The following is a 137324-nucleotide window of genomic DNA, read 5'->3' as shown; positions in this document are numbered from 1 at the left end:
CTGACGGGAGGGTCCATGCTGGGCTCTCCCCGGTCAGGGCCCAGGAGGCCGTGCTGCCTCCTCCTGGAGACCTGCTGCCCTCCCCTCAGTAGCACCGACCCTGGAGGCCTGAACGGCTCTGGAACACGTTCAGCCTGGGAGGCCCACGGCCACTGGCCTGCAGTCACCTCCAGAGGTCACCAGGCCTGGGCTCCATGACCTCACGCAGGAGCCTGTCCGTGGGAGAACCCGGGTGGGCTGCCTTCCCCAGCGTCCTCCAGAGGGTGGTGTCCCAGGCAGGAGAGCTGTCGGGGTGAGCAGAGTGCTGGTGGGGAGCAGCAGAGAGACGGGGACAGTCAGAGAAATGAAGAGGGGAGACACAGAGACAGAGAGACAGAGACAGAGACAGAGAGGTGTGCCATGGGTGAGCCACACCGTCAGCATCTGTCTTGCCGCGTGTCTGGCTGTATTGACTGACAGGTTCACCAGCACGGATTCGCCAGCACTCATCAATGCTCATGGTCCACCTGGTAGCCTCAAGCGGCCATCCCAAGTCCTTTTATTCCATTTCAGTCTTAATCACAAGTGTTTGTAATGCTCAAGTCACGCATCGCACTTTGCACGGTGCTTTCTGGGTTACGGAAGGCTCAGAAAGGATTACCAGTGGCCACAGGTTCTAAAGAGGCAGAACTGAGAGCGAGCAAAGGCAGACGTGGCCCGTGGTCAGGTAAGAGGAGGAACAGGCAGAACTTACTCTGTGCCAGGGTTCAGAGCACAGGCGATCTCCCAGTGTGTCATGTCAAGCAGGGAGCTGGAGCTGAGCTGAAGCGGGGGACAGAGTCAGAGTTCCTTGCAAGTTGACCTCCAGATGGGTTCACGGGATGGTCTGACAAGATGACAGTGTGCTGTGTGCCACTTACCACTTTGTTTTTTCAATGCAACTTTTATTTATTTATTTTTATGTGGTACTGAGAATTGAACCCAGTGCCTCACACATGCTAGGCAAATGCTCTACCACTGAGCCACGACCCCAGGACCACATACAACTTCCTGAGTGACCCTCATTTTATGGGTCTTGGTGAGGGGTTATTCCATCCTGTGATCTGCTGTGTCTGAGAAGTTCATGGGCTTGGAGTCTTCTGGTGCAGGCTTGCTTTGCAATCACACACACATCCCTGTGAGAGTGATTTAACACAAGGTCCAAAGGTGGTTATCACAATTTATTTGTCATTGTGTACCTTTGGGTTCTGCATCACAGATGATGGTTGTTGACTTGTACAAGCTCTGGAGTTGTTCTACACCAGAACTCAAATCAAAATGGAGCAGCTCAGGGCAACACTGCTTAATAACATGCAATCAGTCAGGGCAGGCATAGCCTGAGAGCTGCTGTTCTATACACCATGGAGTCATTCAGGGTAGGCACAGCCTAAGAGCTGCTGTTCTACACCATGGAGTCACCAGGGCAGGCACAGCCTGAGAGCTGCTGTTCTGTACACCATGGAGTCACTAGGGCAGGCACAGCCTGAGAGCTGCTGTTCTGCACACCATGGAGTCACTCAGGGCAGGGCACAGCCTGAGAGCTGCTGTTCTGCACACCATGGAGTCACCAGGGCAGGCACAGCCTGAGAGCTGCTGTTCTGCACACCATGGAGTCACTCAGGGCAGGGCACAGCCTGAGAGCTGCTGTTCTACACACCATGAAGTCACTCAGGGTAGGCATAGCCTGAGAGCTGCTGTTCTGTACACCATGGAGTCACTCAGGGCAGGCACAGCCTGAGAGCTGCTGTTCTGCACACCATGGAGTCACTCAGGGCAGGGCACAGCCTGAGAGCTGCTGTTCTGCACACCATGAAGTCACTCAGGGTAGGCATAGCCTGAGAGCTGCTGTTCTGTACACCATGGAGTCACTAGGGCAGGCACAGCCTGAGAGCTGCTGTTCTGCACACCATGGAGTCACTCAGGGCAGGCACAGCCTGAGAGCTGCTGTTCTACACCATGGAGTCACCAGGGCAGGCACAGCCTGAGAGCTGCTGTTCTGCACACCATGGAGTCACTCAGGGCAGGGCACAGCCTGAGAGCTGCTGTTCTGCACACCATGAAGTCACTCAGGGTAGGCATAGCCTGAGAGCTGCTGTTCTGTACACCATGGAGTCACTAGGGCAGGCACAGCCTGAGAGCTGCTGTTCTACACACCATGGAGTCACTCAGGGCAGGTGCGGCCTGAGAGCTGCTGTTCTACACACCATGGAGTCACTCAGAGCAGGTGCAGCCTGAGAGCTGCTGTTCTACACACCACGGAGTCACCAGGGCAGGCACAGCCTGAGAGCTGCTGTTCTGCACACCATGGAGTCACTCAGGGCAGGGCACAGCCTGAGAGCTGCTGTTCTGTACACCATGGAGTCACTAGGGCAGGCACAGCCTGAGAGCTGCTGTTCTACACCGTGGAGTCACCAGGGCAGGCACAGCCTGAGAGCTGCTGTTCTACACACCATGGAGTCACTCAGGGCAGGTGCGGCCTGAGAGCTGCTGTTCTACACCATGGAGTCACTCAGAGCAGGTGCAGCCTGAGAGCTGCTGTTCTACACACCACGGAGTCACCAGGGCAGGCACAGCCTGAGAGCTGCTGTTCTACACACCATGGAGTCACTAGGGCAGGCACAGCCTGAGAGCTGCTGTTCTACACCATGGAGTCACTAGGGCAGGCACAGCCTGAGAGCTGCTGTTCTACACACCATGGAGTCACTCAGGCAGGCACAGCCTGAGAGCTGCTGTTCTACACCATGGAGTCACCAGGGCAGGCACAGCCTGAGAGCTGCTGTTCTACACACCATGGAGTCACCCAGGGCAGGCACAGCCTGAGAGCTGCTGTTCTACACACCATGGAGTCACCAGGTCAGGCACAGCCTGAGAGCTGCTGTTCTGTACACCATGGAGTCACTCAGGGCAGGCACAGCCTGAGAGCTGCTGTTCTACACACCATGGAGTCACTCAGGGCAGGCACAGCCTGAGAGCTGCTGTTCTACACACCATGGAGTCACCCAGGGCAGGCACAGCCTGAGAGCTGCTGTTCTACACACCATGGAGTCACCCAGGGCAGGCACAGCCTGAGAGCTGCTGTTCTGCACACCATGGAGTCACTCAGGGCAGGCACAGCCTGAGAGCTGCTGTTCTACACACCATGGAGTCACTCAGGGCAGGCACAGCCTGAGAGCTGCTGTTCTACACACCATGGAGTCACCCAGGGCAGGCACAGCCTGAGAGCTGCTGTTCTACACACCATGGAGTCACCAGGTCAGGCGCAGCCTGAGAGCTGCTGTTCTGTACACCATGGAGTCACTCAGGGCAGGCACAGCCTGAGAGCTGCTGTTCTACACACCATGGAGTCACTAGGGCAGGCACAGCCTGAGAGCTGCTGTTCTACACACCATGGAGTCACTCAGGGCAGTCACAGCCTGAGAGCTGCTGTTCTACACACCATGGAGTCACCCAGGGCAGGCACAGCCTGAGAGCTGCTGTTCTACACTATGGAGTCACCAGGGCAGGCACAGCCTGCTGTCACTGAGAGTCAGACAGGGAGCAGGAGGTGGCTGGACAGGTAGGTCTGCCTCTCTTTTCTGTTTTTCCCATCCCTGTTGGATGCCTTCCCTGCTGCATGTCACCAGGCCCTCTGAGGCTCTGAACCCTGGGGTCTTGTGGAGCTGACGCTCTGAAACAGAGGACGAGTGGAGTCAGTTGGGGAGCCACAGGGCAGGGGCATTGCCTGGTGCAGCGCTGCTCTCAGGAGCCCAGCAGTGTCTGGTGGCTTGTAGGCTGGGCTCTCACCCCAGTGGGGTGGACACTTCCGAGGTGTGTCTGGTGGAGCATGTGCTTGAGTTGGGGGGTCTCACTGGAGCAGGACCCTCTGAGGTATCTGGCAGACCCTGGGAGAAAGATCTGTCCTGGCAGGCGCCCTGCAGGTGGTGCTGTGTAGCTGCAGGGGTGTGCTGGGGAGGCCTACCCCCAGGTGAGGAGCCAGGTGACAGTCATGGCTCTGGGTTGCATCCGCTCACTGGGCCTGAGCACTGAGGCCCACGCCCTCTTGCTCACTCCTCTCCTTCCACCTGACCAGGCAGAGTGGTCCAGAGATGCTGCTGGGGGTGCACAGGCCCCCCAGCTGGCTCTTTCCATCCAGGATTGCCCACAGGAGACGCTACCTGGGCTTGGGGGGACCAGGTGGAGACTGACCCCAATGTGGCTGAGCTTTGCCACGAGTCTCCACAGTTGCATGTCAGGGGACAGAAGCAGCATGTGTCTAGGTCTTGGGCCAGGCACTGGTCAGAAAGCTGCCAGGGAGAACGGAGGGAGATTCACGAGAGAAGTGACCGTGGGGCTGCCTAGCAGCTCCAGGGCCCATGGAGCTGGGTCTGAGTTGGGCCACTGCAGGAGTTAGGGGCCTCAGCTTTGTTTCTTGTCTCCTCATGCCAGGGTCCTCATGTCTCCTCCTTGAGCCTGTACCAAGTGGACAGCCTAACCTAATGCCTGGTACAGTCCCCAAACCAACACTCTCTCGGCCACCCCCACCTGCAGCAAGTTGAACAAAACCCCCATTGTTAGAGGGTCTCATGTATAAATATCCACAGATTCTTCATCATCTCACAGAAACCAATCCCGCCTGCCCCACAAACAATTCCTAGAGATTATCAAACAGTGGAGGTGGATCTTCCCCAGAAGCAGATCCCAGGGTGACCAGATCCTGCTTGGGTTTTAGGAGGATGCTGACTGCCAACCCAGACTTCCAAGAAGAGCAACATCGACTTGTGAGCTGAGAAGGACAGAGAGGGCCAGAGCCCCTGGGAACATCCTCAGGTCTCATGGACGAATGTGGAGATCCCTCTGGGAGGCAGTGGCACACACCTGCAAGTTCAGAGGACACAGGTGCAGGAGGATTGCAAGCTGGAGGCCGCCTGGGGAATTTGGTGAGATGCTCAGCAATATAGTGGGGCCCTGTCCCAAGGTAAAGAAAATAAAAATAAAAGAATGGGGATATAGCTCAGTGGTAGAACACTCTGGATCCCCAGTATTCTCCCCCCCCCCAAAAAAAAAAAAGTTTGTAATCCCTTTAAAATGAAATGTTCTCTGCTCTGTAAGGGGTCTGTTCTGCTGAATGATTTTCTTTTTAGTTCTGTCTTATGCTCTGGAGAAAGGCACCACACTGCTGAGCCCCGGCCCCCATCAAGGCCGCAGCCTCTAGCTGAGGCCACAGCTGAGCTCACAGCTGCGTGAGCAGGAAGCATCTGGAGAAGATGGTCTTGGACAGCCACTCTCTATGTGAAGGGTGGGGACGCCCCTGCTCAGACCCTAGAGGCCAGGCAGCGGCCCCCTCCCACTTTGTGGGCTTGGGAGCCAAGAGCAGCCTGTTTCCCAGACGGGAAAGTCACACAGTAACAGGTGAGCTCCCGCAAGCTAAGGACCCGGGTGGAGACAAGATGCCATGGGCTCACGCTGAACCAACGTAGCGCACCCCGGAAAGTGGTCGTCACGAGGGTTGGGGCCGCGGGAGCTCTCTGTACGCTCCACTGAACGCTGACCTGGAACTGCTCTCAACTGTCTGTAGGTTTAAAAAGCCAGGCGGAATAAATACACGGACGTGGGCCGTGCGCCTGGTTCTCAGCTCCTCTCCACAGGTGTGACGCTGGTCATTGGGGAAGCCGTGACTGCCACTCAGACGAGGACACGGCGAGGCGAGGTGGTGGAAAGGCCTGCCCCACAGGCCAGGGCAGGTCCCCTCAGGGGCCAAGGCCCTGCCTCGCCTGCCTCCTGTGCTCCCACTTGGGGAGAGGCAGGCAGGGCGGGCGCACAGGACGGGAGTCTCACTCTGCAGCCCTGAGAGGGCTCCGGCTTCCCCAGCCTGATGGGGTGGCACAACCTGGACGCAGACTCCCGCACAGTAACCAGCACCCACCCTTCAAGGGACGTCGGACACCCCTCTTGCTCTGGCGGCATTGGGAGGATGCCCCTTTAGGGTGCAGGAGCTGAGCTCTGCCCTGCCTGGTGGTGCTAGAGGCAGATCCATGGGGTTCAGGACAGTGCAGCCAGCCGTCACTGTCCCCAGGGTTGGAGGGACAGCCCCCCACTCCTCAGGGTGCTCACTGGGGGATTTTGAATTGCTCTCCAGAAATGTCCAGACACCCAGCCCCCAGGGTGCTGCTGAGTGCCCCCCACACAAGCAGCCGGTGTCTAGTCCCTCTGGAGGACCTCCCAGTTATACGCATAGTCTGGGAAGATGATGGCTTCCTCCGTGGCCCTTGGCTGCCAGCCCAGGTGCTCTCTGATGTCACCTGTACTGCCCAGGTGTACTCCCACACTCTCCACACCTTGTTTGCAAAAGACAGCACTTTACCTATCTGAAAAGAAAGCGTCCCTCCCGGCACTTCTCTGGGGCCGGGAGTGTTGTGGTACTGGAATGTCCTTGGGAAGGGGGCCCCGGACACAAGCCCCTGATGGAGGGAGACCCACAAAGAACTGGGCATCTGCTCATCTGCCCAGGCTGCCTCCCTTCCCAGGCCCAGCCAGGAGGGGACCCGTGGCAGACCCACAGGAGGGAGCACTGGGGTCATCCTGGCTGTCACCTGCCACAGCCATCATCCTTCCAGGGAGGTCATTTTCTGGCCAAGTTGGCCAGTCCAACCTTCCACTACTGGCCACCAGAAAACAGATGAGAGTCACTATGAGAGGGTGAGGGGGCAAGGCTGGGACTGTGCAGTGCCCAGCCCATGGAAGGTGCTGGACATAGGCTTGGCTGCTGGACGAGGCCAGGGAGTAACCTACAATGGAGAGTGGGCAGGGGAACACAGAAATGCTTCCCAGCTGGGGTCCTCAGTGGCTGGACCAAGGGGCTGCTGAGCCTTCCTCGGCCCGCAGAGCCAGGCCCCAGGCACAAGGGGCTCCAGGGGGCAGACCCTGTGGCCTGCAGGACGACAGAGGTTGTTTCCTTTCAGTGCCCCCTCCCCTGCTGGGATCACACCTCGAGACCTGATGCAGTGCTGGCCGGGCAGGTCCTGCTACAGCTGGTAATCTCCAGCCCCCTCCCTCCCCGGGGCTGCCAGGGGTCTCTCTCAGGCTCTTTGGTTGGAGAAGTGAGGTCCAGTCAGGCTGAGCTTTTGCAAGGTGATGGTGACATGCTCAGAGTGGCCCTGGGCAGAACTCAGAGCTTGAACAACATTCCGGTTTCCTGCCCTGCCTTACCAGACGACTCCAGAGCCTCAGGCCATGCAGGGATGTGGCTCTGGGGCACAGCGTTCCTGCAGCAGCTGCTGCGGAGGGCAGGGTGACCGAGGTCAGTGATGGAGATGGTCAGAGCCAGCATCCTCACCCCAGAGGGCTGGAAAGGCAGCTTCGCCTGGCAGGTGGGGCCCTTTCTCACTCAGCAGAGCTCCCGGGCTCAGCTGGCTCCTCAGCTCTTCAGTGAGTGCCCAATACCGAGCCGCGCAGGAGTGCCTGCCACTTGCGGTGCCAGGAGGGCCTTCTCACGCCGCCTGGGAGGGAGGGACCATGGCTACCCCACTTTACAGAGGTGAGCTAACTTTCCAGGGAGGGCCAGAGCTGGTCCTTGCACCCAGGGACCCGTGGTGGGGCTGGAGCTGTGGTGCAGGGCTGTGCGGGGCTCCCAGGCGAAGCCCAAGCCCTCAGGACCTCCCAGACAACGGCATCTCGCGAGGGTGAGGCTCCCTGGGGCAGCCCAGCCCGCCTCCACAGCCCGGCCTGGCTGCGTGGTGCTGGCCGTGGGTGCGGCACTGGAGTCGGGGGGGTAGGGGGGTGCTTCTCGGCCGTTTCTGCTCAGGGTGCTGGTTTCCTCCGAGGGCAGAGGCAGGGTGTGGGGACCACTGACCCTGGGCTGTGGGGTCTTCTGCAGGGTCCTCTGTGACCAGACAGAGGGAAGTGGTCCTGACCCTTACCTGGGCTCACTGAGCAACCAGGCTCAGGTCAGAGGGACAACTCCAAGGGGCCCCTAATCGCCCCTGGGAAATGGGTCTTGGGGAATCCTAGGTTTGGGGTGCTCAGAAACCCTCAAAGGAGACCTGGGCTGCCTCTTGGCCATAGCAGCTCCCAGGCCACCTGGGCAGCCTCAGCCCTGGGCCTCTCTGTGGTGAGACCGGCTCCACTTGTATCTGGAGACATGGACACTAAGGCCAGGCAACCATCTGCTACGGGCAGCAGCCAGATCCCGCTGCTCCCTGGACCCTCGTGCCTCTGCCAGGTCAGGATCCTTGCTGCCTCTCCGACAGGTGGGGTGACCCTCTCCCCCAGGCCCCCAGGCCCCTTGTGCCTGGGGGAACACAGTATGTCAACGCTGTGGCCCTTGAGCGGCAAGGGGTCTCAGACACCCTGACTCTGCCCCTCAGGGTGGCCAGGCATTGCTCCACGCAGGGGACAGTGAGACTCACCCAAGGGTCAGTATCCTGTGAGTCTGTGTCCATGTGTTTTCCTGTGTGTGACAGTGCCAGGACCAGGGGGACATCGATAGGCCAGGTCACCAGGGACCAGAACAGCGTCCCTGCCTCATCTCATACAGTGGTGTGCATACACGGGGATGTACAGACACCCCACTGCAGACAGACACAGAAACACACACACACACACACAGGGACATGGACCCACCCTGACATAGATGCACGCACAGGGACATGGACATATCCAGACACATAGACACATGCACACTACAGACAAAAAAAGCACACATACAAATGCTCCTCCTATAAGACTGATTGTCTCATGGGGCCCACCGTGATTGACAGAGAAGCTCTGGCTCCTAACATGCTGGGAGATGTCCAGAGCCAGGAGAGACAGAATTTGTCCGGCACACTCTGGGTGGGTGTAGTGGCCACAGTGCTGGCGGCAGAGCCGGAGTGTGGATGACACTCTGTCTCTTGCCAGCAGCAGGCCTTGCCAGATGTCCTTCTTTCTGCCAGAGGACTTTTGTGTCTTGTGGGGAGGTGGGCGATGAGGGACATTTCCAGACCGGACAACTTGATTTGGAGATCTCAGGGCCCCGCAGGTCGGGTGGTAGCACAGGTCTCTCAGAGGAGACATCTGGTGAATACCACACTTCTGCCTCCTGCCCTCTTAAGTGAGGAGGGAGCTGAGGCCCCGGGGACCTGGGAAACGCCACCGGCCAGGGCTAGCATAAGACAGGCCCACAGTCACCAAGGCACTGCTCAGAGGTAAAGGCCTGAGAGTGGAGTGGGGAGAATGGACCAAGACCCACACAGACGGACTCTACAGATGGCCCCTTGGTAATCTCCTGGGCCCCAGCCTCCTCAAAGTTTGGCCTGTGCCTTCCTTTTGATGCTGAAGACCAAGGCTCAGCTCCCTGCTGTTCTGCAAGGGATAGTTGATAGGGGCCCTGGCCCAGCAGAGGAAGGTACAGAGAGATTTTTCAGCCCCCAAGAGCATAAAAAACGGAGTGGGAGGACCAACCCTTCTAGCGAGGCTCCCAGGGACAGATGGCAAAAGACCCCTTGGGGCTGGAAAAGTGCAGGCCCCAGGTCACACCCTAAATGGGGCTCTGCCTACTGGGGTTCAGGAGTCTAAATTTGTAACAAGCTCCCAGCCAATCCCAGTGAGGGACAATCCAAAAGGTCACACTATCTCTGTAGAGTTAGGGTCCTTCGCCCATGTGAGCAGGGAACAGGGAGAGGCTGGTTCCTAAGACACATGCCCCTGGGAGAAAGCAGGCCCTGCAGTACATTCACTAATTCAATCACTCATTCATTCACTGATGCATCACCCACCAACCATCCCCTCTGCACTGATCCATCCATTGCCGAGCTCTTCATCCACCACAATCTATTCATCCACCCTTGCACATTAGTATGAACACCCATCAGTCCACTCAAAGCTCTATGCATCACTGTACACATCCACACATCTATTCCAGATCCAAACCTCCACCCATCCACCCGTCGTTCTAGCCACTATCCATCTCTTTACCCAAATTCATCTACACATCCATCCACACATCCCTCTCTCCTTCTGTCTTCTATTCACCACCCCATACCCATCTATTCACTCATCAACTCATCAATCTGTCTACCCATTCATCCATCCGTCACTCCATCACTCCACAGGTTGATTATCCTTCCAACCAACCATCCAACAATCCCTCTACCTATAATTGATCTGCCAGTCACCCACCCCATTCACCCATCCCCCATCCATCCATCTATTCATCCATTCACATATTTTCTCACTAAACCATTCATTCACCCAAACATCTATGCCTCCATCTATGTATCTATCCATTTCTCCATTATCCATCCATCTTCATATCTATCCTTCCATCCACTTATCATTCTTCTATCCCTCTATCCACCCTGCACCTATTCATCCACACATCCATTCATCCACCCAACCATCCACCCATCCATCCATCCACCCATCCATTCACCCAACTATGCATCCACCCATGCATCCACTCAACTATCCATCACCCATCCATTCACCCATCCATCCATCAACCCACCCATCCATCCATCCACCCATCCATTCACCCAACTATGCATCCACCCATCCATCCACTCAACTATCCATCACCCATCCATCCACCCATCCATCCATCCATCTACCCATCCATCCTTTCACATATCCATCCACCCACCCATGCATTCATCCATCCATCTGTCTATCCATCCATCCACTCATCCACCCAACCATCCATCTGCCCAACCATCCCTCCATCTACCCATCCATCCATCCATTCACCCATCCATTCATCCACTCAACCATCCATCCATCCATCCATCCATTCATCCATCCATCCATCCATCCATCCATCCATCCATCCATCCATCCATCCATCCTTTCACAGATCCATCCATCTATCCATCCATCCACCCAACCATCCATCCATGCATCCACCCATCCATCTTTTCACATATCTATCCACCCATTCACCCATCCATCCATCCACCCAAGCATCCATCCACCCTTCCTTTCACATATTCACCCAACCATCTATGCCTCCATATATGTATCCCTCCATCCGTTCACTAGCCATCCATCTGCCTATCCATCCTTCCATCCCTCTATCCCTCTATCCAACGATCCATTCGTCCATCCATGTTCCAGGCACGTGCAGGGAATGAGACCCCTTATACAAGGGTCAAAAAGGTGGATCCCTTCAAGTGGCTGTCCTGTGACTCCTGCCACCAGAGAGACAGGAGAGGAATAGAAGGGGTGTGTGAGGGGCCGTGGGACAGTCAGTCATGGGGTTGGTGGTGCAGGGAGGGACAGGGGAGCAAGTCCTGCCCTAGCCTTCCAGTCGAGGCAGGACATCGGTGGGCGTCAGGAGGAGGCAGAGGTGTTCAGGTAGAGCGAACCCCGGCTGCAGGCAGCACAGGATAAATGGCACAGGTTTGCGGAGAGAGGACACTTGGCCTTGCTGGCACTTCCTGGCAGTGCCCCATCGGCAAGGCTCCTGGGCCAGGGCAGCTGTCTTCTGTGGTTCTCTTCCACTCGTGAGTCTGCCAGTTGATGGAAATAACTGAAACGACCCTGACACAGGTGCTTCTTTCTTCCTCTGTTGAGGCTGCCCTTGCCCTAGGGCCTTCAGTGGCTCCCTGTTACCAGATCTGAACCCTGTGTGCTCTCAGGCTCCTCATGGCTCTGGCCCGTCCAGGCACACCCTTAGACTTCGCCTGCCCTCTGAATACCCACCACGGGCCAGCCTCCCTTTGCCCGAGCCCATCCCCCTGCCTTCTCTGCTGAGGCAGCCTTATGCACAAAGGAGCTGGCCAGTCCTGAGCGGGCACAGACCCCAGCCCCTCCCCCGTCCTCCTCTAGGGGTCTTTTCCTCCTGTTGCTCTGCAGTTGGGTCCCCTGTGGAGCGCCTGCTGACTCCCACCCTCTGGCCTGGGTGTGCCCAGACTCCCTGCGGCCCACAGGCCTCACTCAGAGCCCAGCCAACTTGGCCTGGCAAATGCTCCCACCCGAGGACTGAGACTCCAGGCACTCAGGGCTCTTAGAGTGCAGGCATGGCCAGGGCACCATCCTTGGCAAAGCCAGAACCTTCTGTGGGAGCGTCTCAGCCACAGGCAAGCAGCTGAGTGCCCCCCACAACAGATGCTAGCACCAGGGGCACAGGTCAGGTCGGACACTGTGTGCATCTGTGCTGCACCCATAGCAGGGACATGCACCACCGAGGCTCCTGCTGTCCTTCTGTGGCCTCTCCCTGCAGGGAACATCTGACCCCTTCTGCCCAGGCAAGTGGGTGCTCTGCCGGGCTTCCTCTTCTCCCGTCAGAGTGTCCCAGATCTGCCTCCAAGGCTGAGCACCTTCCCCAGGGTGGGCACGCTGCAGCTGGCTTGCCTCATCTGTGGATGGACGCTGGGCTGTTTCCCATCTGGGGCAGTCGAGGATAAAGCTGCTGGGACCTCCGTGGCCAGTGTCCGTGGCTGCCTCTCCTGGAGGTGATGCCCTTGGGAGCAGAGTCCACGTCAGGAAGGAAACGTGCTCAATTTCCTGAAAACTGTCAGCATTTCCATGTGCTTGGGCTGCACGCCCCTGGTGCTCCCCAAGTTTGATAAGGCAGGGCACCCGCCGGGCCTGCAACTGGCCTCTCTCCTGATCTTGGTGCTGGGTGGCCACCAGGATGGGCCGCTCTGCTGGGCATCGTGTATGCTGGCGCTGGACAACCTTTTCCACACTCCTGTGGAACTGAGAGACACAGACGTTGCTACAATTTACAGACGGGCAAACTGAGGGGCAGGTCAGTGGGTGACAGCTGGTTTCCCAGCAGGTTGGTGGTAAGTCTGACCTCACTCCCCACCCACCAGAGAACTCTGCTTGCAACACAGGACCAGTGGCACAGGCTCCCCTTGGGCCTGAGAGGGTAGCCGGGAAAGGCAAAGGCCTCAGGCCCTGGAGGGAAGGAGGCCCTGTCCCCAGCCACAGGTGCTCTGAGGCAAGGAGGCCCTGACCCGTGGGGCTCTGGTGCGCCAGCTGCTCAGAGCCGGGCCTCCTGAGCTTCCTGTCCACTCCCACTTCCTGCTTCTCTGCTGCTATGTGTGGTTTGGCCAGAGGTGTCATGTGTCAGAAGCCTGGTTTTAAGACCAATATTTTGGTTTTAAGAGGTGGTGGTGTAACCGGGTCCACCTGATGCTTCGGATGCAGCCCTGGCTGCTCTGCCCCTGCAACTGATTCGTAAAATGGACGCGTTGCCTTCTCTGCCTCTCTCCCAGCTCCTCCTAACCTCTCCCTGCTCCTCCTAACCTCTCCCTGCTCCTCCTAACCTCTCCCTGCTCCTCCTAACCTCTCCCTGCTCCTCCTAACCTCTCCCTGCTCCTCCTAACCTCTCCCTGCTCCTCCTAACCTCTCCCTGCTCCTCCTAATCTCAGGGGAAGCAGGAGTCCTTTCTTCCCATCCTAGGCAGTTATCTGTCCCTGAGCACACACCCACCACAGGAGCCAAGCCATCCAGACTTGGAGATGACACCAGATCTCAGCAATGACGTCTCCCTGATCAAGACGTGAATCACGGCTCCAAAGAGAACACGTGGAGTGTAGCCTTGGAGCCTCCTCTTCAACAGCCCCCGTTCCTGCTGGGGGAACACAGCCTCGCAGCCTCTGGGACAGGGGTCCCCTGTGCTTCTCCTTGGCTGGCAAAGCAATAAACCTTCTTTTTCCTTTCTCTCAAAAGTGTGTCCTTGGTATTATTGGATTGGCTTCGGGGACAAGGACCGAGCATTGGCAACAGTGGGACATTTACATGGTGGGCCCTGTGGGAGGAGATGAGGGCTGATCAGGCAGTGGTGTGGCAGAGGCTGGGTCTGGTCCTCAGAGCCTCTGGCTGCCTGTCTTTCCTGTGGTTGCTTCTCCGGGCCCCGACCTACCATCCCAAGGCCCTCACCAGATCCCAAATTGATGGGGCTCCTGACCTTGGACTTCCAGCCTCCAAGCCAGTGGTCTAACTAAGCAAGTTTTCTTTACAAGTGGCCTGGCTTTAGGTGTTTCGCTGTACTGCCTGCTCTCATACCCTGGGATTGCCCCTGGCCCCCTGGGGTGTTGCTGTGTGGCCTCTGGCCTTGGGCTCCACTCAGGGGGCCAGAGCCCTGTGCTGACCTCCAAGGGCAACTGTTGAGTATTTGGGGGCTTCTGAGTGGTTGCAGCTTGAGGTCAGATTTGTGGGAACACGGGCCACAGACAGTGCTGAGTGCTGCCCCAGGGTGTGCGAGGGTGCCCGTGTGTGTGCGGTGGGCATGTCGGCACGCTGTGCGGGCTGGCCACCAGCTCCATGGGCCCTATTTCTAGGGGCCTTGAGGCCTTAGGACACCGTCAGACCCAAGCCCAGTGGGTGGTGCGTTCAGGGCAGTGGGTACGTAGCGCCGTGCGGTGGTTGTGGGGGTGGGTGAGACGCTCCCCGAGATCCCGCGGGCACGCCATCCGGCCCGCATGCCATCCCGCCCACGGCCTCTCTGCACACGGCTTCCTCCTCTCTGGGGCAGGCAGCGTGGCCGTGGGGCCCAGCCCTTCCCAGGCCCCTTTCTCTTGCGGTTGGATTTCCGGGACTAGAGGGCTTTTCTTTCTTAGGACTTGGTATTTTCCATCTTCCGGTCACGCTCAGGAAACACCCGAGCCATCAGCTCACAGAAGGAAGGGCTGGAGGCATGGTCAGTGATTGAGAGCCCCTGAGTTCAATCCCTTGCACGAAGAAAAAAAGTTCCTCATATGTTTTGGGTAAGATGCCTTTGTCAGATGCTTTCCATGAATATTTTGTAAAGGTGAGGCCAGCTGGGCAGGACGCCTCTCAGCACTGCCACTCCAGTGGTGAGTGTCCCCAGGGCAGAGGAGAGTGGGCTGTAGGCTGATGGCTGTAGAGGGAGGGAGGAGTCACCCAGGAGGCAGGGCCAGGCCAAGGAGCAAGGCCGTCCTCCCTTGAGCCCTTCTCATGTCCCGCTGGCCCCTGGACAGCCTCAGGGGCCACTGGGCTGACGGGGCGCTGCCTGGGCTGGGCACTTGCTCTTTGGCTGACCCCCAACTTCTGCTCTGGCCTCTCCTCCTCCTGCCCCACAGCCCTGACCCCATCCGGCTCCCACAGTTTCCTGGTGTCCACAGCCATCGAGGCCCAGGGCTGGTGCTGATCGCACACTTGAGCCTGGTCACATTTGGCACCAGTGCCGCAGCCATCCTGGCCCGGCCTCCACCAAGTCCCACTGTACCTGTTTCTCAGTGCCTGCCGCCTGCCGGGCCAGAGCTCCGAGGCCCCCGGGAACTGGCCTGCCTTGGCAGTAGGCTCTTGGCTCTGAGTGGATCTGCTGTGCTTGGGATTTCAGGAGCTGGCAAGGAGGCTGAACCTGCAGCCAAAGCCCTGGGTGAGGCAAGAGAGCAGTGCGGGGCCACTAGGACCCACCCCCACGTGGCCACCAGAGGGCCTGGGAGGCTGGGGGACCCTGGCGCCCCTCTCCTTGAGGGGACTTTCTGGTTACTCTAGGTGAGCCCACTGCGGTCCTTTTAGCCACACAGGAGCAAGAGCAGCACAAACGTGGTGAGAGGCCATGGTGTCAGGAACGTCCCTGTCACCCGGATGGAAGGTGGCACACCCCAACAAGGGGCATCCTGCTGGTGAGTTAACGGCCCAGCCAGGGCCACCAAGTAGGGCCCCTGTCGGGGGAGGTGATGTGGCCTAAGCAGGAACAGGGACAGTAAGAAGAGGGAGTCGTCCAGGAGGATGGCACGGACCCTCTGCACCTGACTCCTCCAGGGCAGCGCCGTGCGTATCGTCCACATGCTCCATGATGGTGCTCAGCCAGAGCCAGGCCCCAAGCTCTGCCACAGCAGCCACGGTCTGGTTGGGAGGGTCTCGGTTTTCGGAGATGTGAGTCAGAACAAGAATAAGTTCTGTGTTCTTGGTGGCAAACCAGGCAGCCTGAGTCCAGGCCCTCCCTGTCCAGACATCCCTGGCTTGGCCTGCAGCGCTCCTTGTCCCTCCATGCCCCCCTGCCCCAGCTGCTCCTGTCCTGGGTTCTGGTGGAGGCCACACTGCCTGTGCTAACTATTCAAAGGCACAGATCTCTCTTGGACAGATGTCAGATAAGATCAGCTCTGTCCTCTGCCCCAATTGCTCCACCCTCCCAGGCCAGGTCCAGGATGGAATCTCTATCCCACTGTGTCCAGGACAGAGCGCAGGCCTGAGCCTTGGGTGGGAGGGAGGAAAGGAACCAGCTGGAGGGCCGGCCCACCCAGGCCCCAGCTCTTCAGGACACACCTCTGCATTCCCTAGGGCACCTCCAGCTTGCGGCCAGGCCCCCGGGAATAAGCTGGGGGTGGCATCCCTGGGATGGCCCAGGACTGGCGGCTACCCAAGGACCCCTCAGCTGGCCGCCCACCCTCCACTCAGAGCCCAGAGGACTCCTTGGTCAGATACGAATGCTTTCCGGGGTCACCCGTAGATCCCAGCAGAGGTGAGAGTCTAGGGCTGATGGGGACCCCTGCCCAAGGACCCCTCAGTTGGGCCAAAGGGCCATTGTCTTGGGACCCCTAGCTGGCCCAAAGGGTCATTGTCTTGGGACCCCTGCCCATGGAACCCTCAGCTGGCCCAAAGGGCCATTGTCCTGGGACCCCTGCCCAAGGACCCCTCAGCTGGCCCAAAGGGTCATTGTCTTGGGACCCCTGCCCATGGAACCCTCAGCTGGCCCAAAGGGCCATTGTCTTGGGACCCCTGCCCAAGGACCCCTCAGCTGGCCCAAAGGGCCATTGTCTTGGGACCCCTGCCCAAGTACCCCTAGCTGGCCCAAAGGGCCATTGTCCTGGGACCCCTGCCCAAGTACCCCTAGCTGGACCAAAGGGCCATGGTCTTGGGACCCCTGCCCAGGGACCCCTAGCTGGGCCAAAGGGCCATGGTCTTGGGACCCCTGCCCAGGGATCCCTAGCTGGGCCAAAGGGCCATGGTCTTGGAGACTGGAGACATGATTTAAGGAGAAAATGAGTAGAGCTGGGAATGGCTGGGAAGGAGACAAGAGGAAGCCCAGGACTGAGCAGGCAGACAAACCCCTGCTTGTGGTGAGCCAGCTGTGCCATTCACACAGCCAAGCCTGTCTCTCCACAGTGCCAGGGTCACTGAGTCGTGAATTCCCAGGGACACCACGTTTGGCAGTAGCAGTTTGCTAAGACTCGTGGGTCAGCTGGTACTCACAAGCTGGACAATCCGGGTCTTCTTATTCCAATCTTGATTTAGAATATCAGTAACGCTCAAGCGACAGTTGACCCTTCCCACAGTTGTACATACAGCTTGCAGAAAGGATAGGAAGGGATGAAGGCGGCCACAGGCCTCAGAAGCTGAGCCGAGAGCAAAGGCAGAGAGCAGGTTCCTTATCTGTGAGACGAGGCACCGGCAGAGAACTTGGTCAGGGCCCAGAGCTCTCGAAGCACAGGAGCTTATTCTAGGCCAAGGTCTGGAGGGGAGGATTCAGTGTAGTGTGGAGTGTCACCTTGAGACACCAGCTGGGAGTGGGACTCACGTGATCGTCCTGGGCAGGAGAAACCACACTCTGCTAAGGCACGAAGACAGATTTGGAGGTTCACTATTGCGGCGATTTTCCAGGGCAAGGATCTTGACACGTGATGGGCTGCCAGGGTCAGTGTGTTGCCATATCAAACTCAGGGTACACCTCCTTTTGTGGGTCTAAGGGGAGAGGCTGCATCATTTGTTGGTCTGGTGTGTTCCATGAGATCACAGGCCTGGATTTTCCGATATGAGTTTGGCATATCCTGCATCCCTGTGCTTCCGATTTATCACTGGGTCAGCAGGTGGTCAAACATATTAGCACCATTAATTTACTTACCAGCTTGGGCCTTATAATGGTGCCAGGCAGATGGTGCCTGCTGACATGTACACACAACCTGTGGAGTCCTTCCACCTCAGAACACAAACTGAAAATGGAGTAGCTTAAGGAACACCAATGCTTACAAGATAGAGTTACTCAGGGCAGGCTGGAGAGCTGCTGAGAGCTGCTGACCTACACACCATGGAGTCACCAGGTCAGGCGCAGCCTGAGAACTGCTGTTCTGCACACCATGGAGTCACTCAGGGCAGGCATAGCCTGAGAGCTGCTGTTCTGTACACCATGGAGTCACTAGGGCAGGCACAGCCTGAGAGCTGCTGTTCTGCACACCATTGAGTCACTCAGGGCAGGCACAGCCTGAGAGCTGCTGTTCTACACCATGGAGTCACCAGGGCAGGCACAGCCTGAGAGCTGCTGTTCTGCACACCATGGAGTCACCAGGGCAGGCACAGCCTGAGAGCTGCTGTTCTACACACCATGGAGTCACTCAGAGCAGGTGCAGCCTGAGAGCTGCTGTTCTACACACCACGGAGTCACCAGGGCAGGCACAGCCTGAGAGCTGCTGTTCTACACCATGGAGTCACCAGGGCAGGCACAGCCTGAGAGCTGCTGTTCTACACCATGGAGTCACCAGGGCAGGCACAGCCTGAGAGCTGCTGTTCTACACACCATGGAGTCACCCAGGGCAGGCACAGCCTGAGAGCTGCTGTTCTACACACCATGGAGTCACTAGGGCAGGCACAGCCTGAGAGCTGCTGTTCTGTACACCATGGAGTCACTCAGGGCAGGCACAGCCTGAGAGCTGCTGTTCTACACGCCATGGAGTCACTAGGGCAGGCACAGCCTGAGAGCTGCTGTTCTACACCATGGAGTCACCAGAGCAGGCACAGCCTGAGAGCTGCTGTTCTACACCATGGAGTCACCAGGGCAGGCACAGCCTGAGAGCTGCTGTTCTACACACCATGGAGTCACTCAGGGCAGGCACAGCCTGAGAGCTGCTGTTCTACATCATAGAGTCACTCAGGCAGGCACAGCCTAAGAGCTGCTGTCTACACCATGGAGTCACCAGAGCAGGCACAGCCTGAGAGCTGCTGTTCTACACACCATGGAGTCACTAGGGCAGGCACAGCCTGAGAGCTGCTGTTCTACACACCATGGAGTCACTAGGGCAGGCACAGCCTGAGAGCTGCTGTTCTACACACCATGGAGTCACTAGGGCAGGCACAGCCTGAGGGCTGCTGTTCTGCACACCATGGAGTCACTAGGGCAGGCACAGCCTGAGGGCTGCTGTTCTGCACACCATGGAGTCACTCAGGGCAGGCACAGCCTAAGAGCTGCTGTTCTGCACACCGTGGAGTCACTCAGAGAAGAGTGCAGAATGTTCTACACACTGCTTCTGGCTTCATGACTGCCCCTGCCCTTCCTTAGTGGCAAGGTCCAGCACCCTCTTGGAACCCCCACCCTTGCCATGGCATAGAGGGATCCCTGGGCCCCTTGTACTGGCCTCTTCCAACATACTTGATCTCTCCTGGCCCCTAGTGCCTCACAGTGCTGCCCCTCCCAACATGCCTACCATCGGCCCTGTAGCCTTTGGACCACACTGCTGCCCCAGTTCCCCTCTGCCTAACCACCCCTCCTGCCTTGGATCAGGGGTGGTCTGACCAGGCCTCTGCCCAACACACTGCACCACCATGTCCTCCCAGAGGCCCTCCCTGACCCACTGCACCTCCCATGGTGCTCCTCTGGTCTGTCCTGGGTCTGAGGGTGGCCTTGCTGCTGTGCTTCCATCCTGGGCCTGAGGTATGGGAAGCAGGATGGTGGGTGGACATCCATTCAGAAAGCCATGCTGGCCCCATAGCAGGTGCCTGGGGCTGTGATCCCAAGCTGATCCCATGACTGGCAGGACCCCCTTGCTAATGTGCTGGGGTCCCTATGGCATTTGGGATCACTGTCCCAGGTGTTAGCAAGAGCCAAGAGGCGCCCTGCAGTCACCCAGAGCAGCTCTTAGTGTGTGAGGCCAGGTCCTGGCCTCCTTGCTCCCTGGGGGGGTGGCAAAGGCCCCTGGGAGGCATGAGTGTGGGGGTGTGGGATCAGGAGGCTGGGGTACTGTGCCTCTCAGGCAGCAGCAGAGGAGGTGTGTGCCGGGCAACACGCAGCCTCTTGGCTCACCCTGGGGACGTGGTCCCTGGGTTGCAAGCTGAGGCCCAACAGCAGGGGGCATGCTGCCTAGAGGGCACCCAGAGTGGCCAGAGCACTCTGGGAGCTGGACCGCCCGGTGGTCTGGCCAGGGGTGTTGTGCCCTCCTGGGCACGCCCACAGTCAGGGCATGTCTGTCCTTGTCCGTGAATCCATCCTCAACCGTGGGCTTCTTGTCTTTGAAGTCGTGCGTTTAGGGGCAGCTGGAGTTGGTGAATGAGGAGTGCCTCCACTCCCTCACCGTCTTACCACTTCCGCCCCAGGGCCCTGTGATGTGTTGCAGGACTTCCCTGTGGTGGTGGGTCTGCCCGCCCGCGATGGCCTGGGCCACCCGGGTGTGTGCTTTCCTTTGTGCTCGCACCCTCTGCTGGCGGGCGTAGGCGCTGCAGTACCAGGAACACAGGCCCCATCAGCAGCCCCGTGGGCTTTGTCCTCACGGCTCCAGGTGGCTGTGCAGGCTCCAGTCATCACATATGACTTCCAGCCAGCAGGACAGTGGTTAATAATACTCCTGGAGTCGAGGGACACTTTTGCTCACTTGTTGGCCTGACCTTCCCACTGGCTTCACTTTGCTCCAGGGAGGTTGAGCCACGGGAGGCTGGAGGTTCTGCTGAATGAGCAGCTCAGACTCCAGAACAGCCCCTGGGGACCTGCACGCCCTGCCCCCAGCTCTGCCTGTGGCCCTCCAGGCCTCTCGGGCAGACCTCGAGTTCTCACCCAGACCTTCTGAAGAACAGTGTTTTAAAGGCCTGCTGGTGGAGTACCACTTAGACCATCACCAGGAGGGGACGGGGCTGCTGAGGGCGAGGTCAGCCTGGTCTTCCAGCCAGTGGACGGGAGTCGCAGAGCAGCCGTCTCCGTGCCTGTGGCTGTCCTGGCTCCTGTCTGCGTGGTCGCCCTTCACTGGCAGGCCCTGCCCCTTCATGTCCGACACACTGGAACTGAGCCCACCAGGGGCCTGGGGAGCGCAGTGTCCACCCCTGGACTGTGGCTGCCCGAGGGGACGTTGGGGCTTCCGTAGGGGAGGCTGGATGCGCCCCGTCTGCTGGCAGGACGAGGCGGCCCTGGGGCGTGCAGAGGCGCCGGGGCAGCTGAACAGCCGCCTCAGTGCCGGCTGGCTCCCACGGGCTCTCGGCCTCCTCCACCATGGCTCAGGCCACCAGCGCCGTGGCCTGTCGTGAGCGGACGGGCTGCACCTGCAGCCTCAAGAAGCAAGCTGCTCCAGGGCCACAAGGACCCAGGTTCCCTGCCCACCCCCTGCAGGTGCCCGGAAGCCCTGGAGGTCAGAGGCTGCCGCCCCGGCTCTGTGCTCCTCGCTCCCCAAGCCAGCCGATGCCACAGCCACCTGCTCCACTTCAGCGGCCAAGGCCGGGTCACCCTCCCACCAGCCCTGGGGTTAGAGGAGGCTGCCACTCCTCTGGAGCTCGGGCTACAGCGTCCACTCGCCCCTGGTGTCTGTGAGGGTCACTGTGGCTGGGAGGTCCAGGAAGGCCCCAGCACGTGCCTGGTTCTGTGGCTTGCCCTCTCCACGCGGTCCATTCTACTGAGGGCTGCAGGTCTGTGTGCTCTGGATCCACGTGTCCAGTCCTTACCCCACAGCGAAGGTGTTCGGAGGTGAACCCAGCAGGTGAGGAGGTCTCAAGGGCGGGCTTAGGGGACGTGGGGTCCTTCTGAAAGTGGCAGGAGGCGCTGAGAGATCTCTCTCCAACACCTGATGACTCACCAGACGCCCCCGTCTTCCACCTCCAGCCTCCAGGACAAGGACAATGGACTCCTGCCCTGGTGCCTTGTTACTGTGACCAGAAAGGGCGGAGACACTGTGCTCGTGTCCCCTTTCCACGCAGCGCTCCCACGAGGCCCTCGCCCCCGGTGCCCATGTGGTTGAAACTGGCTCAGGTTTCAGCAGTTGGCAGCACCGGGATCCAGTCAGGGACTAACCCTGGGAATGTGGGGACAGCAGGTGGCTGTGGCCCTGGGCCACGGTCCTGAGGGATGTGATTCTGTGGGAGGTGCGGGGAGCCACCCCAGGCACCCTGCCCCTGTCTGTCTCTGCTTGGTGTCTTGGGCAGTGGGTCAGCCCTCCCACTGGAGTGCCTGAGTGCAGCCTCTGGGTCCAGCAGAAAACCTACCCGTCAGTGTGTCTCAGCCCAACAGAGGGGTGGGCAGAACCAGGAAGAGCCCCGTCCCCCCCTCCTGCACACTGGGCATTCTGGACAGGCAATAAACAGACCTCTGGACACTGAATCCTGCCCCTGCAGAAACGGCCTTCCAGAGACGGCCAAAGGTCTATGTCCCTCACCACTGCCCGCCCATGCCCATGCCCCACTCCTGCCGCCGGGGTCTGGACTCAGGGAACCACAGGGCTGGCAGGGGTGCAGAGGCCACTCTGTGCCCAGTACTGGCCCTCCTGGGGCAGACTTTGTGGGAACCAGGGGCCCGAGGCCATTATGCTTGGGTCCCCAGCCATGTCTCCTCCCCCAGAAGCCCACCCTTGAGTCTGAGAGCAGAGAAAGGCCTGGAAGATGCTTCCCAGAGCCACCCCCGGAGCCCCCAACCCCAACCACACAAACTCAAGGTGCAAGTCCCGAAGTCTGCATGCTCAGTGTGGGGACTGCTTCCTCCGGCCTCTGATAGCTGAGCACTCTATACCCTCTTCCCCTTTCCAAAATTTCTACATTGAACTGTGTTGCTTTGTGTTGAGAGAAAAAAAAGTATTTTTAAAGATGGCAAATTTTCCCTGTGTAGATTCAGTAGGAGAATGCTGACCCGAGCAGCCTGAGTGAATGGGAGGCCAAGCCCTGCCTGAGCCCCTGCCAACCTCAGATGAGTGCAGCATGTCAGCTCTGCTCCCTCCTTCCTCACACACTCCCCAGCCAGCCAGTCACCCACCCACCCATTCATCCCATTTATCCGTCCATCCATCCATCCATGCACCTATTCATCCCATCTATCCATATATACATACACGTACTCATTCATTCACTTAAACATCCATCCACCCATCCATCCAATCATCCACCCAGCCTTCAATCCACTCACCCATCCATCCACTCACCCATCCACCCATCCATCCATCCACCCACCCATCCATCCACCCACCCATCCATCCACTCACCCATCCATCCACTCACCCATCCACCCACCCACCCATCCATCCACTCACCCATCCATCCACTCACCCATCCATCCACCCACCCATCCATCCACCCACCCATCCATCCACCCACCCATCCATCCACTCACCCATCCATCCACTCACCCATCCATCCACCCACCCATCCACTCATCCATCCATCCACCCATCCATCCATCCACCCACCCATCCATCCACTCACCCATCCATCCACTCACCCATCCACCCATCCATCCATCCACCCACCCATCCATCCACCCACCCATCCATCCACTCACCCATCCATCCACCCACCCATCCATCCACCCACCCATCCATCCACTCACCCATCCATCCACTCACCCATCCATCCACCCACCCATCCATCCACCCACCCATCCATCCACTCACCCATCCATCCACTCACCCATCCATCCACTTACCCATCCATCCACTCACCCATCCATCCACTCACCCATCCACTCATCCATCCATCCATCCACCCACCCATCCATCCACTCACCCATTCATCATCCATCCATTCACCCATCCATCATCCATCCACCCACCCATCCATCCATCCATCCGTCCATCCACCCATCCATCTACCCACCCATCCATCCATCCACTCATCCATCCATCCTCTCCTTCATCCATCCAATCAACCATCCATCCTCCCAACCACCCATGCACTGATTGATACAGCTATTTACACATCCAGTCATTCATCTGGTGGGATTTCTCCTGGGCTTGGAGTTCAGGAGCAGGTCCTGCAGGACACACAGGAGTAGGTGACCCTGGTACTGGGAGCACCACAGCCTGGCCCCTGGGGAACAGCAAAACTACCCTAAAAGCGCTTTCTCCCACTTTCATTGTCAGGAAGCACACACAGCCAGAGCAGGTGCAGCCCCGGAGCACATTCTTCCCACGGTGACCTGGGCCTCAGTGAGCTCCCTGGCTTCGAAACCCAGATGCCCTGCCTCTAGATTTTCCCATCCGCTGTCCCTGTTGTCTGAGGCCTGGGACCCTTTTTGCAGAAGAGAATTTTTGCCTTTTCAGCACTTCAGATGAGGCAGCTCTGCACCTTGGCCCCTGGGGAGTCGGGTGGAATCTTCCAGGAGTAGAGCCCCGCCCTCCCTGCCCAGGTCTTACTGCTGATGCTGGGGTTGGCAGTGGTCCAGGCACTTGCCTCAAGGTTTTCCCGATCTGAGCACAGAGGCAGGACCAGACTCTGGGCTATAGTGACTAAGGGTCCAGGTGGGGTCAGGCCTCGCCCCAGGGCCAAGTTAAGTTAGAAGGGACAGTTTAGAGAGCTATCTTTAGGCAGCGTCCCAGAGATAGCAGGCCACACCTACCCCTGGACAGGGAGGGGAGGGGAGGCAGGGAGATAAGAGAGGGGGAGATGGGGAGCAGGAGGGGAGAGGGGACAAGGGAGGGAGTCTGGCTCCCCTTGACGTGGACCCCGGGAGGAGCACCCACGCAGGGAAAGGGACAGGGGCTCCTGACCCCTAGAGGCACCGCCCTAAGGGTGAGATTCGCTGAGAAGCAGAGGCAGGATCTTCCTGCCAGCCCCGTGCACTTGGGGGGGCCACCCTGCTCCCCCGCTTCCTCCCTCGGACCTCACCTGCCACCTCGGCCTCCAGCCCCTCCTCCATCCTCCCATGACCTTAGCACCTGCCAGTCACTCCATTGTGCCCTTGGCTCCTGGCTCCTGACTCACCACACAGCCTCCCCTTGGGCTGCCCCGACTGTGACTTTGTCCTCGGACCCTGACCAAGAGCCCCAGACCACACCCGACCTCCACGGTCCGACCTCATACCGAAGCCAGGCCTGCTCGGAGGGCAGTGTCCTCAGATCTGGCTCCAGCACCCGCGGGCTGAGCGTCCAACCAGGCTTCCAGTCTCCCTCAGGTCTTGGCCATCAGGCTCAGTCACTCTCCATGGAGCCCCAGAGTCCCTCCCTGGGCCAGGGCCTCCCCTCAGGCCCTCCCATGGGGCCAGCACCCTTGCCCAGAAGGGCAGAGCAGGGCCACTGCTGCCCAGAGTGGAGGAGCCTCCGCCCTCCTGGCTGGACACAGGTGGCCTCTCCAGCCTCTGCAACCTGTCCCTGACTCCCTATCCCTCGAGCGTGGGAGTGCTGGCACTGTTCTGGGAGGCTCCTCCTCTCTCCTGCACCAGTTCCCACCCCAGCTGCCCCTCGGGCTGCGTCGCCTGTGAACACTAGAGCGCCCCTCGGTGGCTCTCCTGGTGGATGGCAAACTCCCGGGGCAGGACGGGCCTGTGGGCACCCACACCTGCTCACGTGAGGCATCTGGCTGGTGGTCGCGGATGAGGTGCTCGGCCTCCTGTGAGTCATCAGTGGCCTCAGTGGGTGGGGGCTGTCTGCCTTCTCCCCCAGGAGCTTCCTGGGGGTCACAGCCTGGTCAGGTGAAGACACTGTGACCGGCGGCCTGCACACCCCTCTCTGAGCGTCCTGCAGAGAGCCCTGGCCAACCCAGACTTCTGTTCAGGGTCTCACAGGAGCAAACCTCCTTCCTAGGCTGTGGCCTCACACAGAGGAGACCCTTGCCCAGGGTGCCGGGGGGGAGCCCTTGGGCAGCCCTGCACCTTGTGAGGAAGGACACAGGCACCCAGGGCAGCCCTGCACCTTGTGAGGAAGGACACAGGCACCCAGGGCAGTCCTGCACCTTGTGAGGAAGGACACAGGCACCCAGGGCAGCCCTGCACCTTGTGAGGAAGGACACAGGCACCCAGGGCAGCCCTGCACCTTGTGAGGAAGGACACAGGCACCAGACCAGCGCACTGCCCACAGCCAGGGCTGAGCCTGAAGAGCTGAGCAGGGAGCTCAGGGCAGCTCAGCTGTGCTCAGCTCTGCCTGGAGGAACACAGGGGCAGGTCCCAGCAGAGGCCGTGATGGGGAGCTCCCGCCTCCAGGGGAGGCCGGGGCGTGCTCTTCCCAGAGCTCCTCAGGACCGCACTGTGACTTCTGCTTCTGCGACCAGATGTCCCTGTGTGCTTCCAGGAGCTTCCATTCAACGTGGAGTGTAGGGCTGCAGGCCCGTCAAGGAGGACACGCCAAGCCAGGCGCAGAGGTACACGCCTGTGATCCCAGCGGCTGGGGAGGCTGAGGCAGGAGGATCTCAAGTTCAAAGCCAGCCTCAGCTAAAGCAAGGCGGTGAGTAACTCAGTGAAACCCTGTCTCTAAAAACAACACAAAATAGGGCTGAGGATGTGGCTCAGTGGCCGAGTGCCCCTGGGTTCAATCCCTGGCACCCCACCCCCACCCCAAATGAAAAGAGGACAAGAAGCCAAGTGCCTTTTCTCTTTTCCTCATGCTGGGTTCAAACCCAGAGGCCTCGAGAAGGCTGGCTGTTCCCCCACTTAGCTACACCCCAGCCCACGCCAACTGCCTCTAACGAGCAGCTGCAGGGCTCAGTCAGCAATTGAGGCCCTGTTCCTGAGAGTTCACTGCAACCTTGTAATTACCTGGGAACTGCTCTGTAATTACCCCGGGCCAACTCCGAGGTCAGGGCAAGATCACCGATGCACAGATGGCAGGGATCTGGACGTCCATGCAGAGGCGGGAAGGCAAAATCTTCAGTGGCCTGGGTGGGGCAGGCATCGGGGACAAACTACACACCCTGCACCCAACCCACTGGGCCATGGAGGGTGCCCAGGGAGGCGAGCCCAGAGGACACCAGGGCCAGTCACAGAAAGAACAGAAAGAGATGGGCCAGCTGGTCCCCAGGCTGGATGGAGGCAGGGCCAGTGGACTTGGATGCATGTTCCTGGGAGCCCCTGAGGGGCTGCTGTGGTGGGTTTCAGGAGGGCGACTGCTAGATGGGGAGCAGCCCCGGCACAGTCGCAGAGCTTCCGACAAAGGCAGGCCCGGCTGGGGGCCACGCAGGGGCTGTGTGTTTTTTGGTTGGAGGAAGCACTTCATGCACCCAGGAACTGGACTAGTGTTTTAAGGGTGGGGAGGTAAAGGGTAAAGTGCCAGGTGGGCTGGGGGAGCCACTGAGGCAGGGGAGAAGAGACCTGAGCGGTGGGTGTCCTAGGAGGCTTTGCAGAAGGGCCCAAATCGGCAGGAACAGGAGAGTCCAGTCAAGGGAACCCGGGAGTGGCCCACCCCAGGACAGGCCCACGGGATGAAGGGTGTCTCCAGACACCACCCCAGCCCAGCCGTCTCTCTGGGCACACTTGGCAGGGCACGGTCACCTCCTGGAGAGCACTGGCCAGAGGAGTCCTCCAAGAAGACCTTTCTGAAGGTCAGTCATGCAGGCCACTTGCTTGAGGACCACTTCACAGGTCTGCACAGAGGCCGAGGCTGGAACCGGCCGTCTCCAGGGAAGGGGCGGTGCTGTGAGCTGGGCTCTCCAGGTTGACGTTCTGGCCCTGCCCCTCCAGCTCTGCAAAGGCTCTGGGACTGACAGACAGGAGGACCCTCCTCCAGGCCGGGGCAGCCAGGCACTGTCCTCGACCTCTCCCAACAGCCTTCAGCCCTGCCCATGGCCTCAACTCTGATGCTTCCAGAAAGCCTCAGCCCCTGCCCTCCACTGCTCAGGGCCCCTGAGCCCAGCCCAGCCTCACCCTCTGCATCAGACCTGCACACTGCCCGGAGCTCCTCCCTGGACAGGCAGGGTCCCTCCCTGTCCACTGCCTGGCCCTGGGTTGGGCCAGTCCTCTGCAGGACCTAAGTCCAGCATTCAGCCACCAGGGGCCCCGGAGGCCATTTGGACTGCATGGTGAGGGACACTCTGGAGGTCAGCAGAGGGCTCAACCGACCTGACTGCACAGTGCCCGTCCTTGCCCTCTGGCCTGGCCCCAAATGGCCCTATGGAGGCTCCGTGTTTGGCCCTGTGAACAGCCCCCCATGTGCCATCCACGTTCTCAAAGGGCAACAGCTTAGATGCCCGTCCCTGGAAAGTGCCCAGGACAGGGCCACCTGCAGTAGAAGACCTACCAACATCAGCCCAGCTGGAAACCAGAGAAAGACCACCCAGCGGCCACTTTCACCACCAAACCAGCAAGAGCTGCAGGCGCCTCCTGCCCCCAGCTGCTCCCCGCTGTGGCCAGGGGGCACTCCTGGAGAAATCTGTACCCGTGAGCAAAGGCAGGGACAGGTCAAGGCCTGCATGGCCACTGAGACTCAGCGCCCACGGCCTGCCCAGGGCGAATGGCATCCACCTGGCACTCTGCACTTGTGGACAGCGCTCGGGGACACGAGCGCTCCTCACAACTCCTCAGGACTCAGGAGGAGGGGCGCAGGGGCAGGATGTGAACACACGCGTCCCGCACGTCACGGGGGTGTGAGTGAGTCGGAAGGACGTGCCGAGTTAGCCGTTATCGCCCTCCGGACAGCGAGGCTGCCAGGCCCTTTCTCGTCTTTACATTTGTTCTGCGTTTCCAAATGAGTGATGAACGCCACTCATGCTTCCATATTCACAGAAGCTATGAATAGAAATCTGCACTAGTGATTTTTAATTTGCTTGATTAATTAGCTCCTGAACCCAGGCAGCTCTACCAGCTGTATCCCAAACCCTTTTACTTCATTTTGAGATGGGCTCTCGCCAAGTTGCTGAGGCTGGCCTTGAACTTGCCATCCTCCCATGCCAGCCTCCGATTTGCTAGGATCACAGACCTGCCATTGCACCAGAGTTGTTTTATTTGGGGGACAGTCTGGCTATGTTGTTCCGGCTGGCCTCAAGCTGGGCTCAGTCGATCCTCCCGTGTCAGAGGCCAACTGGCCAGGCTTACGGGTGTGTACTGCAGTGTCTGAAAATAAGACTACCGGTGACCCTTTACTTCAGGAAGGACATCGTCCACCTCCTCTGCCCAACTATAAGCTAAAGTGGATGACGTTGGTGCAATGGAGCCCTGGGCTCCCAGGTCACCCCTGGCCCCGGGTGCAGAACACCTGTGGTTGGGGAGCGAGGCCCACCCTGGCTTCCCTACTGGGGTGTGGGCACCGGTGGCTCTGCTTGCCCTGGCCGCCTGCGTGGCTCCAAGGCTCAGCCACCACTGTAACTCGGGGCAAACCGCGCCCGTCCTGCCGCCACTTGGTCTCCGGGCTGTCTCCCCAGAGCCCCACAGCTGGTGACAAGGGTCCTTTGTGGCAGCAGCAGTGACACACAGACAGGAATGCCACTCCACCAGGCCAGAGTGGGAGTGCGGGCCCCAGAGTGCCACTCCCAGGCCAGCAAGAGCCGCCCCCGGGCAGGGCCCAGCAGCTCCCTCTCCCTGTCCACGGGGGCTCGCTGCCCTCCGCTCTCCCCAGCAGAGACGGGGCTCTGGGCGTTGCCCAAGAGGGACACGCACGGATGAGGGAGGCGGGGGCTGATGCTGTGGGCTCGGCTCCAGCACAGTCCACAGGCTGGGGCACAGGGCACCCGGCGACTCGTGACTGCTGAGGCTGCTCAGCAACAGACTTCCGCACGCTCTGCCGCCAGGAAAACACATCTCCGCTGGAGACAAAGGTTACTGGAAGCTTGTCACGGGACCGGGGATTCTCCGCGGGCTTCCCCTGGCCAGCATGCCCTGAGGTCCAGTGTGAGAGGGCTCTCCAGGACTGCCAGTGAGCCCTCCTCCCGAGCCTTCCTGGGCTGGGCACCAGGGCCTGCAGGATGTCACTGCCCTGTCCCTGTGGGGTGCCCAGCATCAGTGTCCAGCCTGGCTGCTGGCTCTGCGCTCCTGAGCCCAGGACAGTGAGAACGCAGCTGGGCTTCACACTCACCTGCTGCTTCCATGTGTCCCAGTGCTGTCCAAGGGACAAAGGGACGGGAGGGGCTCCCTGTGCCCTCAAGCCATTGCCTCTGAGAGGTGCTCAGGCCCAGTGCCTTCCTGGTCATCGTTCTGACCTTCCATCTGGCCAGGGCGAGGCAGGGTGCATGGCACAGTGGCCGTCCCCACAGTGGGAGCCATGGCCTGGGCAGCAGGACCCCGGTGTTCTGATGCTGTCTCAGTGGCAGGGCCTGGGGACAGACCTGCAATCCATGGTTTGGGGAGGGGTGGATGGAAGGGCTGCCAAGTGCTGGGGACATCAGTCCCTCTGGGGAAGCCTAGCCCCATGCTGGTGACCACTGGGCCTGCGCTGGTGGACTGCAGGTACACAGAGGCCGAGCAGCTGAGCCTGGTGTCCTGCAGCCTTCAACTCCCCACAGAGACCAGTTCTGAAAGGCAGCACCTCTATAGCTGGTCCCCACCCGCCACCAGCCAGGACAGAGGCCCAGAGCAGGGGCAAGTGCCCCGGGCCCTCCATCTGGCTCCCACACCCTGTGGGCTGCTGGAGCCATCCAGAGTGGAATCTGCCATGCAGCTGCCTCTGAGGGCCTGGAAGGTCCAGGCGCCTGACCACACTGGTACCTGCCACAGAGCCCAGCAATGTCCACAGACCACCCTTCTGGAGGACTCAACCAGTGGGCCTGGTCACTACTCAGCCTGCAGAGACGAACAAACAGAGACCTTGACCACGAACAGGGCAGGATGACAGTCTGAGAGTCACTGTCCTTGGATGCAGCAAGCTCCTGGTTGAATGGCCACTTCCCTACCAGGAGGCTGGGAGGGGCGTGACCATCCCACAGATCAGAGCAAAGCCAGAGGCCCATATCATGTCTGGCACCATGAGCCCTGGGCACCAGGGTGCCCGTCACAGTGCTCCCTGCCCCAGGCGCCTCAGCAGGCTACCCTCCTCACCCCTGAGGGTCAGGAGGAGGTGGGACTCGCTTGGCTGGGCGGGATGTGGGCAGAGGCTGCACATCACAGTCCCCCGACCTGCAGGCAGACACTGGACACAGACGCGGCCGCCCTGGAGGTCACCCAGGCTGTGGGACACTTCACGTGAGCCTGACGCCACCTGTTGTCTGGAGATGCCGTGAGGGTGGCCAAAGGAGCCCCAGGGTGTCCTGGGCTCAGCAGCCTCGGGCAGAGCCCAGGCCCGATGGGGAGACCCGCTGCCTGCTCGGCCCTCGCCGGGCCTCCCCACCAGAGCCACGGGCACTTCCTCAGGAAACAGTCCACAGGGCTTTGCAGCTCACGCCCAGGATGCGGGGCTGGTGCCCTGGGAGCGGCAGGCAGAATCCCTGCCGCTCCCGCGTCTTTGACAGAAGGTTCTAGAGGGTGTGGGGAGAGGAGAAAGCCCCAGGGACCTCAGGCCTGGGCAGAGCCCCGGGGCCTCTTGGGGCAGGGACAGTCCCTGCCCACCTTTACCTGGGCCCTGCTTCACACTCCAGGGAGACCCGGCCGGGGCCCTCCTCACGGGTCCTCAGGGCCAGGCCTCACCTGCCTGCCCCATGTCCCCTCCGCCCGGCCCACCAGGGGTCCTATGCTCCGGTCTCTGTCTGACCACCTGTCTCTCCATGGCTCTCTCTTCCTGTGGCCATTGCTTGCTCTATCGATCTCTCTCAGTCTTTCTCTGTGTCTTCATCTGTTTTTGTCTTTCTATGTGTTTCTGCCTCTGTCTGTCCGTACCTCTGTCTCTCGCTCTCTCTGCATCGACCCCTGCATCTGCTTCTCTGCCTCTCTCTGCAGCCTCCTCCAGAGCCCGCCTGCCTCTGCGGATGCCCTGGAAGCAGGTGCTCTCAAGGGAACGCCTCGGCTCTGGCTCCCACCCTTCGGAGCACCCCAGTGTGGGGGCAGAGGCCAGCCTGAGCTTGCCACCTGGAGGGTGGGACAGAGCCTGGCCTTGGGGTCACCCCTCCAGTGGGCTGGCCCCTGCAGAAATGAGCAAGCCGTGAGGCAAAACAGAGTCCTTACATCACCTGTTCCGGGCGGGCCACAGGCAGCAGGGACATGGCACTGGGGAGAACACAGGGGTCACCCCAGGGAGGCCCAGGAGGGGTCTTGGAGGTAGGGTGGCTCCTGAGAGGAGATGGGGCCACGGGGCCAGGTGGGCAGGGCCGGGCTCAGAGCATCCCCCCGGCTCCTGCCTCGACACCCGCTCTACTCCAGTCTCAGCATGGACACCCCCTGGCAGAATCCTCTCCTTGGTGCCCCAGCCTCGAAGGCTGGCCAGTCCTCAGCCTCCCCTGGGCTCCTGCATGGCTGACTGGCTTCTGGCTCTTCTGCTGGGGAGCAGGGTGCTGTGACCTCACGTCCTGACAGCTCGGCCCTGCCAGTGCTTCCAGAAGGAAGCAGGGCCACGGTGGCCAGTGCTGGCAGGGCTGCCCTCGGAGTACTTAGGGCCCAAGGCTCGGCCAGAGGGACCAGGCCACACCCCTCCAAGGAACAGGCACAGGGCTTCAGCAGCCTCCCCTGGAACGGGGCTAGGGTCAGCAATGCCCAGAGTACAGTCTGTCCTGGGAGGGGGCTGAGAGGAGGCCCTTGCCTAGCTTCCTGCCGAGGGGAGAGGCCCCTGGGGCTCCAAGAATCCAGAGAGAACCAGTGTCCTGCTGGGCCAGGTGGGGCTGCAGATACTATCTATTTGCCTTGGGTCCCGCTTCCTGGGGAGTGGGCCTGGCCCTGGCCCGGGGCCGCACTCGATGCTGGGTCTCTGTTTGCACAGGGGAGGGGCGGCCAGCGCCGCAGAGGGGCCTCCTGTCTGCAGCAGGGGGTGGCTCGGGCCCTGGGATGGGCAGATAAGGCATTAACTGTGTGGCTGAGACGCACCCTGCTGATCTGCTGACGCCTCCGTCCGGCCCAGGTGCTCGGGTGAGGTGCCAAAGGTTCCCTATAAAGCACCGGGCTCCCAGCCACTGCCACTTGCCCTCCGGCTCCCGTCCTGCCTGTGCGTGCCAGGCCCAGCTGTGACCACCATGGTGAGGCTCCTGCTGCCTAACCCGGGCCTGGAGGACCGGATCCCTTCCCTGCATGAGCTGGAAAGCATCGAGAAGAAGGAGGCCAGCTCGCGCCCGCAGTGGGACAACAAGACGCAGTACATGCTCACCTGCGTGGGCTTCTGCGTGGGCCTCGGCAACGTGTGGCGCTTCCCCTACCTGTGCCAGAGCCATGGAGGAGGTAGGTGTGCTGGGGCCTCAGGTGGGCAGAGGCCGAGGCCAGGCGCAGACAATCCGGATGCCGGAGGCCACAGGTGGGCATCTCTGCTGGACCCTCAGCACCCCTTCAGAGAGATGAGAGGCCTGGAAGGAGATGCCCAGCTCCCCGACTCCTGGGTCAGGTTGCTGGCTGGGGAGACGCACCCTGCCAGGGCACTGTGGCCACAGCTTCAAGGACAGTCTCGCAGGGGGTAGGGACAGAGAGGGACAGGCAGCTCCTCCGGGTGGAGCCCCTCCTCTGAGGGTGGAAAGCTTGGGCAGTGGGCACCACAGGACCCCATGGGCAGAGAAGGGAGCTGGACTGGGAGAGGGTGATGCTCAGAGGAGCAAGGTGGGTGGGCAGAGCCAGTGCTGCTGGGCTCGGAGCCTGGCCTGCCCCTCAAGCACACAGGCCCTCGGGAGGAGCCCTGCCTTCACCAGCACAGGCGCCCCGCCTGGGCTGCCGCCTCGCCCCAGCTGCAGAGCTGCCTACCTCCTGGTGGGCCTGGCCCCTGGTGCAGCCCCTGGTGGTTCATGCTGCTGTGCAGGAGGCTCGGGTACAGGGGCCGCAGGGAGGCCACAGCTCCCGTGGTTCCATACACCTGAGAAGCAGCTGCCCAGCATCCACAGCCGTTCCCCTGGCCCCCAGCCCTGTGGGGCGGCCTTGGGCCTCCATGACCATTTCTGAACCTGAAGGTCAGGGAGGTCTGGACCAGCCCAACCTGACTGCAGGAGCAGGCTCTGCGGGTGCCCTGGCATGCCATGAAGGCGTGGCACCAAAGACTCTAAACAACTGGACGTGCAGTCTCACACGGCTCCAAGGGACATGCCGAGGGAACACTGGGTGTCCACTTCTGGGTCAGCTTCGCTCTCCACATTGCGCAGGCTGTGCTACACAAGTGAACCGTCTGGTGTCTCTGGTTCAGCCGGCACTTCCCACTTGGGGCAGGTGGGAGCCCTGGGGCCCAGGGTGGGGCCTCGCAGCAGCCAGGTGCCTGACAGTCCCAGGCCCCTCCTCCCTCTGGCTTCCCAGAACTGAGCCCAGCCCTGGCCTCCCGCCCAAGTCCCCTCCCCGCCTCTAGGACCCTGCAGCACAGGTGCTAATGGGAGCCAGAGTCTGCCCTGCAGGTACACAGGCCTGGGGCTGTCCCCTCCACTCAGGGCAGAGGGGAGGATAGGCTGGGGGCCATGCAGGGTGCCACGGAGGGAGTGGACCGTGATGCCCATAGAGGCCAGGATGGACCTGTGTCCACCTGGGAAAGCAGAGGTGGGTCCAAGCCTGCCTGCAGCACAGTTGGCTCAGTCTCCACAGAAGGGCCGGCTCCAGCCCCGGCTTTGGTGGAAATCTGAAGGGGCTCGGCTCCTCGGTGCGTGAGGCCTGGGGATTGCAGCTTTAGATCCTAGCACTTCCCTCCGAGGATCATGGTGGACTGTCTATCGGCAGCATCACAGATGACTGGACCTCGAGGACAGAGGGGAAGGGCCTGCAGGCTCTGACACAGGCTCAGACCCCTGGGCAGTGTTGTGGGCACTGGCTTCCAGGCCAGAGAAGGTCCTGGGAAGCCCAGGGTCTCCGGTGGCCCCACATCTGATGTGTTCACCAGCAGGTTGCTCTCCCATAGCCCCTGGACAAGCTGTCCCTGCCCCCTTGTGTGGGGACACCTGGTCACCTCCTGGGCTTTGAAGGCCACCTCCCAGCTAGGCTCTCCATCAGCTGCAATCACAGCAATTACAGGCCACCACCAGACCTATGCCCTTACTGGTGGATACGTGGGTCTCTTGGTCACTCTGCTCTGTGCTGACCATGTCCCCACAAACAGGATAACTGGCCTGAAGGAGCTGAGGCCAGGATTCTGGCAGGAGAGCGGGACTGAGCCCCTTCTGCCTGCTCTTCCTGTGATTCTGCACATGAGCTTCTGATGAGCTCACCTGGGCTGAGGCTCTGGGTGCAGGGGTTGGCAGAGAAGCCCTGTAGCGGAGGCTGCTGTCCACACTCAGCCTTGAAAGGACCCTGCAGGCTCTGAGGACGTGCAGCAGTGGGCGTGGAGTGGAGTACCGCGGGGGCAGCCTGCTCTCTGGCATCTCCCGGGCAACGCTGCAGGCAAGGGAGGCAGGGGCACCAGGCCTGCCGGCCGCTGGCCCAGGCTCTCCTTGTGGAGGGATGGTGCCCAGCTCCTGCCAGCTCCACTCCTGGGCGCTCAGGCAGGCAGCCCGATTGCGAGATGTGCACGCTGAGTCCCCAGAGTCCAGTACCTGCCCTGTGGGTGGGCCTGTGCCCCGCTCGGCACCTGGTCCTGAGGGGGTCTTTCTGAAGGCAGCCTGGCAAGCAGGGGCCTGGAGTCTGCCACCCAGGCCACTCCAGGAGCCGCCGCCTCTGGCCCATGTGACATGGGACAAATGTGATGGACACCTCATGGAGCCTCTCAGCCATGCTGCTGGGCTCTGCACGCTGGAGGGGACGCGGCGTCAGGGGCACGGGGAAGAAGGAGCAGGCCTTGGTCAGCCGAGATGCAGCCCTCTCAGGCATCGCATCCACACCTGGGGTCACCAGGCCCCAAGAAGAGCCAGCCAAGAGCCACATTCACACCTGTGGCCCAGAGACACGTCTCCAGGTGTGCCCAGCACTGGCCACCAGCCTCAGACCACCAGAGGGGCCTGCTGGCCACCCTGCTCCTTCCATGCCTGGGAGGGCAGCACTGACCAGTCCCACCGAGAGCTGTTCCCAGCTCTCTCCATGTGCCCTGGCCCCTGGCCCACCACAAGCCCTGCCTGCTCCTCGTGGGCCTGTCCCTCTGCTCAGCAGCAGCCCTGGAGCCTTGCTGCTGGCGGAGGGGCTCCTCTGCCTCCAGGCGGGTCCTCCCTCCAGCACTGCATTTCCTTCCGCCTGCCGCCTTGCTTCTGCCATGGCTCCAGCTGCTCCAAGAGGCCGGTCTCCCAGGACCTTTGGACCTGCACAGCCCGTCTCGCAGGGGACTCGCTGCACCCCTGCCCCCCGGGCACCCACTCCTGCGAGAAGCACAGCCGGGAAAGAAGGCCGGGCTCCTGGCTTGGCTTCCAAGGACATTTCAAGGAGTTGCTGGAGACTCCCAGGGGCTGAGGACCCCCTGGGCCCTCCCAGCGGTGCCAAGGGCTTGCGCTAATGGGGCTGTACTAAGCCAGGCCCTCCAGGAGTCCCCGGGGCCCAGGCCAGGCAGCTGCTGACCCACAGCTGGGGCCCTACGTGGGCGGGGGTCCATGAGTGCACGCTCACCACCCCTGCTTGCTCGCTGGGCCTGACCCTCAGCAGGGACCCCCTCAGAGACCTCTCTGGAAGGGAGGGAAGCCCACTCAGCCTCTCCTGTCTCTGTCCATCTGTCAGCCTGAAGGATGGCGTTCCTGCCTGCTGGGGGCCTGGCTCTGTCCGAAGGGCCCAGGCTGCTCCCAGGGAGGTGTTTTGTCCAGATGTTGGGATCTTGGGTGTCCTTCTGGGTGGGCCATGTTGCCTGTGCCCAGGACACCAGGTCAAGGAGGGCAGGTGACGAGGACGGGTGGGTCACAGCCATTATACTTCAGCCCGTATGTGAGGGGCTGCCAGGGGACCCAGCAGGACAGTCGCTGTGTCCAGGGAAGAACCCTCGGGGCTGGCCCGCACCCAGGGCTCAGGAAGCACTTGTGTTTGACTCTGATCCTGCTCGTTGGCTGGGAGCCGCGTCTGAGACTCACCGCCGGGCACCCCGCCTGACCGTCTGGAGGGACCGCGGTCCCTGCTCCCGGGCACTTACACACCATTGTCCACACTAGAGAGGGCCCTACGGGGTGGCCTGGGGAGGCTCCCACACCCAGCCCGAGGCCACCGGGGGCCTGCCATGTTCCCTCTCAGGTGGGGACAGTTGGGCAACAGGGTGGCACCCGGGTTCAGGTGCAGACTGGCTCTGCCCAGCCCCAGGTGGCGCTGCGTCCTGTCCATCATTTCTCACTGGCTGAGGCTCACAGGTGCTGCCACACAGTCCCAGGGGGGGCCCTGGGACTGGCAGGTACCAACTGACAGCGTCCACGCCCGCGGCAGGGCCTGAGCCTGCACTGACCCGCTGGGCACCCAGCGCCTTGTGGCCCAGGCTCATGCCTGACACTCATCCTGCGCTGCCCTCACCTGCCCAGGGCCTCAGCAACACGTTCTGCCAGCAGCCTGGACGCCTCCTCTGGCTCTCAGCTGGGAGCCCGCTTGCAGTGCAGGGGCAGGGGCAGGCTGGACATTGGCAGGGACTGGGAGGGGCAAGCTCAAGGCAGATGGCCTGTCCACAGGGCTCTGGGGGCCAACTGGCCCTGGTTAGGAGGCCCCACAGCACGGCGTGCACAGTGGCAGCGGTGCGCCTGGTCCGGTGACCGTGCCTCCGCGTCACAGGTGGTCACCCATGGGACCGCGGGGCACGCCCCTGCCGAGCGGCTCTTCTGGGGCGGGCAGCCCACTCCCGCCCTGGTCCTGTGGCTTGCAGCCCCACCTGGCTCAGCTCCGGCTCCCCTCCACCGCGGGGCTCTTGCCTCAGTCGGGACGGTGCTTCAGGCGCTGCCCAGGGCTGGTCTGCACGGGCCTGGCAGTCCGTGCTGATGCAGCCCGCCTCTCCCTGTAGGGGCCTTCATGATCCCGTTCCTCATCCTGCTGGTGCTCGAGGGCATCCCCCTGCTGTACCTGGAGTTCGCCATCGGACAGCGGCTGCGGAAGGGCAGTGTGGGTGTGTGGAGCGCCATCCACCCGGCCCTGAAGGGCGTAGGTGCGTGTCCTGTGCGGCCCCTCCTGGGCAGGGACAGCAACGCGTGCTCCTCTGCCTTCCCAAGAGTCCCAGGCAGAGGATGACCCCAGGCTCACCCCCCAGAGCCTCAGCCTAAGCTGGAGCCCTTGGAGTGTCGACTGCAGCATCTGGGCTGGGACGCTCCTGGTCCCCAGGGGTCCCAGGAGTCCCCAGGAGTCCCCAGGAGTCCCCAGGAGGCTGCAGACGCAGAGCACTCCCTGCCTTCCCAGAGTGGGCGCCACAGGGCCCCGGGGGCCAGCAGAGGGCACTAGCTGCCTGCTCTCGGCCTCCTTTGCCTGCTTCCGAGTACTCAGCAAGGAGGCCTCCAGCACTGACCCCAGGCCCAGGTGTGGTCACTCATTTACAAACTCTTACTGGGGGTGTGGCCCAGTGTTCTCACCAAGAGGTTCACGGTTCACTGGGACCTCGGGATGTGGGTAGGCACCAAAGACTTCTCGAGCCTGGCGAGAAAGGGTAGGGTCCACCACGCAGAGGGACGCTAAGTCCAGGTGGGGCCCACCCTGAGGCCTGCGGCCCAGACCAGCCCTGCCATCCGTGCCCTCCCCCATCTCCAGGGCCCCGGTCCCCCCTCCTCCCCACACGCTCCTGCCTTCGCTCTCTGCCTCCCCCTGGCCTCCCCTGCCGGCCTTCACCGCCTCCCGGCCTCTGGTCCTCACCTCTGTCCCCTACACTCGCGCGCACCTGGCGTTCCGTTCACACTTCAGCCAAGCGCACACGTGCAACGCCCTTGGCCCAGCCTCGTCCCCCAGGCGCTGGGCCACTGCGGAGCCCTCACCCTCTCCCTGCAGGCGTTGCCTCCATGTTCGTGTCCTTCATGGTGGGCCTCTACTACAACACCATCATTGCCCTGGTCCTGTGGTACTTCTTCAACTCCTTCCAGGAGCCCCTGCCCTGGAGCGAGTGTCCACTCAACGGGAACCAGACAGGTGAGGCTGGGCCGGAGCCAGTGGGAGGGGTCACCCCTCCCTCCGCCCCTCCCAACCTGGCCGTCCGGAGTGACGGGCACCTTCCCAGGAGGAGGCCATGCTGCGGTCTCGGCCGCCCTCTGCTTTTATGGGGTCTGGATGCTACAGACCGGGTTGTTGAACGTACCTCCTGTCCACTGGCCCACCTTCCCCAGGGCAGCCTCCTGGGCCACGTGGCCTGGCAGTGGTCAGGGCCATGGGAACTGCTGGGGCTCTGGACGTTCTGAGGACACAGCTCCTTCACCTGTGGCAGCCCGCCCTGCTCCCCACATCTCCGCCACATGTGCCTGTGTCCCCCACCCTGGCCCTTCCAGGACCCTCGCCCGGGGCCCGTGGAGTCAGGTGCTCCCCACGGCACCTCCACTGATCTCGGGTTGAAGTCTTCCCTCTTTGGTGTGGCTCTACCCTGAGAGCCGGGCAGTCACGGTGTAGAGCTGGCCAGGGCGATCCAAGACCCACACCTTCTGCACCTCTGAGCGTCTTGCCCGGGGCCTGCGCCCCAGGAGCCAGGGCAGCAAGAGGCGGCAGGCTGCTGGAGGCCAGTGACACCCGCTGCAGCGGGCTGTGCGCCTCCTGGTGGGCTCACTCGTCCAGCACGTGCGTGTGCGTGTGGAGCTGGACCAGCGGTGGGCAGCTGGGGCTGTGGCAGCCCTTCCGCAGGGCCTTCCCCGCCTGGCGGCTACGCCCTGACTTGCTCCCGGCCTCCCCCACAGGCTACGTGGAGGAGTGTGCCAAGAGCTCCTCCGTGGACTACTTCTGGTACCGAGAGACTCTCAACATCTCCACCTCCATCGACAACTCGGGGTCCATCCAGTGGTGGGTCCTGCTTTCCTTGACCTGTGCCTGGAGCGTCCTCTACCTGTGCACCATCCGTGGCATTGAGACCACTGGGAAGGTATGGGCCCGGCCAGGCTGCTGCCCGGCACGAGCTGGGCCCACACCTGAGCCGGCTGCACCGCCCCGCCGGGGCCCACATCCTCTGGGGAGACCTCCGCCCCGGGAGGCCTGGGAACTCTGCCTCGGCCAAGCGCTCTCAAGACTGGCTCTTGGACAGCCCTGCGCAGGCTGAGGCCCAGCCCAGCAGTGGGGCTTGCCCAGCTGCTGGGGCCCGGGGTCAAGTCCCCACGGGGAAGTGGGAAGAGCTGAATGAGGACCAGGCCTCCTGGCAGAGGGAGGCCAGGCCACATGGCCCTCTGGGGAGGGCTTCCTGGATGCCAGCCTGCCCGCGTCCCGGCCTGACCCGGTGCCCTCTGCCCCTCAGGCCGTCTACGTCACCTCCACGTTGCCCTACGTCGTGCTGACCATTTTCCTCATCCGCGGGCTGACGCTGAAGGGCGCTGCCAACGGCATTGCCTTCCTTTTCACCCCCAACGTGAGTCCCAGCCGTCCGCCTCGGGCTCCAGCCTTGTGGGGAGGTCCATGCGGGGACGCACCCTCTGGCTCTGTGCTCTCCTGACCTCATGACCAGATGCAGCCTGGCCAGTCCCAGGGCTGGGAGGGTCCATGCGGGCCCAGTGGGGAGGCCGGGCGCCAGGCCTCCAGCAGCTGTGCAGGTGGGGCTACTGGGTGGCCGGAGGTGGTGTGGACTGGTGGCCCAGTCGGGGAACCAGCCAGCTGCTCCCTCTGGCGGGCAGCATCCACCCTGACCACCGCTCACCACCGGGCCAGGGGGCCCTCCCCCCACCACCGCTGAGGCCCTCTCCTCCTTGGGCCTCCCTCCTTGCTTCGGGCCCGTGGGTGAGTGAGGCCCCTGTCTGGAGCAGGTCACAGAGCTGGCCAACCCCACCACCTGGCTGGACGCGGGAGCTCAGGTCTTCTACTCCTTCTCGCTGGCCTTCGGAGGCCTCATCTCCTTCTCCAGCTACAACCCTGTGCAGTGAGTGTGGGCAGTGGGTTCCGCAGGGCCGGGCGCTGTGGGCCGTGCCTGTCTCCACCAGACTAGGGGGAGTTCCGCTCGAGGACGAGATGAAAAGACCAAGGTGCTCGGCAGCGCCGGGCTCTCTCCACAAACCCACTGGTTGGGCACCTGGAAGGAAATGCCCGTGAGGCCCCTCTAGCTGGGCCCTGCCTCCTGGCCAAGCGAGCTTTGCTGCTTGGTCCCTGTCTGTCTCTGCTCAGTCCCCGCCTCCACACCCACACTGTCCCCCCTCACTCCTTGGCACCTCAGACCTGAGGGATCCTGCGGGCATAGCCTTCCTGAAAGCACCCGGGACACAGAGGTTGGGCCGTCCCCTGGAGGGACACAGCAGTGCTGTGGAGCACTATGATTCAGGGTTGTCCCCAGTGACACTGGGTTGGGGGGACAAGCCTTGGTGACCTGCAGGGGGGGTAAACACCTACTGTGTGTCAGAGCTCTCTTTGGTGAACTGTGGTGGGGGATAAGCACCTACTGTGCATCAGGACCATCTCAGTGAACCTGGTGGGTCATGGGGATAAGCCAGGCAATCGGCACCTGCGCCTGCAGTGGTAAGTGGAGGGCAGGGCAGGATGGCCTTCTGTGGCCAGGTGGACCTGCAAGCGTGGCCAGGTGGCCGAGGTTGAGCAGAGGTGACTCAGAGGCCAGGCAGGCAGGGGTGAAGCTGGACAAGGGGGCTGGGTGTGGTCTGGGGAGGAGGGCAGGGCTGGTGGGTGGTCAGGTCAGCATGGCCAGAGGGCCACCAGGCAGTGCAGGAGGGGCACCAGGACCCAGCCATGGAGCAGAGAGGGCGGGACAGTGTTGCTCTCAGCACAACCCAAGGCTGTGGTCAGTGTGAGTGTGTGGGCCAGGTCCCAGGCTTCAGAAGGCCTCCCCTGGCACAGTGGGGAGGCGCTGGAAGGGTATCAGGCCTGGCTGCAGGAAGCCCAGCTGAGCTACGAGAGCTTTATTCAGACACTTCGCCCATGCGGTCCACCCACGCCAGTGCCCAGCCCAGGGACCTTAGCTCACCAGAGTTGTGCTGTTGGCCCCATCTAGGTTCAGAACATTCTCCTCTCACCAGACACCAGACCCCCTGAGCAGTCACTCCTAAAACCCAGGGTGGCCCGCCAGCTGCCCAGGTGCTTTCTGCCTCTGGCTGCACTGCTGTGGACTGCGGGTGGCCATGCGGCAGGGTCTGTGGCCTCTGGTTCCCAGTGGGCACCTGGCACCCGTGACTGGGGTGGTGAACAGCATACAGCATGCCTGTCCACTTGTCGGTCAGGGACATTGGGCTGTTTCCAATTTTTGACTGCTGTGAACAGGTGTGGACCAGGTTTCCTTCCTGCTGGGGGCGGGCACTTCTGGACGGCTCTCCTGGCCGGTATTCGGCTCCACCAGCTGGACAGAAGTACCCAGGCCCCCTGGCTTCTCAGAGCAGAGCCACCGAGTGGGTGTTGGCCCCCTGTGGAGGTTTGCATCCCTGATGGCTCACACGCTGCTTGTTGGGGTGCTGGGACTGGGGCTGAAGCCAGGGCCCATGCGGGCTCATCAAGTGCTCCACCTGTGATCTATCAACCCTTCTACTCTGTTATTACTATCGGTATTGATTATCACCATTGGCCCAGGGGTTGAATGCAGGGGTAAACCCCCCTGGGCTATAACCCTTAGCACTTATTTTACTTTGAAAGGGCCTCTCCATAGCCCAGGCTGGCCTTGAACTTACCATCCTCCAGCCTCAGCCTCTGGAGCACCTGAGATTACAGGTGTGGGCACCATACCCAGTCACACTCTAATGTTGACGGAGGCTTCTGGAAGGGAGGAGAGCTGGCCGGGTCAGGTTGGGAGGCCAGGGTGTTTAGGACATGCTCAGTGGCAGTGACCCTGGGTGTCAGGTAGCTATTGGAAGTCCTTAGGTACAAGCAGATTGGGACCCCAGAGGGCTTGGGCAGACAGTGTGGGGCTTCAGCCAGAGCCTGAGTGAGGCCACTGTGGTCCTGAGGATGGGGAGGAAAGGTTACAGCCTGGGTGGGCCCTAAGCTGAGGCCCAAGATGGCCACTCCTCCCACCCCCTGGGGCCAGAACTGCATAGCTCTATGGGTGTCTTTAGCCCTAAAACCACCTGGGGTAGTAGAGACCCTGCAGACCCTCAGCAGACTGGAACTCCACCTGGAGACCTCAGCTGGGACAGCCGCTCTGCACCATGGGTGATGCCCTTCATGCCAAGGAGGCCCAGGGCTCTCAGACACAGGCCCCAGGACAGCCCTCCCAGGCCCACCTGATCAGAGGACGAATCCCAGTCAGAACCTTCCAGCACCCGTTTTCCTCCTTTCCACCCCTGGGAGGTGGGCCACCAGCTCTGGGTCCACCCAGGCCTGGAGTCCACCAGCCCTGGCGTCTACGAACTGAATCTCTCTCAAAATTCCTTCCCTGTAAGAACCGACTACCACAACAAAACCATGTCTCACATCAGAGTCTGGGGCAAGCGGGGTATGGGCAGCGCAGGTCCTGGCCCTGCCTCTTCAGGGGCCTTGGACCTGGCCTGCTGGGGTGGGAGGCCCAGGGTCTGAGGCTGATTGTCCAGCTGCCTCACCTGGACTGGGGTGGGAGCACAAGGATGTCTGGGTCCAGCGGTGAGAGCTGACTAGGTGTGGGCGGGGTCCAGAGCCACCGATGGGAGGGTGTGGCCCCCGGAGGTGGTAGGAAGGGTAGGAGTGAGGGCTCGGCCATCTGGCCACGGTGGGCCCGAAGTGCCCACACACACACACAGAGAAGGACGGTGGGCTCAGTGATGCCCACACCAGGGCAGGGCGCAGCCTCAGGACTGGACCAGGTGGGGCCTCTGCGCTGCCCAGCTCTGGGCAGGGTGCCTCCTCACGCACACACCGGCCACTCGGGCCTGTGGTGACACTGCTGCCATCCCCAGCAACAACTGTGAGATGGACTCTGTGGTCGTGTCCATCATCAACGGCTTCACGTCCGTGTACGCGGCCACCGTGGTCTACTCCATCATCGGCTTCCGGGCCACAGAACGCTATGACGACTGCCTCAGCACGTGAGTGCACCAGCATGGCGCCCACTCACTGCGGGGCCATGGGGCCTGGGCCCAGCCCTCCACCCAGGTAGCCCGCCCTCCACCCAGGCACCCTCAGGGGCCATCCAGGGCCATCCAGGGCCTGGGCCCACCCCTCCACTCAGGCACCCTCAGGGGCCATCCAGGGCTATCCAGGGCCTGGGACAACCCTCCACCCAGGCACCCTCAGGGGTCATCCAGGGCCATCCAGGGCCTGGACCCTCCCTTCCACTCAGGCACCCTCAGGGGCCACTGGACCTGGGTCAGTCCCTCTCTCTTGCAGGAACATCCTGACCCTCATCAACGGGTTCGACTTGCCTGAGGGCAATGTGACCCAGGAGAACTTCGAGGACATGCAGCGCTGGTGCAATGCCAGCGACCCTCTTGCCTACGCACAGCTGAGCTTTCAGAGCTGCGACATGAACACCTTCCTCTCCCAGGTGGGTCCCGCAGGCCCTGGTCCAGAGTCCCCTTGGGGCATGTGGAGGACACCATGCGCCAGCCCTGCCCCTGGACACACAGAAGCCCTGAGGTGTGCTTAGGGCGACTCCTCTGCAAGGACGGAGAGTCCCGGGCAGCCAGCACTGCCTTTCTTTTTGGTTGACCCTCTGCTGTCAGGAAGCCCAGGGAACCTGTGAACCGCCCTTAGTGATGGAGGTTCCAGCAGCAGTTGAACGTGCAGGGAAACGTGATGCTCTGTCATCTTGGCCCAACCCGACTCCGTCTGACCTGGCGGTTTTCCACTGGAAGCTGTCCTGTGTTTTGGAGGAGCTGGCCGTTCTCAGGGCCTGGCACTGGGGCTCTTGCTGCGGCGACTGCTTGGAAGGTCACACTGGGAGCAGGAGTCACAGAGCCAGTGGCAGTGGCAGGGCAGAGGGGTCCCGAGGCTCTCTCTGATGTCCCGCTGACATCCAGAGGAGGCTGCTGACCGAGCCGAGGCTTGTCTCCTGATTCCACGGCCAGGACGCTGGCCTCTGGGGTGACGGCACCACCTCAGTGCTGTGCCAGGCCTGCTGAGCTCAGAGTGCATCTGGTGACTCGCTCGAGGACCAGTTTGCATCCCTGGGCTGCTCTGAGCCCAGTACAGGGAGAGCGCCCTGTGGACGCCCCCAGTGCCTGGCCATCGTCTTGGCCACACAGGGTTTCTTTCTTTCTTTCTTCTTCTTCTTTTCAATAACTTTTATGTACGCTCGTGGTGCTGAGGACGGAGCCCAGGGCCTGGCACGCCCCAGGCCAGCGCTCTGCTGCTGAGCCGCAGCCCCGCCCGCCGCACAGGGTCCGGGCTCCTGCTGGGAGTGCGGCCCCTGCAGTCCTGACGCGCACTCCCGCTTTTGAAAATGCAGGCTGGGCCCAGGAGGCAGGCCTAGCTCTTCCTCCAGGCAAAGCGCTCTGCCTGGCCCCGGCCTGCTGTGGGCTTGGGGAGCGGAGGGTCGCGGGAGCTGGGTGGCCAGTGACGGTGTGCCGCTGCGCAGGGCGTGGAGGGCACGGGCCTGGCCTTCATCATCTTCACCGAGGCCATCACCAGGATGCCAGTGTCCCCGCTGTGGTCGGTGCTATTCTTCAGCATGCTCTTCTGCCTGGGCCTCTCCTCCATGTTCGGGAACATGGAGGGCGTGGTCGTGCCCCTCCAGGACCTCAAGCTCGTCCCTGAAAAGTGGCCCAAGGAGCTGCTCACAGGTGCGTGAGCGGCCAGGTGGGCAGGCGCCCTCCGGGGAGAGCCGCTCATGGGCCCTGCCCCCTTACTGTGGCTCTGCCGTCGCCCACAGGCCTCATCTGCTTGGGGACGTACCTCATCGCCTTCGTCTTCACGCTGAATTCCGGCCAGTACTGGCTGTCCCTGATGGACAGCTACGCTGGCTCCATCCCCTTGCTGGTCATCGCCTTCTGTGAGATGTTTGCTGTCGTCTATGTGTATGGTGTGGACAGGTAGGCCTGGAGGGGGTGCAGAGGGAACGGCCACGTCTAGCAGAACTCCTGCTGGGCCGGGAGGGAGGCCTGCCGTGGCTCAGGCTCGGCTGCCCTGTGGCCCGAGCGCAGGCCGACCTTCACGGGCGCAGGATTCACGTGGTGCTGGCATTCACTCGGTGAGGATGAGAGGGCACAGGGCTTAGCCTGAGGGGTGCGCTGAGCCCCTTCCAGAAGCAGTGCAAACAGGACCCCTCCAGCTTCCCAGTGCTCCAGAGTTCACCATGTCAAAGGGTCAGCAGCAGTCTTAGGAGCCCACGCATGGTGACCAGGTGCTGGGGGAGAAAGCACAGCAGCCCCGAGGGAAACAGGGCACATCTGCCTACAAGCCAAGTGTGTGCCCAATGCAGGAGCAACACCCTTCATTGGGCCCGAAACACCCTGGGACTCGAGGGCACGCACAGAATCAAGGGGCAGGGCAGCGTCTGAGGGCCGTGGGGGCTTCCTGCTCAGGCCTGGACCTCAGCAGTGTCCAAAGGCAATGAGCTGGAGCTGCATACCCACAGCCAGGGACTCTCCTGGAGCGTTGGGGCAGCTCTCCAGCCTTTCTCAGGGCAGGGGGCTTCAGCAGCCAGCCAGAGCCCAGGCAGGGCACAGCAGGGCAGGGCAGGGCCGACCTGGACCCAAGCAGGCCGCTCAGCTGTGCGCCTGCCCGCCCCTCAGCATCACCACCATGCTGTGCAGGATGCAGGAAGCAGGCCCTGTGGGACTGGGTGCAGCCACAGGGACAAGGTCCAGCAGGCACCGCCCTCTGTGGGGCTCCTGCTGTGGGAGAACTCTTCTGAATCATTACAAACAGGAGGCCACAGGAGACATGGACAGGGCTTCATTAGTGGGAGTGGGGACCAGACTGCAGCAGCCCAGGGCAGCAGCAGGGCCAGGTGGAGAGGACAAGGTCGCCACAAGGGTTTCAGAGTCGCAGGCACCAACAAGGGTGTTCTAAGTGGACCTGGAGTTGGCCACATTCACCAGCTTGGTGGTGTGAAGGACATGCACACTAGTCTGTTGCTGCTCCTGGGTCTGAGGATGGCAGGAGAGGTGGGCACCAGGCTGGACAGGCTGCATGGCTATGCTTCCCAAGGGCCCTCAGAGCTGGGACCAAGTCCTTGTGTCTGCTGGGCCCAGGAGACCAGACAGGCTCACGCTTACGCGCTGCCTGTCCGTCTTTATTTCTAACGACAGTAAAACTTTTGTGCATAAGTGGGGCACAGGGCAGGCTCCAAGCCCTAGGGCAGGTTGCGATGGGCTCTGTCCAGCCTCGGGGCTGTTCCTGCCAGGCGGCAGCCATAGCACACGGCAGCAGGAGCTGGAGGGGCGAGTCTGACAGCTGCCCCTGCTCTGATCCTCCGAGGCTCTGACCCTCCTGTGGTCACCAGCACGTGGGGAGGATGAGACCTCTGGTAGCCAGCCTCTGCATTAGAGCACGGCAGTGGCGTCACAGGGCAGTGAGGGTGCTGAGCACACGGGCTGGTGGCTGGCTGAGTTCACCAGGGTCTCCTCCGAGAAGAGGTAGCTTTGCCTACACCATGGGGTGGAGCTTCGCGGAGGGAGGCCAGAGCATGGGCTCCAGGACACACCATCCAGGCAGCAGGACTGGACAGCACTAGGCCCCTCTGTGCTGCATCCTGGTGGGTTCACAGAGGTCATCCCTCCTGCTGTGCTGCAGGTTCAGCCGGGACATCGAGTTCATGATCGGCCACAAGCCCAACATCTTCTGGCAGCTCATGTGGAGGGTGGTCAGCCCTGTCCTCATGTTGGTCATCTTCTTCTTCTACTTCGTGATCCAGGTCAACAAAGGACTCACTTACAAAGTCTGGGACCCGAGCTATGTGAGTGCCCAGCTGGCCATGGGGGCAGCTGCCAAGGTGGCCATCGTGGGGGTGGAGGCGTGCTGAGATGGAGGGTGGGCGTCGGGGGGCGAGAGGAGCCACGGTCCCTTCCACCCCTGAGCAGCAGGTGAGCACTGTGGGGTCAGGGCCTTTCCTGGGCTGCTCACTCCGCGTGGCTCTCTCCCCAGGACAAGTTCCCCAGCACCCGGGAGACGGCCTACCCAGGCTGGGTGTATGCCGTGGTGACTGTGGTGGCCGGGGTGCCCTGCCTCGTCATTCCCTGCTTCGCCTTCTACAAGCTCCTCACGAACTGTCGTCAGAGGCCAGCTGACCAGCACGAGCTGGACAGCACACTGTCCACAGCCTCTGTGAATGGAGACCTGAAGTCCTGAGTGGGCTCAGCCCACAGTGTGCAGCCGATGGTGTTGGGAGGAGAGGAGCCACAGGACCCTGGGGGTGGCCAGGCTGCCATGTACGTGAATGGATGCATGCATGCGTGTACGTGTATTGTCCACATGTGTGCCTGTGTGTACCCATACAGGTAGAGGTGCACATACGTACAGGGCACATTGTGTGGGATGTGTGTGAGAGCACGTACATGTGAGCTTATGTATGAGTGTGTCTATGTATGTGAATGTGTGAGCACGGGTGTTGTACGTGTGTATACACCCATGCCGGTGTTTGTGTGTTCACACAGCGTGTGTATACACCCATGCCGGTGTTTGTGTGTTCACACAGGGTAGTATATGCATACCTGTGTGTGTGCATAGGCACACATTTTATGCATGTGTAAATGTGAGCATATGTACTGTGTGCATACTTGCATGAAAGTATGCACATGTCTGTGGATATAAGTTGCACACACAGAGGTGAACATGTGTGTGCATATGCATATGTGTATGCACATGAATATGTATGGTGGGGTTATGAATTTATGAGTGTATGTGGGCCTGTGTGTTGGCATATAGACACATGTACATACATACCTACATGCATGTGAATTGTGTACACTTGTATGCAACTTGCAAGTATGTGTGCCTGTGCATGTACCTGTGTGATATATGTGCATTTTGGACCCATGTGTGAAAATGTATGTTTACACATTCCCAACATGCACACCCTCCTAAGGCCTGGCCACCTTCTGCACTCTCCTTCATGCGGACACGGTGGGGCGTGGACTGTGGCCCAGGCAGACCTGGCTCAGGACCTGCCCTGCCCCTCACGTGCCCTGCACAGCCAGAGGCCGAGGTGCAGGGGCTGAGGTGCAGGGGCTGAGGTCATGACACTCCCTCTGCTATGAGGCAGGAGACGGAACGTGAGCTGTTTGCCAGCCTCCTGGGATGGCTCTCGCTGCTCACCCCACCCTGCCTGCTGCTCTGGATCAGGGCCCCTGAGTGAAAGATCTGGGCCCCCTTGCTCTTCAAGGAGAAGCGGGAGCGGGCATGGGTGGGTGAGGCTGAGCAGCCTGGCCCCATCGGCCCTGCAGTGCTGGGCTGTAGGAGAGCCACCCGTTTAATCATTACTGCTGGCTGCACAGGTCGATGGTCTGCCTAACGGAGCTCAGCCTGGCCTAAGTAAAGGCAGGAGCCACCAGGATGTCAACCCAGTGAATTTTTAGCAGGTGTCAGAGGAGAAAGGTTAAAGGGTAACTCGACCTTGGTCACTGTTGTTCAAGGCACTCTGAGAGTCCTGGGCACCTTGCGGCCCCCTGTGGCTTGTGAGCTCGGTGGGGGCGTCTGCACCTCCCCGGCGTGGGCGCTTCCTCCCTGGAGCTGCCGCCCAGTCTCAGCCAGACGCGCTTCACACTTGGGGTGTTTGCCCCAGCAAGCTGGCTGCTTTCCATGGATAAAATCGAGTTGAAATCCAACTGAACTTCCCGAGGATTCCACGGGCCAGAGTGGGAGGTCCTGGTGGGGCCCAGCACCACGTTCCTCCCATGCAGACACCCTGCCCCACTGCCCACCAAACTCCAGCTCCAGCCACGAGACCCTGCACACAGTCCTCTCCCCAGGTCCCTCCATGTGTGCCAGCTGACCACCTGGGCACCATGATCTGCAGAATCCTACCAAGATAAAGGTGGCCCGTGGGCACAGGCTCCGCCCCAGGTCTGGTGACATGCCCCAAAGGCACAGCCCACGATGGGGGGTCCCATCTGATGGCCAGTGGTCCCACCTCCCCTCTCCCCATAACCTTCCCACGAGCAACTGGGAAGCCTCTGATGGGCCGACACACATCAGTACACCATCCGCCATGTTCTCAGGCCCCGCCTGATGCGCCGTCCAGGAGACCCAGTGGGCTTCTCTCCACATCCTCTCGAGTCTCCTGAGCAGTTGTGTTTCACAGCTTCTGTGTCAGGGTTGTGGAATAAAGGGCACCTGTTCAACAAGTCACTCCTGCTCATGATTCTTGGCTCAAGAGCTGGTGTCCAGATGTGGAGGCCTGAGCAGCACTGTGGCCAAGGCCCAAGTCTCCGGCAGAGACTTGGATGCGCGGTCGGCAAGAGTGGCCCGCCTCTGGGCCCAGGGGTTTGTTCCAGGTCTCGTTCTGCTGAAGACCCCATGATGGGAGACCTGGTAGCTCAGCAAGCCAAACTGACACTGGTCTGAGGGCCCTGCGTTGCCACAGCAGGTGCTGGTGGGCTTTGGCCTCAGCGCACACAGGGCGGAGGAGAGGGGAGGCAGGAAGACGGGGCAATCTTCTGAGGAGCACCCTTGGAGCAGAGGACCCCAGGAGACACCTCCCCGGCTGGGACTCTGCCAGCCCCTCCTCATCTCGTCTCCCCTTGGGGGGTTCTCACCTTTCCCTCCCCCTCAGAAAAGGGACTTCTAAAATGTGTCCACTGGGATGTGTGAGCCTGGGACTCATATCTGGAATTGTGTCTGCCTGGTTGACAGATCAGTGTCCAGAGGAGTATGGGAATTACAGATGCAGGGGCCTCAGCTTGTCCTGGGAGAAGGGACTGGAGGGAGGAACCCCAGAGCCCAAGCAGAGCCCCAGGGGCTCCTTCAAGTGGGACCCCATGGGCAGGAAGTGGCCACAATGGAGAAGAGGGCTCCCCGCCCCCCTGTGCACATTCACATCGCCCCAGCCCCTATCTGAGGGCAGAAGTGGGGACTGCTAGCACAAGAGGGAGGAGCAGGGATGCCCCTGGCCTCCAGAGAGCAGCTGGCCAAGAGAGGAAGCCCCTCCCCACCCACCGGATCCCCAGGTGCTGTCCTTGGCCGGCCGCGGGGTGCACTCAGGGCTCTCGGCCCTGTGCTGGGTCTGGAGCAGATGCAGCTGGGGTTGGAGCAGCAAGGACACTCCAGGACAGCCGCCCAGAGCCAGCCAGCCAGTGCTCACTCTCGGGCAGCTTAGATCATCTGAAAAGTACAAGTGGCTTGAAGAGAGCGTGCCAGGGGTCGCCCGACGCTGAGCTTGAAGAGAGGGTGCCAGGGGTCGCCCGACGCTGAGCTTGAAGAGAGCGTGCCAGGGGTCGCCCGACGCTGAGCTTGAAGAGAGCGTGCCAGGGGTTGCCCAACACTGAGCACTTGCCGCACATGCCCAGGCACTGGGTTTCAGCCCCGGCCCTGCAACAGAAAAAGGAAAGAGACTGAATGTGACCAGCTGCCAGCAGCAGCCCCTCCTGGGCACCAGTCCTGAGGTCTGGTGTATGAAGGCCAGAGCTGGGCATCACCAGCTGCCCTCAGGACAGCCCAGCTGGAAATGGACAGGTGCCCTGTCCTGCCCCGGAGCCATCATCCGCACGCCCCACCAGACAGGCTGACTGGCAAGAACAAGGGCAGACCCAAGCCAGCCCAGAGTCCCGGTTGTGTTGGGCAGAACAGCTGGCCCCAGGCCACGCAGATTCCACTCACAGAGCTCCCTGAGGTGAGAGAGCAATTCGAGGTCAGGGGCCATCAGGGCCGAGCATGAGCACGTGCCCAGAACGGGTGGCATGTGGCCTTCCCAGACCCTGGAGCCCAGGCCCCACCTCCTCAGCCACGGTAAGCTCTGGAGAAGTGACTGCTGCAGGAAGCGGAAAGGTGCAGGGACCCAGTGTGCGCTCTCCTGCGCGGATTGAGTCTGCGTCTATCTCAAAGCACAGTCACAGGCACACAAGAGTCCTTCCCAAGGACCAAGTGCACCCTGCCTCAGGAGTCCTGCCGTCCTGGGAGCAGAGGCCACTATGCTGGCAGCAGGCCAGGCCACTCATGAGGCTAGGGGATGCGGGCAGTAGGGAGAGGCCACCAGTCACACAGGAACCAGCCTGAGTTACTAATTAGCTGGGCTCCTTTAAGTAAATGGAAAGACTCCCTCGAGGAGGGACTGCACTCACCTCCAAGTGAGCTCCAGCCAGCTGTGCCGGGCTGGTGTCCAGTGAGGTGCCCAACCTGCACCTGCATCCTGGGTGACTGGTGGCATGGCCCAGGTCCCAGGCCAAGGTCTGCTGGTGGACAGCTGCGAGGTCGAGCGGCCCAGGTGGAACAGCAAGTTACAGTACCTTCTGAGCTGCATCGGGTTCGCCGTGGGGCTGGGGAACATATGGAGGTTCCCATACCTGTGCCAGACTCACGGGGGAGGTAAGCCCGAGGCGCCCGGCAGGAGGACCTCCCTGTCCAGATGGTTGGGGTCTCTGTCACTTGGCCCAGTCTGTGGGTAGGAGCTGGCCTTCCTGGGAATTGCCAACCTGCACGAGCCAAGGAAGAGCCCGGGCCCCCGCGGCCCAGCACGGGGTGCAGGACCCCAGGACTCCAGCCCTTGCCATCAGGAGTCGGGGCGCTCATCGCTCCTCAGACTCGACACAGTGGGTCCTTTGCAGAACAAGGATCCCTGGTCTTCTCGACCCGCGTCCAGGTGGACCTGGGCTGATTTCTTCCTGGGTCCTTCAAATGACGTTAGGGCATACCCTTGACCTTGCCAGGCAGCTGCCCCAGACAACAGTGGCCCTGAGAACCTGGGGACCATGCAGCCCAGCAGGCCTGAGTGTCACCTCATTGGCCATTACACCCCCGTCACGAAAGCCCATCGGTCACGCAGCCGAGCTCCCTCACCACCCACAGTCACTGGCTCTCTTCACGGGCCACACGCACGGCAGCCCTGTGCAATGCGGCATGGGAGGGAGGAGGTGGCCAGGCGCCGCTGTCCTCCGCAGCTGACGTGGAGGGTTGCTGAGGTCCCCAAGTGTGATGGGATGGTCATGCCCCGGCGGTGCTGGGACGCCAGGTCCCCTCGCCCTCAGGACTCCTGCAGGGGGCTACTGCAGGACCTGAGGTCTCCTTGGGCCCGAGGATGGTCTTCCCACTCCCGGGTGCTCCTGGCTTTCAGCAGAGGAAACTTGGAGTTGCAGGGAGCACCTCCCTCAGGGTGACAACTCATGGCCAGTGCCCAGGAACAGCAGGGATGAGAGTAAGTGGGCCTGGCGTCTCTGGCTGGAGGCAAACCAATTCACTCCTGGCTGCAAGATGGACAGAGCCACGTGAAAGGGAGAGGGTCTGTGGGGCTGGGCTGGCCCTTGTCACAGAAGCCATTTCTTTAAAGCTACAGTTCTGGTTTTTAATTGATCCACATTGTGCAGAGCATTTTGGAAAGGCAGACAAGCAGAGGAAGGAGAAGGATCACAATTTCCCAGGGTACTGGGTTGCCTTGGGGTCCAGGTGCAACAGCACACTTGCCCCGTACCTCCTCCCACGGAAGAGGCCCTGTGGAGGTGTCCCTCATGCCTGGCGGGGCCTCTCTGCTCCCTCCTGTGCAGCATGCCCTGGACACCAGCACATCACTACAGCAGTGGCCACAGGTCTGTTAGAGTCTCACCCACCACACCCACGGCTCCAGCTGGTCAGGGAGCATCGGGAACCTACCTTCCTGAGCCGCAGAGTCCAGGGTAGCCCCTCCTGGGCACCTGGCTGAGCTCAAGGGCATTGAGGGGAATTCTCCATTGTTGAAAAGTTTCCCAAGCGTCAGTGTCTAGATGTGTTATCGCTGGGCCAGGCGTCACGAGAGACTCGCGTCCCTGTGACTCGGGTCCCCATGGGTGCTCTCACCATGTGGAACAATGCCCCTTTCTTGGTCTCCTTTGAAAATAGGATACAAGTGACAAGCAGACAGGAACTGGTTTTCTGATTCACATTAACTCACTGCTACCAGGGGTACCATGTTCTCTCCCTTTCCTAACCACTCAGCTTAGAGACATCCTCTTCAAAGACAGACTGTAAAAGCAACGCTGCAACAGAGTGGAGTACAAGCTCCCAGACCAGACTTGCAGTGACCTCATCACACGGTGTCCGTCAGGGCCAGCTGCTTCATCATGCCCCTAGCACAGTCAGTCTCAGGGGCATCCAATGCTGGGGAGCCATCTGGCACCTGCCAGGACTGAGATTCCAACCAGGGAGCTGGAAGGACTGTGTGGGCTGGGCTACAGTGGGATCTGGGGACGCTGTCCGTCACCACCCTACATTGCATGTCCTCCATCATGGGCCTGACTCTGGACCTGCTGGACTCCCTTGAGAATCATGGTTCTTGCACTAAAAATCATGCTGGCTCAATCACTGTGCATACACCTTGGCACCTGGCAGAGCAAGCCCTGTACCTTCTTTCACCTTGACTGGCTACGAGTCTTGCTTATGAGCTTTGCGGCTGGGTTGTCAGTTTCCACAGAAGACAGTCTGTTGGCCTTGAGGGACTGTGGAGAGGTGGGGGCGCTTCCCCTGGTCTGGGAACCTGCCTGCGAGGCTAGCTCAGTGGAGGCCGTGGTGAGCTGCTGGGATGCTGAACGCCCCCACTCCCCGTCCAGTCCTCACACTGGCCTCAGACCCACTCTGGGCGATCTGGGTCTGTCTTGTCTGGTCGTCCTGCAGTCCCAGGCCTTGGCAGGTGCTCCCTGCACTGTGTTTTCTCAGTGGTCGGTGCTCAGAACCTTTCCCTGGCAGCCTCCGCCTGTGTGGCCAGGGCCCCTCGTGCAGGCAGGGCTGTAGGCAGCGGTCAGCAAGGTACGCACCTCCCCGTCCACAGGAGGCGCTGCTCCTGGCTCTCTGTGTGTCCACGCGTGTCCACGGTTCCTCCGCAGAGGCTCGGCCCTCGGTCTCGCCTGCTGCCTCCTCTGGTTCTGGGAGCTGGTTCCCTCCTGGAGCCTGAGGTGGGCGTCCACCTCACAGCTCTTGGGCGGGAAATGGGGGCAACAGCGTGAGCTGCAGAGATGAGTCCCAGCCCAGCTAGGGCCGCGGCCGGTCCAGGTCCTCTGTGGGAGAAGCTCAGGAGATGGTCAGAGTGGCCACCCTGCTCTGACTTTTCCACAAGCAGAGACCATCCAGACCCCATGCAGGAGTGTGACTGAACAGCCCAGTGGGCCCTGAGGCCTCCATGGGCCTCACTGCACCAGGCAGTGCTCGGGTGCCCTGGCCCTCGGTCCTCCCTCTCCCCGACCCCCACAGACTCCGGCACCGGCGTGCGGTGACGCCCTGGCCTTGTCTCCACAGGGGCCTTCCTCCTCCCCTACCTGATCGCCCTGGTGTTCGAGGGAATCCCCCTCTTCCACATCGAGCTTGCTATCGGCCAGCGCCTGCGGAGGGGCAGCATCAGGGTGTGGACGACCATCTCCCCCTACCTCGGCGGCGTAGGTGCGCACTCCCAGACCCTGCCCCGCTGCTCGGGGCCAGGCCTTCCTGGGGGCAGAGCAAGCCGATGTCAGGGAGCGCGTGCTCCGGAAGGGCACAGAGGCGGCGAGGCGGTCCCGTGCGAGGGGAGGGTGTCACCTGTGCTTCTTCCCACCGGCTTGGGCATGCTGCCCACACCCGCAGGGCTGGGCTGCTTCACCGTGAACATCCTGGTCAGCCTCTACTACAACACCGTGCTCGTGTGGGTTCTCTGGTACTTTCTCAACTCCTTCCAGCACCCACTGCCCTGGAGCAGCTGCCCGCCAGACCTCAACAGAACAGGTAGGGTCACGGTGCAGCTGGGCAGCCCAGTGTGCCAGTGCTTGGCAGCAGACAGGAAGCAGGCTCTGCCCACCAGGCGTGCTCCTGGCCTCCCTGAAGAGCTCCCTGACTCCAGCTCTTCACCCGGCAGCCCGGAGGAGGGGCAGCAGCCTGGACGGGCCTGACGGCAACCTCTCCTGGTTCCAGGGTACGCGGAGGAGTGCCAGGGCAGCAGCCCCGTGAGCTACTTCTGGTACCGGCAGACGCTGAACATCACGGCTGACATCCAGGACAGCGGCACCATCCAGTGGCGGCTGCTCATCTGCTCTGCCACCTGCTGGGCGGTCTTGTATCTGTGTGTCATCAGAGGCATCGAGACCACAGGGAAGGTGAGGGCCTGGGGGGGCCCCGGGGCCACACCTGCCGCTGACTTGGGGCCAGTGCTGCTAGAATGGCTGTGTCGGCTTGCAGAGCCCAGCCTGGGCCACTGTGAGACGCCCTTCACACCCAGGAGCCCTCTGCTCTGAAACAGCAGCCATCCCACCCCGCTGTCTTTTGGCCACGCCTGCGTAGAGTATCTTCTCCACCCGAGTCCTCATGTTGAGAGTGCTTTTCTTGTAGACAGCATTTAGTGGGGTCTCGCCCTTCATCAAATCTGACCACCCCTGCTTTTCACGTGAGGTGGGTAGACGTTTACACTTAATGTGATTATTGACAAGTTGGTTTTGCTCCATCATTAGTTGGGTTTTGTGTTTTGGCACTGAGGATTGAACCCAGGGGCACTTACCACTAAGCCATATCCCCAGTCCTTTATGTTTTTTATTTTGAAACAGGGACTTTTTAAATTGCTGAGTCTCACTACATTGCTGAGGCTGGTCTTGAACTTGGGATCCTCCTGGTTGCTGGGGTCACAGGTGTGCCCACGGTGCCCAGCCATCAGTTCATCTTCTACGTGTCCATCTGTCCTGGTTCCCACTTCTCTTTCTCCCCGTCCTTTTGTGCTCCGCCTGCCTCCTCTGGGGCTCGTCAGCTGCTGCAGGGGTTGCCACAGCAGGTGGCATCTGCCCCTGGCTGGCCGTGGCCGTCCCCGCGTGGAAGCCGCACCGTGTGCCGCACCTCATGGACCCTCCCCTCCCAGGCTCCTGCTCCTGGGCTGCAGGGGGAGACCTGCACCCTGCCTTAAACGGCAGTTCCCTGAGAGCTGGAGCGACAGGACACCGCGCTGGCTCCGACCCACCAGGTGTCCCAGGCCTTCGGCTCACCAGCGAGGGCTCCCCACACTCCTCCTCTTGGGCGCCACTCCCTCCCATCCTGTGCACACACAGGTCCTTTTCAGCAGGTGGCAGAGTGGCCCGGGCCGTGCCTGCCAACCCGCGGGCCACAGGATCTCCGTGCCCCAGCCCCATGCATGTCTCCAGCCCCTGCTGAAGCCCCGTGTCCTCTGCCATGGGGGCAGTGCACTCGAGAGGACTGGGATGGTTCAGCTAGACCAGAGCTGAGGCTCCGAGTACCCCGGGGAAGCCCCTGGGGAGACCTCCCGGGAGGTGCTCCAGGTGCCTGGGTGCTGGGGCCGGGCAGTGCGGGAACAGCGCCTGCGTGTCGATCTGCCGCCACGGACACCAGCTGAGAAAGGGGTCTGCCCTGTCTGGGGAGCAGAGGGGCGTGGGGGTGACACCAGGGGCCCTGCCCTGCGGTCACTGGGGTCATCAAGATGAAGAGGACGGGAGGAAGAGGGAGCTGGCAGCAGAGCAAGGGCTGAGAGCCTGAACGTGCGAGGGAGGAAGCCGGAGGGGGCCCGTGGGGGGCAAGGACACAGGCCATAAAGGAGGGCATCCCGGAGAGGTGGGGAGGCCCGTCCTGGGCCCTCTTCCGGTCCCTGCCTGGTGGTCCTAGGAGGTCAGTGTCCCTTGGCTGACCCCAGAGGGGATGAAAGTGTGCCTGACTGTTCAAAGCCCCCCAGCCTGGCCGCCATCCCTGGACTGCCTGCTGCTGGCCAGACACAGATGAGCAGCCGAACCTGGCCCCAGTGCTTGTGCCCAGTGGCTGCTCCAGAGCTCTCCGGTGACACACCGAGTCTGATGTCTGCTTTCCCTCCAGGCAATCTACTTCACAGCCCTATTCCCTTACCTGGTCCTGACCATCTTCCTCGTCCGGGGCCTGACCCTGCCGGGGGCAGTAGAAGGCTTGATCTACCTGTTCACACCCAACGTAAGTGGGTCCTGGCGTCCAAGAAGCAGGTCAGGGTCACAGTCCTTGCCCACAGGTGTGAGCACCCAGGAGGTGCACAGTGGGCAGAGGGAAGTCCGGTGGTCGGAGGCCAGGCCAGCCCAGGCCAGTGAGTTGCTAAGCTGGGAGGGGCTGCAAGGCCTTAGGAAGGGTGTTTTCAAGTAAGAGACAGTAGGAGGAAGACATTGGTTGAGGCAGGAAGACATTGGTGGGGACAGGTAGACTCTGGCACCTGTAGGACATCTGAGCACAAAGCCACATGAAGGGATGAGGACTCCAGGGTTCAGGGAGGGGCTGGCTGGGGACCCAGGGTCCACCCATGTGAGCAGGCACAGGAAGTCACAAAAGAAAGAGGGCTGTCTCCTGAGTCTAAGGCCCCTTTTGACCATTCCATCTTCTGAGGTGCTTTCAGCGGCTGCACCGCACACCCCTCCCAGGTGCTAGGGTTTAGCCTGGGCACGCCTGGGGCTCGCCAGAGAAGGTGTATGGGTTTGTCCAGGTCTCCTGGCAGCAGAGAAACTTGGCACTGTGTGCAGTGGGTTCCCACCCCAGGGGTCCTAAATTGTCCCTAAAGGCCTGGTCTGCTGGTCCATGGAGGCCAGCAGAGCTGCAGGCTTGGCAGCCACATCACGGAATGGGCCGGTGCTTGCAAGGTCCATCTTCCCCTTGAAGCCCACTCACTCCTGCATGGTCCAACCTGCTCTTGGTGTTTGTGCTGGCCGCACACGCTTGCAATAGTGCCCACCAGAGCCCAGTGGGGCTCTGCAGCAGTCAGATGGGCTGCCGGTGTGGTCGGCCTGCTGCCCGATGAGAACACCCTGACTCATTCCAGATGCAGATTCTCCGGAACCCTCGGGTGTGGCTGGATGCAGCCACCCAGATTTTCTTCTCTTTGTCCCTGGCCTTTGGAGGACACATTGCCTTAGCAAGTTACAACCCGCCCAGGTCAGTGGCTGGCTCGGGCATGGACACCTTCACAGCCTGGGTGCTGAGACAGCGCACTGTGGAGACAGACAAGTACCTCACCTATGGGAGGAGGGAGGCCTCCCAAGCACCTGACATGGGAACCTGCTGCTGGGTTGCTGCTCTCTAGGCTTCTGAGCCATCCCTGGAGACAATGTAGGGCATCCCCTGAGGGCTGCCCAGTCAGGCCTGCAGGCACTGCCCAGAGCTGGCAGCAAGAGAACTCAGGTCATCAGGCCAGGAATAGGGTCCTAAGTGGTGTCAATCAAGAAAGCACTAGAGGGTGCACCGCAAAAAGTGATCCTTGCTTGGAAAGGCAGCATGCAGAGGGAACTGTGCCACAGAAAACCTGGCACACGCAGAGGCTGTTGCAGGGGAAGCCTTCGAAGCAAAACCAGGGAGGACTACATAAGGCATTCTGACACAACAACTCAGGCCACGAGGATCGGTAACCAGGGTGGCGGCTGTCGGAGGTTGTGGAGCAGCTGGGTAGCCATCCTTACAGAAGGACCTCTGGCCTAAGGCCTCATGGCCTCTGCCAGTGTCGGGGTCAGCAGAGTCCCCCATTGTAGTTATGAGCAGATCGCTGGCAAGAGCCCCCGCCTCCAGCTGTTCCTCATTATGGCTGACATAGGCACCTCCATTCTGCTTCTGACCACTTTCACATTTCTTTCATGCCGGGCATCATACTGACCTAGATCCATGACTTGGGGGCCACAGAGGCACAAATAACAGTGTGTGTCAACCTCAGTAGTCCCCGGAAACAGGCTGCAGCTGGCGCCTCACGGCAGACGTGCAGAACTGCTGCGAGGCCAGATGCGCACAGGGCACTACCACTGCAGCTCCTGGTCACGAGTGCGTAGCCAGGACACTGCATGGCTGAGGAGGAGGGCCGGGTAGGAGGCGGGGCTGGGCAGGAGGGGGCGGGGTGGGGCAGAGATGGGGCGGGGCGGGCAGGATGAGGCGGGGAGGAGGGCTCTGTGGAGGTGTCTGGAGGTCCTGGGAGCACAGGACCACCTGGACCCCAGATGAACTGGGCTGAGAAAGGAAGCCCGTCATGGCCCATGGCGTCCCCTGACAAGCGTGTGCACATCGTGCCCAGGAACAACTGCAAGAATGACGCTGTGACCATCGCCCTGGTCAACAGTCTGACCTCCTTGTACGCGTCCATCACCATCTTCTCAGTCATGGGGTTCAAAGCGACCAACGACTACAGTCAGTGCTTGGACAGGTGCGCACAGGTGCCACTCTGGGCTCTGTGGGGCATGGCCACAGGCGGGTGTCCGCAGCCCTGGAATCTACTCTGTGAAGAGTGGGTGGGCGCTGTGCTGTCTCGTGGGGTACTGGGTGGAACAGTCCGGGGTCATGCCCAGTCAGAACCATGGGGCCTGATTTGGAAGAGTCTTTGCAGGTAAAATTAAGGCAAGGATTGGGGTGTGATCATCCTGGAGTAGGGTGGGCTCCAGTGACATTGTCCTTAAAAGAGGCAGGAAAGGGCACAACACAGAGGAGGGCATGGAGGAGGGCAGACAGGGATGGGGCCACTGGAGCCTGGGAGAGAGCTCAGCCCCTACTGTCCCCTGGCACCCAACTGTGCCACTCGTGGCAGGACACTGATGCAGCTGGGATGGCATGGCCTTTGGCAGGACTGTGTCGTGTGGGTGGCCTGCTGCAGTTCCAACTGCAGGTGCTCCACAGCTTCCAGGCGTCACCACTAGAACCCGAGCAGTGGGCCAGCTTGGCTCCCTCAGGGCAGTTCTGCCCACACGGGGACATTGCAGGGTCTGGAGACACTGGCTAGGCCAGGGAGGGGAGTTCCTGGCATGTGCAGGCCAGGGACACTGCCAGGATGCCCCAGAGAAGCGCCCACAGGGACATCCTTGGTGCCAAGGCAGGACACCTGGCTCTAATTGCCAGCATGGGCATTGAGGGGCATACAGGATGGCACAGCCTGAGCCCCAGGCTCAGGGGTGGTTGAGCAGCATGTGTAGCTGGACACAGCTGAGCCCCTCGAGGGCAGAAGGCACAGCTCTTTCAGCTCCTTGGTGTGAAAAATCAAGACGGAACTCAGTGAGACCACCGTTTCATTTTTCTTGACATAAAAAACATCGGCAAATGGTCTTGTCCTGGGGGAGCCTCAGTGCTGCACAGATCAAAGGTAGTGACCAGCACACTGGGCCAAGTCTCAGTAGCCATGGCTCTGTGTCCTGCAAAGTCCCACAACCTTGATTGTGGAATGCAGGGCCGGTGCCCCTGGAAAGTGGTGGGCTGCCGGGAGCCTGCGGTTTCATCTCCAGCCCCAGCTGCACACATGCCTCCATTCAGACACCTCGTCAGTCCCCAGCACCAGCTCCAGTCCCCAGTCGGCAGCTCTCCCACTCAGAGCCTGCCCTGTTCAGGGCAGACGACACAGGAGCACCTCAGCTCCGTGCGTGCCCCACTTTACACAGTGAGGTCAGCTGCCCGAGGGAGTGGCATGCGGCTTGGGAGACGCCAGAGAGGACCTGTGCGCAGAAACCCACCCCCTCCCCCTCACTGGAACCTGCAGTGCGTGGCGCTCACTCTTCACGAGTCTGCGAATGACCACCAAGCAGCACAGCGTGGGTCCGGGCCAAGCCTACACTTTGGCAGTGGTGGACCATGAGGCCCTCCACACAGTTAGCCCTCCGTGGAGCCACAGAACTGCCCTACAGGACCAGGAGCCCGTGTGGGCAGAGGGGTGAAGTCCTTTCCTTGGAGATTTGCTTGGCCCCTAAGCACTGCTCCTCGGGGGTCTGTGTTGGGGAGAGGGGCTGGACAGCCACCTTGAAGGGCCAGAGTGCCACCTAGGTGCCAGTCCACCTCCTCGGAAGCCCGCCTCACTTGCACTCACAGAGGAGCAGCCCCTCCAGGCCTGGAGGCTGGCAATAGCCTCTCCCCCATGTTTGTGGAGTGACCACGTGCTGGCCCTCACACAGCATCCGCAAGACCCCACAGGCAGCCAGGAGGGACAGAGCCCCTGCTGGGAAGCTGCTGCTGGCTGTCTCCCTGGACTTGCTTGCTGGTCAGGGCTGATGGCCCAGCCCCACGCTCACCGACCCTTTCTGTCCTTGTAGTAACATCCTCACCCTCATCAACGAGTTCGATTTCCCAGAGCGGAGCATCCCCAGGGACGACTATCCAGCTGTCCTCATGCACCTGAACACCACCCAGCCAGAGAGGGTGGCCCAGCTCCCCCTGAAATCCTGCTGCCTGAAGGACTTCCTGGATAAGGTACCCATGGGGTAGGCCCTCCAAGCAAGCCAGGGGCCTTGCCGCAAATGAACGTTCCCAGCATGCAGCCCGAGCGGCCTCCGCAGTGTCTGTGCGGACGCCCGCGGTGCCCTGTGTTGCAGAGTGCCTCGGGCCCAGGCCTGGCCTTCATCCTCTTCACGGAGGCCGTCCTACACATGCCGGGGGCCCCGGGCTGGGCCGTGCTCTTCTTTGGCATGCTGTTCTCCCTGGGTCTGTCCTCCATGTTCGGGAACATGGAGGGGATCATCACACCACTCCTGGACGTGGGGGTCTTGCCCAAAGGGGTCCCCAAGGAGGTCCTGACTGGTGAGTGGATGGCTCGGACACCTGGAGGGCCTGTCCCCACTGTCCACTCCACTTGATGTGCATGCAGAGCTTGGGGGGCTGCGTCCCAGCCGTGAGGCGGGCCGAGCTGCTTCATGCGAGGTGGGGCCTCAGTGGAGGAGGGTGCTTCCCTGCCCATTGGCCCTGAGGTCCTTGTAGCACAGGGAGACCCAGAGCAGGGGCAAGGGAGACCTGGAGTCCCCTGCCGGACGCTGGGAGCACCCCGCTCCCGTCTGTCCTCAGGGCTGGCCTGCCTGACCTGCTTCCTGCTGGCCACCTGCTTCACGCTGCAGTCGGGCAGCTACTGGCTGGAGATCTTTGACAACTTTGCTGCCTCCCTGAACCTGGTCGTCTTCGCCTTCCTGGAGGTCATTGGGGTCGTTTACGTCTATGGAATGAGGCGGTGAGCTGCTCCGCAGGGAGTCCCCCAGGCCCCCGGGGGGTGGGGGTGGGCTGGCAGCAGAGCCCACCCCACCTCTCACCAGGTCCAAGGGCTTGGCCATGGGCAGCCTGCAGAAGTGACAGGTGCCAGCTGGGTGGGGGTCTCGAGCTCCTGCCTCCGCGGGTGGGCCACCCAGGGGGCCTCCTGGGAGCCTGAGTGTCTGGTGCAGGCTCTGTGAGGACATCGAGTGGATGACTGGGCAGCAGCCTGGCCTCTACTGGCGGGTGTCATGGTGGGTGGTGAGCCCCGTGCTGCTGCTGAGCATCCTACTGGCCTACATCATCCTCCTGGCCCAGAGACCACCCAGCTACAAGGCCTGGAGCCCCCAAAATGTAGGTCCTTTTCCTGGACCCCACAGTGCCATTAGGGCCTAGGTAACCCACATGGGGACATTCCTGCCCTTGCAGCCTTGTGGCCTGGCCACTGCTGGCATCTGGGAGGCTGGAGATGTGGGCAGATGGCCTCGCTGTGAGCCCAAAGCCACTGGTACACGGGGTCCTGGGTGGAGCAGAGCCAACTCCAGAGGCCGGGCAGCCTGGGGCAAGGGCTTTGGTCAGTGTAGTGTGGACCCCAGCAGTGACCCAGGGCATCACAGGTCCCCCCAGGCCCCTCAGGCCACACTTGCCATGGGTGGGGGACAAGCAGAGGAAACTGCCCACTGGTGGTCTGCAGTGAGGCTGGTGGTGCCAAGGGCACCCGGCTGGCCTTGGTGTTCACGCAGCCCCGGCTTTGCAAGCCCCCAGGACCAGCGCCTCCTGGCAGGTCCTGCACTCCCTAGGAGGGTGTGCGGCCAGGGCTACAGGTCCTCTCCCCAGTCTCAGTGGGCCCCAGGGCGGCAAGGGCCAGTGGGGTGCCCTCGAGTGAGGAACCCGTGCCTGGCCCCCTGGACACACCCTACCTCCTGAAGCCCAGAAGCCGGTGGGTGGGTCACGGGCCCAGCTGCTCTGTGGCTTCAGGCCAGGAAGGGCTCCGCCTGGGCAGCAGGGCCTCCATTCAACCTAGAATGTGTGCGCCCTCGCGCCTGCATCTCAGGAGTAGAGGAGGTGACGCTGCCACAGTCGTTTCGGTGGGCTAAGCATCAGCCTGCTCTGCTCCAGGCAGGGACGCAGCCTCTGCCCGGGATGCCCAGCTGAGCATGCTGTCCTGTCCTGGCAGGGGCAGTTCCCCTCACGGGAGGAGAAGTTCTACCCAGGCTGGGTACAAGCCGTCTGCATGCTCCTGTCTTTCCTGCCCCTGCTGTGGGTCCCAGCTGTGGCGCTGACCCAGCTGCTGGCCCAGCACAGACGGAGATTGAAGGACACACAGCCAGACTCCAGCATGAAGCCAGAGGAGGGCAGGGGCTGCTGAGGGGGCTGGACCAGGGCAGATGGGTACAGGGACTGCCAGCCTGTAGCCTCAGAATCCACCTCATTACACGCCTGCTGTCATGAGACCACGTGGTTATTGCTTCCCCAGCTTCCACCAGTGTCCACGCTGCCCTGCCAAGGGGGCACAGCCGCCCTGGGAATGCATGGACCCCGGGCAGTGTCTGACCCCTGGGTCCTGGGCATCCATGGGGTGCTGCTCCTGGAACCCAGGTCCTGTGGGGTTGCAGTCTCTGTGGCTGTTCAGTCCCCAGGGGTCCGGATAATGGGGGCAGTCTTGGGCATTCTCAGTTGGCCGAGTGACAGGGCATCCCAATGGCCAATAAGGGCCACTCGTCCCCTTTCAGGTGCTGGTTACTGGAATCCAGCCCCATGGCAGCTCCCCTGGAAGAGCAGTGCTCTGGAAGGGAAGAAGGCACCCTTTCTTCACCCGGGGTGGTCTGGTCAGCACATCCATGAGGGGCCTGAGGGGCAGACACTGTTAGCACAGGCAGCCCAGAAGGTCCAGGTACCATTTCTGAGGAAGCCCATATGCACTTCTTCAGTTCCCCCGGTGCCTGGTTTTTGTTTAAGGCACCAAAAAGGTGATGGTCTGTCAGTATCCCATCTGAGGGGTCAGAGGGGCCAGCCCCTTGACCCAGGCAGCTGCCTAGCACAGCCTACACCAAGCCTCCCATCAGCCCTTGGACATAGTCGGCCTCACGCTGAGCCATGGAAGGCACTTCCCACCCAGCTCCTCCTTTGTTTCTCCCTGTTCTCTCCTCTTTTCCCTTCTCTCTCCTCTGACAGACTGCGGAACCAGGGTCAGGTCTGAAGCACGGGCCCCTGGACACAGGGCCCATGCACACCTGTGGCTTCATGCTGCAGAGAGCAGCACCCCTTGACTTGGTGCTTTTTAAAACAGCATAGGGCCAGGCGGCACTGTCCATGGTGCTGAAACCCAGTCAACAAGACATCAGGTGGTCTGTGCATTCCTTGCCCATGTCCAGCTCAGGCCCCAAAGAAAAGGCAGGCATACTCACTGCTGCCCCTGGCAGGGCAGCTGTGCATCCAGCACGGCATTGGCTACAGGAAGCTGGAAGCACTGAGCCCACAGATGGGGTGAGTCCTGCTCAGCCCCATCCAGGATCACACCTCCCCACACCCTCCATCAAGTGGGAGGATGTGAAGACAAGCGTGTCACCAAGAGAGTCCACCATATAGTGAGGCCACTACACAGCACAGCCTGACCTCCCTGGGCTCAGTTGCACAATCCTACCCATCTGTGAGCTCCACTGAAACTCAGCATGTTGTTCTCCTCTTCCCATCAAAAGGGACACAAAACGAATTCAGACCAAATGGCCTTCACCGGTCCTCAGACGTGGCTAACCCAAGGGTGGGCTTCAGGCTCCACTGGATCCTGCACTGTTGAGTTCTACTCGTGTCTTTCTTAGGTAGGGCCTCTCCGTGGCTACTGCAAATCGTCTGGGGTTCATGTTCTGGGTGAGCTGCCTGCTCCCCTGAAGTCTAGATGGGGAGGCTGCCTAGCTGAGCCTGGAGGGTGGTGGGGGAGGAGCAGGGCCGCAGTGGCCAGGATGGTGAGGAGGGTGCTGGCAAGGCACAGCAACAGCTGGCCTCCATGTGTTGCCTCTGCCCATCCTACATACTGAAGGTCACAGCAAAGATGTGTGTGACCTGAAGTTGGCTCTCCCCATCCACGCTGATCCCACCATTGATCCTAGGCAACAAAAATGGATGGCTGTTGGCAAGCCACCCTCTGAGGGTGCATTTTGTCCGTGCCACATTTTGGAACACTAGGGTGCTGAGTGGGGGCCCTGCTTCCAGCCCAGGTGAGACTCTGGGTGTAGAACATCACAGGAACAGCAGGGCTCCGCCCAGCAAGGGGACACCTCGCAGGGGTGCTGGAAATGGCAGCACTTATGCCCCTGTCCAGCCACTGAGAGGGCAGGGGTTAGGACAGCACAGGGGACGTCCACCTCCCCAGGAAGTTCTACCCTGCTCACAACCTCAAAGGAGCTGTGGACATTACTGGGGAGAAAAGAAGATGGATAGGAGGTAATCCAACAGGTGGACCACTGTGGACAGATAGGTGGTCCAAAACATGGCAGAGGCATGTCCACCCCCACCAAACAGACCAGTTGTTCAAGGCTACTGCCTGAAGCCCTGAGAGCTGGAGGAGGCTGAGAACACCACCCATGGAGGAGTGGACAGGGCTCAGGCTATAGACAGCAGGACTGAATGGCCTCACCCTGCATGGCCACACCCATGTCCAAGACACCCTCAACTGAAAGCACCCAGGCTGGTCCCGGAGATGGGCCAGGTGGGGACCGGTGAGATCTGCCCAGCCTTAAGTGTCTGGAAAGGAGGCCCTGCAGTACCAGGGCTTTCTCCCTTGGAGCAGCAGTGATGGATTGGAAATCAAGCGGCTACACACTGGTCAGTTCAGAGATGGACACCGCCGTGACTGCTGGCTGGTCGGCTCTGAGGAACATGGCCGCCAGGACCCCGACCAGCCACAGGTGCCCCCTCCTAGTGCTCTCCTTCAGCACAGCTCCACCTTGGACTGTGGCGAGGATCACATCTGGAACAAGCCCCGCCAGCCACCACGCCCTTGGGCTGTCACCACTTAGGCACTCTGGGCTGTGAGCCAGTTCCACAAACCTGGGTGAGCTGAAAATCGGCATGTGGGAAGGGCAGGAAGCCCTGCCCAGGGCTGTGTGCTGGGCTGAGGCCTTCAAGGACAGGCCTGTGCTGCTTCTACTTGCTAACCTGACAAGTCCCTGAAACACGGCAGTTTATCACAATGGTATTGCCACAGCTCCAGAGGCAGGTCTCACTGACACGGCCATGCAAATGCACCAGGTCACCCTCCCCCTTCACCTTACAGGGATCCTGACCACAGGGCTACCCAGGAACTCAGGACAACCTCCCTAGCTCAAGGTCAGCTGCTCTCATCTGCAGCTTGGAGCCCTACCCACCACATACTCAGTGCCAGAGAATGGACACAGGCACCAAGGGTCCTTGTCCTGCCCATCACACGCTCTGGGGGCACAAAGACAGCACCTAGGGTGACAATGGGCAAGGGCAGAGCAGACCATTGGCTGTAAGAAGGCAGTGACACCCCGGCGCTGGGGGGGTGCTGGTAGGCTGCCAACAAGCTCACTTCCTCCTGCCCCTTACTCCTCCATTCTGAGTTTTGCTGGCTCCACAAACATGTCTGTGGGATGCACATGAGACAGCTCCCACCAAGGCTGGACCTGGGGAGCCCCATACCGCTCCATTTCCTCTTAAAGCTGCTATTTTCACTTGGCCCTTTGATTGGCATGTTCTGTGCATGTGAAGCAAGCGCATGACCACTGAGCTGCACCCCTCGCCCACACCGAGGTTCTAAGAGAATTACAGACTCGGCTGGATCAAGGATATGCTCCAAGAGTTTAGTGTTTCGGTAGAAATGCAAGTGATGCTGAGCAACACTGAACCCAAAGACCCCTGGAAACAATGCTGTCGACTAGGCAAGAGCTGACCCGCTGGTGCTACCGAACGCCAGAAGAGGCCTGAGCACGCCCAAGACCCCGCGGCAGACACCACCACGGGCCAAGCCTTCCTCCACTCCCAGGACCCTACCCACTCTGCCCCCGACTGCACATGTCCTCTGCCCGGGCTGGGTCAGCTCCCCCAGTGCTGACTGCAGGCCCCTCTTGGACTTGGGTCTGCCACAGACACCCTGGGCTTGATTGTTCAGAGGTGCTTGTGGGGGCAGTGGTAACAGGCCAACTCCCAGCTGCCACAAACCCCCAGGGCTCGAAGGCACCAACACAGGAAGCCCATTCAAGGTACATGTCCTGTGGTCCCGGGGGGATGTCCCGGGAGCCCCAGGTGCTCCCGGCTTCCTGACACCACCTGACCCTCCTTGACCAGCTTGGCTCCCACAGTGGGGGCTGCTCCTTGTTCCCTGACCCTCCGGCTGTTTGGAAGGGCTGGCACCTGCCCCAGGAGCTGCATGTTGGCCTGGGGGGGAGCCTGCAGCAGGGAAGCACACCCTGAACCACAGGATCCCCATCTGTGCACACTATAATATGCAGTGGTGCTTATGCAGTACACATCTTGATACAAACATGAGGTTATGTTTTTAAATGGAAAGATCCAGAGGCTGTTCTCGCCGTAGAAAGCGTGGGCATGCTTGTGGGACCCCACCCAGGCACAGTCCTGGCAGGGCAGGGCACCCTGGTCCCGAGTCTACTCCACAGTGGGCGTGCAGGTTGTGCAGGGGACAGGATCGCGTGGGCAACGTGTGGTGAGGGACTCCTGGGCCTCAGCTCTTGGGGACACTCATGGGGAGTGAGTGGACCTCAGCTGTGGCCAGTGACGGAGGTGGTCCAGGGTGGGCATGGCCCACAGGAGGAAGGAGCCCACACCGACAAGGGCACTGGGGGCCTCCCTGCTGTTCCAAACCAGGCAGCGAGGGCCCCGAGAGAGACCCCTTCTGAGGGGCATGGGCGACAGGGTTCCCAGCACAGCAGGCCAGGGTGGCTCTACCACCTGGACTGTCCCACTGCCCACGCTGGGCCCGCACCTGCCTCCTCTGGGCCATCAGAGGTCAAAGGAGCCTCCAGTCACCAAAGGGTCTTAGCATGTGAGCTCTGTTTCCTAGAGGACAGCACGGAGGGGCTGACTGCCCACAGGAAGCAGGCCACTGGATGAGCCCACTGCCGCACAGACGTGGGCTCCCAGCAGAACCAGGCTTCGGGTGGTCTGGGCCCTCCAGCGATGCAGCTCCAGGGTGGGGCTGCCATGCCCGAGCTGCCCAGGCAGCGAGTGAGCAGGGTCAGTCAAGGATGGCCTTAAACTCTGTGGTCAGGGCTGGGTCAGCTGCAGCCTCAAGGGTGGCTAAGGTTGCCTCGGGGAGCTTCTGACGCAGCCGTGTTTGGGCTGCAGCAAAAGGAACAGAACTCAGACTCCATCCAGAAGAGGTCGGAGAGTCCTCCAGCCCACCCAGGATGCCGGGCACCTCTAGGCCAAGCACTGCCCGGTGCCCGGGCAGGAGCCTCAACCAAGGGACAGATGGCCCCACACCTTGGGGCAGACGAGGAACCCAGAGTGACAGAGAGGGAACAAAGCCAGGGCTGGAGGGGGTTGTCCGAGACCACCTGAGCTAGGGACCCACGGAGGCCCGGGGAGCAGGCAGGGCACAGGCTGTGGAGGTGCAGGTCTGGGGTTCCCCTTGGCCTCTCAGGAGAGGGACAGCCCTGCTGTGGGCTCAGCAGGCAGCAGTGCTGAGGACAGGCCACACTTTTCTCAGGCTTACCTGTTCTGAGCAGCCCCAGGAGACACCTGTAGGTGGCACGGTGACAAGCCAGCTTGAGCAGGAAGGCTTGGTGGCAGAGCCACTGTGCAGCTTCAGAGGGAAACGGGCCAGCAGCACCCCTGGCCCCCAGTGACGCCCCTGGGGGAGCAAGGGCAGGCTGAGGATGCCGTGGGGCCCTGGCCCACACTGCCCTGCAGGCAGCCCTCCCCACAAGGGCAGCCCGGGTTCCTGCACCTGGGTTCCTGGCCCTCAGGATGGAGTAGCAGCAGGAAGCCGTGTCAGAGATGAGGCGCAGGAAGAACAGGGGGTTCTTCCGCACCTGCTGGCTGAATGGCAGCTGGAGCACACAGGCGTGGAACCTGGGGGCAGACGGACAGGAAGCTGACCAGCACGCCCACGCATGCTCACTGCACATTGTGCAGGCATGCAGCTAGTGGGAGCGTCCGTCCACGCACGATGTGTGGACTGCGTCTGTGCGGCCACATGTGCCGAGTCTCCGTACTGAGAGTCAGCGCGCCTGTGAGGTGCCTGGAGTGCTTGGCTGAGTGGTAACAAGGACTTGGTGTCGGGGCCAAGGGGCCGAGGCCCCAGCCACGGGGGACACACTTCCCACTTCAGGGACCAGTCAAGCACTGAGAGCAGGGTGCCGCGTGAGGCGTCCGTCCCACGCTCCGAGCACAGACGGCGCCACCCTACCACGGGGTTCCCTCTCGCCCCCCCAGATCTCGTAGCCAAGATGGCCCTTCTCCCCCACCGGCTGAGGTATGTGTGGACTGTGTGTCCTTGAACACGCCACTGCAGGAACAGAGCAGCTGGACCTGGGGACGGCCTGGCCTATCTAAGAAAGCCCTGAATCAGCAATGGCTCAGCCCCACCAGGTTCGCGCACACCTGGAACACAGCCTCCGAATCCCCTCTTTAAAAACCGTTTCCTGATGGGCGTAATCAGCCTCTGGGACAGGAGTCCTGTCCCGCCTCGGCTAGCAAAGCAATAAAACTTCTTCCTTTTCCTTGAAACTGTGGATTGGCATCAGGGACAAGGACTGAGCTTCCAGCACCACCACCACCCACCACCCTCAGTCCTCAGGACCAGCCAAGGGCAGGAAGGACCCAGAAACTCGGGAGATCTGAGCACAAGCTCACGTGTGAGCACAGGGCAGCTGGGCTGCCCAGGAGCCATGTCCTCCTGCCACTCTCCTGGGGTGCAGGCTGGAAATGCTCATTGGTTGCAAGCTCAGTGCTCTCTCCCTGGGTCCCCAAGTTCAGTGCCTGTGGCCCCTGCCCGCTGGGTACCTTCCACTGAGACTTCCTGCCGGCCCCAAACACCTGGCCACAGGCAGAAGCACGTCCACCAGTGCAGAACACAGAACTGTGCAGAGGTGGCTTCTGCTGCAGAAGCCCCAGGGAGCAGCAGGCTCTGCTGGACTCTGCAGGACAAGAACCAGGCTCCGCAGTCCAGCCTGGCCTCCCTCTGGTGGCGTGCACCCACACCCACCTGTAGGCCTGCAGCAGGAAGATCTTGTAAACGTTTCTGCAAACCGTCTGGAGGCTGTTCACCTGGAGTGTCCGAGATACAGGACCGTCAGCAAGACCCCAGACAGCCCCGTCTACTCTGCCATCATTACGCAGACAGAGGTGGGGACCAGGGCGAGAAGCCTCTGCCTCCCCAGTGAAGTCCAGGCAGGCCCTCGTAGGGTCACTGTGAAGGGGCAGAGCAGGGCAGGAAGTGCCCAGCAGGACACAGCACCTTCAGGTGCTGGCTCAGAGCCCTTGATATGCACATGTTGTTCACGTGGAGGTGTGCACACTCACTCTCACATATGTACGTACACACACACAGGCACAGAGAGGAAGACATATTCACGCGCACATACTTCCACGTGCATGCGTGTACAGACACAGGCACAGAGATGAACACATCCACATGCATACACTTGCATGTGCACATGTACACACACAGGTACACAGATGCACACACATCCACACGCACACTGGCACATGTACACACTACAGACACAGAAATGCATGCACATTAACATGCACACGTGTACACAGGCACAGAGATGCACAAACATCTACACGCACACACTTGCACATGTACACACGTACACACACAGGCACAGAGGCAGACACATTCACAAGCACACACTTGCACAAGGGTACAGACGTACACACTCACACACATGTGCACTTGTGTACATACACATTCGCACACACAGGCCTACAGGACGTGAAAGGCCTTGCAATGGGGCTCTGAGCACTGGTCTCCCCGCTCACCTGCAGGTCCAGAAAGAGGCCATGGCACTTCAGCCGCAGAACAGCCAGGAGCTTGCGACGCAGGTTCCTCCCCACCCTGAAGCCGCGATGGAAGGTGAGACTGGCTCTGACCGAGGTCTGAGCATAACTGTGACATGAAGCGGGCATCATGTATGTCCCCGGCAGCTGCGATGGGTGGTTCCAGAGTCCTGTACCCCCTCCTTCCCACCACACACCCCCTGAGGTGTGGCTGCCGGGTGAGGACCCAGATGGGCCGGGCCTTTGCACAGAGCACACAGCATGCTCCGCACGGTCGCTGGCTCATGGGACAAGCTCACGCATGACCCAGGTCGCTGGACAGCCTGCTCCTACCAGGACCTGGCCGGCAGTGCAAACTACCCCCACCTCGGACCCGCTGGTCATTGACAGACCAGCAGGTCCAGCTGAAGCGATCGACCAACCTCACTAGCAGCCGCCCCCGTGTAGCCTAGGGGAGTGTGAGGCAGGGGCTCCAGTGTGTGCCCAGCCCTCGCCTGAAGCCAGGGTAGAGACCGGGCAGATCCAGCAACAGCACCTGCCAGGTCTGACTGACACAGGATGGGACGTACGCAGGACACAGAGAAGAGTGGCCTCTTGGCCCTGGCTGTCCCTGCATGGCACACCCAAAGATCACGTGCTTCACACGGCCTGTACCCCAGGACATGTTTGCTGACACCAACTTTTGAACACTGATGCGGAAAGAGGTCTTCCACACCACTGGGTGTCATCCGCAGCTCCAAGGTCAGTGGGTGACCTGTCCTGGCAGAGCAAGCCACCCTAGCATTCAGACACAGCCAAGAGAAATCCACCCTGAGGTCTCTGGCCACTTCCTGAGTACAGACTGCAGGTGGGGGACATCGTCCGAGCACTGTGAGGACCGTAGAAGGACATGCCGCTTTCCCAAAGCCCCTTCCAGCCAGCCCACCCCGGCCCAGCCCTCAGGGAAGGAGCGTGGGAGGGGAGGTGGGGTCCTGTGGTCGCTGGCTGCTCCCAACGCCTCCTCTGTGGCTGCAGTCTGGCCGGTGAGGACTGGGCAGAGCGAGGGCTCGGCCAGGCGGTGACTGAGCGTGCACGTCACCCTGAGCCTGCTACCTTGGGGGCCCAGGGAGCAGGACAGCAGCGGGACCAAGGCCAGACAGCCGTGCCACCGAGGGCGTGGGCGCTCAATCAGGGCACTGGCCACCTCCCGGATCCTGGGAGGCCCTGCTGTGCTTTCGTAGGGTCGTCTCGTCCTACTTCTGTGGTCAGTGCTGCTCACACTGGACTCCTTTCCACCGAGAACCTGGCGTGCGGGGCATAGGAAAGGTCAGTTCTCTCAAGAACATGGGAACCATCAGTCTCGTCACCAAAGAGCAACACTGGAGACAGGAAGGCCGGGTCTGGACGAGGAGGCCCAGTAGCTGGGGTCGCCAACGCAGGGCAGACGGGCCTGTCGTTCACTGTGGTTCTGGAACGTTTGCGTCCTCCACTCACAAAGAGACGGCTGGATGTCTATGTCCACGCCTGTGGAGGCCATGGTGTCTGTGTGCAGCCTGAGGCTGCGCTCTGAGCTCGGGGAAGGTAGACCAGCGCCTCCAGAGACGCCCACAGGCGAGAGCCCTGGGTGACCCAAGCCCCGCCATGACCTGGACTCCTGGCCACCAGGAGGCCATGGGCAAGGCTGAGGTGTGTGTCCCTTCAGGCTGGTTCAGGCTGTGTCTGCGTTGCCCTGTCCAACTAGCCCAGGAAACAGCTCCATGGCGAACGCTCACACTCCCACGGGAAGGTGCGTCTCTGTCCACCTGGGTTGCAGGGGCACCAGCTTCCGACATCTTGGTCCCCAGAAGCCTGTCCTGCGAACAGGACTGGACCAGACTGGTCCACAGTGCCATCTGCTCTGACAGAGACAGCCGTCCACCTGCCAGGGCCACTCACCTGGAATAGTCACAGAGCACCTCCAGGGTCTGGGTGTCCAGCAGCAGGCCACACCAGGGGAACAGGCAGTGGGCAGGCAGCTGGAGCGGGGCGGTACCACCAAGGGTGTCGCTCTGCGTGGGGAAGTTCACCACCGTCTTCTGCAGGTTTATCTCACAGCCATACTCGGGGATGCCCTGGACCAGGGCCCTGAGCCAGAGGGCAGGGTTAGCCACAGGATGGGGCTGCTGCCCAAGAAGGGCTCTCAGGATCTGGTACGTGAACCCCAAGTGTCCTGGGGCCAGCAAGAACCAGGCCCCACAGGAACCCACTCTTCAGCACTGGTCCTGGGCAGGACAGGCCGGCACCTGTGGCTAGAACCAGCTCAGAACAAGATGGCAGGGTTCAGCAGGAGACAGGGCCATGTGACCCTCTGCAGGGCTCACACCATGGGGTAAGGCCTCCGTCCACTGCGGAGCCTTCCCCAACCTGAGTGGTCTGCCCAGCAATCTCATCTCCCAGGGGGACCCACTGTCCCCCAGGTTCCCCTCCCTGGCCAAGACCCTGGGGCAGAGCCATCCTCCCTGTTCTGCATAAGGAAGGCCTCTGCCCTTGGTGGCCACTGGCTGCGTGGCTCCCGAGCATGTGGACCTGCAGGGTTCTCTCATTCAACCTAATGAACTGGACTCCTGGGTCCTCGGCTCAAGGACACTGCTAGACAGCACAAGCTGCTGCAGTGCCCTGTGGGCCAACTCAGGACTGGACGGTGTGCAGAGTGCTCCCACCAGACAGCCCAGTGACCACCCCACCACCTGGAAGCCTCCCCAAGGCCGTTAGCTCCTGGCTCCCAAGCTCCCCCTTGTGAGCTGAGGCACCCGTGGGGACCTTGCTCTGCGCCCTCCAAGGCAGCGCAATTCCGATGTGAGCCACGACAGCCAAGTTCAAGCCGACCCCTGGGCATAACCTGACCCTATAAACCCGTGCTGAAAGGCCACACTGCACCCATCCACATGTAGTCAGCAGCGTGTCAAGATCATCTCCAACGGACCAGTGCCGGCCTCAGTTTGCCGGTGCTCCACGTCCACACTCCGGCCTCTTCCCAGCCGTCCATCAGGAAGAAGGACTCGAGGACGCAAGCCCAGGGCTTCCCACTAGAGGCCGGAAGGCAGCCTGGCCTGGCAGCACACTTTCTGGGCTCGCCTGGTGCCAGCCCCTGCTGCACCTAATGCCGTCCACCCACCACCCACAACCATCTGACCACAGGGCCGCCCTGCCCAGCTCCGGCCGGGAGCTGAGCTCCTGGTGCCCGGCTGCACCCAAGCCTGTCTCCCTGTGAGGACCCACCTGAGGAAGGCCCTAGCCTGGGCCAGGTGAGGAGTGACCAGCAGGAAGTCATCCACCAGTCGCAGGAGCACCCTAGGACGAAGGGACATGCAGCTGACCTTGCGTGCCTGCGGGGGGCTGTCCGTACAGGACATTCACCCGGGCAAGCGCCTGTCCAGAGGCAGGTAACAATTCCAGCTTCCTCCTGACAGAAGTGGCCTCTGCATCACCCTCCTGAGGCGAGAGCCACTTGGAAGCAGGTGTACCCCGCGGCCCAGGCCTGGGGGACCCGAGTTGGACGGGAGGAGCCCCGGCCTTCCAACCAGGCACAGCTGATTCTCATCCCCTGGGAGCCTGGGACAGCGGTTCTCAGTTCACCCAGGGACAGCTGTGATCCCCACGCCCAGGGCCCCACCAAGGCCACGGTGCAAGGGCCCAGCAGCAGGCCGTTAGCTCGAGCGACGCTCAGAGCCGTGTTCTGGACACGGAGGCGGGGCCATGGCTGCGGCTCAGCACGGCCCGCAAGGGTCTGCCCTCCCCCGCTCTCCTAGCAGGTGCTGCTGCGTCCCTGGAGGGACCTGCCGTCAACCAGGGCTGCTGGGGCGTTGTGCCGGCACAGCCTGGCACTCAGGAGTGCTGCCAGCATCTCTGAACCAGACCCCCAGTGCCCATGGGATCAGCAGCAAGGCGAGACACAGCCGCCATCCGTGGCTCTGCCGCCCGGCGGGAAGCGCTCCAGAAACAAGCTTCCCGGCTGCCCCAGCACAGTGCCCGGGGACCACCCGTGGATGGGAGGGCCCTGGGGCACGACTCCCCCGCTGAGCTCTGTGAGGCACGGTGAGCACCTGGCCACCCACCACAGGCCGGACGTGCCAGCTCTCTCGAGGCTGGGTAGCGCCTCCTTGCCTCCTGGGTGACTTCATGTGGAGAGCAGGGCAGGACTTGTCTGGTTCTCTGAGACTAGGAGATCATGACACCCAGTGAATGCTGAGTGAGAAGACAAGCCGGTGCTCAGAGAGGAGCCATACCCATCCTGCTGCACCTCAGCAAACAGCTTGTTCTCCATGTCCCCGTAGCACAGGCTGCAGAGCAGCGTGGACAGCATGGAGCCCTGGGGGATCCCCTGGCACTGGACATAGCACCTGGGGGACAGAGGGTAGAGGCAGGTGGCTACAGCAGGCTTCATGTTTGTACCCAGCACACCCACATGCACACACCCACATGTGAACATGCACACACATGGATACTCCACTGCAGACAGGCCCACGCGTGCACATGCGCACTCACGGACTCACCACTGCAGACATGCCTACATACATGCACACAGGGACATAGCCACACACGCACAGGCTGCACACATGGACACACACAAGTACACTACAGACTCCATGTGTGCCACACCCACACGTCACACACGCACACTCACGGACTCACCACTGCAGACATGCCTACATACATGCACACAGGGACATAGCCACACACGCACAGGCTGCACACATGGACACACACAAGTACACTACAGACTCCATGTGTGCCACACCCACACGTCTCACACGCACTGCAGTACTGGCCAATCAGCCTGCGAGTCCCTGTGTGAGGACCACGTCCACACGGTCCTGTGCAGCCCCCTGCAAGCCCCACCTTTCCTGTGGACTGAGGAGGACCACGTCCACACGGTCCTGTGCAGCCCCTGCAAGCCCCACCTTTCCTGTGGACTGATGAGGACCACATCCACACAGTCCTGTGCAGCTCCCTGCAAGCCCCGCCTTTCCTATGGACTGATGAGGACCACGTCTACACAGTCCTGTGCAGCTCCCTGCAAGCCTCACCTTTCCTGTGGACTGATGAGGACCACATCTACACAGTCCTGTGCAGCTCCCTGCAAGCCCCGCCTTTCCTATGGACTGATGAGGACCACGTCTACACGGTCCTGTGCAGCTCCCTGCAAGCCCCACCTTTCCTGTGGACTGAGATGCTGTGATCCTCTTCTCTGACTCACTGTGACTTTGTGAACTTTAAGAAACATGTCCAGCAGCCTCGGCCGAGAGCTTTCTCGGGGCATTTCTTTGATGCTGGGGATAGAACCCAGGGCCCTGCCCATGCTAAGCAAGTGCTCCACCCCTGAGCTTCACCCTGGCACTTGAACCAAGAGCAGCACGCCCACCCTGGACATAGCGCCCACCCTGTGGTGGCAACCGCCAGATTCCTCTCACCAACGCAGGAGAACAAGGGCACGGGACACAAGGGACCCCTGGACATGGCCAGTGAGCAGGTGGGGTGGCTGTGCAGGACTCTGGACCACTAAAGATGGGCAGGCACACTCTGCAAGACAGGCCGCCTGCGCGCAGGCCAGGCCTATTCTTGGGGGCCATGCTGCTGAGGCCCAGCGGCAAGTGCTGGGCTGGCAAGCCTCCCGCGGGTGCCGCCCACTCGGGACACGAGGAGGCTCTCCTCGGCCTGTCAGTCAGCCTGCTGCACACTGCCACCCGTGCTTCCCTGTAAGCACGCCCTGCGTTTCCAATCACATCGTGGTGAGCGTTACAAGCACTCACAGTGAGACAATTCACGCAACCGGTCATGTACCAACTACTGTGCTCCTCGATAAAAACGTCTGGAGCTGTGTCTGCTGGGAATGACGAAGCCCGTATGGAACCACCCAGGTGAGCCCCAGACTCCTTCCTGACGGCCACTCCGGTGCCTGGGGCCAGTCCCGCTCCTGCCACCAGCTCAGGCCCTCAAGAGGAGCCAAGTGCCTCAACCCCTACTCCCAAGAGAGGAGCTCCAAGCTGCAGAGGCCTGGTCTGCTCCTCCACCAGAGGCCAGGCGAGACAGGAAGCTCAGCAGGAAGGGCCCCCAGAGTAACAAAGGTTCTGGTGCTCTGCCCTCGCTGGGGCACAGGGCCTGCAAACCCAAGGTCCAGGTGCACAAAGGCCCAAGTGCAGAGTGGACCCCGTGTGAACGGCGTCTGGGGCGCAGCTGCAGGACACATGGAGATGGCAGGCTGGGCGGCTGGCTGCACTCACCTGCCCCTGATCCTCACCACGCTGCTGTGCACAAACCGCAGGAAGAAGTCAAACAGGTCAGCGCTCGTCTCGTTCAGAGAGCAGCTCTAGAAAACAGGCAGGAGCAGGCGATGGCCGTGAGGACGCAGGCATGGCCATGGGCGACCCCGTGGGGTCAGGTTTCCATGGTGAAGTCGGGCGGGGGGGCCAGGGCCAGGGTCAGGGACCCTTCTGCTGTCGGGGTGGACTGATGGTGTCTGCAGTCTGCTGGACAGTGAACATCGGCTCTGCTTCCGCCCCTGAGACACTGGGACTGGCCACGAGACCCCCTGGGGAGCCGAGGAAACCCATGGAGGGGCCGTGGGCACCATGGAGTGGACACCACTGTCCCCTAAGACTAAGGACGCCCTGAGAAGACTCTGCAAAGAGCCAAAGAACTGCATGACCCAATCCTGCACTGTCGGAGGCTTGGGGGTGTCAGCCCAAGATGAATGGGTCAGGTGACGAGGGGTGGGTCACAGGTCAAATCCCAGCTGTCCTCCAAGGAAGGGCCTCCCTGTGGCCCTGAGTCAAAGCCAAGGGGCAGACGCTATAAGGAACCGAGAGCCGCGGAGCCCTGCCAGGTGGGACGGGAGGGCACGTGCGTGGCCCAGGACAGAGGCCCAGGCCTGGCGTGGCCAGCGAAGTGGGCTCAGGGATCCTGCTGCCGAGCACAGTGGCCGTGGCCACGTGCCCACAGTGGGACAAGCCGAGGGGCCCCCGGGGCGCGGACCTGTTCGATGACGACGGCGTCCCGCAGCGCGCTCCTGTCCTGCAGGTGCTGCACAAACTGGCGCATGTAGGGCTGCAGGTCCGAGAGCGTGGACACCTGGGCACAGGGGCGTGAGGGCCAGTGTGCCTGTCACCGGACACTGCGGTCCAGCCCCAGGGCAGGCCTGAGGCCGAGAGAGTGGGACACCCACCCCAAGACACAGGGCAGGAGCTACAGAAAGAGGGGGCCTCACCATGGTCAGCCTCAGGACGCCACCCCACACTGACCACCACCACCACGACCCAAGAAGCACCCTTGACTTCACGCAGGGATGTGGAGAGACCCAAGCACGCAGACAGAAGGGTCTGGAAGGGTAGGAGGGCATGGTCCTCCATCTCCTGTCTGCACTCTCCTGCTTCTCACCAGTGACCACCAAGACCCACGTCCTCAGACAGGACGCCCTCAGGACGGAGCTCCTGGTGCCAATCCAGGACGCCAGGCGGGGCGTCCCAGCCGCAAGCTGTAGCCCTGGACCACAGCACCCAGGAGCTCGCAGCAGCGGCCGCACTGTCAGGACAGACCCGGAGGTGCACGCAGGTTCCACCTGCCCCACAGAGCACAAGACGCCTCTGCGCCACCCTGTCAGCAGCGGTCAGCGAGGGCAGAGATGGCCAAGGCCCACGCAGTGCTGCTGAGCTCCTGGAGGGCAGCTGCAGCCTCAGGTCCACGGCCAAGTCCGCACATGCCCAGGCCGGCCAACGGGAGCCCGGAGACAACGCCCTCGGCAGAAACCCAGGAGGAATGAAGCCACAGCTGGCGCTCCACCAGGGGACAGGGCAGGACGTGGCGAGACCAGGGGACAAGGCAGAGCCGCCGAGGCACGTCCTTGAGCTGCCCCACACCGAGGGGCAGGCGAGACCAGCGGACAAGGCAGGGCCGCCGAGGCACACGTCCCTGACCTGCCCCACACCGAGGGGCAGGCGAGGCCGAGGCATGCCCAAGAACATGGACGCCCTCGGGCAGACTGCCCGGTAGAGCAGGCTCAGCTCTGAGGGAGAAGCCGCCAGCCACGGCCCTCCTGCAGCTGACCATGCAGGGTCACACACCTGTGGGCAGTGCCAACACAGCGGGCCAAGGGAGGCCCCAGGGATGGCAGAGCAGGGCAGGCGGGCATCCCACGCAGAAGATGCCCCAGCTGGCCAGATGAGGACACACTGGACACAACCCCCAAGGGGGCCCTGCACACCTGTGGCAGGCAGCACATGGCCATCTAGAAATTCGCAGCAACGTCAGCGAGACTGAACAGTGGCCAGCAATCCCTCACCAGGAACTCCCCAGAGAAAGCTCCGTCCAGCCGGACACTCCAGGAGCGTCCACAGCAGTGCTGCTCACATCAGTCCCAGCGAAGAGCCACCCACGGCAGAGAGGATGGCCCCTGGCGGCAGTCCAAGTGTCCTGGACTGATGCTCACAGGGGACACACAGCTTCCTGGCCAGCCACGGGCACACCGGGAGCAGGAGACCCGGCAGGAGACCCTGACATTCTCTGTTAGAACGTGTCAGCCACGTTCTGACAGAGCCCACGGTGACAGAGGTCAGCACTAGGGTGCCTCAGGCCCCCAGGCACTGAGGTAGGAAATCCTTTGATGTGGGGTCCAGTCAGTGTGCCGAGATTCACTGACACCTGCCCGTCTCCCCCCAATGAAAAAGCAAGGGAAGCAGCACGCACCTCCCCAAGCCCAGCCCCTGGCGGAGGGCCCTGATGCAGATGGCCAGTTCTACCCGTGAGCACACAAGGACGGTGGTAGAGATGGTCCCGGCACGGGAAGCCCCGCTGGGCACCCTGAGGCGGGAGGGAGGCAGGTGCCCCACACGCCCTGGTCACAGAGGCCAGAAAGGCGGGCATGCCTCAGCTGTCCCCATCACTGACGTGCACATCACAGACACCTGGCGTGAACAAAACGCTGTGCCGAGCATGCCGGGCAAGGAACCCCCGCATGGCCTTACGTGTCTCTTGAAAGACTTCCGGACACGCCCGTGGGTGGCTCTCTGGACCACGGCGTACCGGCGGACGCAGTACGTGTTCTCCGGAGGCCTTATGATGCGGGCTATCACCTCGACAAGCCGGTCCTGGGGGATGGTGTCGTAGGCCCCAGTCACGTCTGCCTGCAGGACACACAGGGCTTCAGGGCGCCGCCTCAGCCCAAGCTCAGGGGCCCCCGCGGGTGCACACCCCGCAGGGAGCAGTCACAGGACATCAGGAGACCTGAGGCCCACCTACAGCCCCACCCAGACACACAGGACCACACACCTCTGGTCAAAGAACCTTCCCAACTAGAGGCACGAGGGAGGCCAGCCTGCGCCCTCTAAGACCCCACCACCCCAGACTAGGCCCCATGGATGCCAGCCTGCGCCCTCTAAGACCCCACCACCCCAGACTGAGGCCCCTCGGAGGCCAGCCTGCGCCCTCTAAGATCCCCCCCACCCCAGACTGAGGCCCCTCGGAGGCCAGCCTGCGCCCATCGCTTTGAGACTTAGGACTTGTGAACATGGTGCAGGGCACCCAAACCCTGGAGTCTAAGCTAGGTTCATCCGCTTCTCTGAAGAGGAACCAACATCTGGTGGGTGCTCCCAAGAGGGACCCAGGACTTGGGGTGTGGAGGCTGGGGAACCCCCACAAGGCTTAAAGCTCCTGTCCCATGAGCTGGGTGTCCCCCGAGATGGGCATCCAGGTTCCTCTCCCCCAGCAGAATCCGAGGACATGCCTCTAGGCTGATGTGGGGGTGAGGCAGGCCGCCACTCCCAACAAGCAGTCGGGCTGACGAAGGGGCCACCTGGTGCCCACGCTCTGCAGAGGCCCCAGCACCCAGGCGGATCATGAATGACAGCAGATGTGGTGGGTGGGGCCAGGTACCCACCTTGACGAAGTACAGCCTGGGCACCGGACGCTGAGCCCGCACACGCAGCACGAAGGCCCGCCAGACCCTGTAGATGTCATCCATGCCCAGCACGGAGGCCCCCAGGAGGCCAGGACGTTGTGCACACTCATAATTAAGCACACTGAACAGGGTCTTCATGTGCAAGGTGAAATGCTGGGCCTGAGGACACAGAGGGCCTGCAATCAGTAGGGGTTCAAGATGCAGCCGGTCTGCTTAGTTCCCCCACACCCGAGGAGCCCAGAGCACAGCCCACGGAAGCTCCGCCCCAGAGCAGGGATCTGAAGACCCGTGTGGCATTGGGGCAGCTGCACCTGGCTTCACCCGCAACCCTCCCCGGATCCTGCCACTCAGCCAACCCTACCCTACCACACGAAGAGGGGCTCTCTCCAGTACACAGCCCACCCTGCACCAGAAAGGCCACCTCCCTGCAGACATGGCCAACAGGTATAGGGTCAGGCTCGGGACCATTTTCACTCTCACAGACCAAGTCAGGTCTGACCATGGAGTGAGGAAAGGCCAGGAGCCACAGGGTCAGGAGCTGTCAGGAGGTCCTGGCAGCCTGAAACCCGCTGGCTGGGAGCGGAGGCAGCTGCGCCCTGTTCTTCCTGCGCCCCACGGAGAGCACAGCAAGGCTGCGGCGTGGCAAGATTCCATGGGCACCCAAGAGCCCAAGGGTCTGAATCCCCAGCCACTGACCAGAGGCCCTTGGGTCTGTGTCCCACCCGCCCAGAACTTCCACACACAAACATCCTGGACACAGAACAGCTGCCTGTCCGTCTCACTCCATCCACCATGGCTCACCACACACCAGGGCCCTGGTCTGAGTGTATGCTGACCATGGGCTAGGACAAAGCAACATGGGGGAGGGTCACCTTCTTCTCCCTGCGGAGCGCTCTGGCACCCACGACGCCATCCACACTCACGATGGGCCGCAGCCCGCTGGGCTTGGGGAGGAAGCGGAGCCTGGATGTGGGCAGGGCCAGCCGGGTGCCCTGGTGCTGCCTGACCTCAGCTTCTGACAGCTCCCGCAGCCGTGCACGCTCCAGGTGTTGCCTGCAACAGAGCCATTTGGAGCCGCATGACCACACACAGCAGGTGAGCTGCCAGGAATCTACCAGTGCCCATCAGGGCAGTGGAGAGCTCAGGACACTTGGTGCCCAGTCCACGCTGCAGGGCTGTGCTTGGGCTATGGCAGCCACACCAACCACAGGCCCCTCAGAGGAGGTGCTGGACTCCACGGTCAGCCCAAGATGTCAGCACTGTCTCACTCCATCTCTGTAGCCACCTGCTGCTGCTCCCTGGCTGACACCCTGCACTGGCCTGGGTGCGAAAGGTCCTGTGGGAGCTGAGCACACAGATGCGCTCGGCAGCCCTGCAGGGCTGCTGGTGGTGCTCACCAGCGCGATGGGGATGGCTGGAGGTGACCTCAGAGGAGCCAAGGCCGCAGTCAGGGCTCTGCAGGCCCCACAGCCTCTCTCCCTGTCCCTCACGATGCTTCATCTGCCACAGCCCTTTGCACCTGGACAGCAAACCCCAGCTGAGCAACTAGCACAGAATCCAGCTGCTCAGAGGCCCAGTCAGCACGGTGCCCAGCGGGAGTGCCCTCTCCCCATCACTTCCCAAGGGCAGGCAGGGAGGAACGATGTGGCTTAAACAGAGCCTGACCCGCAGGCGGGGGCTGTCGACGCTGCGCCCGCCTGTCACAGTGCCCCACTTCAGGGAGCTTACGGTGGTCAACCCCAGGCCCCTGATTCTACAAGCAGAGGGTGGGGCGACAGGCAACTAGTACATGGCCTGGGGCCCCAGGGGCCAGGACAGTGGGCGGGCCCCGTCCGGACCCTCAGGACTGGTGGGGGAACAGGTTTGCGGGAACCTCATGAGGCTGGGTGAGCCCCTCCATTCATGCCAACATCAACAGACCAAGCATGGATGATACCTGACGCCCAGACTCTGCAGCTTGTGCCAGGCGCTCTGGCGGTAGAAGAAGAGCCTGTTCTTCTGGAACGTGGTCTCTGTGACATAGAAGAACGACCTGAGCAGCTCCACCACGTAGGCATCCACCAGCCAGAACAGGAACTTGGCCAGGATCCCTGCCCTCAGACGGTGCTCCGCCGCAGGGACACATCGGGCTCCTGCAGCAAGAGGCGCCCTGAGTTCCGCCACCCTCCTCACGCCCCACGACCACACCTGAGAGCCGGAGGTCCCACGTGGCAGACACAGTCCTCCAGGAAGGGGCGCTGACCCCAGCGATGCCCCTAGGACACGCTGGGCGGGGTGGAACGTGCTATCACCCACTGGACTGGTCCTCCATTTGTCCACGCTCCCTTAGACGGCTGCTGGAGAACCTGAGGCCACCCACGTGGCTCAGGCAGGTGTGGGCTCCCCAGGCCGCGCAGCTGGAGCTGGTGCCACACACTGGTTTGCATGATTACAAACCATCGTCACTGAGCTCCAGGATCTAGAAACCCGGGCTTTCCAGGCTGTACAGCCAGGTCGAAACCAGCTGAGGAATCCGACAGCAGGCTCCTGACACGCAGTGGGCCTGTGGGCTCCACCTGGTCCCTCTGCAGCCTATTCTGTGCACCATGAGAAGCAGCCACAGCCATCTCCAGAAGCCAGATAAAGCCAGGCTGACACCAACAGGAGGCAGGAAAGGCACTGTAGAAGGGAGCCCCAGAAGGTGGGCCGCAACAAGACAGCACGGAAGAAAGGGAGGGAGCAGGCGGAAGGACAGAACGCCCCACTGGGCAAAGCCTTCCAGGCAGCAGCACCCGGGTGGGGACCGCGCTGCCGGCGCCAAGGTCCTTCCAGAGGCCCTTGCTGTCCCAGTCGGGATCAGCTCTACACGCCTGATGACCAGGAGGCAGAAGCAGCAGAGCACACAGCTGGGAAAAGTACAACCAGCCCCAAGGCTGGCAGGAAACGAAGGCAACAGCACAAGAAGAAAACGGAAGTAAGAGAAATACATTCAACGTGTCTCCAGCGAACAACAAACCGAGACCAGGTCGTCCTGTCAAGAGGGACAGGAAAGAAAAAATTTATCTCCATGCTGTTGAAAAGACGGACCCAGACTCCTAGAGCAAAGGCAAAATAAAAACTAGGGCAGGGAAACACTGCCCATCGGCCAGCTGGGCATGGCCATGCGGAGAAGGGGCTGGAGTTCCTCAAGACCCTGCTGTGCAGTGAGAGCCCCGGCCACGGAGACCACACCCCTGAACACGCCCCCGCGCACTCCAGAGGCAAGGAAGAGCCCGCACACCCACCCCTAGGCCCTCGTGTCCCCGCAGGCCCCACACACAGCTGCCAGATTCACACAGTGTGACGAGCGGACCACACGCTGCCCACACGTGCACCGCCAAGCACACCAGGTGACTGTCATTGTCAGATCGCCGGAAATGAGTGACTTATGGCCATTCCAGATCCCTGTGTGGTTCAGATCTGAGGTGACCCCCAAAAGCTCATGCGCAGGACAGTCAGAAAGTTCAGAGGAGCAACAACTGCGCTGGGAGGTGTGGCCTCATCGGTGCGCTAATCCTGACAGGGACTCACTGGGTGGTGACCACAGCAGGTGGGTGAACCTGGGGGGGTCCCTGGGCACTTGCCTTTGGGGTACACATTTTATCCCTGGAGAGCCGAGCTTCATCTCTGCTTCCTGGTGCCATGTCCTGAGCTGCTTTCCCTCCACACCCTTCCACCATGGTGCTCTGCCTCACCTCGGGCCCAAAGCAGGAACCATGAGCCCCAAATAAACTTTTCCTCCTCAAAGTGTTCTTGTCAGGTCTTCTGGTCACAGCAGTGAAAGGCTGACTAAAACATACCCCATTCATTTGGGGGAAAAAAAAATGTGCCCAGATAGCTCACTGGTCAAAAACATCACAGACGTTAGAAAACACCCCCAAAAGGGTTGCATCCAAATGACTGCACATCAAAACCAGGTGCAGCTAAGGCAGTACTTAGAGGGAAACGCACAGCCACGCATCCACCTCGAGAAGTCAAAAAGCTAACAAGAACAGCCCTTTAAAGCAGGAGGAAAGCCCAAACAACAGCGAGAAATCAAACTCAAACCAAAACCCAGTAGAGAGGACCAGCAAGGTTCTGTGAAAACCTGCAACTCCCCTCCAAGGCCCGGGGTCTTCGATTAGGAGATACGTCCAACCTGGGGCTTCAGAAAATGGCCTGCACAGCTGTACACAAGACTAGACAGCTCAGCCCGAGTGAGAAGTAGCATAGCACATGCCCAGAGCAAGAAGCAAGGCTGCCCCCACCAGCAGCCAGAGGTAGGGGCGGCTTGGGAGGGATCTGGATGGGGGGCAAGGTGCCTCACTCCCTGCAGACCAGGGAGTCCCTCTGAGCATGTCTCCAGCCATAATGGGCACTCAGGTCTTCAGGCTGGGAAAACAGAGCCTATGAGGGGAGAGGGGTCCACAGGGCCACAGTGCCTGGCAGCCAGGGCAGAGAGCAGGCCTGGCCAACAGAGGTGATGGCGGCCTGAGCACCAAGCAGAGATGAGGGATCAGTGAGCGATTGGCAAGTTATTAAAGTCTTCTTCCTTCTCCCTGACCCTGCCCGCCCCAGAAGGTACACCATTAAAACTACACACCTGCACACTGGCAACTGGACACTCTCCACCCACCCAAGGCAGGCCCTTCTGCCCACTCCTGAGTGTCAGACACCACTTCCAGGGATGAGCTCTGAGGTCAAGAGGGGATTAAGAATAACCTGCCAGCCCCTCAAGAGAGCTGCTGACTCTGGGACCCTCCCTCTGTTCCAGTAACCTCGCTCTAACACACGTCCCACCCCATCTGTGCACTGGGGGGTCCACCATGCCTAGAACCTGCCTGCCCCAGGGACAGTGTGGACAGGATCTCTCCAGGGACAAGCTGCAGAGCGGGAGCTCCCAACAGCCAGAGATCAAGGAAGCTGGCACCCTCATAGGGCCCCAGGGCCACTCCTGAGCCCTGCCACACGCACCTCAGGCACCTCAGGGGAGGCACTGCTCACCTGGGCTCCTGCGCAGCCATGCACAGTCCTGTACCTTCATCTTCCAGGTCAGCTCCCGCAGCGAGAGCTTGGCGTGCTTTCCCAGAGAGACAAACTTCTTCACGTTCCTCAGGAAGCGGCGCTGATTGTGCCTGGAGCCCCAGAGACTGGCGGGGACCAGCCTGCAGAGACAGGCTCGCAGGAAGGCGCACACCTGCCAGGGACTGCTGTGCTGGCCAAGCAGCACCAGGAGGGGCCCTGGGCCTGCACACCCCTCAGGAGCCTCAGCAGCCCCAAGGGGACAGTGCATCCTGAGAAGTACAAGGTAAGGGCACCGGGCGTGGTTGGCAAGCAGTTCCCGGAACAGAGGCCGCATCCGCCAGTAGCGCGGGGACAGGCGGCGGGGTGTCCTGCCAGGCACACCCAGCTGCGGGGATACTGAGCCTAGAAAGATGGTCTCCACGAGGCTCTGGGCGCCACTGAGGCTGGGCTGCAGGGAGCCAAGTGGGAAGGAGGGGCGCAGCTGCTCCCTACCACCCGAGCAGGAGTAGAGGAAGCGTCTGATCTCCACGTATGGTTGGGATGGTTGGGGGTGTGGTGGTGGCCACAGTGTGGACGGGAGACTGGTGTTCCGCTTATAACCTAGCAGGGAGGAGCGCTCAGCCTTCAGTGATGCGGCTTCCACTGTCGATCGGGTGGATGTCACCCCATGGGATTGGCCAGGAGTTGGCCCAGGGGCATGCTCCAGGCCCAGGCTGCACCTGGGCTTCTTGGCCAAAGGCAGACTTCCGCCTGCATTGTCTAGAGGCCTCTTTGTACCAGGGGCTGGCCAGCCCAGGGATCCCCAGGCCTCCCCGTTGCCACTGTTCCAGAACTGGAGTGTGGATCTGCTGCCTGTCCGGCTCCTGCCTGCGCAGCCTGTGGGCCAGTGGCGCAGGGGCACAGGGGGCTGGGTCTCAGTTGGGGAGCCGAGTTCATAGAGAGGCGGCCCGCACACCTGGTAGGCACAGCTGGGAGCCACCAGCAGGTAGAGTGCGCAGCGGGCCAGCAGATGGACCAGCACGTCGTCGCCCAGGCGATGTAGCAGCATCCCCCACGCGCCGCTGCCACGCAGAGTCTCTGTCACGGTATTAGGCAAATAGCTTCGAACGCTGGTCGTGAAGGCGATAGGTGGCCCGCCACGGGCCCCGTCCAGCAGCGCGAAGCCAAAGGCCAGCACGTTCTTCAGGCCGCGCTCGCAGAGCCTCTGTACGACCCTGGCCACCAGCTCCTTCAGGCAAGACACCTGGAGGGGAGAAGGTCCTGAGTCGCCAAAGACGGAGGTGCCTGGCAGCCCGGGCGCGCTGCCTTGTCCGGCTTCTTACCCAGTGGCCCGTCCCCACCCACGCGGATGCCCAGGGCGTCCCACCTGGCGGAAGGAGGCGGCGGCGGGAGGCGGCTGCGCGTCCCAGGGCAAACACACCAAGCACTGAGCCACGAGCGCGCAGAAGGCAGCCGGGTCCCCAGGTCGCACGAGCCGCCAGCCCTCGGGCCCCAGGCGGCGCGCGAAGGTCGCCAGTGGCAGCACCTCGCGGTAGTGGCTGCGCAGCAGGGCGCGCACCGCGGGACACCGAGGCGCGAGCGGCATCGCCCAGGAGGTTCTGGCCCGGCCTCCCACGTGCGGGATGCCGCGCGCGCGCCGCCGGGAAAGGACCGCGGGGGCGGGCCCGCTAGGAGGAGGCGGGCTGGGAGGGGAAGGGGCGGGGCCCGCGGAGGAGGCGGGCTGGGAGAGGAAGGGGCGGGGCCTGCTAGGAGGAGGCGGGCTGGGAGGGGAAGGGGCGGGCCCGCTAGGAGGAGGCGGGCTGGGATGGGAAGGGGCGGGCCCGCTAGGAGGAGGCGGGCTGGGAGGGGAAGGGGCGGGGCCCGTGGAGGAGGCGGGCTGGGAGAGGAAGGGGCGGGGTCCCGCTAGGAGGAGGCGGGCTGGGAGGGGAAGGGGCGGGGCCCGCGGAGGAGGCGGGCTGGGAGAGGAAGGGGCGGGCCCGCTAGGAGGAGGCGGGCTGGGAGGGGAAGGGGCGGGCCCGCTAGGAGGAGGCGGGCTGGGAGGGGAAGGGGCGGGGCCCGTGGAGGAGGAGGGCTGGGAGAGGAAGGGGCGGGGTCCCGCTAGGAGGAGGCGGCTGGGAGGGGAAGGGGCGGGGCCCGCGGAGGAGGCGGGCTGGGAGAGGAAGGGGCGGGGCCCGTGGAGGAGGCGGGCTGGGAGGGGAAGGGGCGGGGCCCGCGGAGGAGGCGGACTGGGAGGGGAAGGGGCGGGGCCCGTGGAGGAGGCGGGCTGGGAGAGGAAGGGGCGGGGCCTGCTAGGAGGAGGCGGGCTGGGAGGGGAAGGGGCGGGGCCCGCGGAGGAGGCGGGCTGGGAGGGGAAGGGGCGGGGTCCCGCTAGGAGGAGGCGGGCTGGGAGGGGAAGGGGCGGGGCCCGCGGAGGAGGCGGGCTGGGAGGGGAAGGGGCGGGGCCCGCGGAGGAGGTGGGCTGGGAGAGGAAGGGGCGGGGCCTGCTAGGAGGAGGCGGGCTGGGAGGGGAAGGGGCGGGCCCGCTAGGAGGAGGCGGGCTGGGAGGGGAAGGGGCGGGACCGGGGCCCGCGGAGGAGGCGGCTGGGAGGGGAAGGGGAGGGGCCCGCGGAGGAGGCGGCTGGGAGGGGAAGGGGCGGGGCCCGCGGAGGAGGCGGGCTGGGAGAGGAAGGGGCGGGGCCCGCGGAGGAGGCGGCTGGGAGGGGAAGGGGCGGGGCCCGCGGAGGAGGCGGCTGGGAGAGGAAGGGGCGGGGCCCGCGGAGGAGGCGGGCTGGGAGAGGAAGGGGCGGGGCCCGCGGAGGAGGCGGCTGGGAGAGGAAGGGGCGGGGCCCGCCGCGCCCAGCCGTGCTCCGCCGCGCCCCGCGGTGGTCTGCTGGCTGTGCGGCGAGTTTCAGGTGTGCAGCCTCCCCTGGCGCAGGTGCGGCGCCCAGTGCCGCAGGAGACTAGCAGTGGGGGAAGCGAAACGTGTGATGCCAGGGTAGCAGGTGCTTCTGCGCCCCCGTTTGTCTCAGATGGGCCGTGACCCCATCTGAGACAAACGGGGCCAGGGGCTGCCCTGGGGTCTGGACAGGAGGGCTGCGGAAGGAGCCGGGCCGCGTGTCCCCAGCGAAGGGGACTGGCCACTCTAGCTCGCTGAGGGGTGTAGACGCGGCCCTTCAGCCTCGTCGGGGGCGCTCAGAGGGACCCAGGTCCTGGTCCCCGGCGCTGCTTGCCGGAGCCCCTGGCGGACGCAGTTCCCTCTCAGACTCCTGAACTCCAGCCGGAGTCCCTCTCTGCAGGTTTTCAGGCTTCCGTGGTGATCCTAAGCACAACACCCCAAATCAGTGTCCCTGTTAACACCCACCACCAAAGGAAGAGGCGGATGGAGCCCGGGTTCCTGCCGAGCTGCCTCACCTGGGTCCCTGCGGCCGGACCCATTCCACGCGCGCCGGGAGGATGCGAGAGCGGCGGGTCGAGGGACTTCTGCCTGGGACAGCCCAGAAAGAGCCAGAAGACCCGACGGCGGCCCACGTCGGAGTCCGCTGCTCTCGCTGGCCCTGGCCGGCGCTTCGCTCAGGAGAGTCGCATGGGGAGACCGCACCCGCCCTGCCAGCGCTGGGGGCTGTCGAGTTTGAATCGCTGGGGAGTGGGGAAACCTGTGGTCTTGGAGGCTTTGTGGGGTCGCGCGGTACCCGACTTTGGAAATGCCTACGCGCCAACAAATGTAACCTTTCTCGCCTCGAGACACCTGGCGGGGAGATGGCTTCTATTCGTGTACATGACATTTGAACAGGCTTGTTCCGTCCCGGAGGGAGCGGCTCTTCATATTTATCCTCTGCACTCCGGATTACAGGTTGCTGTTCTGCAAGTCCCGGAGCGGGGGCTGTACGTCCTTTTAAGGGCTGTGTGAAAATTGCTCAGTTTTCCTACCAGGGAATTTGGGACTGGGCTTGAGAAATTCTTCCCCACAACGAAATTACTCTTGTTCCCCAGAGAAACCAGCCTAAAAACATTATTAATTTCAAAATATGAATATAACAGGCCTGGGGATGTAGCTCAGTGTAGTACACTTGCCCAATATGGGAAGGGTCCTGGGTTTGATCCCTAGCATTACAATTAAAAAAAAAAAAAAAAAAACCACCCTGCACCCTGAGGCAGAAAATGGCACTGGCCTGACTGCTACTGTCCTGGAGAGGAAACTTAATGACAGCTTGCAATGAAAGGCCAGCCCCCAGGGTTCATCTGTCCCCCAGAGGCAATGGTAGCCCGAAATTGTCACATGGTAGCACATGAGAAATAGAGAATTGTTGGCCAAAATGAAATACAACTGCAGCTGGGTTCCCCATGTGCTGCAGGGGCCAGTTCCAGACCTACACCTGACGTCCCTCACCAGAAACAGCAGATGAATGATAAAGTGACTCCCTGGCGGAGTGTGAGCAGAGCTCAGTGACAAATGAGAGGGACCGGCAGTGCATCCCACACTGTCCAGGATCACCCCACATACTGCTGCCTTGAGAGGATGTCAGCACATGCACAACAGTTTGTGACAGGCTGCTCTTGGGGAGAGGGTTGGCCAGCCTCTCAGGACCTCAGCCTGGGGCCACCAGATGTGGGGAGGACCCACTGGTTCCAGATTGCTCAAAGAAACGCAGAAGTGTCAAGACTTACCCCAGTTCGTGGGATCACAGAAAACCTCGAGGAGGGACAATTCTGAGAAAAGGGGTCACAGACTGCAGAATGTCAGGAGTGCCTTGTGCCCAGGGAGGGGTTCCGTGGAGGGTATGTTGAGGGGCAAGTGGGAGTCCCCGTGCTTCTGCCGCTGGGCTGCAGAGCTGGTCACCTGTTCCCATGCTCCTGGCCGCCCGGGAAGGGAGGGGAGCCCCGCTCTGCTGGTGCAGGGCATGGCTCTGGAGCGCACTGGACCAGTGCGCAGCATCGCAGCAGGGGAGCAGGTGCAGAGCCTGTGCAGCTCCAAGGACTTGGGGCAGCGGAACGCGTGCAGCCTAGCTGGACGCACACACATTCCTGCCTTTGTGCATCGATCGCAGCGTGGTGTAGAGGAAGACAGGCCTCACGGCACAGGGTGCGAGGAGCCCTGGCCCAGGGTGGAGGGAGAGCCTCCCTCACCCCTGCCCTGCTCCTGGCGCGCACTTCACGACTTTCATCCTGAGACGATGAGACTCACAGTATGGGGTGTCCTGTGGCTGGGGTAGCTTTTCACCACACAACGCTTTAAGTGTCACCTCTGGAAACCAGAAGTCTGAAGTCAGCTCTGCTGGGTTCACATCAAGAGGTTGTGGGTCTAGTCCCTCTGGACCTCCAGGGAGAATCCTTTCTGGCCTTTTCCAGCTGCTGGGGCCACCACCTTCCTGAACCGCCCTCTGCCTTCAGGTCAGCGACATCTTCCAGACTGCGATCTCTGTGCCCACTGCTACTTGGCCTTCCCACCCTCTGACCTCTGCCCGCTATGCAGGTCTCACCCAGATAATCCAGGATGATTCCCCCGCCCAAGACCCTCAGCATAGTCCCTTCTGCAAGGTCCCTGGTAGCGCGCCTGGAGAATCACAGGGTTGGGGATCTGGACCCGGGAATCTGGGGGCAGGGCAGAGACAGATCATCTCAGAAGGAGCAAGCTCTTCCTCCAGCTGCCATGTACCTGCCTGGAAGGCAGACCTCATGGTGAAACCTGCACCGGTGAAGACCAGGAACTGGCCTGCAAAAACGTGTGCTCGCACACACGCAGGCCCTGTGGCAGAGTGTGCGTAGCCACCCCTGCTCGCCTGCCTCCCGGGCCCTCAGAGCCACTCCCCAGCCCCGGGCTAAAGCTTTATCTTGATAAGGTGATGTAGGGGAGTCATTCCACTGCGGCCTTTTGAGCCTGGCATTGTCCACTCTAGATGCCTTGAGCCCCGTCGACGTGGGGGTGCACATAAGCAGCTCATTGCTGTGTCCTGCTGATGGCGCCTGGTAGGGACCACCAGTTTGTCAAGGTCAGGGTTTGGGGGTTTTCCATTTCAGAACCTAACATAAATAAAACTGCTCTAGACACTCATGGGCAGAATTTCACACGTAATTGTGCACAATCACATGGATTTCCATCATTCCGGGACGAATCAAACCCAGGGTGGCTTCTGGATTGAATGAGTGTACCTCCTGAGAAGCGCCCACTGCTTGGCAGGGGGCTGCAGCCTTGCTCTTGCTACTAGCCATGAATGAGGGCTCCCAGTTTCCACCTGCCCTTGGTGGGGCCACCATTGTCCCCTGGCCACTCTGATGGTGAGCAGCCCCAGCCATCGTGACCTGAGAATGGCAGGTTTCCCAGGAGCTGCACAGGGTGGACGGCTGGGCTCAGGCTCAGGTGCAGCAGAGGCAGAGGCTGTCCTGGGTCTGTGTGGGCACCACAACAAAGGAAGGGTGCCAGCCACACAGAAAACTTCCCAAGAGCCTGTGTGAGCAGAGGGGACGCATGCCACACCCTCCTGCCAGGGCTTAGGAAGGAGGTCTTGGGACGTCAAGGTGGGGGAGGCCCCACCTCGGTGGGTACCCCAGGGACAGCGAGGGGCAGAAGCCAGCAAGCAGCTCCTTGGGAAAGGAGGTGGAGACACCAAACTGTCCCACAGTGTGGCCACCAAGTGGGAAGCAGCATCTGTCCCTAGGCCCTGAGAACCTCGAGGGCCACCTGCCAGGATAGCCTGGGGTCCTCTGTCCCCTGCTCTCCAGCTCGACCTGGCACTGGGCAGGGGCTCAGGACCTGCCTGACACAGCTTGGTGGCTTCCCCAGGAAGTCATGTCGTCCTGTTTTCTTAACACAGGGCTGCGAATCTGCCCTGCTTTGTGGCTCTGCCACATTAATCCGTCCTGACGCCACTTCTGTCTCCATGTTTGCTTTTCTCTTGCACCTTAAACCACCTTATGAGAACCAATAAGAAGCCCTGAGGCAGAATCCCTCTGAATGCAGTTATTTAATCCCTGTGCCTTGGCAAACAGCTTGGCTCCTATTTTACACCTTTGGATTCATTGCGCCCTTGAATGTTGTTTGATGAAATTTAAGGAAAACAGTAAGATAAAAGCATCCACTCGGATGTGGAAAGGTTGTGTTTGCTCATGAAATTAAGCCTCTTAATCGCCCCTCTATGAACGTGATCCTGCCTGCCACCCAGGAGCTCCTGAACAGGCAGACTCCTCTCTAAGCACCAGGTATTTGTCTTTGTGAGGAAAAGGGTCCTCCTGGTGGCAACCAGTGGACCACAGGGGCACTGGTTCTGATGGGAAACTGCAGGAAGTCAGGGGGGAGAAGAGGTGGTTGACTACAAAGCCACCAGCTTCTGGTCTTGCCTGAGAAGAGTCCCCAGCAAGTGCTTTGCCTTTGTCTTTTTAAAGAAGGCATTTAACTTCCCTAAATATGCGACTTAGCCACTGCTCAGGTTAAGAGACTTAGGCCATGTGCCAAGAGGTCCTTGGCTGCTCTTGCTGGCACAGCAGCCACTGTCATCTCTCGCTGCGTTTGTTGTAGTCGGCTTTTAACTCCAATTCTTATGAGCCATAGTTTCCAGGGAGTATCTAGAAAGATCTTCGAAAAGACAGAAGGAGCACTTCATATCCTACTTAAGACCACATGGCCTTTCCACTGCCCTAAAATAGAATCCGGACATTTTGTCTGGCTTTCTAGACCTCCTCTTGTCTGGCCTCTGCCTGCAACCCCAGCCTTGCACTGGTGCTCGGTCCCTGAGCCACTCATCAGACCTGGGAACAGAGGGAGCATGATCCACGCCACACCAGCCAGGGCTCAGGAAGCAGTTCCTGGAGACACCAAGGCAGGGCAAGGGCCATGCCCCAGTGGACATCCGGACTTCGAAAGTAGTTCAGGTCCCTCAAGCCAACCAGGTTCCAGCCAGGTACATGTGTGCCTCCCATAAGAAACCACCAACGTCATAGGTCTTAGGATTCAGACAGACTCCGCACAACCAGATATGAACAAAAAATCAAAAATCCCCAAACAGGCAAGGGAAGGGAGGAGAGGGGGCATAGGAAGGACAGCAGAACGAGTCATGAGTCAAACATCACTTTCCTGCGGTCATTTATGAATGCATGACCAGTGTGACTCCACACATGTACAACCACAGGAATGGGAAGCCATACTCCATGTATGTGTGATAAGTCAGAATACATTCCACTGTCAGGCATCTCTAAAAAGAACAAGTGAAAATAAAACTGCAACCGTGCAGGAATAAGTGTACCATTAATTAGTACAGGAACAAATCGGCAAGGAGGAAAAAATAGCATACACAGATACACAGACTTGGAAATAAGTAGACTTATAATACAAGTTAATTTGATGTTTAGAATGCAAGAGAAGGAAGGTGAAGTACAACTAAAGAGCAAGACCAGCAGGATTTAAAGAGAAGCAAATAAAACTTCTAGAAATAAAAAAAAAAAAAGATACGTCAACTGAACAAAAAATTCAATAAGTGTATTAAGAGAAATGAGATAAAATTACCAATATGGAAAACAAATTTATCTGAAAAGATGAGACTTCAGCACCTGGATGGGACCATGAGGAGGCAGAGAGGAGACAGGTCAGAATCACAGGAGATGGATGTGCACAGAAAAGGCGCTGTCTGTGGGGGGACGCTGGGCTTCCCACTGTGGGGACAGACACGGGCACACCACTGAGACACTCACATTGTTACCCCTGAAAGAGCATGTCAGAGAGTGTAGGTGGCCAGGGGAACCCTCCACGAGGAGAAGATGGCCCGCAGAGGGGACACCAGACTGGCTACCGATGCCTCCCCAGTGATGCAGAAGCCACAGAGGTTAGATCAGATCCAAGGACCCAAAGGAAGATAGACCACTGCCTGCCTGCCCACCCATGCACCAGAAGGTGGATCACCTCAGGACGGCAGGAAGGGAAGAGTATTGTTGAAAGCTCGGTCCTTGTCCCCGATGCCAATCCAATAATACCAAGGACACACTTTTGAGAAAAAGGAAACAGAAGGTTTAATGCTTTGCCTGAAGGAGAAGCACAGGGGACCCCTGTCCCAGAGGCTGCGAGGCTGTGTTCCCCCAGCAGGAACGGGGGCTGTTGAAGAGGAGGCTCCAAGGCTGCACTCCACGTGTTCTCTTTGGAGCCGTGATTCACGTGTTGATCTGGGAGACGTCATTGCTGAGATCTGGTGTCATCTCCAAGTCTGGATGGCTTGGCTCCTGTGGTGGGTGTGTGCTCAGGGACAGAAACTGCCTAGGATGGGGAAGAAAGGACTCCTGCTTCCCCTGAGATTAGGGAGGAGCAGGGAGAGGTTAGGAGGAGCAGGGAGAGGTTAGGAGGAGCAGGGAGAGGTTAGGAGGAGCAGGGAGAGGTTAGGAGGAGCAGGGAGAGGTTAGGAGGAGCAGGGAGAGGTTAGGAGGAGCTGGGAGAGGTTAGGAGGAGCAGGGAGAGGTTAGGAGGAGCAGGGAGAGGTTAGGAGGAGCAGGGAGAGGTTAGGAGGAGCAGGGAGAGGTTAGGAGGAGCTGGGAGAGGTTAGGAGGAGCAGGGAGAGGTTAGGAGGAGCAGGGAGAGGTTAGGAGGAGCAGGGAGAGGTTAGGAGGAGCAGGGAGAGGTTAGGAGGAGCAGGGAGAGGTTAGGAGGAGCAGGGAGAGGTTAGGAGGAGCAGGGAGAGAGGAAGAGAAGGAGACATGTCTGCTTTAAGTCGCAAAGCGTGACGTGGACCCCTGTCTCTGAGGTCTGGGAGAGCTGGGAAGGTGTGAGATGTCTGCACACCTTCCTCTGCTATTGCCGGCCAGCCCTGGGGTTTCCCCATGGGAAGGTTTTTACCACAGATCCAGTGTTTTCAATGGAAAGAAGACACTCGACTTCTTCACAAACCCAAATGAAGTGAGTCTGATGATTTGTCTCTTTCCAGGAATGTGTCCATTTTGCCTGCATTGTTGAATATATTGGCATAAAGTTATGCATGATATTTCCTCCTTACTTTTCAAGCATGTAGACTCCATGATGATGTTGATTCTCTCACTTCAGACTTTGGTAATTTGTGTTTTTTTTTCTGTGTCTCCTAATGGACCTAACTGGAGGTTTATCTGTTTTATTGGTTTCTCCAAGAACTAGCTTTTGGGTTCATTGATTTTCTGTGTTGTTTTCCTGTTTCATTGATTTCTGCTCTGATATTTAATATATTCTTCTCACTTTAGGTTTGATTTTCTTTTTAGTTCAAGATGGAAGCTGAGGATTTCTTTCTTTTCTCTCTCTCTTTTTTTTTTTCTTTTTCTTTTTTTGATCCTGGGAATTAAGCCCAGGTCCTCATGCAAACTAGGCAAATGCTCTACCACTGAGCTACACCCCAGCCCTCAGTCACCCAGCTGGCCTTGCCCTGGAGATCCTCCTGCCTCAGCTTCCCAGTCAGGACTGCAGGCCTTGCTGTGCCCGCTAAGACTTAGTTCTCTGGAGGAATTCAGGACGGTGGTTTTCCCTGGTGCTGCATTAGCTGGACTTCAACTTACACACAAATATCGCACGTTTGGATATTTTGGGCTTTCACCTCAGCTGAAAACATTTTCTAACATCCTTCTGAGTTCTTCATCAACCCATAATTTCAACGTATGATATTTAAAATTAAATTGCTTCATTGCCCAGAATACGGTCTTGAGGTGGAAGTTCCATGTGCCCCCAAGGGTCGGGGGTGGGTCTGTCCCGTTCAGCAGGCCAGGGGGCAGAGCATCATTCAGGCCTCTCTGTCCAAGCAGAGGCTGAGTGTCCTTCCTTCCACTTCCGAGAGCAGTGCCACTCCGAGCTTGTGGATCTGACTGCGCCCCGTGGTTCTGCCGGATCTGGCTTCTGTGGACTGCAGCTCTGCTCCTGGGTACAGAAACACAAGGCCCTTCCCATGTCCTTTATGAACTGATTATTTTATGTCTATGAAAAGATTTAATTTGCTTTCTGGAAATGTTCTCTCTCGCAATCTATTTTCCTGATGCTAATATAACCACTCCAGCTTTCTTATGTTGAATATTAACATTGTGCATCAGTTTTCGACTTTCTATTTTTCACTTATTTAAAATTACTTTCTTAGCTGGGCACGTTGGTACACCCAACGACCTAGGGGCTGAGGCAGGAAGATTACAAGTTTGAGGCCAGTCTTAGTAACTTAGTGAGTCTCAAAGTAAAAAGAGCTGGGGTTGTGTATAGCTCAGTGGTAGAGTGCCCCTGGGTCCAATCCCCCTGTAAAAAAGTAAACAAAACAAAATAAAATGGATTTCTGGTGGGCAGCATATAATTGGGTCTTGCTTTTTTATTAAGTCTGGCAATCTCTGCCTATTAATTGGGGGTGTTCGAGACATTTACATTTAGTGTAATTATCAATGTGGTTGACCTTAAATCCACAATGTTGCCATTTGTTTTCTGTTTGTCCCATCAGTCTCGTGTTCCTCTTTTCATCCCTCTCTGCCTCCTCTGGGGTTGGGTATGTTTTACTTTATTGGTGCATATCATACATAAAAGTAACATCTTTGGGACATATTTATACGTGCACATAATGTGATCAGTTTGATTCCCCAGCATTTTCCCTTTCCCTCCTCCTCTCTCCCCCATCCCTTTCCTCTGCTCTACTGTTCTCCCTCCTGTTTTCAAGAGTGTTCTTTTTTCCTTTCCCACAGTAACTTCTACATATGAGAGAGAACACACCACTTGACTTTCTGAGTCATCCTTATTTTGCTTAACATGGTGTTCTCCAGTTCCATTAATTTTCCTGCAAATGATGTAAATTTGTTCCTATGTCTCAATAAAACTCCATTGTGTATATATACCTTTTTGGGGGAGTGGTACCAGGAATTGAGCTCAGGGCCTGGACTACTGAGCTACATCCCCAGCCCTATTTTGTATTTTTTTATTTAGAGTCAGGGTCTCACTGAGTTGCTTAGCACCTTGCTTTTGCTGAGGCTAACTTTGAACTCATGGTCCTCCTGCCTCAGCCTCCTGAGCTACTGGGTTTACAGGCATGTGCCACCACACCCTGCACCATATATTATTTATCCATTCATTTATCCACTGACAAATGCCTAGACTGGTACCATAGTTTGGCTATTGTGAATTGTGCTGCTATACACATGGGTATGCATGTATTGCTAGTACGATGACTTTAATTCTTTAGGCTAAATACCAAAGAGTGGTAGAGCTGGGTCATATGGTGGCCCCATTCCTAGTCTTTCAAGGAACCTCCATATTGATTTCCACAGTAGTTGTACTAGTTTACAATCCTGCCCATAGTTTAAAGTGTTCCTTTCCCCCCACATCCTCTTTAGCATGTATTGTTGCTTGTATTCTTGATGGCTGTATTCCGAATGGAATGAGATGGAGTCTCAGTGTAGTTTTGATTTGCATTTCCCTGATTGCTTAAGATGTTCAACATTTTATATATATTTGTTGTCCAACTGTACTTCTTTTGAGAAATGTCTGTTTAGTTCTTTTGCCCATTTATTGGTTGGATTATTTGGTGTTAAGTGTTTAAAGTACTTATATACTCTAGACATTATCTTCTCTCCGAGGATCACTGGGGAGACTTTTTCTCCATTATTCAGGCTCTCTCTTTGTACTGTTGTCTCCTTTGCTGTGCAAAGCTTTTTAATTTGATGCCATCCTACTCCTAATTCTTAGCGTTATTTCCTGAGTTTTAAGGGTCCTGTTGAGGAAGTCTAACCTATATCTGTATGTTGGAGTACTGACCACAGGGTTTCTTCTAGGAGTTGCATAGTTATTGGCCTAATTCCTGGGCCTTTAATCTATTTTTAGTTGGCTATCATGCAATGAGAGATAAAGATCTAGTTTCAATCTTCTACATATGGACAACCAGCTTTCCCAACACCATGTGTTTAATGGTCATTTTTCCTCCAATGTTTGCTTTTGGCATCTTTGGCAAGGATCAAATGACTGTATCTGTGCCTATTTGTCTCTGTGTCTTCTATCCTATGCCATTGGTCTTCTTGTCTGTTTTAATTTCTGTTGCTGTAGCTCTGTAGTGTAATTTGAAATCAGGTATTGTGATGCTACCAACCCAGCTCTTTTTGCTCAGATTTACTTTGATTATTCTGTGTCTCTTATGCTCCCATGTGAATTTAAGAACTGTAGGTATTTTGATAGGGATCACATTAATTCCATAGATCACTTTTGATAATACAGTTATTTTAACAATGTTATATTTGTCTATCCAAGAACATGGGAGATCTTTCCATCTTCTAAATATTTTTCTTTATTTATTTTTTGTGTTTTATAATTTTCCTTGTAGAAGCCTTTCATCTCCTTAATTAGATTTATTCCTAGGTGGGTTTTTTGGAGGTTACTATAACAGAATTGTTTTTCTTATTTCTTTCAGTGAATTCATTATTGGCATATAAAAATGCTATTGATTTTGTATGTATGTTGATTTCCTTTATCCTACTTTTCTGGATTTGTTTATTAGCTCTAAAAGTGGTGGAATATTTTGGATCTTCTAAGTTTAGGATCATACCATTAGCAAACAATGCTAGTTTGACTTCTTATTTACCTATCTATATCCTTTTATATCTTTCTCTTGTCTGATTGCTGTGGCTATAGTTTCAAGTACTATAAATAGGAGTGGTGAGAGTGGACACTCTTGTCTTGTTCCTGATTTTAGAGGAAATGCTTTAAGTTTTTCCTCATTCAGTATGATGTTGGCTTTGAGTTCGTTATTTAAAACTTCTGTGATGTTAAAGTGAGTTCCATCTATCCCCAGTTTTCTTTGGCTTTTTTTTTTTTTTTTTTTACATAAATGGGTGCTGGAGTTTGTCGAAGGCTTTTTCTGCACCTATTGAGATGTTCATATGATTTTTATTCTGTTTCTTCTTATGTGGTGTCTTGGTTTGTGAATGTTGAACATCTGTGCATCCTGGAATGAAACCAACTTGATCATGATGAATAATATTGTAATGTGTTGTTGGATATGATTTGATCTGTAGTTTTCTTTCCTTGATGTATTCTTATCTGGTTTTGGTATCAGGGTGAAACTGGCTTCATAGAATGAATTTTTAGGTGTTAACCATTTCATGGAATGATTTGAGAGCATTGGAATTAGTTCTTCTTTAAAGTACTGGTAGAACTCAGCTGAGAATCCATCTGGTCCTGGGCTTTTCTTTGTTGGAGGCTTTTTATTCCTGCTTCAATATCATTGTTGCTGGTCTGTTTAGGTTTTCTATTATCGTCCTGTTTAAATATGGGTGTGTCATATGTACCTAGAACTTTATATATTTCTTATAGATTTTTCAATTTATTGGAATATATGTTGTCAAAAAGTCTCTAATGATCCTCTGGATTTCTGTGATTTCTGTAATGTCTGTTGTAATATCTCCTTTTTCATCTCAAATTTTATTAATTTGGGTCTTTTTCTTTCTTTTGCTTTCTTTATCGGGTTTATCAGTTTTTTTTATCTTTTCAAAGAACCAACACTTTGTTATGCTGATCCTTTGTACTTTTAAAAATCCTCTATTTCATTAATTTTGTCTCAAATTTTAATTATTTCCTTCATTTTACTATTCTGCTTTTTATAAGATGTTAGGATGCACCTTTAGATTATTTGGGATTTTCTGAATTTTTAAATGTAGACACAGCTAAACTTTCCTTTTGGAACCACTTTCATGGTCTTCCAGAAATTCTCGTATGTAATACCTCTATTCTAGTTTGATTATAAACATTTTAAAAATTCTCCCTGATTCCTTTGATGGCCTATTCATAATTCAGAAGTGTAATGTTCAATATCCTGTTTCTATAATTTTCATAGTTTTTCTTGCTGTTGATTTCTAATTTCATTTTATTATTATCTGATAAGATGCAAGGAATTACATCAACTATTTTTTTGTATTTGCTAAGACTTGCTTTGTGTCCTACAATGTGGTTCATTTTGGAGAAATTCCATAAGCAGCTAAGAAAAAAGTATATTTAACTGTTGTTGGATGAAATATTCTGTAGATATCTTTTAAGTTCATTTGATTTGTAGTATGTTTTAGGTCTGAAGTGTCTGCTGACTTTATGTCTGGATGAGCTATCTGCTGTTGAAAGAGGTGTGTCAAAATCTCTCAGCATTATTAGTGTATTTGGATGTAACTGAGCCTTTGTGTTGAATAGAGTGTTGCATGCAATCAGGTGTACTGACACTTGGGGTGTAAATATTTACTATCGTATCTCCTTGTTGGTGTGTTCCCTTTACCAATAAGTAGTTACCTTCTTTGTCTCTTTTGATTATTTTTGACTTGAAGTCTGTCGTTTGGATATGAGACCAGCTACCCTGCTTTCTTTAAGATTCCATTAGAATGGAATATCATTTCCACCCTTTCACTTTCACTCTGTGGATGTCTTTGCTGGTGGGGTGTTTCCTTCAGGAAACATAGTTTGATCTTTTTAACCCAACCTACTAGCCTATGGCTTTAACTGGTGATTTGAGAGTATTTACGTTCAGTGTTACACAGAGTCATTTATTATTTCCTGCCATTGTGATTTATTTCTGACTTTTAATTTGCTCTTAACTCTTACTTGCTTAACTACTCTCCTAATGGGACTTGTTCTTTCTTGAGCTCTGTTCTTATCTGCTCTAGGGATCTTCCACAGTGCTTAGCAAACATGAATCCTTTAATGTGTTGCTAGGTTTTGAAGGTTTTTATTTCTTATTTGATTCTGAAGAACAACTTTGGTGGATATCGCAATCTTTGTTGACAATTATTTTCTTTCAGGGCTTGAATTTGCATCATTCCAGGGCTTACTGAATGTTAGGATTTCTGATGAGAAATCAGATGTTATTCTGATTAATGTAGTTTTAAATATGACCTGAAATTTCTCCGGAGGGCTTTAAAATTCTATCTGTATTCTACATATTTGGTATTGTGATTACAGTATTAAGACAGATGGACTCGAGGGAGAGAGAACAAGAGACCCTTCCTAGATGACCTGGATCCATGAGCAAGACCTGCCATGCCTATCTCCTTATTTAGAGAAACAAAACCTCCAGCATATTCTTATAACAGATTAGAACAAAATAATAATTTAAATGTCAGCAGATTCAAAGACTCATAAAACATGCCCACAACTGATCTATGTCTATGCTGCTGAAAAAGAACGATCACTCTGAACCCCATTACCAAATGATGGACATGGGTTTGACTTTCACAGGCTTGCCTGTGACATGCACTTCTCTCCAGGAAGACCCATGTGCAGTCGGCGAGCTCGACAGCTGGACCTGGCTGCCTGATTCCCCTTTCCCAGAGGCAGCCCCGCACCAATGGGTTGTGTGTGCTTTGCTTTGCTGCCCGTTAATAAGTCCTCACTGTGCTTTGTTTTCAACATGTCCTGAAGTTGTTCTTGGTGCAAGAGCAACTCAACCTGCACGGCCAGGCTGAGGTCCCTGCCCCTGGAAGGCACCTGTTTGGACCCCTGTCAAGTGACAGAATGTTGTGGAAAGGTTCTTTTTGGTGTCGTCCATCTGGGTTCTGAATGACTTGGGACCTGGATGCTCATCCTATTTCCAGGGTTTGGGACCCTCTGCTGTCGTTTCCCTGAAGAGGCCGTCGGTGCCATTGGCCTCTATCGCCATCCTTTGCTCAGTGCCCATGAGTCTTGGCTTTGGTCTCGATGTCGTCTGAATTCTCGTATATTCTGATCACGGCTTCTTACTTTTTCTTTAATACTGTCTGAATATTTAGGCCAGTCACCTTGTCTTCAAGTTCTGTGATTCTGTCTCTACTGGACCTAATCCATTGGAGAGATTTTCAGCTGAACATCTTTGATCTACTGAGTCTTTCATTTCTAAGGTTTCTGTGTGGTTCCTTTTCAGAACACCTCCTTATGAAGACGCTCTTTCGCAGCCTGCATTTCGTACCTCAGTCCCTTTCTTAGATCTTCTGTTCATTCATTGAGCATTCGAACACTCAACTTTTTGAGTTCTTTGGGGTTTCATCCACTTTGATATTTGTGGGTTTGGTTCTTGAGGGTCATGAGATTCGGGAGGTGTCTTGTTGGCCTGTTCCTTAGGTCCTACATTGGCACATCTTTTTTATGTGAGGGTCTTTTAGTGAACACTCATCTTTAAGCCTGGGGCTGGAGGTGTATCTTAGCTTCAACACATCTGATTCGCACAACTGAAGTGCTAAGTCAGACCACCAGTCCCACTTTGAGAGGAGGAGAGAGTAACAGCCGGTAGCAGTAGTCATTTAGGAGCAACGCATATCTCAACATGTAGGGTAGAAGTCATGACTAATGAAGGCCACAACTCCACCCGCCAGCGAGAAAAGCAGGTGAAATGCAGAATAGGCTGAAAAGACAGGATTAATGATAGCACATTAACTGGATTTGGAGGAAGGGATAAAAATAGAGAAAAAAGAAAAGTAAAAAAGGGACAAAAAAATAAAGGAGAGAAAAAGAGAAAGAAAAAACTGGGAGGGGGAAGGGAGATAAAAGATGGAATGAGGGCCAAGGTGGTGGCGCTCGCCTGTGACCCCAGCACTTGGGAGGCTGAGGCTGGAGATTGTGAATTCAAGCCAGCCTCAGCAATTTAGTGGGGCACTGAGCAACTCAGGGAGACCTGGTCTCTAAGTAAAATGTGGGAAAGGGCTGGGGAAGTGGCTCAGTGGTTGGACCTCCCGCCCCCCGCCCCTCACTCCCCAGGTTCAGTCCTGGATACCAAAACAAAAACAAAAACAAAGCAAAAGAGAGTGCAGAAAGAAGCAGGAAGCAGGGCTGGGGACACAGCTCAGTTGGTAGAGTGCTTGCCTCGCATGCACAAGGCCCTGGGTCCAGTCCCCAGCAGAGGCATTGGCAGAGGACCCCGTCAGCTGGTGGAGGTGGTGCAGCTGCAGAGAACTCTGAGAAGCACAGAAGGAGGGCAGCTCTGGACCACCTTCCACAGCCACTCGCACAACAATCACCCCGGAAAGCTTTGCTTCTCTTCTTGCTGAGCTCTTCCTTCGCAGGGGTTTGATTTTAGAATTTCCACCTATGAGGATGCTTGTGTGACACAGACACCATGCTGTTAGTCCTCAGGTCTGACCCTAACTGGTCACACTGAGCTGTGAGGGAGTGTGTCCCGAGCTCTGCCCCTCCTTGCTGGCAGCCAGTGCTGAGGCCTGCTGTCTGTCTCAAAGCAAAAGCCACCCTCGACTGGCTTGGCTGTCAGGTCTGGGACAGGAGTGTGACTCTGGCAGTGCTGCTGGCCAGTCTGTCACCAGGCAGTCCATGGACAAATCCAGATGGGAGCTGCACTGCTGGTCCCGAGAGCTCAGTCCAGTGCTGGGGAAGGTAGGGAGCATCCAGGACGTGCATGTGTACCTCAGACCTTCCTGGTGTGTGCCCTGCATCAGGACGTTCCAGACCCCTGCTTTCCCTGGGTTGTGTTGTTTGATTCATTTTATTCCCACTGTTGGCGTAATGAACACAGCTCCCGATTTGGCTTCGTTGACAGGTTGCTCACGGTTCGTGCATGCTTCTTCAACTCATCCCAACCTGCCTGTGGCTCATCTCACGTTGCTCACTCAGTCACGCACACGCACTTCACTTGTAGAACTCCTCAGCTGGGTCGTCACTGGACGGGCGCTCCAGGAGCTCACATCACGGGTGCCCCGAGGCCATCTTGGTTGTCTGTGCACCCCAGCACGTCTGCCTGGTGTCTGCTAGCAACATTTCTCAGAGTGGGTCCCCGTTAGGCTCAAGGGGAAGCTGGTATGGTTTAGAGATAAGGTGTCCGGGGGAAGCTCAGGTATGAAATGAGGTAAGAGTGGTCGGAGAACGTGATGTTCGGTGAACCTTCTGATGTGCCTTTTAGTTTTCTTGAGCTTCTGTGTCTACAGTTTTATATTTTTCATCACATTTGAAAAACGTTCAGACATCATTTCTTAAAATATCTTCCCCTGCCTCCTCCTCGTCTCCATTAGAGCCTCCACGTACGCATGGCTGGGGCTGCTGCGAGCTCTGCTGCTCACGGAGGCTCTGCTCTGAGGTCTCATTTTGGATACAGGGTCTATCTCCCCTCTGTTGTCTAGGCTGGCCTCGATTCCTGGGCCCAAGCAATCCTCTTGCCTCAGCCTCTCCAGTAGATGAGACCACAGTGCATCAAACCCAACTAGAGCAGTATTTGAAATGTTTGCTTATGGGAAAAAATAGAGATAGGAATAGGCACCTCACACAGAAGACCACCCGAACAGTCCAGAGACTGTGAAAGGACATCAGTCAGTCACTGGGAAAACACAAACCGAGACCTCAAAAACTCCCCATTCCCCAGAGCAGCTGAAATCACAAACCCGTGCAGTGAGAGTGTGACTTCAGCGGGCTCCATCTCTCTGCTGACGTGTACCGGGTACGGTCCTTTTGAAGATGGCCTGGCAGCCATCAGAGCTGAGCACATGTGCTCTGGTAAATGCAGAGGTGGGCAGATGCGTCCCCAGCTGCAGCCCACGGGGGAGGCCTGGCGCCCATCTGGGGGGTGAACCTTGGCCTACTCATGCCAGGAACATGTGGACAATGGCAAGGCAGGGGCTGCACTGCTGTCCTGTGGGTCACGTCCCTGTGCTCCACGTGTGCTGGCCTGGCATGGAGACTGCTCATCTCAGTGCCCATGGGCACCATGCTGGTGTGCACCCTGGGCCTCCTCTGGGTTTAGGGCTGCCCCCCGACTGCTGGGCTTCAATGGTCAATGCAGCAGGCAGGCCTCGGTGTCCTCCCAAGGCCTGATAACCACCGGAGGGGGTTCTTCGGGGCTGAGGGCCCTGGCACTGTTCCGGCTGCTTGGTGCTGGTGATGAACTGTGGAGCCAGCCCTTCTGTGGATGAGTGAGGCAGAGGGCAGTTGCTGAGCTGCAGCTGCCTCCAGTGGGGCCCCGCCCTGGGTCAGAACCCACCTTCCTGTGGCCCTGATCCGCCTCCACAAAGCTCCCTGTCTACAGACAAGGCTCTCGGGTGCCAATGCTGTCCACAACTGACACACGTCCAGAGCGCTTCTTCCCAGAGACCCCCTCATGCTGACACACGTCACAGTTCAGTGCACAGTGGTGAAATAGCAAAACGTGGGCACATGTCACCGAACTCCCTGCAGAGGTGAGACCATTGGTCTTTGAGGGATTTGAGCTGGCGCTCAGGAGCCCCCTCAGCCTGCCAAGGTGCCGGCTATGTGCTCATGACAACCAGGCTCACGATTAAACTGTCTGAATGCAGGACAGCATGAGCCAAGCACAGTGGCAGCCAGGTCAGCATCTTGAAGCCCAAGGACCTGCATCCCCTCCCCAAGCTCCTTTCCAGGCAGACCTGGCCGTAAGGAAGGGAAAGCAGCACCCTGCACACCTCCCAGCCCAGGGGCCCGCAATGCCCCCGTGAGGAGCAGCTGCGACGGGCTGTTGGCGCAGCGCAGGGTTAACAGCCATGGCAGAGCTGCTCTGCGGTAACGGTGACCAAGCCGGGAAGATGGCCTGCAGGGCAGCTGACGTCAGGGGACACAGCCCTGCCTTTGCCAGGATGGGGCGGGCAACCTCTGGCAGCCCCGACATCTGCTGGGAGCACGAGGTTGGAGGACTTCCTTCCGGCCTCAGGCTTCCAGCACGAGGTGGTTCCATGCACCACTCCTGTGGGAGCTGGGCCACAGGCAGAGCCCCAGGGACATCCCCACAGGTGGCAGTGACCAGCACGGCCATGCTCGCTCAGGCCCAGCCAGCTGCTCTGCTCACCAGCGAGCCCGACACTCTCCACCCCCGCCTTGCGCTGGTCGGCTCTGGCCTAGGAAGCACCCCCTTCGTCCCAGGGGCTCTCTGAAATTCACAGGCATGGAAAGCCCCTGGGGTGGCGGAGCCTCCGGTGCTGGAGTCCCAATGGCTCCCTAGGTTCCTGGTGTGACATGCCCCTTGGAAGCTCAAGCCCAGACAACACAACTCCCAACAGCAGAGGCCCACATCCCCCCAGCCCACCTCCTATCCCAGTACTTGGGTGTCACGATCCCCAAATTCCAGGTGCTGGGGTTGCCCACAAAGCGCCCAGGGGACCAGCTCCCCAGTGGAGCTGATTGAGAGACGACATGTTTGCATTAGCATTCCGTCAGAACTGGACCCTGCTGGAAACCAACCTGCATTTCCTTCAAGCCACGGAGAGGGGTTTCCAATACCTGGTTATCACCTGTGGACTCCCGGTGAGCAGGCCTAAGGGTGCTCAGCCTGTGAGTGGCTGGCTGGCTCACCTGCACAGAAAGCTCAGGCACATTCAGGGCAGAGCCACAGGTAGGTACACAGCCTACTTGGAGGCAGTTCCTCAGGACCATGGCCCCACATGGGGTCTCCTGTTACCCCCGGCCTCTTGCCATTTGCACCATGGTTGAAGCCCACCTGCCTGATACTTCTCTGGAGTCCCCACTGCACAACCCTCACCTAGGAAGCACCCCCCTCAGAGGCTGCACAAGCTGCTTCCTCCTTTCAATGCATACCTACATCTACCTGTAAACCCTGAGAAAGGGCTAAATTAAGTATCCAAAATGCTAATCTTGATCAAGAAAATTGTCACAGCCAGAGAAATTTATTTTAAAATAGAAACATACATACATTAAGCTTAAAACAATCAAATTTTAAACAAAAGGGGAAAAAAGGAGCCATTTGATCCCAGAGTCCACATGGAGTGAATTTTCACACGTACGTGAAACTCACACAGGAGCACATAAAGACCAACCTGGAATGGAACCCTAACCCTCCCTGCCTACGAGGGCTCTGGTGTCTGTGGGGATTGTAGAGGACACCACAGAGACCCATGTCACTCTTGTGCCGAGGGCCGCTGTGACGTGTGTGACACCTGTTAATGTGGGTGGGGGCATAGTGAGTACTTCTGGCTCCTTCCAAACAGAATGGAAGGGGAGCTTAGAAGATGCTGGGAAACGCTCAGAGGGATTTGGCAATGCAGAAGGCGTATCGAGGAAAGTCCCGAGCTTCCAGGAACACCCACTGGTGGCCGTGTCCTGTCCGTGTGGCAGCCCCAGGCCCAGGCTAAGGCTCAGTCTGCGTGGGGTTTCCGCTTGGGCTGCTCCTCATAGGACTCCCCGAACTCGTTCGTTCTGCTCTTATCCACAGGATAAAGCCTGCAACGACACACGAGCTGGCCTAGCCAGGGCTGGGGCGCTGCCCTGCGCTCAGCACAGGCCTTCTGGAGCCACTTTCCACCCAGAAGGCTGCTCGGGCAGTGCAGGAGCCAGGACACAGAGCCACAGGGCCTTGTGCTTGGCGCTGGGCTGCCCAGCCCTCCTCCAGTACTTTCCAGCGGACAGGAAGAGGACGGTAGTCCTGGAGCGGGAGGTTAGAGACCTCCCTGCGGAAAGCTGAGAACGAGCTGATGCCACGGCCAGCAGCTGTACTCGGGCATGCTGTGCTCCACCCCAGTCCCAGACCACTCTGCCAGTGGTCCCTTTCTCTTGTCCCCAGACCTGGGGGACACTGAAAACACTGCCCCTGCTAGGGGGACAACGGGGGCAGGGAGGGACATTGTGTAGTGAAGGCGAAACAAGGTTTCAGCTTTGATGGACCTGCCTCCCACCTGAGCCCTGGGGCACTGACTGGACTCGGTGCAGGTGTGCAGAGGGTCTCAGGAGAAGTGGGAGGTGCTAGTGGCCCCTGGGGCAGGGCGCCTGGACAGCCATCCAAGGCCCACTGGCTGAGCAGAAAGCCCCAGCCGCACCTGTGTCGGAGCACACACTGTTCCGCCATCAGCTGTGTTAGGAACTAGCAGTGGGCTGAACCCATAGCGGGCTGGGCAGCAAGTGCACTCGCCCAACCCCCAGGGGTGCAGCCACCCCAGCCCTGATGAGCACAGGCCACTGGGAACACAGAAGCAGCGCCAGCAACCAGGTGGGAAGGAGCTGGGAGCAGGGCCCTGCAGGTCTGGGGGAGCACATCATCCCAGAGATCGCCCTTCCCTGCCTGGGACATAGGGAGGGGCAAACACAGCCTGTGTCTGCACTGATCTCTGCGGAGGTCCAAGGCACAGCCCCTCCAGAGGCAAAGCTGCCCCAGGAAATCCCAGATCCTGGGTGGGGCAGAGGCAGGGGCAGTACTGGCACAATTGAGGCCAGGCGTGCAGGAGGGGTTGGGGTGAGATCTGCATCTCAGTCTCCCAGAGGCTATAGGTGAGATTTGGGCTCAGAAGCCCTGGTGCTGGTGCTTATGGGCATGGCCAGTATCCAGAAGGAGTCCTTCAAGAAAGCTACTGTCTGCTACCAGAGGGGTACATAGCCCAGCAGCCCAGAGCCTGCCCCACACTGGGACCTATGTCCTATGATTGACTGTCAGAGACTTTATTTAAAAAAAAAAAAAAAAAAAACTTTAAGAAAAAATTGAAGGGTGGGGAGATAGCTCAGTTGGCAGAGTGCCTGCCTTGCAAGCACAAGGTCTGGGTTCAATCCCCAGCACCAAAAAAAAAAAAAAAAAATTGAAAGATTTTTTTCTTAGTTGTAGATGGACAAATAACACCTTTACTTATCTTTATGTGGTGCTGTGGATCGAACCCAGTGCCTCACATGTTAGGCAAGCGCTCTGCCACTGAGCTATAACCCCAGACCCTGCCAGACACTTTAAAACCAGCACGGGACCGGATGGGCCCCGATGGGAAGCACCTTCTCTGTGCGTGGCTCCACACACGGGTTAGGACCAGATGCTAAAGAGACACTCAGGACAGAAGGCAGCAGTGCTACACCCTCAGGATGGAGCAGGTGAGCAATCTCTGGCCTTGTCCATCACTTGCGCCTGGACCCTAGCAGAGGCGACGCAGGAAAACCACCAGCAAACACTCCTGCCCCAGGGACAGAAGAGGCCCTGCAGAGCTGGCCCACTCACCAGCGCTGGTAGAGGTACACCAGAAACACCACATCATCCCTGAAGCAGGCCAGCCGGTGGGACGTGGGCATGGTGATGATGAAGGCAAAGACATCGTCGATGAAGGTGTTGAAAGCCTGTGAGCCAAGGGCGGGCAGGCTGACACCAGGGCGGCAACCCGTCACCTCCCGCACCCAGTCAGCCAGCAATTCCATCACCTCCCGCACCCAGTCAGCCAGCAATTCCATCACCTCCCGCACCCAGTCAGCCAGCAATTCCATCACCTCCCGCACCCAGTCAGACACAATCCCGTCACCTCCCGCACCCAGTCAGCCACAATCCCGTCACCTCCCGCACCCAGTCAGCCAGCAATCCCGTCACCTCCCGCACCCAGTCAGCCAGCAATCCCGTCACCTCCCGCACCCAGTCAGCCACAATCCCGTCACCTCCCGCACCCAGTCAGCCACAATCCCGTCACCTCCCGCACCCAGTCAGCCACAATCCCGTCACCTCCCGCACCCAGTCAGCCAGCAATCCCGTCACCTCCCGCACCCAGTCAGCCACAATCCCGTCACCTCCCGCACCCAGTCAGCCAGCAATCCCATCACCTCCCGCACCCAGTCAGCTAGCAATCCCATCACCTCCCGCACTCAGTCAGGTGCTTCACTGCAGACATGGGGCCGTTGCCGTGACAATCACAGCAGCACTGGAGGCAGACACCAGCGAGCGGAACAACACTGTAGCCCGCGGCCCAGGAACCTGTGTCCCACCCCTGGTTCTGCACATCTGGAACCCAAGGCCACTGGACACTAGAGCAGACCCGCTTGAGCTGGCCCCTCACTCCACCCAACCCTGCTCACGGAGACCCCAGTGGCCGCCCAGGAGGCTGCTGGCTCTGTCCACTGTTCTGACAATGCTGCCGAGCTGGCCTCCCACTCAGAACGCTCCCCTTCCCAGCACAGCAGGAGCCACTGTCCTCGCTGTCTAAGGCTCACAAAGGTGGCTTCGTGACAGAGGCTGTGGGCGGGACAGCAGCCAATGGCACGGGGCGGGCGAGCCTGTCCACACGCTGTGGGGGGCGCGTGGCACTTGCCTTGTAGGTGAAGGCCTTCCAGGGAAGATGCGCCACAGACTTCATCTGCAACAGAAAGACGGCCATGTCAGTCAGGGGCAGCAGAAGGCAGCCCTGCCTGGGCAGACATGAGAAGGCCTCACCTTATAGTTCACGAAGAGCTGGGGCAGCATGAAGAGGAAGCCGAAAGCATACACGCCTGTGGGAACAGAGCTGAGCTGAGAGAAGCCAGTTCCCTTTCTGCCCCACCTGCACCGAGTCTGTCAATCACCAAGAACGATGCAGCTGCTGGCTGGCAAACTCACCAAAAGCCAAGCAGGACACTCTTGACTAGTGCCCTGAGCTTCTGCCCGGGGACCAAGCAAATGTGCGTGCTGGGGCTTCTGGGGGCTGTGAGGACCTAGCCCCACAGGGTCCACACCCTGAGAGCACAGCAGGCGAGGTGCCCCAGCAAGGGAGCCCAGCTGCAACCAGGGCTAGCACACGCAGCCCAAGACAGGAGGGCCGCTGGAGCCTGGCCTGGCACGCAGGCTGCGTGGGGCTGGTGTTCTGGATGCCCAGTTTCTTATTTCCACAAAGAAGGAATAACAGGCAATCTGCTCCAGGCTACAAGTCCAGGGTAGTTGTGGTGCCCGATTCTCAGGCAGGGCAGGGCATTGGCCACTGCAGAGGTGCCTGAACAGATAGGGTGCCTGTTGCACTGGGTCACAGGCAGGAACAAGAAAAGTGGCACCTGCTATAAATATTGTTACTGGAATGAGAAATGTGGACTCACCATTCACGAAGCTGTTGATCAGCCAAGAATACCAACTGAAACAGAAGAAAGAATGTGACCTTGAGGAAACCCTGATTTCCTGTGCCACCAAAAGTGGTAACTTGGCAAAAACCCACTTACGTTAAAACCCTTTTGTGGACACCCAAGCACTCGTGGGCAGCTGGGACACCAAGAGGGCCCCTGTGGCCAGTGGGATGGCTCAAGGGGCAGAGCCATGCCCAGCTGACCCAGGGAGGGCAAGCTCTCCCGCCTTGTTCCACATGATGTCCCCACCCTTCCTGGGAGCCTGTTCGGACCAAAGAGAATCTGCATACGAAACCCTCTTCACGCAAAGTAGGCTCAGGGGAAGAGAGGCCACTCTGCGCTTCCACTCTGACAAGACTTCCAGGGAGCTGCACAACCAGCTGCCTGTGCAGAGCTCTCGACACGGCGTCCCTGGCCAGGGCCACACCGCCCACCTGCCCGCCTGGCGCAGGGCGCGCTCTCCCCAGGCCCTGCACGCTCACGTCCAGCGGAGCGCCGTGTGGTCCTCTCCACCCTCTCACCTCCGCCCTCAACAGCAGTGCTGCAGCAGAGCACGCCTGCACTTCCTGAGCTGGAAGGCAAGCTCAGTCCACTGCCTGAGTGCAGGAGCCTCAGCCTCGCTGCCCAGGCTGTGCCTGCATTTCTAGGACCTGCTCCCACAAGCACTCAGGACCCCGAGGTGAGGGAGGGGTCCCAACATCTCCACATCACAGAGCCGACAGGCCCAGCACCAGGGGCAGAAAGCTCGCCACACTGCTCTTAGTCCAGTACCGAGAGCAGGCTGTTCAGCAGGGAAGTGCACCCCACCTTTTATACTTGATGTTCAGGAGCGAGTAGATGGCGCCCCCAACACAGAGGGGGTAGAGCAGGTACGACAGGTACTTCATGGCCTGCAAGGGACAAAGGAAACTCGCAGTGAGCGTCCCACGCCTCAGACACCTCTGTGGACACATCTCTGCAACTTCAGGACAGTGGCTCCATGGCAACATGGCAAAGGTGGGTACACGTGACCACGCCTCTGCCAGAAGCACAGGACCCAGGACCCCAAGGGTGAAGCTGAGCAGAGCCAGCTGGTTCTGACTCAGCAATAGCGAACAGACCCATGGCAGACTGCACACCAGGACGGGACCCAGACACCTGAGAGCCCCGCTGAGGCTGCTGACTGGGCAACGCAGTCACGTCACCAAACACGTCTTTCTGACTTGAGCTCTGTTGCAATTTCAATAAAAACCAAAACGTGCTGACGAGCCCTAAGGCAGAAAATGGAAACCATGTCTGCAGAAACATCTGCTTGATCTGACACTTCCAGCTCCCCTGCAGCCATGGGAAAGGAGGTGGCTAGTGGGACAAGCTCATGAATGACCTTCCCAGCTGCACAGGTGACGCCCTGGGCTGTGCCTGCAAGGGCTGGGAGCTGGGGAGTTCCTAGAGGCCGCTCCTTCCTCAGTAAGAAATGCAAGCCCACGGGTGCACTTCTGGAGTCCTGCTCAAGACGAGGCCGTTGCCCCGCAAAAGACAACTGCCTTGGGTGCGTCCACGAGGGCCCAGTCATCCTGGCTTTCAGACTGCAGGTACGTGGAGGTCCTGGCTCGCCCTGTGGCTTACCTGTGTGTCGTATTCCTCGGTCTTCCTCTCAGATTCACTGTAGGTGCCAAACTGTTTAAGGTCAAGATACGATAACGTCAACGGACTCAGGAAGGACGCTCTGCACAGGCAGAACAGAGCTGCGAAAGGTGTCGTGGCCATAGAGCCACCCTCAATCCAGGCAGTGACCCCGACCCAGTATCGCAACGGGCGTTCAGTCCAGGCTGATGTGTCCAGGGCTGCCTCTGCCTTGGGTTGGCCTGGGCTGTGTGGGCCACCTCTGGAGCCTTGTGGGCCATTTCCCATTCCCAGAGCTGCTGGTTTCACAGTGGGAACCGACACTCTGAAGTCAGGGAAGGTGGAGAAGCCACCGGCTAGATGTGAGACGTCAGCCCATCTCAACCTGGGAGCAGGGCCATGGCAGACAAGGTCCACAACAGAGCACAGTGTGTGCCATTAGCACACACCTCACTCAAGCGTGTTCAGGAGACTGATCATTGGCCTGGTTCTGGGCAGCCGTGGGAACGCATGCCAGCCGCAAACACAAAAGCACCCAAGCCCTGCGGACCAGCACATCACTTCCTGCAGGCTTACTCAGGTGTGGAGGTGTGGCCCCTGCTTTTAATAAGGTTGACACTAGGCTTTCTGACCAAGGAGTTCTCAGGGAAGAAAATCAGCAACTCATGAAGAAGCCAACATCAGCCCTGCTCAGGACGCCACCAGATGGGAGCTGCAGGGACCCGGGGCGCGGTGCCCACCCACGACAAGCTCTCTTCGGAGAGCTGGGCCCGACTGGGGACGTCACCAGCACACCCACACAGGTAAGTGTGCGGGCCCAGGAGGAAGAGGAGGCCGGATCCGGTGCAGCCCGCAAGCCGCGGAGTCTCACCTGGAACTCGGGCCTTAGGCCTCTCCAGGCCACCGTCATCTTCAGTGCCTTCTTCACTTTCCAAAGCTGCGGGGAGAAAACGAAACCTTGCACATGTATGAATCTGAGACACAAGAGTGAGCAAGTTGGACAGGAGGGACGGGACCCGGCGCTCACGGTGCTACTGCCCAGCCCATCTCTGCCGGCCCACAGCCCCTTCTCCCTCCGTCTCTCGCGGATCTGCACCTGTACTCAGGGGGGTCTGCCGGGTGGATCCTGCAGCCACTGCTCAGCAGATGAAGGAAGATGCCACTCTGCCTGCCCCAAACTGGCCCCAGCTTTTCCCTAGTGCCCAGACAAGCACTGGCCTGCCCCTGGCCCTCCCTGGATGCACTTCCTCTTGGACATCTCTTACTGAGGTCAGGCCTAGCATGTGGGGGTGGGTTTCCACACTGCGATGTGGTGGTCACTGCCCATGGAGCTCCTGTCACCGAGGCTAGGCCTCTTCAGTAAGCACCTGCAACCACATGAGCAGCCGCAGGAGGGCTCTGACTCACGCCTGGCTTCTCACCCTGGTCTTCTCCCTGTGCGCAGCCCAGCACTTCTTTCAAGGCCCCTTCCCACAAAGCTCCCTCTGCTGACCAACAGGCCAAACCACGGGTGACAGTTTACTTGGGCTACTCTTCACATGGCCATCCTGTCTCAAATCCCAGTCAAAACACAGACTCCTTGAGGCCACGATGTCGTGCAGCCCATTGAGCACGTTAACACAGGTCCTGCTACCACAGGTCCTGCCTGACGGACGTGCCTGCACGTCATGCTCCCAGGCCCACAGCATTTCTAAACATGGAGCCTGCATGGGTGAGCCTGCCAGTCCTCAGGGCAGGTGTGCAGGTCCTTGCAGAGCCCTGTGGTTCAATAATCAGGCAGGTGACCATGCACTGAAGTCTGTGGGCCTCACACAGGCCCCAGCGTCCACCCAGAGCCAAGCAGTGCCCAGACTCACCTCGATGGCAGCCCCGATGCCTGCTGGGACCAGCACCAGGAGGCTCGTTTGCTCGTCCAGCAGGAACAGGAAGATGACCACGGTGCTAAAGCAGCGCCAGAGTACTGGGGACATGGGGGCTACAGTGAAGCAGTGCCAAGCCACTGGCACAGACCCCACTTGTCACAAGCACCTGTACCTCCACCCACCTACCCCCCGCACAGCTTCGATCTCCCCTTGTCCATGTAGCTCTGTAGTCAAGCTCTTGCTCAGTGTACACAAGGCCCCAGGCTCCATGCCCAGCACCATCCCTGGCCACACACTTAATTAAAAAAAAAATAACAATCACTCAGCTCTGGAAAATGTTCTAAAGGATTACTAGAGGGGCTGGGCTGTAGCTCAGTGGTAGAGCGCTTGCCTAGCATGTGTGAAGTACTGGGTTTGATTCTCAGCACCACAAAAAAATATGTAAAATAATAAAAATAAAACTTCGCGTGGCCACAAAATGAGTACCGGCTAGGTGCACGCGTGAGTGTGTGAGTGACAGCGGTAGAACTGGCACAGGCACAGCAGGTGTGGACTAAAGCCGAGGGCCTGGGACGCCCTCTCTCCAGCACCCTACTCTTCTGTGACAGGCTTCTCCGATGAAGCTGTATTTTCTCCTTTGCAGGCTGTACTGTGAAAACCACTCAAGCTTGTTTTGCCTTCCGTGGGGCCTGTCACGTGGAGGGCCACAGCGACCCTGGACTCAGTTGGAGGCCCCCTTTTCCAGAGACTCAGTGACTGTGTGGGGCCATCCGAGTACCCAAGGTGCAAGAAAAAACTTGCCTTTTATGATTGAGGGACTTAATCCAGTCTGATCCCCTACAGCCACACCCAACTCCTAACCAACTGGGACTTGCCCAGTCACTGACCCTTCTGGAAGGTCAGAAGAAGCTGCTGTTCACCAAGGCAGGGGATGTGAAGTTCAAGTTCCACATCCACACCCAAAAGCAACCACAAGTTCAGGCACCTTGTCCTCCACCAGGCCCTGGCCAGCCCTGGCTCTTGCCTGTGGCTTCAGTGGTCCCGTCTTCTGTGGTATTCCAGGTTTCCTAGATGCTCAGTGCCTGGGTTTGGGCTGCCTGACCTAAGAGGCGTCTCAGCCAAGCAAGACAAGCACTGTCATGGGCGTGGGCTGCAGGCCCATGGGAGCACAGAGCGTGCCTGGGAGCAGGCAAGCCCGCTCCTGGCCTACCTGCTTTGCTGGACATTCCAAGCTCCTGGCCTACCTGCTTTGGTGGACATTCCAATCATGCTCTTCTTTTTCTTCCAGAAACTGATGTCGTTTTTAAATGCCAGGAAATCAAATAGGAGCTGTAAAGAACAGACAGGAGGCACCTGTACTGAGTTGCTCCTTCGACCCCAAGCACCAGGCAGCCTACAGAAGTCCTGGGCCCGAGCCTCAGGCTGAGCAAGACATGCCTGTGCCCTGCAGAAGCCACCCACACTGGCCCATGTGCCTGAGCCACGGAACCTGGCAGGGGGCTTCACCAGAGCACTTGACAAACACGGGTTTCAGTCCAACTGTGGGGAGCACATGTGGCATCATGGTGTCTCCTACTGCACTGAATTCTAGGGTGCCCAGGAGTGAGGCCAGCTGGAGGCCCTATTGTTCTCAGGCACCAACACCCAGGGGAGTGGCCCGTCTCTCACTGTGTAGAAAACACCAGCCTGTCCTCAGACACTGGCTTTTAATAGAAGTGACATCTACTTTCTCATTTGGCTCAGGAAGTCTGGCTTCACTGGCACCCGAGGCACCTCCTTGCCCTCTATCCCACTGTGAGCCCAGCGCACTGCCACGTGGCACGGCAGAATGCCAAGCAGTTCTAGGCTCCCTGTACAAAATCGGACTACATGTGCAAACTGACTTCCAAAGATGAGAATCAGAACACAGGACTGTACAGTGAAAGATGCTATTTTACAAAGTTATGAACTAACCCACTAATACAAACACTGCTCAACACGGTTTAGAATTTCTTTTGCAAAATGCCTCCAAAGCAGCTAAAGCCCAGCATCCCTCAGGCTACGGTCAGCATACCCCTGCCTGAGCTTGAGAGGCCATCGGACGCCAGCAGTCAGGGATGCTGACTGCTGGCTGACACGGGAGGAGGCCATGGGCTGGGTAGTGCCCACAGGCCTGAAGGTTGCCTGGTCCCCAGGGGGACGCGGGTGCTGACGAGCACCCCTGCCTTCTCTGTCACTCCCTGACAAGCACACAGGAGACGACTCACGTGAAATGCCGCAACAAAGAAGGTCAAGGCCAAGAAATACAGGTTGGTATCTACAAAAATCCCCTTCACCTCGTCAGCGTCCTTCTCTGAAAAGCCTGCAAGGAAGAAACAGGTCACGATCCAGAGGCGCGGCTCCGGCCATCGACGCAGCTGTGCTCACAGCACCTCCACCTCCTGGGAGTGTGACTGTGTCTGGAGTCATGGACTCGAAACACCACATGCCAAGTCAACCCTCAGGGTCACTTTCAAAATGGGAGGAGATCTGGCAAGTCTGGCAGTAAGGACACAGGGCGAGGCACTGCAGCAGGCACGAGGCGGCGCTGCAGGCCAGCGCTGGGTGCCAAGGAGTCCTCCACAGACAGCGGACAAGCATAGCTCCCATTACCAACACCCCAGCTGGGCCCAGTGCAGCCCAGGACCCAGAGGCACCCACCGAACTGCTGCAAGGAGTAGACGGCATCCTGCATGTGGATCCAGAAGCGCAGCCGCCCCAGCGAGATCTTGTCATAGGACACGGTGAGCGGCAGCTCTGTGGTGGAGCGGTTTATGACCTGCCAAGAGACCCACAGATGAGCACCCACCCCTGCCCGGAATGACAGTGCCGCCATGAACCTCAGGCACACCTGAAGCTGTGCATGGCCACAGTCAACAACCCTGGCAATCCCACCTGTAGCCCTGCACAGCTGGGGTCATGACACGTGGATGGCGCAGCAGGTCCTGCAGGAGCACCTGCTGGAGAGCTTGCTCCTCACACTGGGCTCCTTCCGCAGCATGGGCTCCTTGGGCCTGTCTTAGAGCAGCACGGGGCCCACCTCCGATGCACTATTCCTGTTCTCTCCATATACAAGTCCCAGGTGTCCCTCCTACCCACATCCTCAGGAGTCCTGCAAGCCTCCGGGCATGGCCAGTGCACACATTCCACATCACTTCCTGTCCTTCTGAGCCACACAAGCCCCAATGCCTTGGGAGACGAGACTCACCACCAGCATCATCAGGAGCCCAGTAGGTTTGACAGCTGAGCTGCAGAGCAGGCATAAGCACCACCCTAGTGGCCACAGCCCTGTCCTGAAAGAGCCTGTGGGAATTACTCAGCCTAGACCTTGGCATGTGGCTGTGTGGGACAGTGGAAGCTACAGGAAATGCATGATGCACCTGCCCCGTGCTTACTCCCTAACCTCTGCAGAACACTGCTGGTGTCAAGAGCACAGTGCATGCGGGGGACCTGGCAACCCCAGGCATGCACAACCTGGCTCAGGAGCCAAAGCTGGGGAAGCCCAGAGTGCAGGCATCTCACTGCAGACAGGTGGCAAGCCTCTGGCTCCCTCAGGCTGCCAGGCTTGTCCCAGGGATGCCACTGGCTGAGGCACCTGACAGGCTTGGATGCCCTCTAAGGATGGCATTCCTCTGAGAAGTGGCTCAAATAAGACGAAGCAAATGCCATGAGAGGGTGCTCTGGAGGAGGCCAACTGCCTAGACCCCCGCCCTTCTGTCCCAACAGGACCTTTCCCACAACATGCAACACAGGACCCCTCCAATGTGACCAACCACTAGAACACAAAAGTGCTGCAGACACTGCCCTGGTCCTCTACCTAGACAGACCTGTGGACAGACACAGGGGCACCCACCGACAACAACACAGTCACCAGGCACTGCTTCCCAAGGGTACCACTGGGCCACAACAGGTGACCACAGGCTGCCTCACAGTTTACAAAGCACTGCCTGTGTTTCAGCAGAAACCAGGTCAGGGAAAGGGGGGGTGGGAGCTGACCAGATCTGCCGAGCACACCTGCCCCCCACCCAATATCGTGTCATGGAGGCAGTCAACACTCCAGGGAACAGAGTACACTGCACTGGGACCTTGAGGTCTGAGCAAAAGCTGTACAGAGGGCCAACCATCCTGAGCTGCAGACAGCAGCAGAACGCAGGGGGTAAAGCTCCCACTTTCCCAGTCGTGGCTTCCTCATCTGTACAGCAGGAAGTGCCCACTCCAGTTACTCATGTCTTGGCGTGAAGATCAGCTCTGGCTCATGGTGAGTGCTCATGAGTGATGGACACAGCCCCAGGAGAGGCAGGGCAGCTCACCCACAACCCCCGTCCTGTGTTCTAACCCTGAATGACCTCCTTGTGAAATAGGACTAGACGCAGCTCCTGGTGGCAGGACTGCTAGAACGTAGACACAGCCTCAGATGGATGGAGCGAGTTAAGTATCAACTGTTATTATTCCCCCATCACCAGTCAAAGGTTGGCCTCCCCCCCCCCCCCCCAAAACCAAACTTGCTGTCTCTGGGAGAAGAGTGTCCTTACTGCCTGTTACGAGAAGCACCAGGGCCCAGAGCAGCCACTTCTCCACCTCCATGGGTACCTTATTCTTGCCCACGGCCACCCTAGGAGTGGGGGCTTCCTCCTGGGTGGGCCCTCCTCTGGTCCGGCTGCAGGACCAGCCCCAGGAAGGGGAGCCTGGCAGATGCTTCTGAACAGACCTAGTCCTCACCTGAGGAACAGACACAGTTTTTCAAACAGAGCTCTGAGTGCTAACACCTAACCTGAACAAAAGTCCTCACCAGTGAGCCAGGACGCCCCGGGGACCCAGGGCAGCCACCAGCAAGCCAGGTCTGAGTGCTCCACCCCACTATGAGCTAGAGCTCTGAACCCAGAGTCCAGGTCTTGCCTCGTTCCCTGGTGTACCATGAATAGCAGCTGCAAGATGAGAAGAAAGCACGGCTCACCATCAGATCCTTCACCCGGTTGCTCAGCTGGTCGATGAACAGGATGGGGAGGTAGTGCACTGTCTTTCCCAGCTGCACCCTGAAGGTGGAGTGTCCAGATCAGTGTGCTGCCTCTCCAAGGCACCCCACCCAGCATCACCCTCAACTGCACCTTCACTGAACTCCAAGATACAGCCTTTTCAGACAGAAGCAGATGCTAAGGGTGGAGGATGACAGTGGCAGCTACACGGGAAGCCCCACAAGGTCCCCAATGGAGGGAACTAATGGGAACAATCACATGCAGGGGCCAAGGACCCACTGGTATAATGACACAGAGCGATCCCACGAGGCAGAAAGAGAGAGGAAATACCACCTATGTGCTAGGAGGCGGCCCACACCTGCTGTGGGCTGCTAGGTGGCGAGGCTGTGGCAGTAGGGGCTTTGCATCAGGTGATCCACCCTCCCTGTGCAAACCAGGTATACAAAAGACACGTTCAAAAATAAGACTGGCTTCAAGAGGATAAAAGCCCCACGACTACTCTAGGGCAACCACTTATGAGAACAGCGGACCAACGTAGCTCAGTCCCCCAGAAGCCACACGACGGCATCTGGGCACATGTGGGAGTTAACCAACAATGGTGTGCGATGCTACAGGTGAATTTTTAGTTTAAAATAGCTGAGTGAAAAAGCCTGTGCAATTCACAGCCGGGAGGTACACCAATAGGACGAAGTCAGGGCAGTCGGGTCTCACTGCTGCTTCCCGTCTCTGCAGAGAGCAAATGGCAGGGTGAACTAGCTGGGATTCATTTTTGCCAAATCCTTTCGGGCAACCCTGTTCAAGTGACTTCTGGGAGCTGGACAAGGAGCTAGGAGTGGCAGCCAGTACCACTGAGGTCCCTGCCTACAGTCTGTCCAGGAGCAATTTCTCTCACCAGGTCCCGTCAACACTTACATCTTCATGTATCGATGCACGTCGGCAGGCAGGGAGGACCCATCGAAGACGAAGTCATCCACCATCACATTCAGCGTCAGCCGGGGTCTCCAGTGAGAGACAGGCTCATCCAGGGCACTTGATGGCTTCTTCTCTGATTCAATCTGCTGCTAAATGAGAAACAGAGGCCAGGCTAAGACAGGATCAGGGCTGCTAGGTGGTCAGTGTCTCCACCCCAAGAATAGCTACCCAGACTGGTACAACAGGAAGGAGAAATCAGTGGAGGGGCTTGGGGACCCTGGACTGCTCTGACCACACCCTCCCTCCTTCCCAATGGTCATGTGGTCACAGATCCCAGTGACCCCACCTTTGGGGTCCTCAGGCTAAGCAGGGCCACTCCTATGATTCTGACAGGACAGAGTCTGAGATCTTGGGGGCAGAGTCTGCTGCAGTGCAGATCTGCAGGTAACATGGCCCTATGGGTTTCAAGGAGACTGCCAAGGAGAAGCTGCCAAACCAAGAGCTGTATGAAGATGTGCTAAGGATCAGCACCCATTCTAAATAACTCAGAAACTCTGAGCCATGGGAAAATCTTAACTGTATCTCAGACCTAGCTGATAGATCATAAAGTGTGAATTCACCTTATTTCCTTCCAATCAATAGTTCATCTATAACAATCTGTATTGAAAATGGTCTTCCAAGTTGTAACAGCCCATGTTCATTCGGCATTTGCTATAGAATTCCCGAGGCCACTCCACACCCACCGCTCATGGACTCCTTAGGATGCCCCGAGAGGGCCTCCATGCCCATGAGAAGGACATAGAGGTCTGCGTATAAGGGCAAGAACAAAGTGGGAAGGGCTTTCAAACCTTGCTCTTCATCTTGACTGCTCCACCTCGCTGTGCCTGGAAGGCCCAAATAGCTGCTTCCTAAACAGATGCTGTCTTTCTTGTTTTGTACATTACTCCCCTCTACTCAACAGGAGCCCATGTGTCAGACTTCCCTTGTTTTGTCCAGTCTCATTAGTGATCAGGTGTGTGACATTTAGTTTTTCTTTGCACATATGGCTTTCTACAGGTAAAAAAACAACTTGTGCCTACACTTTTCCTATAATTTTGAATTACAAGCTTAACATACATGTCTGCTCCCACATGCAGCACAGTTTAAGGAGAACCCTAAGTGATGACTGCAGAAGAGAGAGACAAGCTCTGCAGGATGGTCTCCCCAATCCCTGGCAGGAGGGGACACAGGGTCCATGGCCTGAGAGGGAATCTGGGTAAAGAATGCTAGGCATCGCTTCTGCTGCATGTCCTCAGTTTGACGTAAACCTTATCTGCAAACTTGGGGAAATGATTCAGATGAAGATATACGTATGCTAGCAACATCCAAACTGCTTTACTTCCCAACAGTAACCCTGGTTCTAGATGGAAGCTGCCCTGCAGACACAGGTGCACGCACCCTGAGCAGGAGGCACAAGTCTGCTGTCAGTCATCTGTGAAGACCCTCACCTGTGAAGCTGACTCCCCAGTGAGCAGGTTGACTTCTTCTGGCTTGGGGATCATGTATGTAGTCAGAGGGCTGATCAGGTGTACCTGCTTCCCGTCATGCCAGGGCAGAATTCCAGCGTGATGCAAGAAAATATAGGCATACAGTGTCCCGTTATTTCTTGTTTTCTTTGGTACAGAAACGTTAACTGTCCTGAAACAAACAAAACACTCATTTCAAATACACGTGTGTCGCTGTGTTTATATTCAAATGCAGCCTACTCAGATGCCTTCAGAGATGATGTGTTTCACATCAACTAATTTTAGTTCAGAACTACTAAAAATGAAACTCACCTGCCCCTAACTTAACCAAATCCTGAATGCAGACGTGTCCTAAGCATTTTGAAAAACATAGGCAACTATTACTAAAGGTGAATGAGGGGGCACTATCCACCTCCATTTCACGAGGCTCAGAGAGGACCGTAACTCACTAGAGAGGCCAGGTGGAAACTGGCACTGGGCCTGTCAGAGGACCAGCTGATTTTTACAGCACACTAAGATAACATGACTCAAAAGTAACAGAGGCAGAGGCTAGGCCCCAGTCTCACAAACCAAGTACAACCACAAATGCTGCTTCTCTGGCACTATGAAGAAAGCACAGAAATATTTCATGTGGGCAGTTATTTGGTTTGCTGCATTTTTTGAAGAAAACATGGGAAGTTAGTAGTCACAAGACAGACTTTCAGGGCTCTGGTCAGCTCTTGACTCTCAAACCAGATGGAGGTCTCACTGGCAGGTGATTCCCTGGCTTCCGCCCAGGAGCCCAGCTCTTTGTGAACATGCCACAGCTCAAACACCACACTGGATTCCGTGAAAACTCACATATTCTACTTGCTTATCACAACATTGCTTCCTGCTTTCTTTTACAAACTTGAGGCCAGAGTTCTAAGTAATTCCTTTTATTAGGAGAAACACAGGAACACAGGATGCCTTGCCACCACATCAGCCGAGGACATCTAGCAGGATATCTGAGTGACTCTCCTCGTGAGTGGGTGCTGGGCTTTTCGCCCCTCCTCTACAGTGGCATTTCAGGTGAATGCACACTCCCAAGGGGGCTCAGAGAGGGCTATAGGAATCTGTTTCAGGAGAACTCCTCTTCCAAGCTCAGAAATCAAGACCGTTACTATCTGCCTTTGGTAACTGGCATCGTGCCCGGCAGTGGCAGTGTCCATGTCTGTGAAACTAAACCCAACACAGACGTGTTCCGAGTATTTTGAAAAGCACAGGCAGCTCCAACTGAAGGTGAAAGAGCCAGCACTTTCTGCTTCCACTTCACAAGGCTGAGGGAGGTCTGTAACTCACCCAAGATTGGCATGTGGGCCTGACCTATGATGTTCTTTACCTGGCACCCTGCCTCCAGCTACCTGAAGCTGGCTGATTAGAAAACATCCATTACCTCCTGGGCAGTGCAGACAAGAAACAAGAATCTTGAGGATCAAATCATTTTAATAATTACATCTGTTGAACTTTTATGTCAGAGTTATGTTTCAAAGGGTAAACTGCATGTTCATTTTAAAAAGTTCCTCTGCATAGCTGGACCGTTTCACTGACTTAGTTAGGGTCACTTAGATTTCCTACACAGCTTTCCTCCACCCGTCTCTCTTCCCTACTTCCACTAGGTGGACACCTGCTTCTCTGAAGACTCCTGGCTGCTGCTTGCTGCATCAGACACTGGGGTAAGGTCCCTCCTAAACATCATAGGCTACTTTTGGTTTGAATGTTTACACATGTTCCATCCTTTTGAAGGTATCAGGCAAAACTGTGTCTGAGTCAGCCTCGTTATGTACACAACACTAAGACCAACACCACAGCACTCTGTCCCACGCACCTTTCAAATCTGGACTCCACATCAAAGTCTTCCACGTTCAAGACCAGGTCCACGTTGTTCTCTGCACCAAGGCTGGACCTTGTGGTGGTGTACACACTCAGCTGGAAAGGGGTGGAAAGAAAGTCAGTCTGCAGGGCCCCCGGCAAAAACATACACAACTGAGCTGCAGAGAGCAGGCAATCTGACAGGTTGCCTCCTAGAAGGCAGAATCCTGCCTGGTCAGGGTGGAAGTGTGCAATGTGTCAGTGTAAAGAAAAAACCTGCCAAAGCCCAAGGCTGGCTGGAGACCCATAGGCTGGGGAAGAAGGTGTCTGGGCGGGGTGACACCAGGAGTAACACTTGCAGCCCATCTGCAGCAGGACAGCGGGCACTGACACCAGCGACCTGGGGGCAGCACATGGGGACTCCAGGAGGCCAGGCCAGGAAGAAGCCCCGCCCGGCTCTCACTGGGGCGCCACCAGGACACGGGGACAGGGCCTGGAAGCCCGCGCCCCACGCCGGATCACACGGGCCCCGGAGGGCCACAGCGAGGGGCCCCGCCCGGGCCCGGCTCACCTGCAGTTTGGGCCGCCGCGCCAGGTAGGGCTGGATGCAGTTGGCGTCGCCGGCGCACGGGCGGGTGTAGACGATGCCGTACATGACCCAGCAGGTGTGCACGACGTACACCACGAACACGCCCACCACCAGGCTGGTGAAGGAGCTGCGGCCGCTCCACATGGCGCCGCCGCCCGCGGCCCGAGCGCGCCGCCCCGCCGTCCCCGCAGCCGGCCGCCGCTCACGCGAGAGCCGCCGCGCGCCGCCGCCACCGCCGCCGGGGAACGAACGCGCCGCGCGCGGGCCTCCGGCCGCCCCACATACTCCCGCCGCCCACACCTGGCGCCGCGGGATTCGCCGGCCGCCGCTTCCGGGCTCCGCGCCGCCGCCGGAAGTGGACGCGCGCGCGGCCCCCTGGGAGCGGGGCTCGGCCGCCGCCGGCCCACGTACGCGCGTCCGCACGTCGGGGGCGCGTCGGTGACGTCACCCAACTGCGCCGGCCTCCCGGAGTGCCTCAGGGTCCACGCGCCCGCCGGTGCGCGGGCAGGGGCTGTTCGGGCCGGCGGGTCCTCGGGAAGCGTGGGCCGGCGGTGGCGGCCGGGCGTGGGCCTGGGCCTGCGGGGGCCTGGGGCCAGGTTTTCTTGCTGCCCCCGCAACATGCGGAGGGTGGCGTGAGGCCACTGGACGGAGGCCGCACAGGGAGGCCGGTGCTGATCTCGCGGCCCTCCTCTGCGTCTGAGATTATAGCGTGAAGTTTTTAAAAAAGAGCCGCGCGAGGGGCTGGGGAGATAGGTCTTTGGTAGAGTGCTTGCCTCACAAGCACAAGGCCTTGGGTTCAAATCCCCAGCACCGACTCGGGAGGCTGAGGCAGGAAGATTCCAAGTTCAAGGCCAGCCTGGTAACTTAGACCCTGTCTCAAAATAAATAAAAAGGGCTGGGGAGGTAGCTCAGTGGTAAGTGCCCCTGGGTTCAATCCCCAGGACCAAAAGCGAACAAAAAAGAATTTGACTCACAAAAGTTAAACGCCTGATTTCTTGGGTATGTGGGGGTGGGGGTGGGTGGGGGGGTTGTTAAGATATTGGTAACAAAAATAAGAATGGCTGCAGCATGCTCTAAAGAGCAGAACTTCCTGAGCCTTAGAGGCAGCTGGCCACACAGACCTGGTGCGGGGAGAGGGGCTCCAGAGGGAATGCTGTTCCAGGATCTAATGACACTTTGCAGCTTTGAGAAAAGCTAGTGTGGCCGGATTGCCTCTTGATATGGACACTCCAACGGACTTGCAGAATTTGACATCCCCCCGCTTTTTTTCCCAGTCAGTCTCCAACCACTGGATTTACCTGGCTCCTGTTCATATTTTGCAAAGAATGGCTTCTTTTTGCAATGAAGCCTGGGTCCTGCTCACCCTCTGCAGAGGGTAGGCTAGTGTCTAGCTAATCTTGGTTGTCCCAATTTGCAAATCTCTTGTGTACCCAAATAAAACTATGCTTCATTTTAACCTTATTTATGATTTCTTTGTTTATAACATAAAGCCAGCATGGGGACAGGCAAACAAAATAAGTGGAACCGCTGGGGCCTGCCAGGGCCCAGAGCAGTGGTCTGCAGAGGTCCTCCAGGAGAAGAAAGCCAGGGCTCCCATTTTCCCAGGCTGGATGGCAGTCAGAGTAGGTGGGAGAGGGGCGACTGCTAGGGAAGGCTGAAGGCAGGGGCGGTTTCAAGCTACCAAACACTGCAGAGCTGAGCCTGTTTGCATCAGTATTGTAGTGGTGTCTAACTGAACCCTGTGTCTCCATCCTTCCCTCAGTCTGTCTCACTGCTCAGCAGACCTGTTAAAAGAAAAATGGAGACTCCTGATACCCTGATGGACATTCATCCCTAGCAGGCTCACAAGCAGGGTGGCCATGCTGATGTCTGCAGGCCGTCTTTGTGAAAGGTATCCTGCCTGCTCCCCAGGGACAAGTAGGGGCCCTTACCAGGCAGAGATGTGCCCCAACCCGACCCCGTACAGCGATCACTCTTGCTGCTGCAGTCAACCTGTGGATGATGTTCTGGGCCTTGAGGTTTGCAAGTGATGAAAGACCCACTGCAGCAACTAAGCATAAGGGGATCGGCAGGTCTAGGGGTTGTGGTCTCACGTCACCCGAGGGTCAGGGAGCAGCCAGGTCTGGAGCTGCCAAGCCCCGGGAGCTCTGGGGTATGGTTTCATTTCTCCAGTTCAGATCTTCAGTTGCCTTATTTTCCTGTTAGGTTCCGGAACTGTTCTCCGAGCTGGAATCAGAATGATGCCACCTGGATCAGTCTTCACCTCGGGTCATCTGTGGTGGCCTGTGGAAGAGGATGTTTGCCCTTGGTGGTGGGGGATAGTGGAGAGAGGAGGAACCCATGCAGCTGAGCAGACATTCTGAGGTCTGCTGCAGAGGGTTGGGCTGACACCACCCTCTTCCCTGCTCAAGTCCACCTGGGGAAAGGGCACTCGGATCTGTCTGGCAACTACAGCGCCCAAGCTGGGCTGCCGCTAGTCACAGCAGCATCTGGCGGCATTAGAAAAGTGACTGGAAATGAGATTTTCGACAAGGCCTTGGAGAGAGTTAGAGGAGGGTGCTGTCTGTCACCCAGGAGAGCCCCTTAAGTCCCTCACCTCCGATTCTTCTCCCCGACGCGGCAACTTCTCACTCAGTTTCTGGAAGGCTGGAAGGCTGCCCCAGACTCGTTGACCTCCCCTGTCCCTCTGCCAACCAGGCTCCCTGTGCACTGGGCAGCTGGGTGCAATTAAAGGCAAGGTCGCCATGCCTCTCAGGCAGGGGAAATTATTTGTCCCTGTCCCCTGCATGGCTTTAGCCTTGCGAGCTGACACTGGCCCCGCTCCAGCCACCCACGGGGACAAGGCCGGCCACATCTCTGACGTTCTCCAGACCTGTGAGAATCGGGCATTCATGTGCATGGCCTCCATGCTCATAGAACCCCCAACCTGCCAGTCCTGCTCTATCAGCCCCTCGCTTGAGGACCCTTAGGCAAAGGAGGCTGTTAGTACATGAAATGGCCAGAACGTTCCAGAAGAGAGGTAAAGTAGCTGGGCCAAGCTGTCCTTGTTCACCATGAGCCCTGACGGCGGCTCATCTGGTAATCAGGATGCCTGAGGAAGTACAGACTCCAAGACCCCCAGTCCCTCTGTGAAGTCCTGGGCCACGGACACTGAGCCCCTCCCTGCTGCCTTGGGCAGGGGAGGGTGTCTGTGAGGACAGGCGCCCTGTGGCATGGGTTGGGAAGGACAGCAAGGCGCCTGGCCTGGCCTGCTGGGCTGGGAACACACCCCCTCCCCAGGGTTTCTGGCGTGCATTCTGAAGAGCACAGGCCTTACCTGTGAGGAAGCGTGTGAGCCCACATTTGGTCATGATCGAACTTGCCTTTGCAGGCTTGGAGAGAAGGGCTTCTCCATCTGCTGCCTGGTCCTGGGGGTGGTCCACAGCCGGCCAGTGCTTCAGGGCAGTAGCAGCTGTCCTCTTCCTAACCAGGGGCTGGTATCAGAGAGGAAGGTCGCGTGTGGTTGGTCTGGAGTGTGGGGGTGGGCTCTCAGGCATCCAGACACAGGCCTTCCATTCACTGGCTCAGCCATGCATGCAGCATGGATGTGGTCTACCAGGGCTATCACCCACACGATGGTCCAGCTCCCTAGAAGGAAAATCAATGAGATTGGGGGTCTTGGCTCTGGAGCACACAAGCCCTATTATTATCTTTCAAAGAGCCAGACCAGCTTCCCACAGAGCTTTCAGTATGACTCGGTACTGGGGGTTTGTAGTTACCTCCAGAAGCCTATTTTTGAACAAATAAGAGATTCTATTCTCTGGAGCACATGGGGAGCTAAACCGCATTGACAGTGGTAGACTCAAGGAAAGGACTCCCTTCTGCAGCAGGGAGAAGCCTCTGCCTGGCCGCAAGACGGCCCTATCAGCTCCACGTGGGAGCCCCTCCTGCATCCAGCCATCTGCTGCCGCTGAGACTGCCCCTGGACAGAGCACAACAGTGACCCTCTGGACCCAGCCAGGGGCTCCTCAGGCACTGGCCGTGGGTACCAACAACACCTGCCTTCCAGACATGGCCAAGTCATAGGCTGGTCCAGCACCTGGCATGCCCCAAGACATGGTGTCAGGTGGCTTAGGAAGAAGAATCGCCACATGGAATCCGTGTCCCAAGGCCTGTTCATACCATGGTTCAATTTGGTGCCCTGGGGCCTCAGGACGGGGGTGATGCTTGTGCCTTTATGCTGATGAAACAGGTGGGACTCCTGGGTCTGGGGTCCGGCTCACGACACTGCTGAGCTTTGCACTTGCCCCCTGCAGAAGAAAGCTGGGAAGTGCACATGGGAAGGGATCTGCCCAGTGCCCCTTGCCATCCAGAGGACTCAGGACCTGACCTCATGGGCACCTGGGACCTCCAGAGGTCTCAAGCCTTGGGAGGGGTTAAGAGCCCTCCCCAGGAGCAGGAGGTGGGGTCCCACAGGGACAGAAGGATCCGGCGGGTGTCTCTGATCCTGGCTGCCCGGGGCAGGGACCCTGTGTCCCCTGAGGGCAGACAGAAGCTGGGAGTGTTGGCACTCTCCTCCCCAACCCGAAGCTCAGGGCACCAACAGCTGACCGAGCTGCGCTGGTGATGCGTGAGGTTGGCGGGGCCGCGGATGTGCACGAGCAGAGAGGGCACAGGTCTTGCCTGCGTGGCTTCCTTCCACCCGCTCCATGGGGCTCTGTGGTGCCCACTGACAAGGGAGAGATTCTGAGATGTCCTGGGCTTGGTCACGAGGGCCCGAGGATGGGGGAGTGGACAGGGGAGGTCCATCGGTCAATGGCTGTGGGCCAGACCACAGGAGACCACTCCACGTTCCCCAGTGTGTGACGAGACCTGACTGGACTAGGCAGAAGGCAGAGCCTCGGGCACCGAGGGCGGGGCCTGCACCCAGCGGCCCTGGCGTGGTGCCTGCACCCGTCCTGGCCCCACCTCGCGCCCCTGAGGCATGAACTCCTGCCCGCTCACTACCACCAATGAAGAGTCCACGTGGATTTCTGCTGCAGACTTTCACTGCAGACGTGCTCTTGGCTCTCAGGTCCAGGGATGTTTTCCCAGCGAGTGTCTCTGCTGCCAGAGGCGGCAAAGCAGCTTCTCGGCACACTCTGAGGACAGACTTCTCAAGCCGTGGTCTGTCTCGTGGGCACATCATCGGGGCCTTGTGGTGTGCCAGTGGCACGCTAGGTAGGGCCAGGCCGGCTAGGGCCTGTGGGCCTGGGCCCTCCCTGCAGCTCCCCTCGTCCCAGCGGCAGGGGTCCTGCAAAAGACCAGTCCCCCAGCCCTCCTCCCACACAGCGAGCCCCGGGACTGAGGGGCGTACCACAGCAGCGGACCTGGGAGAACGGACACACAGGCTGTGACCAGGGAGCACCAGGACAGTACTTCCACTGACCCCAGCCACGGGCTCTAAAGTCCCCTGTTCACACTTAAAATAGGACCATGTACAGATGGATGGCAAATCTGTGCAATTCTAAATTTTAGATTTTTTTGGTTGTTGTAGGACCTTTATTTTATTTATTCATTTATATGTGGTGCTGAGAGAACCTAGTGCCTTACATTTGCTAGGCAAGTGCTCTATCACTGAGCTACAATCCCAGCCTGTTTTTTTTTTTTTTTTTTAATTAAAAATTTTAAAGGCGACTGCAGTGTCACATGCCTATAATCCTTGATTCTTGGAGGCTGAGGCAGGAGGATCACAAGTTCAAGGCTGGCCTCTGCAATTTAATCTTCAAAATAGAATACGAAGAACTGGGGATGCAGCTCAGTGATACACTCACACATAAGACCCTGGGTTCAAGGCCCAGCACCAGAAGGATTAAGCATCGTGAATGACACATAATAAAACTAAGACTGCCTTCTCTGTGGAGCGTCCTCTGGTGTTTTGATCCACGTGGACGTCATATGTCCTGTTCAGATCGGGCACACTCCTCCTACACCTCTCGTTTCTTTGTGCTTGAAGACACAGAATCCTTTCCTTCAGCTTTGGCAAGTTGTGGTGCATGTCTATAGTCACCCTCCTGTGCAACAGCACGTGGTTTCTTGCGCCTGCCTCCCTGGGCGTGGTGCCCATTGGTCTGCCTCCTCTCTTCCCTCCCTGCTCCTATGACCTCTGGTAACCACCATTCTACTCCTGACTTCTGTGAGACGGACTCCTGGCCTCCACATGAGTGAGGTCACCCGGTGCCTGCTGTCTGTGCCTGCTTATTCAACTTAACATATGATCTTCAGTTCCACCCTTGATTCTGCAAATGACAGCATTTCATTTTTATGACTGAATAATATTTCTTTGTGCATATACACCACATCTTTTTCCTCTTAATCTGCTGCTGGACCCTTGGCGGCCTCCAGCTCTTGGAGGCAGTGAGTGTGGAGTGCAGACCTGTCCTCCAAACACGATCTCATTCCTTAGATGCGTGCAGGAGGGACGACTGGATCTCCATACCATTTTCCGAAATTCCTTTCCTCAGAAGGATATTACATAGCGATTAAAGAGCCCCACTGCTGAGAGCAGCCTCAGAGAGCAGCCGCCGGTGGTGAGGGCCTCTCCCCACCTTCCTCCTGGTCATCGAATGCCGGTCCCCAGACTTGGCTCTGGGCCCTGTAAATTCCACACCTGGCCCTGATGTGGCTCCTCCTCCTTGGGGGCTGACCGTGTCACCTGTTCTCCAGGGCCACTAGGGCCTGCAGCTCCTCCTTCCCCAGCCCACCCCCATTGGGACTCCCTGGAGGTGGCTAGGCTACTGTTCCCTCAACAGCAGGGACATGGGCTGCTTTTCTGAAGGTCCAAGTTTAAATTGTTCCTCTAGATTTTGTAGAAAGTCCTTTCCCTCACTTAAGTTCTTGAATTCTCACCTGTCTCTGGGCCTTTGACCCACACTTCTTTCCTGGGAAATAAGCTGGTGTTGATGGACCCCGTCCCTTCTTCTGGAAGACTTGTGTGCATCTACCTCTGTTCACGAGGTCCCCCTCCACCTCTCCCTTCAGCAGACCTTCCTTCTCCTCTTTCCCTGGCTCTTTCCTTGGCCCTGGACATCCACAGAATCTGTGCTGTGTGTCTGGCTGCTGTTGTCTGTCCCTCCCAACCCTATCTCCCACCTACAGAGAGAGTTCCAGCTTGAAGGTCTTGGATACAACTGTAACCGAGGGACCAGGTGCTGTGGCGCATGCCTGTAATCAAATTGCCTTGGGAGGTGGGCGCCGGGTGGAGAGTTCAAAGCCAGCCTCAGCTACTTAGTTAGGCCATGGGCAACTTAGCGAGACCCTGTCTCAAAATAAAGAATAAAAAGGGCTGGGAATGTGGCTCAGTGGTTAAGTGCCCCTGGGTTCAATCCCATAATAATAATAATAATAATAGTAATAATAATAATAATAATAAAGTGCATTATTCTACCTTCTTCCACTTAGTGTAAGTTTTAGTCACTTTTTTGCTGCTCTAAGGGACCCAACAAGAACAATTTCAGAGGAGGAAGTTTATCTGGGGGCTCACGGTTTCAGAGGTCTCAGTCCACAGGCAGCAGCTCCATTCCTTGGGGCTCAAGGTGAGGCTGAACAACATGGCGGGAGAGTGTGGCGGAGGGAAGCAGCCCACAAGATGATCAGAAAGCAGAGTAAGCCTCCACTCTCCAGATACAAATAAATACCCCATAGCCACACCCCCGTGCCCACCTCCTCCAGCCACACCCACCTGCCTCCAGTTACACTCCGTTAATCCCACCGGGGAGTAAGTCACTGACTGGGTTGAGACCCTCACAACCCAGTCATCCCTCCTCTGAACCTTTCTGCACTGTCTCACACGTGAGCTTTTGGGGGACACCTCACATCCATGCCATAGCAGTATACATTTTAGTTCTTGTATTTCCAGAGATGTTTTAGTAAATGTCTCGCTGCACCCCATTAGCAGTGTCCTGGAAACTCTGCAGCAGCCTTGTGTACTCCAGAGACTCCTCTGGGGCCACATGTCACCTTCCTCCCTCCTGTAGCCTTCAAAGACCATCTTTGTTGCCGCCACCTGCAGCTGGAGATGTCCGGAGGGCCCTGAAATGCGAGCCGTGTGCAGTGAGTTCTCGGCATTCAGGCTGCTCTAACGCGTCCTCAGCGGAGAACAGGGGCCCTTTGCTCGTGGCCTCTGGTTCCTGCTAATTTGTTCTTGAGTTTTGCTCGTATTGACATTGGCTCAAGGCCTCCCCCTTCTTTTAGAGGGGTGCTGAGTTTGCCACCCTTCCTCTCAAAGTCTCCCCGACTTGAACTGAGCGGAAATCAGACCACGGCTGCCAACACAGAATCCCTTCGGGAGCTGGGCATGGCGGTGTGATGCTGCCACACCCTGGCGAGGCTTCCCTGGGGCCAGCGTGTGCAGACGTGCTCACCATCACAGACCTCCACTGAACTGACCCGGGTCCCATGTCCCTGCCAGCCTCTGGGAAGGGGTTAACCAGAGCCCCAGGACCGGTGGCCAGGCAGACTGCAGAGGGGGAGCTCTGGGGAGATGTCAGGAACTGAGCGGCAGAGGGAGTCCCCACGGATGTGTGTTCCCAGGACGCAGGTGGGAGAAAGAGTAGGAGGAGAGGGGGCCAGGCCTGGGTCTGCAGGAGGCTCAGCCTCCCTGAGCACCGCCGGGAGCCGGCGTGTCCTCTGAGGGGCTGGGGCTGCCCTGCTGTGGACACCTGCTCACGCCCTCCCGGCGGTGCAGCAGAGCGGGAGGGCCCGGGCAGGCCCCAGCACAGGTGGGGCAGGGCTGGGGCAGGAGTGCATTGGGACCAAAAAGCCGGTGGGCAGGACCCCCACTGACTCGGGCTCTGCATATCGAAGGGAGAAGAGAGGGAAGAGGGCTGGGCCGTAGCCCAGCGGCAGAGCACCTGCCTAGCACGTGTGAGGCACTGGGCGCCATCCTGAGCGCTACATAAAAACACACAAGTAAATGAAAGCATTCTGTCCGTCTGCAATGACGAGAAGCTCAGAAAGAGAGAGAAGCAAGGCGTCTGAGCACTGCACGGAGCCACGTGGCCAGTGGTTTCTTCAGCAGCAGGTCCAGGCAGCCCAGAGTCCACTGCTGACCAGCTCACGTTCCTCTGCTGTTCTACCCTGTGGCCCACATGTCGCCTGTCCCAAGGGAAAGACTTTGCCAAAGGGCCACTTGGGAACTGGAAGCATTGGGGCTTTGGCTGGTGTCCTGCAGTCCTGATGACTAGGTCAGGCTGCGAGTGCTGCCAGGGACCCACAAGCCTGTCTGTCTGCCCACCTCTCCAAGGTCTGCCTGCGCCTGGCCCTCCCAACTTGCACAAGCAAATGCACGTGCGCATGCACACACACACACACACACACACACACACACACGATTTGTGCACCACTCCTCTGCACTCAGACTCCAGGATCTTGATCACAGTGTCCGTTGAGCCAGCATGTGGCTTTGTTTGGAACATCGTGGTTTCTGGCTCTTGTCCTTGCATGGCCTGGGCCCCCTTGCCATGTCGTCCCTGTCCTGGCTGCCAGGGCCACTGGCATCTGTGGTGGGGAGGTGATGTCATCTCCTCCAGCGAGGCCTTTGCTTCAGGTGAAAGGCACGAAATGCCATCCATTTTGATATCAAGTCGATACATGTGCTGCAACAGGGGTCACCGTCCTTCTAGGACAGGATATTCCATCGATTTTTGAAACGATTTTTACAAGTTGTTAATACTGCCTGGCATTGCACTTCGGAGACTGGGAGGATGTGGTGAAGTCCATCTTAAAGGGCAGGGCGCTCAGGGCCACTCACACCCAGCACCCATTTTCTGGCTGAAAGAATGGAATGGTGTGTGGACTCTGAGCACAGGCCGCCCTGAGAGGAGCCGCCAGCCAGGGACCCCAGGGAAGCTCTGGGTTTGTGCTCGCGAGCCTCCCTTGAAACCAGAAGTGCCAGTTAGGAGCTGGGTACCCAAGCCCAGTGGGGAAGGGACGCTGGTCTCCACTCCATGTGGAGGGCTAGGCCTCTTCCCCAGAATCACGGGGGAAATAAAGCTTTGGTGGTGGGACTCAAACTTCAGTCAGAGGTGAGCTAGGCCCTGTTTCACGGGTCAGTGGTCCTTTTGAAGAGATGAGCTTTGGCCCTGGTGACTGTGTCCGTGGCAGATCTGAAATGATGTCCTCAAGGAGAGGCCTGGCCTGGCTCATGTCAGCGCTGGAAGGATAAGTGCTCTGTCGATTCCATTGACGAGACTCACTGGTCGGGTTGGGAGGGCATGGCCTCCACCTCTGGAGCGGACCGCAGCTGTGAGCTCCCAGCTCCCTGTCCTCCAGCAGAGGAGGACTTGTCTGCAGTCCACACCCGGCCCTGGACCCCCGAGGAATGGCACAGCTCCAGGACAGAGACCGAGGCCACTGTGAGGAGGTCTTGAGAACCCTTCTGCTGGTGCAGAGGTTTGAATTCCAGGTGGGGATCCCATGAGCTGTGGAAGAGAAGAGGACCTGCAGAGGTGCAGTTTTGACGATGATCTTCTTGGGACAACTGGACAGTCCTTTGAGAAGGTGTGGTTCGATCATTGCCTCCTTGCTTACCCCAAGGACTCATGGAAAGGGGAGGAGCTGGCCCTGACTGGCTGGGCCAACTCAGTGTCTGTGTGGTAGCTGTGTGACCAGGGCCAGGTGTGCTGGCAGGGAGCAGGCACACAAGCCCATAGGGCAGGTAGGGTGCCGGGATGAGCCATGGGAATAGAACCTACTGTCCTTGACAGCTGAGCAAAGGTTCTCAGTGGGAGAGGGAGGGTCTGGATAGCTGGACATCTACATGCAGAAACAAACCGGAGGCAGACCTTGCACCCAGCACAGGAGCAAATGCAGTGCAGACAAGAGTGCTGGACAAGCAGTGGGGCCACAGCAGTCCTGGAAGATGGCACAGAGGGAATCATGGATGCCTGGGCATGCAGGTGACCCTTGGTGCATGCCAGAGGCACAACTGAAATGCTGTAAAACTGAGCATTTCTGATCTGCAAGATTGTCAAGAGAAAAGAAGGCAATCCTGCAGCTGCAAAAGGCACATTGCTAAAGGGCTGCTGTACAAAATGCACCTTTCTGTTGCTGAGATGGAGTCTAAGTTGCCCAGGCTGTCCTTGAGCACATGATCCTCCTGCCCCAACCTCCCCAGTGGCTGGGATTATGAGTTGTGCCACCAGGCTCCGCATAAAGCACTCAAAGCTCAACAGAAGAAAGCAAGTAACCGGATTAGATGTGCTCAGGAGACCTAGCAGACACCTCCCCAAGGACACAGGGGCGAACAGCAGACCAGAGATGTTCCGTGTCATCTGTTGTCAGAGCTCAAAGTCGAGCAGCCAGAGACACCACGCAGTTGTTGTGGCAGGACCCAGAACACTGGCACTCCTGGTGCCAGTGAGGAGCCTGCTGGCTGCTGCTGGGCACAGGGTGCTCAGCTGCCTTGAAAGATGGGGAAGGGCTCCTTACCACGCCAAGCAAGCTCTTGCGGACGGTTAGCAGTCACACCCAATGGCGTTCAGAAAAGCAGCTGAAGACTGTCCACACAACCTGCACACATCATCGCTGCATTCACAACTGCCCAATCGTGGAAGCAGCCAAGGTCTCCCTCGGGAAGAGAGTGGAAAAGGACAAGTTCTCATCCTTCCAGACAGTCAGGTATTGATGACCCCAGAAGGCAGGCGCATGGAGCCACCTGACACTCAGTGGTTGTCGCCAAGTTCAAGGAACTCCGCGGGTGTGTCTCCCTTGGCTACGAATGCTCGAGGTTCTGGCCCAAGGCCGAGGGCCCGTAGAAGGTGTT

The 137324-nt window shown here is 58.9% G+C and overlaps 4 protein-coding genes and 2 long non-coding RNA genes across 15 annotated transcripts; 3 read left to right on the top strand and 3 right to left on the bottom strand.

Annotated features, from left to right (window-relative positions):
* The first annotated feature begins 31618 nt into the window (after positions 1 to 31618).
* SLC6A19 (solute carrier family 6 member 19) lies at positions 31619 to 49986 on the top strand. The gene is made up of 13 exons (XM_079144539.1): positions 31619 to 33052; positions 37677 to 37817; positions 38645 to 38782; positions 39535 to 39716; positions 40083 to 40193; positions 40585 to 40697; positions 43642 to 43770; positions 44072 to 44228; positions 45261 to 45465; positions 45555 to 45714; positions 47420 to 47582; positions 47771 to 48284; positions 48326 to 49986. The coding sequence occupies exons 1-12, from the start codon at positions 32851 to 32853 to the stop codon at positions 47972 to 47974; spliced, it is 1905 nt and encodes a 634-aa protein (XP_079000665.1). The 5' UTR covers positions 31619 to 32850; the 3' UTR covers positions 47975 to 48284; positions 48326 to 49986.
* On the bottom strand, positions 36705 to 38583 carry LOC306663912. Its single transcript, XR_013764586.1, has 3 exons — positions 38513 to 38583; positions 38236 to 38296; positions 36705 to 37759 (listed from the first exon to the last, which is right to left on the bottom strand). It is a non-coding gene; the product is annotated as an uncharacterized lncRNA (long non-coding RNA).
* Positions 49987 to 51883: 1897 nt separating the features above from the next.
* Positions 51884 to 64132, top strand: SLC6A18 (solute carrier family 6 member 18). 2 transcript variants are annotated; one of them, XM_079144540.1, is made up of 12 exons: positions 51884 to 52144; positions 55037 to 55177; positions 55358 to 55495; positions 55682 to 55863; positions 57572 to 57682; positions 58533 to 58645; positions 59766 to 59894; positions 61759 to 61915; positions 62038 to 62242; positions 62504 to 62663; positions 62872 to 63034; positions 63858 to 64132. In XM_079144540.1, the coding sequence occupies exons 1-12, from the start codon at positions 51985 to 51987 to the stop codon at positions 64047 to 64049; spliced, it is 1851 nt and encodes a 616-aa protein (XP_079000666.1). In that variant the 5' UTR covers positions 51884 to 51984; the 3' UTR covers positions 64050 to 64132. The 2 variants fall into 2 exon arrangements, with proteins under 2 accessions (XP_079000666.1, XP_079000667.1); XM_079144541.1 differs by having other exon boundaries at positions 62872 to 63076; positions 63858 to 63991.
* A 3854-nt stretch (positions 64133 to 67986) lies between these two features.
* On the bottom strand, positions 67987 to 88224 carry TERT (telomerase reverse transcriptase). 7 transcript variants are annotated; one of them, XR_013764580.1, is made up of 16 exons: positions 87961 to 88224; positions 86574 to 87837; positions 83509 to 83704; positions 82445 to 82625; positions 81552 to 81731; positions 80641 to 80799; positions 78656 to 78751; positions 77905 to 77990; positions 75910 to 76023; positions 74903 to 74974; positions 73580 to 73768; positions 71648 to 71774; positions 70866 to 70927; positions 69606 to 69730; positions 69372 to 69528; positions 67987 to 68995 (listed from the first exon to the last, which is right to left on the bottom strand). XR_013764580.1 is itself a non-coding variant. In XM_079144520.1 (16 exons), the coding sequence occupies exons 1-16, from the start codon at positions 88177 to 88179 to the stop codon at positions 68892 to 68894; spliced, it is 3312 nt and encodes a 1103-aa protein (XP_079000646.1). In that variant the 5' UTR covers positions 88180 to 88224; the 3' UTR covers positions 67987 to 68891. The 7 variants fall into 7 exon arrangements, 5 of the variants coding, with proteins under 5 accessions (XP_079000646.1, XP_079000645.1, XP_079000644.1 ...); XM_079144520.1 differs by having other exon boundaries at positions 69372 to 69509; XM_079144519.1 differs by having other exon boundaries at positions 69372 to 69730.
* Positions 88225 to 108082: 19858 nt separating this feature from the next.
* CLPTM1L (CLPTM1 like) lies at positions 108083 to 125900 on the bottom strand. 2 transcript variants are annotated; one of them, XM_079143497.1, is made up of 17 exons: positions 125525 to 125900; positions 124970 to 125070; positions 123106 to 123295; positions 121619 to 121767; positions 120688 to 120766; positions 118395 to 118512; positions 117962 to 118056; positions 116960 to 117044; positions 115710 to 115813; positions 114725 to 114790; positions 113857 to 113907; positions 113059 to 113141; positions 112228 to 112262; positions 111596 to 111651; positions 111474 to 111518; positions 110402 to 110517; positions 108083 to 108654 (listed from the first exon to the last, which is right to left on the bottom strand). In XM_079143497.1, exons 1-17 carry the CDS (start codon positions 125684 to 125686, stop codon positions 108570 to 108572), a joined length of 1620 nt encoding a protein of 539 aa, XP_078999623.1. In that variant the 5' UTR covers positions 125687 to 125900; the 3' UTR covers positions 108083 to 108569. The 2 variants fall into 2 exon arrangements, with proteins under 2 accessions (XP_078999623.1, XP_078999624.1); XM_079143498.1 differs by having other exon boundaries at positions 121619 to 121764.
* Positions 125901 to 126354: 454 nt separating this feature from the next.
* On the top strand, positions 126355 to 129587 carry LOC306664063. 2 transcript variants are annotated; one of them, XR_013764624.1, is made up of 3 exons: positions 126355 to 126456; positions 127305 to 127433; positions 128913 to 129587. It is a non-coding gene; the product is annotated as an uncharacterized lncRNA (long non-coding RNA). The 2 variants fall into 2 exon arrangements; XR_013764625.1 differs by having other exon boundaries at positions 126817 to 127433.
* The last annotated feature ends 7737 nt before the right edge of the window (positions 129588 to 137324 follow it).

Source organism: Sciurus vulgaris, assembly GCF_902686455.1.
Source record: "Sciurus vulgaris genome assembly, chromosome: 6".
Classification (NCBI taxonomy): Eukaryota; Metazoa; Chordata; class Mammalia; order Rodentia; family Sciuridae; genus Sciurus; species Sciurus vulgaris.
This window is presented reverse-complemented; position numbering and strand designations above follow the sequence as displayed.

Coding starts and splice junctions, on each gene's coding strand:
- SLC6A19 (XM_079144539.1), top strand. CDS start 32,851: ATGGTGAGGCTCCTGCTGCCTAACCCGGGCCTGGAGGACCGGATCCCT. Junction 38,783..39,534: donor ACTCAACGGGAACCAGACAG/GTGAGGCTGGGC, acceptor CCTCCCCCACAG/GCTACGTGGAGGAGTGTGCC. Junction 39,717..40,082: donor GCATTGAGACCACTGGGAAG/GTATGGGCCCGG, acceptor TCTGCCCCTCAG/GCCGTCTACGTCACCTCCAC.
- SLC6A18 (XM_079144540.1), top strand. CDS start 51,985: ATGGCCCAGGTCCCAGGCCAAGGTCTGCTGGTGGACAGCTGCGAGGTC. Junction 62,664..62,871: donor TACGTCTATGGAATGAGGCG/GTGAGCTGCTCC, acceptor TGTCTGGTGCAG/GCTCTGTGAGGACATCGAGT. Junction 63,035..63,857: donor AGGCCTGGAGCCCCCAAAAT/GTAGGTCCTTTT, acceptor CTGTCCTGGCAG/GGGCAGTTCCCCTCACGGGA.
- TERT (XM_079144517.1), bottom strand. CDS start 88,179: ATGCCGCTCGCGCCTCGGTGTCCCGCGGTGCGCGCCCTGCTGCGCAGC. Junction 80,800..81,551: donor CCAGGCTGTACTTCGTCAAG/GTGGGTACCTGG, acceptor TGTGTCCTGCAG/GCAGACGTGACTGGGGCCTA. Junction 70,928..71,647: donor GCCTCTTTCTGGACCTGCAG/GTGAGCGGGGAG, acceptor CGGACACTCCAG/GTGAACAGCCTCCAGACGGT.
- CLPTM1L (XM_079143497.1), bottom strand. CDS start 125,686: ATGTGGAGCGGCCGCAGCTCCTTCACCAGCCTGGTGGTGGGCGTGTTC. Junction 112,263..113,058: donor CTGAACATCAAGTATAAAAG/GTGGGGTGCACT, acceptor CTTCTGTTTCAG/TTGGTATTCTTGGCTGATCA. Junction 110,518..111,473: donor GGAAGGCCTTCACCTACAAG/GCAAGTGCCACG, acceptor CTTGGCTCACAG/GCTTTCAACACCTTCATCGA.